A 144,179-nucleotide genomic window follows, 5' to 3' on the forward strand; every position below is an offset into this window, starting at 1 on the left:
TTTGCAACAAAGAACCAAAACAGAATGCTACTATAATAAAAACAAATCTAAAAGCATTTTCAATTAGCATGCTGGTCTATTCCCTTGTGCTTAGAGAATCAATGAGCTCTTTTGTAAGGAACAGAAACATTTCCATAGTTGAATATACATAAGGCCCTGGAAATGCAGAAAGAATAACAACCAGTTGCTTCTGGAAAACTTGCAAGTCTTTATGAGCATCGTATAAGCCTCAGATGCCTCATTCTTCAGAGATCACAGGGAGTAATGCAAATAGACTTGTTTCAAAGAATTGAAGTAAAGTGAAATGTCGGCATATGCGATTTAAAGATTTGGAACCTAATCTTTAAACACTGAAATGCTGATCCTAGAGACTTCTGCACAATTACTTATTTCCAGGTAATCTTAACTGTTCTTTTTCATAAACTTCAGACTGTACCACGTGATGCTGAATTTCACAGCCTGCTCTCTATTGTAATCGCATCTTCTACAGCTTGGGAGGAGTTAGTAGAATTCCTGAAATAGGGCTGTGCCAAGCCTAATTCATATCAAATTTGGGTTGTAAATATGTGAGACTAGTGCTTTTCTGAAAAGAGAGGGTGGTGAAATAGAGGGCTCATAAACCCCCCTTTTCTGATGGGATGAGAATTAAGATTCTTACTGATTTCCCTCGCACTTAGACAGATTTTTATCTTGCATCCTTCGAACTCCTTTATGATGACCCTTCTCAGCAGAAGTAATGCCGGGGGGGGACGAGTTGTCCAAGTTGGCTCAGCCCCTACTGCTTTAGCAAACTAACACCCCTTCAGCTTTCCACATGCAATTTAAAATTTTGATACTGTTTAACATAACTGGCTGCACAAACACTCCTTGCCTTTAAAGGCCATTGGAAAACTAGTGGGAAAAATGCCTGTTCTTTATGGTGTTGCACAAAAACTGTCAAAGATGAATAGGCAAGGCCCACCTCTGTGCAAAAAGGCTATCTTGTTAATAAGATTGTCACTAGCTCACCAGAAAAGTGTTTCAGCTAATGAGGGAATAATTGGAGCCTAGGAGGAAAAGGACCAGCGAGCTCCCTACAGCCCACCTGTAGTTTCTATTGCTTCAGAAAGGGCTTGTTGTTTCTCATCCCTAAGCACCCCTTAAGGCAGTGCTCCTGAGAACAGCCCTCTAGTGTAAATAGGTAAAGTGCCAGTAGGAAACCTCAGAAATCCGCAGTTATTCATAATCTTTTGTTCCTGCATTGGTGATGCAATGCAAACAGCGAGTCCCTGTGGAGGCATGCTGTATTTCTTAATCCATGCTTACCAGAATGATGTACATTTGGCCACAGTTAAGAACGTTATTAGGAACAGAGTTGTTCTTTCATTGCCCCCTGCTATTGTCTGAGGGAATCTTAATCTCCTGGTACATTGTGTCCTCTTGACACCACATCAGGAAATCTGTTGTCACTTGCTTCTAAGTTGTGAATGAGACCTAAAGAAACTTAGTGACTCATCAAAGTTGAACACAAGGCAACTTATTGGTAGAGCAAGAATTGAATAAAGGCCTACTAGGCTAATGCCCCGGCTTCAGGGTGTCTATTTATCTCTTCACAACAGCTAGTGATTGTTTGAAGTCCGTGGTGGTAGGAGGTTGTGCGACTTAGGTGGCTTTAAGCTGGGGGTTCAGTGATGAACCAAATCTGGCAGTGGTTTGCAGTTGCTTGTACTGGCTGTCATCAAGCTGTACCATGGTAGCCCAGATAATCTCTTAAGACAGTCTTGACTAGAAATATTAGCCTCTGCTTTCTAGTACATGCTCTCATTTTCTTGAATTATCCTGTAAAGGTGAGGAGAAAGGTAAAGGAAAAACACAAACCTCTCTTCTCTGTGTCCGACTGAGCTGTGAGATCTAGCCTTGTTTCCTGCCCTGTCCCCAGTACCAGTAACAACTCTTCATAACTTGAAAACCTGATTTCTGTAGCGATACAGTGGCTATGTTTGCATATACAGCAATGCAAAAACACTGCTCTTCTTGACAGCAGTAATAAGTCTGTGCAGTGAAAAATACTTGGGACCGGATTTGTCAGTTTTATGCGAGTCAGATAGTTTGATCTTTCTTCAGCGTGCCTTGACTGATCTCGGATTGTGCCAGCTTCTGCATGGAGTGCCTTTAGTCTAGCATTTATCAAGGTTTAAAGAAACATATGGTTCTTTGTTATTAAATGTGGCTTCACCTCTAGCCTCCTAACAGAACAAGAATTCAGGAAGAAATGTGCAAAAAATATCATATGGGCAACTTTTGTACTAAAGAAAACTTGGGATGATATTACATCATTTCTATGAACTGGTTTTATCCTGTAGATTGTTTTTTCTTCTGTCTGCCTTGATTCACCACATCTGGACCCTGGTCAGTAGTCTGAGGATACATCTGGCATTGATCACTATAGGCGTTTAACTTGCATTTATATAATGTTGTGTTTGTGCAGTGAGGAGTGACTAACTTCTGTCTTATTTGGACTTAAAAGGATGTCATCTAGAATTCAGTTGATAAAACTGTTACTTATTTTGTACCAAAGTGTCCAGTAGCTTTATATGAGTTCAAAAAGCTTATGTTTCAGACATCTACTGCCTTTAAGCTGCTGTATTTTCTACATAATGGATCTAATTTATTCATGAACAGGGTCATAGGCAGGGACTTTAGCACTAGAAATACTGATAGCTGCCTCAAGCAGTCTTATAGGCTTCAGCCGGACAACACCAAGGTGTGCAGCTCTTGCAAAACTTGCTGCGCATGACATGCATGCAAGCTTAGGATAGGCTATGGTGGGCATTGGTGTTGGTGGTATGAATAAATTGCTTAATCTTTCAGGCCTTGTTATTGGAGCTTTCTTGCGAAAGAAGATGCTGAATATCATGATACCATTGATGTGTGGTACCTGCTTCTCACTAAAGCAATATCCCGATGCTGGAAGCCGAATGGGAAGGGAGAAGTGTCGCAAGGATGTAAGTGGGGAGAAACACGGCAAGATGTTTGTTGTAAACAGACGGAGTGCGTCCTAGCACCGTGACTTATTTGTAAGGACAGAGGAAGATGGGGTTTGTGGCTGCTGGTGGTGTCAGATTACAATCTGTCCAACCCATATATAAGGAGTATTGGAATGGGCATTTTTTTTCTAATCACATAAGCATACTGAAACTAAACTGAAGTTACTCAAGTCCCAGAACTTCCCCCAAACAACAATTACACAACACAGTCAAAATGAATATAGAGCTAATAGATCCCTGAATAAATTTTAATAAGCTTCACTTAATTTCTACAACAAAGTTTTGAATGAAGGTATTTTATTAATGTTTGAAAGTAGACTAACGCTCATTGATCTTACTTCTTAGCTCTTTATGCTGCCATTGAAGAGGCCCATAAACTTCAGTTGACTGTCATTGCTGAGTACGATTTTTGGTATCCTTGTCTTGCGTACCTGGTCTTTTTCCCTGGTATTTTCTTCTAAGCTGGTTTGGTTGGTGCTGTAAGAGGGTGACCCATGCAAACGGTCAACGCCCTCTTCATGGTAGCCTAACCAAATCAAAAGGTGGAAATGTTAGAGAATAGATAGTCTAAGGCCCTCTTTTATCAATTGGGAATTGGGGTTTGAATTTGAATTTCTGTTGAATTTGACTTAGTCTGAAATGCTGTTTCTGTGAACTTTGATATTTAAATTTGCAACATTTATTTATGAGTGAATAATTATTCCCTAAAAGATATTTACTTAAAGTAAAAGCAAATGGAAATGCAAGCTGCTGCTGCTTCAAAATAGTTCTTGGATTTTTTTTTTTTTTTTAGTTTAGAGGAGTAGGCAGGGCATGGGTTTTGTTGGTGTGTTTTTTTCCTCCCACATGGGTTTTGTTGGTGTTTTTTTTTCCTCCCACAGAGGAAAACAAAACAAAAAAACCCAAGAAGGAATGGGGGAGTTAAAACAAACAAAACTTGATGAGACTAGAAGAACCCTTGCTGCTTTAGCTAGCTGTGTGAAAAATGTATTTCATTAGACGGTCCATATTGCTATTTTCCAGACACAATGTGAAAGGGAATCACTGGGTAACGCAGTGGAAAGACATAATATTTTCTTTCTCCTTTTCCCACCCCTTCCTCTGGCAACCCTTTGCATCCATGTGTTACAACTTTTTTTGTGTCTTTTCCAAATGACTGACTGCTTTGTAGTTCTAATGTGCACCTTTCTTTTAATTTTAGGTTCTGTCTTCTTTTTGCTGACTCAAACCACAGATTCCAAGGAAAGGAGGGGGAACTGGAATAAAATACTCAAGTGCCAGAGGAAAAGCCAGACTAGCCAATGAAAACTTCTGTTACTAAACTGTAGACTACTCTCACTTACACATAGTGGGGGGAAAAATTGCTGTCAATTCAAAGTTTATAAAATGACTTTTGCAGACTTTGCTCGCTGAACTTCAGACAGGCTAAAACTCTTCAACTAGGCTTGAATTAGGAAATGGAAATATGACTCCTTGCTGGTGTCTTCAGTCTTCTTCCCCCTCTGCAGGGTTTTTTGTTTGGGGTAGGAAATCCTGAACAAATTGTATGGCGTCAACCAAACTTACAGTTGATGGTTATGGATGACATAGGAACTTCAGATTTATGTCTCTGCAATGACACCCGATTGAGGCAAAGGTTGAAAACTGCTCATCAGCTGCTTTATCAAAACTTCTAGTAACTATTAGGGTCATGCTTTCTCTCTCGTTCTGAGATTTGAACTCTGGGGTGATGTTCCCTGGAAGGCATGAGCAGATAAGTCATCTTTTTGGATTGGAAACGGAAATAGTATGAGAATGCCCAGAAGAAGCTTAGTAATTCAAGCCAGGACTCGTTGGCTGTTAGTGGGCCTTGCTTTACTATTCAGTTTAGTCTTGCTCATGTATTTGCTCGAGTGTGCTCCACAAACAGATGGTAATGGATCTCTGCCTGGTGTCGTCGGTGAAAACATGGGTAAAGAATACTATCAGGCTCTCTTGCAGGAACAAGAAGAGCACTATCAAAACCGAGCTACCAGTCTGAAACGTCAGATTGCCCAGTTAAAGCAAGAGCTTCAGGAAATGAGTGATAAATTGAAATCTCTGCAGGAAAAAAAGAGCCCCAAGGTCAATGGTATGAACTACCAGAGCACCAAAGAACAAGCGTCCAGTGATCTCCTAGAGTTTCTTCATTCCCAGATTGACAAAGCTGAGGTGAGCGTGGGGGCCAAACTGCCTAGTGAATATGGCGTTATTCCTTTTGAAAGCTTTACGTCCATGAAAGTGTTCCAGTTGGAGATGGGGCTCACTCGGCATCCAGAAGAGAAACCCGTTAGAAAGGATAAACGAGATGAATTGGTGGAAGTTATTGAGGCTGGCCTAGAAGTTATCAATAATCCAGATGAAGAAGATGGACAAGATGAAGATGATGGAGTAGGAGAGAGGCAGCTGTATAGTGAAAATGACTTCATAGAAGGTATGTTTATTACATGCTTTCCAGACAGTTAACAGAATATCACAACAGGTATTTAATGGTGTTTGTATTTTTAGGGGGTTTACCTACTTGCGTATAGTCTGAACAGTAATTACACAGTAAGAACCTCTATTTCTAGTGATGAGAATATTACTGCTTCATTATCTTGTGTTTTGAGTAGGGAGCAAGAAATCCATTTCAGAAGAAGGGCCTTAGCACAAGAAGTGTACAGGGGAAGTTGTAACCACTTAAAATACTGAGGCATTTGTAATCGACTGTAACTGAAGTCAGCGTGACACAACTGCTTATAGTACTAAATAACTGAAAGACTTCCAGTGAAACTGGTGGCAATGGGAGGGAGAAATTGAGTCATTTCTCTTGTTCCAGCGTAGCTAAGCAATTCAGTGTGAGGCTACAGGGTTTTTCTTCGCTTATCTCTATGATACTTTTAGTTAATATTCAGGCTTTTGTCTTGTGTAGAGCTGGCATACTCATTGGAGGGGGAGCATTGGTAGTCTAACACATTCTGGCACACCAGCTGAAGAACTTGGTGTCCTGAATAGACCCTTCATGGTATACTAGTTCTGGGGTTTGCTAAGCTGTGCAACCTGAACTGTTCTCTTGTTCTCTATTCAGTTCTTTCAGTGCTTGTAAATTTAATTACAGAACACATTATTATAAAAACAAATACAGCAATTATGCCTTCAAAATTTAGTGACACCCTTAAAAGATGCGTGAGTGATAATTCCTATAGAGGTTGGCTTTCAAGGTACAGTGTCATGCTGATGGAGATAAGTAATATCAAAAACTGCCCTAGTACTTCTTTTTTGTATTTACAGTATTAAATACAGTTCATGCTGCCATAAAAAAAAAAAAAAAACAACAACAAAAACAAACAAACAAAAGTGGGACCATGTTATAAGAGTATTATTGTAAAAGGGATTCTGGATCTCAGCAGTACTGATGTCTGCACTATTAAGCAAACACATGCTGGAGAAAGGTACTGTTGGCCTTGAAATAATCAGTTCTTTCAGTCTAAGATGATGTAATTGGTCTGTAGTGCAAAAAGTCTCTGCTTTTAACAGCTACTGTGTTTAACGTTTAATGCAAGTACTCTTCTTCGTTCCAGAAGGCGGGGCAGGGCATGGAATCCACTCAACTGTCTCAGTGTAACACAGCCAGCGCAGTGTTAGGCTCTTAGTACAGTTTTCATTTAAAACCGTATTATTTTGTCTGGAAGTAGTCATTCTTGCAGTCTCTTAATTGTTTTCTTTTTATATTAAGTGTGCAGCTGGTTTTCCTTTACTGTTTTAAATGCTGCTTGTATTCTACTAGATTTCTTTTTTTTTTTTTTTTTACAAGCACTGAAATAGTTTTGCTTAGTGTTCTGCCTTTAATGACTGCAGACCTGCAAGTGAACAAGGAGATATAGGACCTTAGAACTGTACTTGCACCTTTGCCTCTGTTTACACCATTATATTGATAATTGGTTTTGGAAGTGGAACTAGTTTCCTTTTGTAAAGGCAGTTTCTGCAAGCGTAGGTTACAGGAACTGTGGAGAAAATGCTCAACACTCAAGTACATACACTCAAGTATTTTTCTGCTGTAGCCCCTATGGGCGTGTTAGCAGCTAGCCGTAGTGACACACAGCAGCGTCTTGTTGCAGACAGAGGTTGTGGGTTGTGGGGGTATTCTGTGTTTATGTGTATGTGAGAATACTACTGGCTAATTCAGACACTGGGCCAGCAAAAAAAGCTGCTTCTGAATATTAACACCTTTTTTTTTTTTTTTTTCCTCCCCTTTCTGTTACTCTAAAACTTAAAGGTGAGAAATGGAACCAGCCAGTACCTGCAGGTCCCTTGCCCTCTGATGGGGTTGTAGCGCACCACCTCGGTTGTCAGCTTGTGCATCCTTATTTGATGGATTGGAAAGTTGATGTCTTTCCATTTAGAAAATGCTTAAGGTATAAGCTGGGGGGGTCCAATTTTGTAGCAGAGTTGGTGTATCTACTGAGTCACCACAGTTCCTGTAAATGTCCTAAGAGCACAACTAAACTGTTGCTGGATTAGCGTTGCTTATTAAGAGAAACAGTTTGTTAAAGTCGGCTTGAGTTAAAACAAATAGCATGTTACAAGTTCTGTATCCTCTTCAATTGCTAAAGGTTATTTTGTAATAAGCGATTTAGGACTAAGACTAGGGTTCTATGCAAATTGAAACAAGAGGCTGAGAAACTTGGTGAGTGGATTATTGGGGAGGAGGCAAAAGACAAAACTGATACTGCATTAGTTAATACATAACCATCCGATAGATAAACCAATTTTGCTTTTGTTCTGACTTGCAGGAATTTTTTCTCAAAAGTAACACATCTGTCTACAAAAACTTACCCACAAAACTATGCCACAACTACAAGCCAAACTAGAAAGGCATTTTTATTCTAGAAGTGTTCTAGCTTCCTACCTCAATGGGCTAACGTCTCATGTAGGTAAATATTTGGTTCTGGGAATTACTTCTGCTTTTTTCCTAGGCCTGTGAAATACTAGACTAAACCTTGAGCTATGTAGTATTTTGTGGTGTGTACTTTAAGTTGTATTAGTAAATCTTTAGAGAGTTAGGTGGCTGTTTAAATAAGTTTAGAATCTTTTATCTTATAAACAATTTACCTAATGGTATCTCTTCATAACCACCGAATGTCTGAAGCTCTTCCCCAGCATTTACCTCGCATGTCTTTGCCCACTCAGTGGATTATCACTATATTGATTTGTAAAGGCACCAAGAATTTTTTTTTTCTTACTGTAGTTTAGAATTTACCTATATTGGAGTCATTTGTGACAACAAAGGCTAACAACATGAATTTAAACTTTATCTGCCTTTTCCATTTTATAAATAGACATTTCCTAAATAAACTTTTCAGAAAAAGTACACTTAGACTACCATGTATTATTGAGTAACTGAATCAACTGATTTTTATTACTCGAATACTGCATGGGCCAAAAATCTGCATGCTGATGGATGGTGACTTTCTTGTTGCTGCTCTGTTTTTTTGCTCTGTGCCCTTGATTTAACTGTTGACGCAGTTCCTTTGCTGCATGCTTAACCTCTGTGCTCTTTACATGAAGGTATTCTGCCTTCTACCAGTGGTGCAAGGAAACTGTATCCATGATAGGGAACAACCTGTTCAAGTGTTATCCAAACTGATGTTCTCTTTTTTTTTTTTCTTTTTTTTTTTTTTCTCCAGTGTTGCAAAACAAAGTAATAACCCAAATGTGTTTGTGTTTTGGAGTTGTGATGAGGCAGAGTTGCTACAGTCACATCATGGCTATTATGGCTATTGGCAGGCTTCGAGCAATACCACCAAATATAAAAAAAAAAAATAAAAAAAAAAAAATTTACAAGTATGCATTGCAACTATAAAGATACTTTCTGAAAGCTCCAAGTTATTTTTCATGAGCCTCAATTGACTTGCTGTGCTAATTAAGAGAAAATTAGCAAGTTTCTTAACTCTGTAGGGCTCTGTTTGCTGTATTGTTACCTTTTTTGCATTGCTGCAACCCAAAATGAAACTTCCAAGATTCTAATATTAACAGAACAAAAAAATGACCTTAAAAAAATCTCGTTCTGCAGTTGCTGTTTGAGAAACACTTTGAAGTTTTTTTTTTCTTAATATTTCCATTAGATCTTCTAACTCTCAAGGGTATGAGGAAAAACAGGAGTACACTGTTCCCCTTGAGTGAAGAGCACCCCTAGGGAGGACAGAAGATGCAATATTACGTATTTTCACAAATGAGGGGGTCTAGGACTACAAAGAATTAACCTAATTGATGAATTGGGCATTCTAAGATAGTCCGTGATTTAAAATACTTTTTTTTTTTTTTTTTTTGAGATCTGTGTTTGATAATATTGAGAAACGGAGGATAAGTAAAATGGGAAGAGCACAATAGTATTACCTCTGTCCCCTTTCTTCAGAAGCCCGAGACATTAAGTCTTTAATAGTGAAGCAAAACACATTGAGGAGCCTTCATGGACATCTGTACTTCACTATCAGTGTAGCTGGTTTATTTGGGTTACTTTTATCAGTGTAACTGTTTTTTGGGTTTGTTTTTTTTTTTTTTTTAAGAGATTGAAAGCTCTTCCACTGGACAGACATTTAAAATTAACCTTTGGAAAATAGAGCCATTAGCATGTTTTCAGAAGCTAATAAGTAATTAGTTAATCTCTAATAAAGGTCTTGTTACTGAATGTCTCCCAGAATTTGAGTGCTGCTGTTTGAGTCCGCTTCTCTTGCTTCTGTGTTTCCAGTTGGAACTGGGCAAAGTCCAGAAACTATCTTTAGGTGTGAATCTCAAGGAAAGACTCCCCACCCAAAATATGTCCTTGGCATGTAAAAATTGTTTATCCCAATGCTGCAAGCTTAAAGTCAAAACTCTTGCAGAGTCCTTGCCATCCGTAGCACAGTGTGGACTGTGTGTCATGCAAACACCCCTTTTAGTCTGTCCTGCATAGGACCAGAAACTGGCCAGTGTCCTGGGAACTTCAATGGAGAATTTTAATACACAAAAAAAAAGGGATATGTGTTTTAAATTCCATAGACCAAATACTTTGTAGTTGTAAAGCAAGTAATAGTATTCAAGGCAATAGAAGAACAACTTTTTGGCTTGGATAGTAATTGATTCCCAGTATTCCTAAGACTTGATTTGTTTGGTGAGAAGCAGAACTTGTGCAAAGGGAGTAAAGCTTCATGGACCAGGAATAACAGCTGTTTAATTATTTCTGCTGCTTTTTACCTCTTTGCTTATAGAGGTCTATTTTGGATGGCAGCCAGCATATGCTAGTTGGAAGGTGAGATAGCAGTTTTTATTATGTGAGTCAGCCCCAAGTGCTAAATGCCTGAATACACTAAGAAGTAAAACAGATGTGGGTTCTTTTTCTGGCTGTTCTCAATTCTGGCTTCTGTGTATAGAAGCTTTAATCCCATAAAAGTATTCAAATTAGTAGATTACCTGTGAGGTTAGCTCATAGCAAGGAGAATAACTGAAGGAGCACATGATATTTAAAAGTGTGGTGCTGGTAGAATAGAGTATCTTGAGTTGGGAGGGACTTATAAGGATCATTGAGTCCAACTCCCAAGGACATTGAGGTTCAGAAGTTTGGAATCTTATATTCCAGCAATTGAATATTGATAAGGCACTACTCAAATTTGGACTTTATATTAAAGTATTTATGAAGTTACAGCAGAGGGTTTTTTAAAAGTTGCTTTAATCTAGAAGCTTTTCTGTCCTATGCCAGTCTTCTGTTGTAGACTGACATCTAAGTTTATCATTTGATTAAAGATAAGCTATTGACAACTGTGACATGTTTTTTTAAAAACTTTGCTTAAATTGTAAATGGTATTTTCATCTGTAAACAGCTATCGGATGCTAGAGAAAGGATTATAGTATACAATACTGAATGTTACTTTATGCAAGAGTACTAGTACAAAGTGTTTGCATATCATGTGAGAGCAAGCACGGTACGCAAACACTGCTGCATCAGCTGCTGCCATAACTAAGAAGCTCCTTTCAAGCTACAGCGCTAGACTACTTGGCAGGAGGGGTTGGACTGGAAAAGGATGGAGAGGGATTTCAGAGTTATTTTGCTTCTAATGGTCAGCACTGTGGACTTCCATTGTTCAACTGAAACACCCTTTTCAGTACTCGTAATCAATACTGATTTGAAACTGTCATGCTTTTCCCAAGCATTAAATGTGGTGCATATTTTATGCAGCTCTGCGTTCATAAAGAAATAAATGTGGATTTATATCTCTTAAAGGAGTGCATTGCAAAACTTCTTTCAAAGGGTGAAAAGTGTTTGAGTTAAAAGGTTAAATACCATTAGCTTCCAGTGGCGGCAGCAGCTTGTCCTGCTACACCCCATCTCCCACAGACCCTGTGCAGTGGTGGTCATCCATGCTTGCTGTCGGGTCTGCCAGCACACACGCTTGGCCGCAAGAAAGAGTGTGTTAGAGCTGAATATTAGAGGGGAACAGGGAGCTTGCTGGAAAAGAGAGGCTGTTGGGCAGATGGGGGACGGGGGCAGAAGGAGGGGACATCAGTGAATGAAACTGGATTTGGTTTGGGGAGGGAAGCTGGAGCAAAGGAACATGGAGGGAGTTCGGTAGATTTAGGGAAAGGACCCTTTGTGAAGGGAGCCTGGGATATAGAGGAAAAAATCTGGGCCAAGGTGGTGTACCCATCTGTAAGCTGCAAAATCATTTCCTTCTGGTTCCTGAGACAGACAAACTAAACCAGGCTGCTCTTTGGGGGCTGCTCCCTTCACACACCTTGAGCCCTCCTGACTTCAGTTGCAAAAAAGAGAATAACAAAAAGGACAGTGTCAATGCTGAGCACAAGACAACCCTCTCTGTCACCAGAACAGTTCATCTGTCTCATCCCCTGCCACCTTCTTTCTGGGTGGGAGGCTGAGAGAGGGTTTCGGAAGCGAGGCTCCAGTAGCTGCTCAGGAGGCTGGCTTGCAGGAGGAGAGGCAGTTCAGCCCATCCCAGTGACAGGAAGGACACTAGTTCCATGGTGTAAAGGCAGCTGTGTTCATCACACTTCAGGATATGCAGCTGCTCATAACTTTCTCAATGGTCTGTGTGGCCAGTGCAACTGGAAGTTGTTTGGTTCATAGTGTAGCTTATGTTGGTGAGAGAGGAGAGCTGAGATGGGATGAACATAGGGCAGTTCTGTTGGAGGATCCTTCCTGGCATCATTTCATACTCTCAGGTTAGTATAGATACAGGATTAGCAACACAGAGCTCAGCTCAGTCAACACCACAGATGAGTCTTGGTCTTTTCCTTTGTGGTGTAAAATGAGAGAGGTTGTTGACTTGACTTGCTTCCTTGATGGTCCTTAAAGGAAAGTAATCAGCTAACCTAAATATTTGTTCTGAACGGGATGGACTTCCCTACCTATTATGACAAAAATGTCACTAAATAGGTAATCCTGTTTTTAGAAACTGGTATTGTTTTCTCAAAGTGTTACTGCTATGTAGAAAACGCCTGCATACGTCCTTAGGGGACCATAGCTGCAGTAAAACACCTCTATCCTTATTTATGTGCTAGAAACCACTGTAGCTAGTGGTCAGAAGTGAAAACAGTTTTAAAGCATTCCAGCATTTATTGCACGGATTATGTTTTTCTTAGGTATCACATTTCAGATTTTACAGGCTTTGTCAAGCGAATTATTGTGTCATTTGTTCTGCCCACAGCTTGTGTTGTGTTGATTGCTGGCCAGATGATCTCAGCTTTTACTGTGGACTAGCTCAGGGGAAGATCCTTACTGAAGGGTTTAAGAACAGGCAATATTAGATTTCAGCCATCCTTTTCCATAGCGAATAGCTGAATTCCCTTTTTGTTGGGAAGGCTCAACTCTAATTCTGCCTGAGAAGTTGATGTAGGACCATAAAACCTATCTAAGAAGCAGGGGAAGATGGAGTTTGTTTGAGATAGTTTTTCAGATCTGGTCTAAGAGGGTAGGAGGGTGATTGTGATTGGTGGTGGTGGTTTGTGGATTTTCTTTGTTTGTTTTAAGGAAAAACCTGGAAGCTTTCCCCCTAAAGCTTTATTTTTCAATTCTTTATAGTTCTCAGGGAAAACAGTGTTTCTGAAATACAATTGCTGGGATCTTTGACTTTACAAATTACTTGTGTGACTTATTCTTCAGGTTACTATCGTACAGAAAGAGATAAAGGGACACAGTATGAGCTGTTTTATAAGAAGACGGATGGCATGGAATACAGGCATGTCACCTTGTTCCGACCTTTTGGACCCCTCATGAAAGTGAAGAGCGAAACAGTCGATATTTCTAGATCAATCATTAACATTATTGTCCCTCTTGCTGGAAGAACTGAGGCATTTGCACAATTTATGCAAAACTTTAGGTAGGTGCGTGAGATTATATAGTGAGCTATATTGCTGACTTTCAGTATTTTGTTTCCTTTTCGAAATGAATTTCTGTTCTCGTGGATTTGTGACAGAAGTAATGATTCCAACATTGTGTGCAACTGCCTTGGGATGTTTGTAACTGAACCTATTGTATGGAGAAAATACTCCTTCTAAAAGGATTTAAGAGATTCTCAAACTGCACAAAAACCCCTTTTAGACTGAATGCCAGGGCCACAGTGAACCTGGACGCAGGTGATCTTGAAAGTCATTTTTGTATTTACATCAGCTTTTGAGCTCCAGTTTATAAAATAATGTGTTGGAATGAGACACACAGTATTGGAACCTTCTAATTCAAATGGGAAAGATGGGGAAAGAAGAGATGAAAAGCTTTTCTCTTTGTTTTCTTTAGAAGCTAGTTGAAGTCTGACCAGAATGCTTAGATCTGCTAATACTTTTAAATGCAATAGCTTTTAAGTACCTGAAGCTTCTGTTGTGTTGCAAGTAATTATTAATATCAGCTTGTCTTTGTGCTTACAGGGATGTGTGCATTCATCAGGATAAGCGTATCCACCTCACAGTGGTGTATTTTGGACAAGATGGGCTCTCAGAAGTAAAAAGCATCCTAGAATCTGTAGCTAGGTAAGTGTGTCGATCCAATGTCAGACAATACAAACAATGGTGATTAGCATTTAAAAAGGTTTATAAAAAGGATGAAATAATCATAGAATCATAGAATGGTTTATGTTGGAAAGGACCTTGAAGAACATAGAGTTCCAACCCCCCTGCCATAGGCAGGGACACCTCCCACTAGACCAGGTCACCCAAGGCCACGTCCAGCCTGGCCTTGAACACCTCCAGGGATGGGGCCTCAACAACCTCTCTGGGCAACCTGTTCCAGTGCCTTACCACCCTCAAAGTGAAAAACTTCTTCCTAATGTTCAATCTGAACCTGCCCTCTTCCAGTTTAAAGCCATTCCCCCTCGTCCTATCACTATATGCGCTAGTAAAAAGTCTCTCCCCAGCTCTCCTGTAGGCCCCCTTTAGGTACTGGAAGGCCGCAATAAGATCTCCCCAGAGCCTTCTCTTCTCCAGGCTGAACAGCCCCAACTCTTTCAGCCTCTCCTCATAGGAGAGGTGCTCCAGCCCTCGGATCATCCTTGTGGCTCTCCTCTGGACACGCTCCAGCAGGTCCATGTCCTTCTTATGTTGGGGGCCCCAGAGCTGGATGCAGTACTCCAGGTGGGGTCTCACGAGAGTGGAGTAGAGGGGCAGAATCACCTTCTTTGACCTGCTGGCCATGCTTCTTCTGATGCAGCCCAGGATACAGTTGGCCTTCTGGGCTGCGATCGCACACTGCTGGCTCATGTTGAGCTTCTCGTCAATCAGCACCCCCAGGTCCTTCTCCTCAGGGCTGCTCTCCAGCCATTCCCCGCCAAGCCTGTATTTGTGCTTGGGATTGCCCCGACCCAGATGTAGGACCTTGTACTTGGCCTTGTTGAACTGCATGAGGTTGGCTTGGGCCCACCTCTGCAGCCTGTCCAGGTCCTTCTGGATGGCATCCCTCCCCTCCAGCGTGTCTACCTCGCCAAACAGCTTGGTGTCATCGGCAAACTTGCTGAGGGTGCACTCAACCCCACTGTCCATGTCGCCAACAGTCCCAGAACTGACCCCTGAGGAACGCCACTCGTCACTGCTTTCTACTTGGACATCGAGCTGTTGACCGCAACTCTTTGAGTGCGACCGTCCAGCCAGTTCTTTATCCACCGAGTAGTCCATTTGTCGCATCCATAGCTCTTCAATTTAGAGACCAGGATATCATGTGGGACAGTGTCAAACACTTTGCACAAGTCCAGGTAGATGACATCAGTTAGTCTTCCTTTGTCCATTGCCGCTGTAACCCCTTTGTAGAAGGCCACCAAATTTGTCAGGCATGATTTGCCCTTGGTGAAGCCATGCTGGCTGTCACCTATCACCTCCTTGTTTTCTACGTGCCTCAGCAGAGTTTCCAGGAGGATCTGCTCCATGATCTTGCCAGGCACAGAGGTGAGACTGACTGGCCTGTAGGTCCCTGGGTCTTCCTTGTTTCCCTTTTTGAAAATAGCGGTTATGTTTCCCCTTTTCCCGTCAGCAGGAACCTCGCCAGACAGCCACGGCTTCTCAAATATGATGGCTAGTGGCTTAGCGACTTCATCTGCCAGTTCCCTCAGGACCCACAGATGTATCTCATCAGGTCCCATGGACTTGTGCACCTTCAGGTTCCTCAGGTGGTCTCCCACTTGATCTTCACCTATAGTGGGCGGTTCCCTATTTTCCCAATCCTCGTCTTTGCATTCTGTGTCATGGGCAGTGTGGCTGCAGTCCTTGCCAGTGAAGACTGAGGCAAAAAAGTCATTGAGTACCTCAGCTCTGTCTCTGTCCCGGGTAACCAGTTTTTGCGTTTCCTTCCGGAGAGGGCCCACAGGTTCTCTAATCTTTCTTTTCTCACTGACATACTTAAAGAAGGATTTTTTGTTTGTCTTGATGTCCCTGGCCAGATTCGGTTCTATCTGGGCTTTAGCTTGTCTAACCCGATCCCTGGCTGCTCGAACGATTCCCCTGTATTCCTCCCAGTCTACCTGCCACTGTTTCCACTCGCTATAGGCCTCCTTTTTCCTTTTGGTCATGTCCAGGAGCTCCTTGTTCATCCATGCAGGCCTCCTGGCTTTTCTGCCTGCCTTCCTCTTTGTAGGGATGCATCGCCCCTGAGCTTGGAGGAGGTGGTCCTTGAATATTAACCAACTTTCTTGGGCCCCTTTTCCCTCCAGCACTTCATCCCGTGGCACCATACCAAGCAGGTTCTTCAAGATGCCAAAGTCAGCTCTCCCAAAGAAGAATTTTATAGTCCATTACAGGTTAATAGGAAAAGTAAGCTTTATTTACAGTATGCTATTTTTTGGTTGGCATTTTACAGCTTAAGTTGCAAAAGTCTCCTGAAGACTAGTAAAAATCCAGTTATAGGTCAAAAAATACTAACAGCAGTGGCTTTGATGTTTCTATCTGGCAGTCCAGAAAGCGACAGGGGTGAGTTTTGCAGTGAACATTCAGTCATGCGAACAGATTGATCAGAATTAAAGCTCTTTGGAACTGGGATGTACATTTTGATGTACATTTCGATCTCTTTCACTGGAGAATCAATTTTACTTAAGGATAAGGGAAAGAAATGTAGTCAAAGTAGGCTGGTGGGCTGCTGAGTCTGAGAAATTAAGCTTTGCCCTCTGTCTCCTGGGTACTAGGGAATTAGGCCCATAATTACCCTCTGCTATAAAACAACTTCAAACACTATTTCTTTGTGGCTGTCTCAGCAAATAACATTAAAGTAGTATGGGTGCAAAATTCCGAAATGTTGATTTATTTATTTATTTTATTTTATTTTTTCTCCATAAGAATGGGACAGGTAATAGCGTCCCTAAGTTGTAGCTAAGGTGCTCCTCCTTGCCTGAGCTCCTGAGCTTGTCCCTGAGCTGGGGTCCTGTTACCCTTGTTAGCCAGGAATGAGCTGGGCTCCCGAGCATCCCCCGCTCACAACGCAGGACAAGGCTCTGCTCGATGACATGTATGAGGAATGGGCTATTGTGTTGCCTGCTTAAAATGTGACAGTGAGTTGGCATGGTGTGCCCAGACATCTAGGAAGGGGGAGTGCTTCTGCCTTCTTCCTGCAGAGCCTCCCTGGCATCCAGCTTGCTGACCACCGGCCACCTCCGTCTCTGCGGTGTCTCTGCTGCCTGCCTTGCTCCCTGTGAGATGTCCTCTTCTCACAGCATTGAGTCAGATTCAGTGCTGTGAACTCGCTGGGCATTTTTTCTGGTTCTTTATCTTCTTAGTGGTGCTCCTGTTGAGTATCTTCACTCTGTTCCCTGCAAGTATTGCTCTCTGAAGCATCTCCGAAGTAGACGTTTAACTTCGCTTGAGGATGATATTCCTCGGGTATGTTTCCAATCTCCCTTTGCTGCTTCTTCCCTCTTCTGTGATGAGTACATACGCATGTGCTACTGGTGTGAAACAGTGAGGAGAAGCCAACTGACTGGGTTGTGGTGGCATCACCACACAGATGGTTCTTTGTCTCACGAGTTTGGTGGTGCCAGGACTCCAGCTTTCCATTTGCCCTCCTCTCTGACATAGTGAAGACAGAGATGTTGCTCTGTTAGTCAGGACTTCTTAGTTTGTGGGGACAAATTTTGGATGGCATTGTAACTTCAGGGAACACTTTCATTCACATCAGTTGCCAAAATAGCAAAATAGCTTTTAATCTGTCTGAATAATTAAATGCAAAGTGAAGTTATGAAGTAAGGCTGAGGTCCATCTTTTTACAGTGTTTAAACTCTGACACTTAAAATAGACACTAAGTGGAACAGATTTTTTTCTCATCCTGATGATATAACTGTGTTTTTTAAAAATTTCCGGAATGAAATTACTGTAAAATGCTGAAAAAGTATAAATGGTCCCTTCTGCCCCCCACACAAATTTATTTTGGGTTTGTCTCTGTTTTTCTTTTAGAGAAACTAACTTCCACAATTACACGCTCGTCTCTCTGAATGAGGAGTTTAACCGAGGCCGGGGACTGGACATGGGCGCCAGAGCCTGGGAAAAGGGCGAGGTCCTGATGTTCTTCTGTGATGTTGATGTCTATTTCACAGCTGAGTTCCTCAACAGCTGTCGCTTAAATGCTGAGCCTGGTATGTTCGTTTACACTTGCCGTGACTGAGTCTTGTTACCTTGTTCAGTTTAAACTGACTTGTGTTGAGCGTATAGAAAACTAACTTGAATGGTAGAGCTTATTCAATACCGCGCATATAGGAAAATGAAAAATACTCTGTGCACAAAAGACTAGTTTTTAGAAATAACTTTCACCTTAGTGTATCGTGTTTTAAGAACATATTGTCTTTTTTGTACAATAAGTAAAATTTTAACATTTTCTTAAGATAGCTAAAAGAAAGCTGGACAGTTTAATTGCTTTAATATGTACATTTGTATAACAAAACTCAATGTAACACTTACAGTGGAAGATAATTTTTGTTGTACTGAAATCTCTAACAGGTTTGGTTTATGTCTTCTCACACTTATGTGATAAGTCTTGGCCATAGGAATGGTTTTCAGTAGAGCTACACGATGCGCTCCTTACAGAGGCTGGGCTCATGTTCCACATTTACATCCCAAGATCTGAAATTTTCTGACCATTTTCCTCAAGTTTGTATGAAGCTTGCTTGTTCAGCAAGCTTCTGCCAAGAAGGATAAAGCTTCCTTGAGTTAACAAGCATGCTAATTAAGACCTTCTCCTGGCAAACATTTATTTGGGTTCTTTTTTTAATGCTTACTCTTATTCCAGATTTGTTGCAGCCAGAAACCATTTTCTCCAAATGTCTTTTTGGAATGAATAGGTACTTTTCCTTCACACAATAAACAGGCAAGAAAACCTGCTATAAGCCAGATATCTGGATTCTGTTTCTTACTTTTTCTTTCATTTCTCTCTGTCTCTGCACTTCATGAAACGAGTTGTATAAATAATTGGAAAAACTTGGGAGAGGAGCACCTTGTGAGCTTTCACAAGGAAGAGAGTTTGAAAGATAGCTTGACAATTCATACTGACAGTTTGTCACCTTTGCTTCAAGTGAGATCTGAAAATGCTTCATGCCCAAATCAGGGTACTGAGTATTCTCGTCAATACCTTTGCACCACTGGCAGTACAAGAGATCCTCTAAAAAAATGTTTATCTGGCTTCTGTAATAGGCATAGAACTGGTGCCAGAGCATGATTGGGATACTCATGATGCTTAACGCCCTTGCAGGACATCCTGGATGTACGCGCTTTTAAATGCTTATGGAAAGAGGCAAGCTCATAAAACTCAAGCTATGCAAGGTGTTACTTGGACTTGGTTATTTTTTAGCTTTACTGCATACTATAATTGCAGGCATTTTTCACTGTCATCTAATGTGATACTGTGATACATATATATGTGTAATATTTTATATAAGTATGTATAACTATATATAAATGTATACCTATAGAATATATATAAATATGTGTACATTTTTTTTTCAAACCTGTGGGCTCTGCCCCACTAGATGTTATGGGCTACCTAAATGGGAAGTCCTAGCAGTTAGGTCTTATATTTATTTGTTTTCACAAGATGGCTAATAGCTAATATTTGCATAAAGAGAATATTTATAGTTTCACAGAATCACAGAATAGTCAGGGTTGGAAGGGACCTCTGGAGATCATCTAGTCCAACCCCCTTGCCAGAGCAGGGTCACCTAGAGCAGGTTGCAAATGACAGCATCCAGGTGGGTTTTGAATGTCTCCAGAGCGGGAGGCTCCACCACCTCTCTGGGCAGCCTGTGCCAGTGCTCTGCCACCCTCAAAGTAAAGAAGTTCCTCCTCATGTTTAGATGGAACTTCCTACGTTCAAATTTGTGTCTGTTACCTCTTGTCCTATTGCTGGGCACCATTGAAAAAAGACTCTTCCCATCCCCCTGGCACCCTCCCTTTAAGTATTTATAGGCATTAATAAGATCCCCCCTCAGTCTTCCCTTTTCCAGACTCAAAAGACCCAAGTCACTCAGCCTTTCCTCTTGCCTTCAGAAAGTATGCCCACAGTGAGTAACAATTACCTTTTCATTTCCAGGGAAAAAGGTTTTTTATCCTGTGGTATTCAGCCTTTATAATCCTGCTATTGTCTATGCCAACCAAGATATACCACCCCCTGTGGAGCAACAATTGGTAAGCAGCGTGATTTATTCTGGGTAGAATTAGTTGTGCTTTGTATTAAAACAAAATTAAGTGTAACTTAATCTTGGTCTGTTTGGGTTATCTTATGACCTTTGGCAGTTCGTATCTAAAATCTTTTCTCCATTATGGGCAAAGCACTTGGAAGAAAAGCTTATTAAACGGTACAAAACTCATTCTTAGATAAACTTGGAGTTCTACCAAGATGAAAAAAAAAAGTGCTATTAATCAAATGAGGTTGGTGGTTCTGATTGGCTGTTTAATTCTGGCTTGGAAAGACAGTATTTTAGGAGAATAGTGGTATAACATGGCAGCAACTTTTGTGTTATGTTGCAATAAACAAAGAAGTGGTGAAAGGAAAAAAAAAAAAATCCCAACTATGAATGGTGCTTGGTAAGCTTCCCTCAGGATTGACTCTTTGCAAACTACCAAATGGTGGCTGCAGGAAGTGTGCCATGGAACTTGAGGTGGGCTGAGATGTTCCCTCAGTTGCTTTTTCCATGCTGTGGGCAGCTGTGCTCTGTGCACACTGTTTCTTTACCTTGGCCACCCATTGGAACCATTGGCTGTTACACGGCTAGTTGCATCTTGCTTTTGGAATGAGAGACACTGCTTGTAGGGAAGCTTGAAGTAAAAATAATAAACAAATAAACCCTGCAAACGTTCAAGAGAATAGGCTTAAGGATAATTTGGGGCTCAGCAGAAAGAAAGGAAGTTCTGTATTTCTGGGTCTTTGCCTGAAGATGGAATGGCCATGGTTCGTGTCCAGCCTGACTCGAGAGACTGCATAAATGAGATGGAGGTTTGTGGCTGGGACTTCTGAGGTAGACAGGTTTGGAGGAGAGAGTGCACCACAGCCTTACTAAAAGAAAAACATAATAACCCTCATCCCTTAAAGTTGTTCACAAGGGTCCTGCTGAAAGTAGGAGGGAAGCATTTGCCTATGGCCTCAGGTGGTGGCAGCTGAGAGAGGAGCGAGCTCCTGCCTGACAGCTCTGCGGTTTACTTTTTTGCATTCATCAACTTTTATGGTTGCTGACTTCAATCACAAAACTTACTTTTCTTGTCATATAAGAACAAGAAGAGACAAATGTGGCCTTAGAAACCAGGTAGGAATTGGAGTATCAGGAACAGATGATTTGGCAATAGACTACTAAAAACTTGGTGCTCGGTCTGAGCAGATATATAGAAAATGGAGGTGGCGTGGCAGAAGGTAAATGTGGAAACTGCCATGAGAGCGAGTGTTTGGAATTGGATGGCAAAGGGTGAAGTGAACAGCAGGTAATTAGGAAGCCCACATCTGTGCATGACAGAAATACTAGAAGTGATATATGCTACATCCTGCACTGAGCAAAGGATTGGAAGAGCTTAGCTTTCTGCAAAACCAAGTGCAATGTACCTCTCTGTGTATTTTGCATTTCAGAATGATACTGTCTTAAAATTGCAGGTACACAAGAAGGATTCTGGTTTCTGGCGGGATTTTGGCTTTGGGATGACTTGTCAATATCGAACAGACTTTCTGACTGTTGGTAAGATGAAACTGTAAAAAAAGATTTTTTGTGTGTTTAAAAATTGATTCTCTGTTCTTATTTAACAACAGGAAAGAAATGCATTTATTTCTTTTTTTTTTTATTTTCCCAAGCCCAGCAGACTTGCTCGACAAGTTTGACCAATGAGATAAATTAGTTTTTCTAGATTTTGATGTCCCACCTGATGAGTGTTTGTTAGAAGTCACAATATTTTTAGTAGTATTTCACTGTAGAACTTCTAAAAATCTTTCAATTTTTTGTACGTTGTGACTGAAGCAAATTTAATAAATTTAAGAAACACATCCCTCAGGTAAACCGCTAACATAGTCAAGAAGCATTCTTTTAAGTAACCTTGAGTAGGGGAATAGAGTTGTGGGAGGCTTTATAAACGCGCTTTGGCACCCCCCTGTGGCATGCTGTTAAAACTGAGAAAAGCTTGGTGTGCCTCAATTTGAAGATGGCCTTGAATAATCTGCCAGAAGGTGTAGCGATGTAGCCCTACGTGCTGTATAATGGCTTGAATGCAGGCTACCTCCAATAGCAGTCACACTGCCATGTGCGTGGTATATGCTAAATGAAGACTTCATAATTCCAGAGTTTTGAAATTGTGCGTGAGTCTGGGTCGATTTTTACTATGGTCCTGGAAAGGCAAGGGAACGTAAAATGGTGGAACGGGCTCTTTTCCTTAATCCAGCTTTTTGAGTTGTGACCTATGGAGTAATTGCTGGCATTTTTAGGGAGGGCTTTTCATATGGTGCATGACTGCTTCATTTCCCAGCTGCGAAAATCCATTATGATTCCTAAAAATAACCTAAAAGCATAGCCAGTGAGGTTTGCCTACAGTTTTCTGCAGCTGGCACATGGGATGTCATGCATAATACGGTTCAGAGACACTGTTCTAAGAGACTCTCTGAAGCCAGCAGCGCATGATCTGTGTCCTGGGCAGCTTCCACCGCGAAGGATGTGCTGTGCTTGAAGCTCCCCTCCCGCAATTTGGCATGCTTTGGCGTGGAGAACTTTAAGTTAATTGCTCTGGAATTTCTGGTATGTCGTATCAGATTCGGTAATACGTTACAGAAGGAGCATTGCTCCTTTTGCCTTGCATCTAGCCTGTGTGCCAAAGTAACGTTTTCTGCTATTGTTTTTACAGGGGGTTTTGACTTGGAAGTGAAAGGCTGGGGTGGTGAGGACGTTCACCTCTACAGAAAGTACTTGCACGGTGACCTTATTGTGATCAGGACACCCGTCCCTGGTCTCTTTCACCTCTGGCACGAGAAACATTGTGCAGATGAACTCACTCCAGAGCAGTATCGCATGTGTATCCAGTCCAAAGCCATGAACGAGGCCTCTCACTCCCACCTTGGGATGCTGGTCTTCAGGGAGGAGATCGAGACGCACCTCCGTAAGCAGGCTTACAGGACTAACAGCGAAGCAGTGGGTTAAATGTCACCCCCGTGACATTTGATGACTTCAAATTCACAATGAACCAGCATCATTTTACAGCCTTAATTCAGCTTAAAAATGCAGTGCCTCTCTTTTTCAGTGAAGAAGAGTTTAGGGGGTTTTTGGTTCTTGTATTTGTTTTCCAAGTAATCCTTTGACTAATATGCTATTACCTACATATCTTACAAGTTTAAGCACCTCAAACAAATTGGAAAGCATTTGTAGTTCGAGGAAAGTGTCTTCAGTCTCAACTGGAAGAATCAATGAAATGTACAACTCAACACTTTTCCCATGGTACATTTCAATTCTTATATTTGCATTATTTCAAGAATTAAATTAAATAATCTCTCGTGTTTTCTTGGGTATTTTCAGTCTGTATGGCTCACTCCACTGTGACTTTAGAAGGATATTATACTTACACTCCATTGTTGAAGCAAGAGAAAGGTCTGAAAAAGAATCTCCCCATGAAAGGCATATGGGACATGCTGACTGGTATGCCAACTGTTTAGGTTGCTGATTTCACAGCAAGGGCTTGGTGCTACGTTTGCTGTATTTAACACACATTCACATGGTTGAATATAGAATAATTCATGTGAAGGAGGGGGAATTAAAATCTCTTAAAGTGGAATTTTAGAGCATATAACGTAATTTCACACTGCAAAAGAGACACCACCTTATCTCAGTGATGGATCAGATGAGCTGGGAATGTTCCAGTTGGGCATTTCTGGGTCTGGTCTTTTCCCACAGTAGATGCCACATCACAGAATCCCTTCTATAAACTGAGCTATCCTATTAACCTCATTTTTTTTAAATATTTTTAGCCCCACTCCTTATTCAAAGGCCCTGCCTGTACATCTTGACCATTAAGTTGAGGAACCATCTCTTCATTCCCATATAAATTTATTAGAGGCCCATTTGCTGCTAGCCAATATTGTCGTTTTGCTTTCTTTTTCTTTCTGGCATTTTCCTGATGTGTTTTCAGAAGCCAGTCATATACTCTTAGCTGTTTCAGTGACTGAAAAAGCAAGTGCTATTACAGTCTTTCTTCATACAATGCTCTCCATTTCACTGATAATCCTAGGACCCTTATTCTTCACTTTTTCAGTTTGAGGAGGTCTTAGTTTTGGTTTGGGTTTTTTGGGTTTTTTTTTGAGCATGCATAAGCAGAATTATGCTGTGGTCTCATTAGTGCCTTGTACAATGGCACTACTACTCTGCTTCTTCCCTTTTGGGTATTTTGGGATGCATAAACTGTTTAAATGCAGGCAGGTCATTTTCTTCCATGTTGTCTTATATGCTACCATATGGCATGCCTCATTTTTAATACATTTGTTTATAGAATGAATGCTGAGAATGCTAATGCAGTGGTTAAACCATTTGCATGGTCTCCGCTGAATTTAGAAATTAGTTGAAAACCCTTCTCAAACCAGGTAATTACAATCTGTTTATGAATTCAAGTTTGCTTCAAGAATTCTGAAGGCAACTAAAGATTTAAATGGTTGATTTCTGAATAGCAGATATGCTGTGCAAATAGTTCTGGGCACTGATCCTTTTTATATGTACATAAAATTTGCCTTTATGTAACTTATTGTGGAGAACGGTGTACTGTATTGTACTTAGAGTGAAGAGAATGCATTGCAAGACTTCTTGCAATTGATATTCTCAATATAATAAATGGAATTTCTGCATTTTAGAAATTGTTTTAAGCTGTTTCTTTGAAATAAGTTTTCACAATAATATTTTACAAGGCAGATGACATGCTGGATTCAACTAATAGTATTTGCAGCAAGTTAATTTTTGCTTCTCAAGTGAGTATCTATCCAGACCAGATAGGAAAGCGCAGTTAGTTCCCCGGACAACTTAAACTGGATGTTGTCTTACTTTAAGATATCCTGGTGGTTCGTAACAAAAATAAGGTAGCAGCGAGGAAAAGATTAAATACATAGGCATGATGATTTGGGTAAAGATGTGTGGGACCTTCTACTGAGACTCCAGCCCTTAAAACTTCAGCTGCTACTGCTGTCCTGGCACTGCTGCACAAGAACAAGCATCGAAAATGCCTCTCTCTGCCACCACTGCTGCTTGGCGCACACAGGAACGGGTACAGAGGTAGTGCAGAGGCATTGCTGCAGCTCACCTCTGAGTACTCGGCCACTACCCCAGAAGGATCCGGTTGTCCTAGATTCCATGTTTTGGAAACACAGCAGACTGTTGAGGCTGATAGCCAGATCTCTTACCTTCTGCTGTTTTCCACTGCGCGGCTGTGCTTATCAGCAGCGGTGAGGAAGGAGAACAGTGTCAACTGTCTGCATCTGTGTGATCAAAAACTGTCTACAGTGTCAATGCTGGAAGGCAATCAAGGCTGGAGCTGAATGCAGTCCACAGGAATCACTTTTTAAAACTTTTTTTTTTCCATTCATCATCCCAAAATGTGGGAATGAATGTGTTGGGAGTTAGAAGGAAGTCAGAACTGTTAGAAATGGTGAATGTCAAGGTTGGGTATTGACATAAGCAGTCCGAATGACTGATTATTTGAGGACTGCTGAACATTCAGGGGCCGTTGCAAGCCTGGTCTTTCTCATGTCTTAGTTGAGCTCCCTGCGGTAACTGGCTGCATAAGAACACATTGCTGTGGCACACATCAGCTGGGCAGCTCAGTAGGAGCACAGGCAACCATCATCTATTGCGTTCATTACAAAAGCCAGAGATACTGGTACGGGCTGTGCGCCATGTTAAGTTGATGCGAGGTACTCACAGCCCAATGGTAGTACCAAGAACAAGAATGATTTTAAGCGTGGAATCTCCTTGGATGCATTTTGCTGCTGCGAGGTACAGGATCTGGTGCACACGCCTCACCGTGTGCGTCTGTGGGGAAGATGGTTTTACTGCTCACAATCAATCTGTAGAATGTTTACAGCAGGAAAATAATCAGCTCTAACAGAGTAGTCAGCTCTTACAGGTTGTGGGGTAGCTTATTAGCAACTTTGACATCAGAAATGAAATCAGTTACTTAATTTAAAAGCTGCTATTCAGGATTTAAAATTTGTACTTCCAGGGAATTATTACTAATCATGTACAGTTCCTGTTCCCTAATGACTTATTTTACCTACTCATTTGTCCATAAATTATTATATAATCAGATTAAAAATTATAAATACCTACCTTAAACTTACAGCTTTTAATTAAATCTTAAAATAGGGGTGTTTTAGTTATAATTCTCAAGTATTTTAACTTTTGGGCTATGCTACAGGCTTTGTCTAGTTAAAAAAAAGATATCCCAAATTCTTGCTTTGGATAATGATTGCCCCTCAATGACTTAATAGGTATCTTTTCAAAATAAAATGCAGTGTTCTTCTGTAAGCAAGGCCCTCACTGAACAGAGTTAATATGAATGATAAACATTTCAAGGGTGGATTGTTTTGTGTATTTTAACAGGGATTCCCCAGAAGAGGACAGGATGCTTTATATATCCCTCGTAATCCCAAAATAGATAGAGAAAAGGTTGAGACCTATGAATTGAAGAGAGAATGATTCTGTTCAGTATTATTCAGATTTATATAAATACATCATAAGCTCACCGCGTGGTGACTGCTTTCCTGGTCCTGTTCTGCTTTTCATCATTCTTTGGGAGTTTTTCTGGCAAAAAGTCCTCTGTAACCGTTTCATTTTTTCTTGCTCCTCTGCTGTAGCCTTGGAGAAAGGCATTTCAGGACTCAAAATTTGCAGTTATTATTAGTGACTTCTGCATTACCTAGCTAACTGATCAAATATCTTCTCTTCTACGTGGCTATGGATGACAGTGATGCTTTAATTATGCTCCTGAGCGGTTAACGGAAAGCTAAGTCGCTGCCCAGCATTGGTCAGAAAAACATATGAAGTTGGAGAGTAGTTTGGTTTGCCCTGAGCACACCTAAAAGTGATCACATGTGCTGTATAAACATATCATGAAAACTTGCAGGGGTCTTTTCTTCATAGAATCATCAGAATGGTTGTGGTTGGAAGGGCCCTTAAAGATCACCTAGTTTCACCCCTCTGCCATGGGCAGGGACACCTCCCACCAGACCACGTTGCTCAGAGCCCCATCCAGCCTGGCCTTGAACACTCCCAGGGATGGGGCATCCACAGCTTCTCTGGGCAACCTGTGCCAGTGCCTCACCGCCCTCAGAGTTAAAAACTTCTTCCTGATATCTAATTGAAATCTACCCTCTTTCAGTTTAAAACTATTACCCCTTAGCCTATTGCTACCGTCCCTGATGAAGCATCCCTCCCCATCTTTTCTTATAAGCCCCCTTATGTACTGGGAGGCCACTATAAGGTCTCTCCGGAGTCTTCTCTTCTCCAGGCTGAACAACCCCAACTCTCTCAGCCTGTCCTCGTAGCAGAGGTGCTCCAGCCCTCTGATCATTTTTGTGTCCTTCCTCTGGACCCGCTCCAACAGGTCCATGTCCTTCTACGTTGAGGTCTCCAGAGCTGGACACAGTGCTCCATGTGGGGTCTCACCGGAGTGCAGTAGAGGGGCAGAATCCCCTCCCTCGCCCTGCTGGCCATGCTTCTCCTGATGCAGCCCAGGATGCGGTTGGCCTCCCGGGCTGCGAGCACACTTTGTGGGCTCATGTTGAGCTTCTAAACCCCAAGGATGTCTCCATCCACAGAACAAGTTCAGCAGCTTAATTATTAATGCTTCAGTGTTGACACTGAGCTCACGTTATTGCCGGTCACCTCCGCCTGATCTGGTGCAAAAGCAAAACCCATCAGCTCGGAGGGCCGAGTCCCTTCAGCTGGAGCCAGAGGCAACTTCTGGAGACAGGCGGAGCAGTGAGGTGCTGGTCGGTGCTCTCGGGTCTTCGTCAGCTGTCGCAGCTCCGACCTGCGCGGCTCCTGGTGGTCAGAACCATCTGTCTGCCACGCGGGGCCCACCGCCGGCCCAGCGCAGGAGACCTGCTCGTGCCTTTCCTGAGGCGGGCTCTGCCAGGAGAGGGAGAATAAAGCCCACGCTGTTGGGCTCGGGCTGCCCGCCGCTGGGGCGCTGCAAAGATAAATGAAAATATTGTGCTTTGGAGTCAGAATCCACCCTCTGCCCCGGGCGGGCGCTCAGGTTAGGTGGGGGGTGTTGGGCCCTGCTGTGTTTTGACAGATGCTGTTTGTATAGTTTCCCTTTTTTAAGCTGTGGTCCGGGTGTAAAAAGCCAGCTGTTTTCCTTGGAGGAGTCGCTGCATTTCAGCATTAGAGTAGTAAATATAGTAACATTCGTTTAAACAGGAACATGTTGCACTGAATTCAGAAGTGATTTTTTAATTTATTTTTAGCTGCTGTATGCTATAGACATTAATCGTAACCTTTCCCAAGGAACTTGCAATCTGTGGAGGGAAGGGGAAGTGTTCCTCGTTAAGGGAAGTCAAAATGAGATTAGCTCAGGGCACGCTTTTATGTTAGACCCTTCACAGGAATGAACTCAGGTTGTGCTTTTGAATTTGCAAGCTTTAATTTGTTTAAAAACATGTCATTCAATGGGACTAGTAGATACTGTTTTGGAGAATCAGAAAATACAGACGAAAAAGTTGAAAAAAATACAGGGAAATGCTTAGTTCTGGGCCCGCTGCATCCAGAAGAAAATACTTAATGGCTTCTTTTTTTTTAATTTCCTAAAAGCCCGTGAGATACACATACCTATGAAACACTTGCTAAAACGTCTTTGTTAACTGGTCAGGTTGCGCTGGTGAATGTTCAACACTTCCCAGCATTTAGGACTGGAGAATCGCGTAAGGAGGGCAAGAGGAGTGGTGGGTAAGCCCCAACAGCTTGTATCTGAACGCAGAGATTTAAATTGCAGGTTTTAGTGCATACCGGAATATAAACTTTAGAATAAAATTAAACCGCTTTTTGCTTTTTCAGATTGGTGAATGAAAGGGAAAGAACTTCACATACCCCTTAAAATGACAATTCAGCATGAATGCAGTAACTGGTTGACTCCTCCACCAGTGTAAAGAGAAAGCTTTCTGTGTAGCCAAGGTGGTTTTGGCCTTTATTTGGCTGAGATGTCCTTGCTGTGCGTACAACCCCCAACTGCATCTTAAAGGGATTAGTCACTCAAATTTTACTCGGCTGTGAAGTAAGATGGGGAACATGGGGATATGGCACCCCATGGTGCTCATCTCCTCCTCCTCCTCAGGCCTGACTGCTGGCAAACCGAAGGGCTCCACTGCTGTCTTCACTGCAAAAGCTTTGCAGAGAAGGAGACTTTTTTACATTTCTGTGGTTGCACCGGCTCTGCTGACCTCTGCTTTTATTGATATGGCATCAATTTTTCTTAATGCATCAGAGCAAGAAGCGCATTTGGCGCGGAATGGCTGTGGCAGCTGTGCGGGACACATCTGGAAGTGGAGGTACAGGTTCCCCCTCGCCCCCCCCCCCAGACACAGCTCCCCTGGGCTGCCCTCCTCTGCAGGATCCACACTTCCACCTGTTCTGAATTTTAGCATCATGATTGCCATCAGCCTCAGGTGAATTTGCATCAGCTGGGAGATGGGCGCCATGGCTCCTCCAGGGCCCTGCGGGGCAGTGCTGCCCCTGCCGCCCCCCCATGGGGGAAGGGAGCGGGTCTGGGGCTCACCCGGACCCGCCGGGAGGGGCTGCCCCTGCCACAGCTGTTGCATTTGCAGTAATGATGGCACCTGTGTGCTTAATTAGGGCCTGGTGGAATAATTGGCTCTTCTCATTTGGTACCTGAAGCTGGCAGAAAAACGTCCTTCTACTTCTTTCTCCGGCAACACGGTCTCCCTCCTTCTGGGTTAGAACAAGGTAAACGTTTTACTGATTTTTCTGGCATACGCTACTCTGAGATTACACCAAAAGGGAATGGCTTCCATCTTTTTTTACCAGGAGAACTTGTGTGCTTCTGCAAAGGATGTGTTGTGCTGGGTTTGGAGAATAGCTGGGGTCTGTATGGCAGCACCGTGTGGCAAAAGTACTTCTGAGCTGAGGGTGGAATGTTAAATAAATCCCTTTTATGTTTAAGTCTAAGTGTTTGCATAAGGTTGTATGAAAACACAGCCCTGTTTTGGTTAGCATAGTGTTGCTTTGGGATAGGTGAAATAAGTCCCTCTAAACTTAAAGTGCATAGACGGGAGATTGTGGTGACTTCATGGGTTTATTTGAACTGCTGGAAGTCATATGTAGCACGGTGAGTTTTTCCAAAGCAGCGTTTTTAACCCAAACAGTTTCAAGGTTGCCTTGTAGCTATAGGACTCGTGTCTTGTGTGACTTAGGCCTCCTGACCCACGTCCTCTCGTCTTTCACTGCGACTGCTGATGAGAGTTAACTTTAGTTAAAGGCTTTATCATTTTCTTCCGCAGGTAGAATGCTTTGCAGTCTGTACGTGAATTGCACGTAAAAGAGGATTTTAACCCGTTCCTGCCACTTGCAGTGCCAGTGGCTTACCTAACTCATTTCGAGATGCTCTTGTACTTATGGTTGTGATGATGCCTGATCCCGAAAATTCCAGCAAGGAATTATTTTTTTTTTTTTTTTTTTTGCACTTGCTTTAGCACTTGCGTGTCTGTGGGGGGCGCACACGCTCTTTCTGAGCACCCAAGTGTTCTCAGCCTTCTGCTAAAAATGCCATTTTAGAACAGAATATATCTGGAGTAAAACAAAATCTAATGTGGAGGGTATAAAACAGCCTTCACCGATAGAGCGTATGACCCGTCTGGCTCCCGCTGACGGGGGTGCCAAGCGTGCCCGGGCAGCGGTGTCACAGCTGTGAAACAAACGGGGGGTTTTCTCCTGCGAGGAGCAGGGGCGCGCGTTCGCGGTGCGTGACGGGTGCGGAGGAGATGGGAGGTGAAGCTGTGTGAGGCTGCGGAACCAGGAGCTGAGGGGTGCAGTGGTGACTTTGGCCCCGGGAGAGCCTGAGCTCCTCCGTGGGTTTCCTGCAGCCTCGTCCAAGCTGAAGTGGTTTCTCTCCGGCTTTGTCACAAGCCGCGGGGAAAATGATCATATTAATGGGGTAGTTTGAAGAAAAAAGAAAAACCTTTGAGATTGCCTGGTGCTGAGGTACGCTCTGGAGAGGAGCTTAGAGACAGATTAAAGCTCAGGCCACTCTCAGTGTGCGAGTTGTGCACTCTCTTGGGCTGTGCAGTTACTGGGGAGCTGCTGGGACGGATGGGGTTCTGGCCTGCGGGTGCGGCCCATGAAGAGCAGTTGTTGGGTGGTTTCGTGTGTGTTCGGGTTTAAAGCCTTGTCAAAGTGACTTTTTGGCTGCTGGGTTCTTGTCAAATTCTTCTTGGGCTACTTGGATACCGTGAAGGTTCTGAGAAGTAAAGTGAGATAAGAGGCATATAGGAAAAAACTTGGATTTGCTTGGATTTGTTCATTACTTGCTTGGATGTTATGTTTTTGAAGCATTTTAGGAGTGGTGTGGTTTTTTTTTTCCAATTGAGACAAGTTCTTCAGTGCTGAGCTCTAATGTCCACAGACATGAATAGTTGTGTTTCATTAAATTCTGCTAGTGCCATACCTATTAAGGGCTTTAATCAAATACATCACTTATAGCTGTGCTTGCTGAGTCCCCAGTGCTCTGTCACTGCAATTGACAATGGGCTGTTTCAAGAGATGTTTGGGGAGGCAGATGGTGTTACTAAGAGTTTCTTTGAATTGAATGTAAACAACTGGATGTTGTTTAAGTATTTTAAAGGAAACTTTCAGTGTTGACACTGATGGATAGCAAGATTCTATGAATTTAATACCCCCCAGAATTGGAAGAGGTCTGAGTGTGCTCATGTGACAGCGATTACACCGGTGTTAAGTGCTTTTCTGTCTGTGTAATGAGGTTCTGTTGGATCACGTTGGACTTCTGCCTCCAAATGGAATTACGTTAATTTTAAGACTAAGATATATCTGCTTAATCTGAAGAAGCTAGATAAAATTAGAAATATTGTAAGCAAATTTCCACTAAACTTCAAATATCTTCGTTCCTGACCCAGCCGAGGCATGGATGTTTGAACTCCGTGCTTTGGTTTGTGTGCGCTTTCAACTTACTTTAAACCTCATAAAATGGTCTCCATGCCTTCCCTTGAGGTGGGGGTGGTGACAGGAATCCTCAGCATGGCAACAGCCCTGGGGTTTGGGATTTGTGTGTGTTTGGGGTTTTGGGGGAGTTTTGGCGTGTTGTGTGTTTTTTCTTCTGGTAGGTGCTACTAATAGTTTCAAGCAACTGTATACTGGTTTTGCCAAACACTATTTCTTACAGAACTTCTTATATAAGAAGGATTGCTTTTTATTATTATTAGGTGTTAGAAGCCTATGTATTCTTAGTATCACAAGGTATGCATTCTAATACATCAGAAACAGTATATTTATTGGCTTAGTATTTTTAAACTAATGTTGCATTTCCTGGTGGTTTGAATTTCTTCCTCATCGCATCTCTTAAGGAGGTGGAGTATCTACCCGAAACTGCATCAGCGTTCCCTGTGTGACATAAAACTTGACTGTCTTTTAATATTTTGTTTTGAAAATAAACTAATATCCCAAAGTTACTTTACAGCAATCAATTGCATCTATTTCCTGTGCAAACACCAAATGTGGTGTCGAGAAGCCACAAAAATGCTGATGTTAGAAATTGCTTACAACATTGGAAATATTAGAAACATTTAAATTCTTTGCTGTTATGAATAATGTTCTAGAAATGGTTACACTTTAGACTGTACCTCCAAATTACTGCAGAAATACACCCCTAAACAGTGTTTCTCTCTCTTCCGAGGCCCACCTTGGGGCACGGTGGAGGAAGGCAAACCGCTGTGGTGTCAGGGAACCTCTGTTGGAGGCCTAATGTCCCGTGTGCCAAAACCTCGAAGCATGCCCAGTTGCCTCTGCCTTTCCGGGGGGAGTATGGAAGGAAGAATTTGAAAGCAACTATTGCTAACACTTGCGTGCTCATTGGTCTGGGAACTTCCTCGGGAATTAACGGTTTAGGATAAAGTCTTTCTGCAGTTTGATTTCCTTTTTTAACTTTTTTTTTTTTTTAAGTATCTCTACAGCCCTCCTTAATGGCTGTAGAGAGCCATAAGACAAAACTGTGCTTCTGTATGCTGTTTGCAGGCTTTTCTGATGAGTTGGGAAGCTGAGGTTGCCCTGATAAAATTATATACGTTGCAGACTGAAGAGGGAAAATCTGTCTGCATGTCCTCAGCAGAATTGCTGATTTCCCCCAAAAAGATGTGCTAATGTCAGTTGTCAGCTGAATTTTGCTACGTGAGTTATTTGCTGAAAGCAAGCCGTTTCTTGGGAGCCATTAACTTGATACATCAAGTTGTTGCTAACGTAACTAAAGATATCTTACTGGCATTGAGTTACTGCTTGTCCTACTGTGTCGTGCTCTAATGGCAGTAAAGTGTCTGGAAAGCAATTTTATAGTTTACTCTTATGCCTGTGTAAATAGCTAATTTATCCTAATGACTGGATGGGACATAATTGGAAGTGAGGTTTCAAGAATGTAATATGCATATTAATTATGAGTGTGAACTGGCCATCAGGAATACTCTTGTCTGCTTGATCCTCTTAATGCTGGTAAATGGTAAACATCATTATCTTTTCTAATGAGCCATGATGACTGACAGTAGTACTGTTCTACTCTGGGAGTCTGTTGTAGATGTCTGGTTACCAAAACAACTTCCCCAGAGCGTCTTCAACGCATTAAAAATACTTGCAGGATCTCCAGAGCTCCTGCACTTGCAAGATCTAACATCTTTTTAAGGCTTGTAGCACTGGGGCAGTGTGTTAGGAAAGCCGGATTCTCCTCAGAGCTCTGCGCTCGTTCTAGTCCCTGTGTGAACCTGGAGAAGTGGCTTTGCTTCTGTAAAGCAGGGCATGAAAAAGGGTAGTGGTTGCAACCAAAGGTCCTGGAGCGTTGATATGTCAACTGAATCTTGCTATAGGGAACCCTGTGGTGTGCTGCAGCCAGCGAACATTTCTCTGCTTTCCTGTTAAAAGGATAAGTACGTGGGGACAGAAAAACCAAAACTCAATGTTTTTTACACAGTGGAACTGTTAATCGCTTTCATTGAGAGAAAGAAAATACTCTGTAGCAGACGACTGTATCAAATCCATAAAATAGCGTTACGGAGAGGACATTAGAAGTGGCAGCACACTGTTGGCTTAGTGTTGCTCTTGCCTTTGTTGGAAGACATTTAAACCTTCGCCTTGTTCAGCCACATCAGTTTGCAAGTGAAAAATAACCAAGGAAAAAAGATAAGCCTGGTTGAAGCAAGTTGTTTTTTATTAATGCAAGCACATCCAGTCAAACACGGAATATCCTGCTTTATGGTACAGCTTTATATTTAGCATTTCAGCTCAGAATAGCAAAACACAGTATTTAAGGAATGTATCAAACTGAGGGAGGAAAAATAAAAAGGAACCAATGTGGATACTGCATTGATTTCAAGTATATACTAGGACTGATTGACCAGTGAAGTGCACATTCATGTGAAAGCTTTTTTATACATTTACAGAAAGTGTTCTAAAATTGCATTTCAAATATATATTTTTTTCTTAAATTTTAAGCATCCCTTTTAAATTTCAATTACACAAACAAAGCTGATAGACAATCCCTCTTATAGTGTCCGACAATGTTACTAGCTAGAACATCTCTGAAAGTGCAAAACACTGTAATAATACAGTATAAATATTCTTACTCTAATCCAGGGCCGAAGGTCAGTACTTCAGCACAGGAAAAATAGCAGCAGATCATAAGAATTATCTCTTCCCCTTTTCTGGGCTGTTCTTATTAACAGTTAGTATTCTACTTCTTCCTTCTTCGTGGCATAACTTGCTTTTTTTTTTTTCCTCTTTGATGTCAATGCTATGGAAATAGAAAATGTTGATTTATCTCCCTCGCTTAACCCAACTTACTCTTCTAACTTCAAGTATTTGTTAAGGGGGCAGTGGAACAGGGAGAGAGGGAAGGCTCTTTAATTTTTCACCACACTACGGGGCCAATACAGCAAGTAATTTCTACTAAGTGATTGCAGATGCTACAAGAAACAGCGGCACTGCTCTTGGTTGTAGGCACTCAGCAAGAAGAGTCTACTGGACTGGAATAAACCAGACCCTTGGTCCAGCAAGTATTGCCCCTTCAAACAAAGTAGTTTTTAATCTGAGCCTACTTTTTGTTCTTTCTTAACTCAGAGATCAGGTAAGAAACAAAGTCCTGAACTGTGTATTTTTTCCTGGAAATAAATACCTTAACATAATCTTAATGTAAGATTCTCAGGTGCTCATTTGGATAGCCAAATTAGGTGTAAACTCAAGGCTAAAAGGAAAAATTAGAAATGGTACGCATCGGTGGGTAATTTTGGTACTGACCCGGGTTCAAAGGTTTGACCAATTTCTTATGGTGTTTTCCCTTAGATTTCAATGGGTTCTGGCCCAGACAGTTAATCACGGCTTGCAAAATACTTGAAAAAGCTTGTATCATAAGTTGGTCTTTGCTTAAATTGGCTGCAAGTGCAGACTAGTGTTTTCAAAGGCAACAAGGCAATTAAATGTCCTGTTGAGTGGTGATGAACTCTTCTTGAAGCTTCTTTGGAAATTTTAGCCTTAACTTCAAATTGGACATCTGAGTTTACTTCCCTCTCCCTAGCTCATGTCTAATTTCTATTTTCCAAAAAACTGTTTTCAAAAAAACATATTGAGCCTGTTTTGCAGAGATAATCTAGGTTAGACATCTTTCTCTTAAACAAAAAAAAAATTCCCTGATTTCTAAAAGGAAAACACAAACTATTCTGATAGCCAGAATTTAAAGGATAGTTTCCAGAAGTAATAAAACTTAGACATGTGTGCCTCTTCACACATGCACACACACATACTCACACACAAACGCACGTCCCCCAGCAGTTACCCCATCTTATCTCTTTAAATCATGTAACAAAAATATGTTTGCTGCACCATCAATGTTACAGGCAGGTATACTCTACTTCGTGTGCCATATTCTCCATTTTATTTAAAAAGTACATTGTAGCTGGTTTCGAGACATCCACATTTTTATTTTCTTTACTTCCAGTCCAGCGTAATAGAAGGTACACTAAACAATATCAGTACCTTGTAAGGCACTATTTTCTGATATAGGAGAGGAACACGCTTACTGCAGATGTCTAAGGCCTTGACTCTACGAAGTCCTACTAACCCAGGTGAATGATACCGCTGATTTGAAGGAAACCCTTCACTTCACAAAGATAGAGAGACATGTTGAGTGTTCTGTAGGATACTGGTCCAATGGAGTATTTAACCTGAACACTGGCTTTAGTTGGGATGTGTGTTTTAATTTTTACTTATTTTGGTGGAAGTAATAAAAAATAAAAATTTGGATGCTGATAGAATAAGATCTCCCCAGGGATAACGATTCCCATGATACATTTCATCTCTGAGAACAGGGCCCTGCCCTTATATTCAAAATAAAAAACCAAAACCCTTCACTTAAGTGCCTTAAGGTTGACATGTGAAATATTTACCACATTTTATTTCATAAAAGTTACTGTATATACAAAAGAGACCTCAGCCAGTGAGGTCTGTCTTAGCTCAGTCCAAGTCTTTCAGGTTGTAAAAACACGTTCATTCCATGTGCTTCAAAAGTATGCAGATCATATCCAAAAATCTCAGGCTCTATTAAGCAGAGTTGTCCTAGAAGAAGTTAAAAAAAAATAAATAAATCTTTTCTATCGCAACAAGAAGTTTTACAGTTTTGGTAAAGGTTGGTAATAAACCTATCTTGCATCATTAGCTGAAAGCCTTTCTTCAAGGGGTAGATTTTTGAAATGCTCTAAACTGGAATCCATCTATGAATTCCAATAAAGATGCTGACTAAATCACATGAAAACTTAACCTCTGTATCATTACTTCAGGCCTGTAAGATGTGCTCAGGCAAATAACATATGTTCCTCTGTCATCCTAAACTGTAGCTTGTTGAACAGCATCGGATTTAATACAAGATACGTTGCGTGGGTGGTGTGAAGTGAAAAACTTATGTGGCCTTCCTAAGAAACACTGGGATGACTGGGAAACAGTGTCTTGTCTAGGACAATACAGTTATAATGTAGCTCAACTGCAGCTAAGGACATACAGACTTCATTCATTGTTTATCTGGTACAGATATGTCAAATCTAAATGTTTAACATGATTTACAGAGGTCTAAATCTGTCTTTCTGCCTTGGCCTCAGCCTCAAAAATCTCATCTAAATTAACACCACTGAGACTTCCTTGTTTAAGAGCAGGCTGAAAATTAGAGTATTCACATAAAACTTCATCCTTTTGTAAGATTTTTAAGTGTGTAGGTATGATAAATAATAACACCTTCTTAGTATCTTTATGTATTTGTTCCCCTGAGAAAAGCATGTCTGAAAACTGCTAGGAATGTAAGCTCTTTTACTGTATTTGATAGCTTAAACAAAGCATATTCTCCTTCATAGTCCTAGCAGTGATCTTGCAGCCTGAACTGATCTGGCTGGAAAAGCTGTACCAAAATCCAAACCCTACTGATTTTCTTCAGATTCGAATTTTGAATGGAAAAAAAAAAAAATCTATTTGGGCCAAAATGGTCTTAAGCTGGGTATGCAAACGGAAGGGAGGAAGCTGATGATGACACGCCTGTGTGTGTCTGCAAAAAGACTCATGTTCTGAAGAAGCTTCATACCTGAGTGTTTTCCAGCTGTCTTTTTCCATGTGGTTTTCCGGACCTTCACTTTCAAAGGATGCAATGAACAGAGCTAGTAAATAAAATAAGAACAATCAGATACATGGGTTTGTTAACTTAAAATAACGTAAGAGTTACAATATAGCAGGTTTAACTTAGCAAGCCTCATAATGAAGTTTGTTCTCATCAGGAGCCGATATGGAAGGGATAATACATACTTATCAAATATTTTTTTGCATGTTCATTTCTTTCATCTGCATATTCTGTCTGCACTTCAACAAGTAGGAAGACTCACTATAATGTTCAAGAAAGGATTTTACCTTCTTCGCTATAAATGGGTGCTGTGAGTAGATAGCTCTGGATCTTCTTGTCTTTTTCAAAAGGGCACTCAACCTGCTTCCATGTCAGGAAATCGTGAATCTGTCTTGAAATTTCCCAGAATTTCTGCATGAGGTAATTAAAAGAATATTATTAAAATCTTATTTGGATCTTTCAAATACCAGTTCTTTTGCTTCAATTTCAGAGCCTCTTGGTCTTGTTCTTATTCGTGCTGCTTCTCTTATTATCCCTTATTCAGTCTTCCTCCTTGTCATACTTTCTTCTTATTGCTCCCTTTATCTCCCCCTTTTGCTCCTTGCTCCTCATCTGCTGTTAGCCCCTTAAGTTTAGAATAGTGTATCCCTGTTAACTGCCTGCTCTTTTGCATTCAACTCTTTTCATCATCAACCTTTTCTTCATATATAATGAAGTGCTTTGTTTTCTGTGTCTTACCTCCAAATTAGCCCACGAGTGGAACTGGTCAGTAAATGGTTATTTACTTAGTTTACTTTTTACATTTCCAACCTTCAACTTAAATGAAATGTGACATATCTGATTCTTTCATAAATCACTTTTAAAAATTTAAGAAATAATCAAAATAACATATAGAAACATATAGATATCCTTTCCTTCCCAAGATTTTAAGAAATGCATAATTGCTTAGGGTTTGTCTTACATAGAATCATAGAATCATAGAATCAGTGAGGTTGGAAGGGACCTTTAAGATCATCAAGTCCAACCATTAACCTACCCTGATAAAAACACCACCACTCCTAAACCATGTCCCTAAGCACCTCATCTACCCTTTTCTTAAACACCTCCAGGGATGGTGAATCCACCACCTCTCTGGGCAGCTTATTCCAATGTTTAATAACCCTTTCAGTGAAAAAATGCTTCCTAAGCATTTCTACATATTCTGTGTGTTCCCCTCCCCCTATCTGTCCTTAATAACAGGGGAAAAAAAACTTCAAAAGTACTTCTGACAGGCTGTGGTCTTCCAGACATGTATGTTTGTTAGTCCAGGAGAGAGAATCCAGAACCTGCAGAAACTCCCTTGAAGACCTGCAAAATACCTTTTGCTGGTTGTGTGTAGCATTTATGGCTAGCTAACCTGATGAGGGTAAACCAGCTAATGTTCATGCTTTAGGGTGAAGTTACCTATTACAATTTGATCAGAGATGACAGACTGCTGCCACAGAAAAGCCTAGTTTCCATTCTTTACTGCCTTCCGCTTCCCCCAGTCCCTTTTGAACATAAGGTGGGAGCAGGGCTGAGAAGCAGCAAATTTTTGTCTGCCATCATGTCTGGTACACTAAAATTCTTACACTTCTTGATTTCAAGTTCTTTATTTTAGATGTTACACAAGTACAACGTTCCTTGAATGCATTTCCCTTTTCAATTAGCTAACATCAGTCTATTTCTGTACTGCTTAAGTAAGTTTCAATGCTGGGGGGTTTGGCTTCTGAAATTCTTATTTTCTTCTCAATCTTTTCATACATCACTTTTGGTAACAAATTAGTGTTATCCCAATTATTACGTGAATGTTATGTTTTGCAGTGTCTTTGTCCCATTTCATGTAAAAGTAAGAAAAAATAATCTCTTTCAGTCAGTTTTAAAACCAACCTTTTAACTGTAGGCAATTACATACCAGCAGTTTTATGGGTTCTTTTCTGTATATGCAATTTTGGGCTTGATGGATATGTAATATAAACATGGCAACTGCAAGCGCTAGCTTTCACAGAAATTTGGTGAAACCGTTTCTCCTAGATAATTATATCGCTTTATGTGTAGATCACGGCAATGCTGAGGGAATTGCTAATATCGTGAGCTAGAAGTTCCAAAGTGGCAAAAGTTTGTAATGTACAATGTTTAACTAGCATTACAGCTTGTATAATGGCAAACTCCTACCTTGAAGTTTATTTGCCCGTTGGGCAAGCGGTTCGTATGTATTTTGTGCAGAAAGTAGATATCTTTAATAAACAGGTTGAAAACTGGGATGACTATTTTCTCTCGATTGCTGTTGGCAGTCTGAGATCGCTGTGCTGCTCCTTGCAGGGCTGTGCGGTAATTACAAAAGTTGCTGGACGGATCCATGTGATGCTGTTTTTATGGAGGGGGGGGGAAAAAGGCAGTCAAGTCACATGTTTTCTAAATATAAAAAGCTTTGATCTAACCATCAGAGAATTCATTTTTTATGAATTTGTTGAGCCCCTTTTTAAACTTTCAAGATAAAGCACCTTATACTGATCAGGTCTGGTTTCAGGTTTTTCTATTTTCTGTCTTGTTTGAAAGGAAGGTTCTGTACTGGCTTTACATCTGTGCTTTGAAATGAAGTGATAAATGACTATTGGAAAAAACAAAATTCTAACCTACTGTCATCAATCTTTGTCTGATGACAATTTCAATTAAGTTTTGTTTTCATTCAGATCTCCACTAGATGGAGTACTCTAATTAGTTTTAAGGGTAGCAAAATGACATTCACTTGAGTGAAAACTACCTTGATGTTAAATTGAAAAACATATGCTAGGAAGTAATAACCTAAATAAAACTTGCATCCACTTCCCTTTGCAGGCAAGTAGGGAGTTTGAAATTCAGGAAATGCTCTCCCTAATGTTTATATGCCAGTGATCACTGACAGAGGTGCCTCTGTGGTCTCTGACTCAGTAATTCCATTGCAGAGGTTTGGAGGAAACTACGTGGTGAATTTCTATATAAAGCCTAAACTTTATACATACCTCTAAAACATCAAATTTGGCTGTTTTGACCTTGGACCAAGTTTTCTTTAGTCGTGCCACAGGACTCAAGTTCATCCCAGCTGAATGGAGAGAGACAAAGAAAGAAAGAACAGAGTTGAAAAAATACAGTGCTAACACAAGTCTGTGTTTATGTATTAGCACCATGCATTTTGGAAGGTAGTTCAGCTTGACCAAGAAAAGCTGTAGCTAACAGTTGCCCACTCACACGTTAATCTGTCACTGGTACATACTGCCCCTGTAGAAGTGTGCATGCTGATGCTGTCAGTCAATTTAGGGCAAGTCTTGTCAGTCAGGTTGTAAAAATGGAATGCATTTTGTCATCTGTGTTAAGGATACTCACAGATAATAGCCATCATTGAGTTGAAGTTTCCAATATTGAAGCATTCTCTTGCGACATCAATGAAAAATTCCACCATTCTTGTACGTTGCTTTTTCTTTACAACCTGAAAAACACCAAGATCTGTTAAGAGGGAACGGATGCCTGAATTCTGTATAGTTCAGTCAAAGGCATTGTAACAGGTTGATTGAATAGACATTTCAGGACTTTATCCAGCTAAGCCTTATGATGATATAAGCTTGGGGGTATTTTTTTAAGATTATTTTTTAATAAAATAGCAGAAATATTTGGGGCTACTATCAATTATTTGTCCAGTTGTGGAGGAGTGTCAACTTTTGTTTACACAAAAAGTGGAATGTTTTAGGGAATCTTGTATAAACAAGCTGGACACTTTCAGCAATTTCCTGTTACTGGAAAAGGGATAGAACATGAAGCTGGTATCAGAAAGAATATATGCAAAAAATTTAAACCTCTGAAGAAGGGGGGAAAGCAGTGGACAAACTTAAGACCAGGGGCATGCAACCTGAATGTGAGAAAGAACAACTGCTATGTTCTATTTTTTCTGATTTTATTGTGTATAAGGTTACATGGCCTCTTGAGAGCAGGTAGTGATGATGATCAAATATACAAATTCCCATGAATGCAAACATCTCAAGGATCTAGCAGGTGATGCTGAACATCTGCATTGCAGGTTCTTTTATAAATGAAGAAACAAAACTTATAGCACTGTCTCCAAACTTTGCTTCCAAAAGTAATCAATCTTTCTCTCTTTTTTTTTTTTTTTTTTTTTTTTCTCCTCCCTTTAAAAAAGCTAGTATTATTGCCTAGATTACATTCATTGATCAGAATCCCACATTTAGACTAGAAGTTTGGTCTGGCTTATATAAAAATGGCTCCTGAGTGGTGATTGCAGACTACTTCACAAGGGAATTCCCTTTTTATTTTTTAAAATAACACCTTACCTAAATAATTCAGTTTCTGCATTATATCAAAAGAAAATGGTACAGTAGTCAATGGCTTGGCTTAGCCCTTGGTATGCTAAAACCTTCTGTTTGACTGGTTTACTAAATTTATTAGCCATACCAGCCAGCTCTGGAAGATGTCTTGGTGTGTTTTTGTAATAAGTTTCTGTGAGAGCAGGAAATCTTAAAAGATTAGGATCCATATATCTGACTTCGTAAAAATGCAGTAGGCATCTGGATTTCCACCATGCAGGCACAGAGAGAAAATTTCCCATTTGCTAGAACTGCTGCATATTAATAGGAATCTAAAAAGACAGAGAATACATATGCAAAAAAAAAAAAAAGTTTCTGGGGCAGTATACTTCCCATTTCTTTGCTTATTATATGATAGATGTTATTTTAACCTCTAATAAGGCTGTTCTCCCTCTTTTTTTTTTTTTTTTTTTTATTTTTAACCTCTCCAATAGTCCACTTTCTTTCCAGACTTCCGAAGAAAGTTTATTCCTGATTTTTCTACAACAAAAATGAATATGACAGTGCTAATGATATCTAAATGCGGTGGAAGGACAGCTGTTTATCAGTAAATCTGAGTATAAAGATGAGTATCTTTTGAGAAGTTATGGATATATTTAAAAATATAAAAAAAACTAATCCAAAAGAGCTCCCAACTCAAACTCCACACAGGTTCCATGTCACCACACGACTAATGCTACTATGGAAGCTACACAAAACGAGAGAATATATGCAAAGCCAAACATAGCCATGAACTCTTAATCATATAAGCATGTGAATAATTTAATGCTTGACTAATGCTATTGTCTTTAATTGCCCTGCTAATGTTTAAATCTCTATTAGACCACTGCCTGCCTTTTGTCCTTAAGGCCAGGATCATTTTGCTATCTTGTTTTCTACAAATACCTACCCGACAAATCTCTGTAGCCACCAGCATGCTGAGACAATTGAACCAATTGTCATAGGCCTCCAAATTATAGGTTTTGGTCACATCGCCTCGGCACTGTAAGAGAACAGGCCACATGTTAATCCTACCCTGTATCATGATAAAGTCAACATACCAAAAGACAAACTTCCTTTTCATGTCTTGATAAAATCTTGCGGATATTTCTTAAGGCATGAGCTTAAAGAAGGTTAGAAAACGTCAGCCTTTGTTGTGCAGGGTATACTCAAGTCATGGAGGTTCTTTACCCTGGTTATTCTTTGTTTCTTTTTCCCTCTGTACCCCTTCTTGTACCTTGTGATTATCCAGGGAGTCCATGTGGCTGACAATCTGCATCAGATCCTCTGGGTAAATGTTGCTCACCCTTTCCTGTGTTTGGAGAGATAAGAGATTGTCACTGTACAGACAAACAGGGAGTTCAGTGAAAAACGCATCAATAAAGGCAGAGTTAGGAGAACACTTCGCTAACTTTCATCTTCCTATGGTGTAGATGTGAGGTATGTTTGGTGTACCTAATTGGTCTTGTTCATTACTTGGTATTTTTTGATTAAAACGTTAGAGGCTTTCAGTGAAGCCATAGCAAAATTCATATTGATGAGTATATTAATATTTAGTAAATTGAAAATGAAGTAGTTCACACAAACTAGTGTCTCACCAGTTCGATATAGGTCAGCTGCTGTGCCAAGATCAGAGGGTCACAGCACACACTCAGGATGTCCTTTTGAGTTGACTGTGGCTTGGTTTTGAGGATGGTGCCTTTGTCCGTAACAGGTTGCCGGAATTTCTCTCTGATTTCCTGGTACTGGCTCCGTGCAGAGAGGGCCATCAGGAGATTCTGTGTCATCTGGCTAATGATCTTTTTCACCGTTCCATTTTCCTAAACAGAAACAATGAGGGCTAAAAACCTTTAGCTCTTGCAGACACAGATTGCCAAACAATTTCTGACTGGGAAAAACAAATGCCTATTATCCATTTTCTTTCATCTCACCTGAGCTAATCATCCTGTGACAAATGAACTCGTCCTAACTGCGCACACAACTTCATAGCGACATTGTTGTACTTGCCTGCCTTCCCAACTCTGTTTCACTTGCTTGGCTGGTCTGCTCCTTGCAGCAGTTCTTGGCTAGTGCCCCATTTCAAAGGCATCAGGGTAAACACCTTAAAAGTGGCTATAGTGAAAGGTGGTTGTGTTGCTTGCACAAGGCTTCCTTCATCCTGTGTGTACCAGGTGCCAAAAAGCTCTTTCTCAATCTGATCAGATCTACTGATGATGAAGTCTACTTAGCACAGGCAGAATCCAGGGAATTCACATTACATCCGGGAATATACCCCTAAAATACCCTGGCTTGGCTTTGAACAACTATAGCATCCAAAGATTTAGATAAGAGCACAATATACATAACATTCTTGGACAACTAAAATGCTTTTCTGTTTGTCAGGTGCAGATTTTAAACACAAGATCTATAAGGATACATACTGGTAAAGCCACAGAAATATAATCCATCTGCTTAGTGTTTTGACAACTAAGGCAAGCTCAATTCTTTCTGCTATTGATTGTTTGTGTCCTATAGACAGTGTCTATGAAGTCAGCCCCAAAGAGCTAACTTGATCACTTTCCTACTCCTCCCTCCCTGCCTCCTGTTACTGCTTTAAATGATCCGGATTCTCTGATTCTGTTCTTCCTAGTGCTGGAAAAACTACTTCTATCAAAGACAGTCCTTCTTGTCTTTCCTACACAATTGCTCTCTTGCTTCCATGCAAATTATTTCTCTTGAAGTTAGCCACAAGGTTAACCGTTAGTTTACAACCTGCTGTGTTGGTTTGTGCCAGTCAACTGGATGCAGTAGAAAGAAATGCAATGAATCTGTGATCGTTCAAAGAAGCCACTAATGCGCAGTGATGACTGAAATTATGTAGCAGATGTGAGAGACGATGACTACCAAATACTTGTATATTGCATGCTATAATTAAGCAATAATAGTGTCAGAATGTTGCTTTACAAGGCAATAATCTGACTCCCAAGTGAAATCAAATGAAAAGCTGAAGGCAGTGTAGCTCATCTTGATGAGGCAACTGGATTACCGCTGAACAGCAGCTGGCTGGAGCCATTTCGGATATTGTGCTACAAGTGTTCAGAAATGCCAAGGGAGCGTGGTGGGGGGCTAAAATAAAGCACTAGTTCTGCTCTCTGGTATGCTGAGTTTTCCATTGTAAATCATTTGACTTCAGCTGCTATGCCTGACTTACCCATGTGTCTGGGAGGATGCAGACTTTCTAGATATGGATCACTGAGAATCAAACTTGAAGGCAGGTGAGAGTATAGCAGATATTATGTGAAAGTGAAAAAAGAAACTGCAGTGACACGAAAAACTATGGCTTGCTTAAGCTATTGTGAATTCATTAGTATCTTAATGCTTAGACAAACGCCCCTAGAGCTTTAGCGGTTCCCTTTCATTACTAGTCTTACCCTAAATTTTCTTCTAACTTTGGAAAATAAGTCAATGAGTGTACAATAATTTGTCCTTGTTTGAGTTCAAAAAAGACATTCGTACTTCATTAGGGGCGCAACCCTGGATGTAGCTGTAGCTATTTGGTATGCTGTCTGATAGCACTAGGATGAATGCCTGTCAGCTTTGTGCGAGTTCTCAGTTTACTTTCTATCCTACGTATGGAGAATAGTGTCCTAAGGGGATTTAGAAAAGCTTTAAAATACAAAATAAAATCCCAGACCATTACCATAAACCCTTGCTGAAGCACAGTACGGGTAATTTCTTGTGGTAACAAATACTGAGAGCAAGAGCTGCTTTTTGTCAGTGTCAAATTATGTTTCCTAGGGGTCAGATGTAGCATAGCTCTTCGCTGATCAAACTTGACTTGTAGCCTTGTTAAGGGGATAAATATGGTGATGCTGTAATTAATGAATGTCATCAGATGCCTCAGACACCAGAGCACTGAGCCACTCTGTGAAGATGCGTTTTTCTCAAATGACAATTTATTCATACATAATAGAGTGGGAGGGAAGGGAAAGAGAAAGGCCACAACTTCTTTCTAGTTCAAATAGACAAACTAAATACTAAGATACAGATACTAAATAAAACCTCTGCCAAGTCCCTTTTCACAGTAGTGTCTCTGCCAACATACACCTCTTCACCCTTGTCTATAAAGGGAATAGAAGGCATATTATAATCCTATTTCCTCTTCCCCTCCCACAGAGGCACTGACATTTTCATAGTAGCGTCCAGGTAAACAGCTTTGCTGATGCAACAAAGCTGACATACTTCCTTTTGACAACTTGGTAACACCTAATTGTATTGTGTCCTATCACTGATTCATGCAGTGCTGTCAAACGTGTTGTTCTTCATTTTGTCTGTACTTAATTGTATTATGTGTTTTTGTTGATTTGTCTTCCCATTTCCTGCTAATTGTTCTCAAAAATATCTCGAAGTTGTGGGTTTAAAAACAAGGAGAAGCTTCTACTTCTACATAAGCAAGCCTTCATGTTCATACAAACGCTTTACAATTAATTCCCTTGCAGTTCTTGATTACATTCTTCCTTCCGTCTGTTGGTAGTTGGAATTACTTTCCCAATGAGGAAAAAAAGTGTAGGCTTTGAGTATTTGGGGTGGGGGAAAACCACAACAAAACAAAAAAAACCAGAAAACAGCTCTTGTTTTATTTGAATTTGCTTTAGAAGATTCTTTTGTGAGGTCTAGTTTTCTTCATAGGCTAGAAACTCAGAGCTTTTAAGACCGGTGACTGACTACCCTAGCAGAGCTCAAACATAGCCTCCTTAGTGGAAACACTGTGCATGTCACTTGACACATAGCAACAACACAGTTACTGACTATTGCTAGGAATGAACTATTAAACAATAAGCACCTTAACCTTGAGCAAGAGAACATTTGATACAACTTGTTGATATATCTTGCGGGACTTAAATGTATATAGTAGTACCAAAGTACAAAGGATGGTACATAATTCATAATGAAAGTTAACTATATTGTGCCATTATAGACACTGTTCTTTCCTTTCTTCTTCTGCACCACATCCATTTTTCATATCATCATGACTATTTTGTCTCTTCCTGTTACACTGGGTGATTATACATAGACAGTTTCTGCTAATGGACCATTAACTTCATCACTCAGCCCGTGTCCTGCAGTTACACTGACAGCTTAGCAACCGCTGCTGTAGCCTATTTAGAAAATACTGCATGCAGGAGCAAGGGTTTGTATGTAATATGATAAACTATATATAAAGGTTAACAAATATTGCTTTACCACTTAAAGGTTTTTCTTCACCCCCACACTCCCTGCTACCCTTACCTCATCACACTGTGTGATTCTGTGAGCGATCTCCTTCAATTCCTTCATGGATTTTTCATCTTGGAAATCATAGGGGAAAGTTTCAGTCCATTCCTTCAGGAGCTGAATGATTTTGGCAGCAAAGGATTTTAGCTTTGCCTAAAAAGAAACAATGAGTTGATTACTGACCATAGACCTTTCTGACAGCAGAGCAAATTACCTGATGAGTGCTCACATAAAACTAAGACACCCTTGAAAATGCTTTGCATTAGTAGTACGTGAAGGGGATAAAAAAAGAACATATTTAACTGTGGGCCAGATTCCTAAATAGTATGATTTAGCCTCCTTTCAGGATAGCTTGGTGATGTCTCTTACCGAACACTTTGAAGACATTTTCAATGTTAGTTGTATAAAGCCAGAAAGATGACAGAATAGTTTAAGTCACTTATTTGATTGAAGTCAATGGGACTTAAGCTGATTTATGCCATCTGAGGCAGCAGTACCTTCACTTTTGAATTCAAAAGCATAAAAACCGCAGCACTCTACCAAGCATCTTTTATGAGAAACGTTCACAAAGACATTTTTGTTCTATAGAATTTATCAGACCCTCCAGATTGAGCTGTATATTGAAATAAATGAATGACAGGAAAGATGTGTGTGTTCCCTCCGTGACATCTAAATCAAAATGGACTTTGAAAATAAAAAGTATTGGCTCTTACTCAAAAAACTATCAACCACAGAAAGGGGAGGGAGAGCTATTTTCTAAGTTTTTCTGTTACCCATGAATCTTCTAAGGCTTTTCATCAGTTAGACCTGAATTGGATGCCAATTACTCCACTATCGTAGCAATGGAGAACAGCGTCAGTAAATCCAAAGGAGCACTCTTATAAAATTGGGAGTGAGTGCTAAGAATGCTTTTAACGAACAAGAAGCATCAAAACTTAATTGACATTAAATTTATCCTCCCACCCAACTTGTGATCTACTGAGGAAAAAGAGGAAGTTTTCATTTGTGTTTACCTCCCCGCTTGTCTAAGCTACAGCAGTCCCACTACACAGCAGTTCCTTCTCCCCACGCACAGCACGCTCTCCTCATTGCACTCTCCATCAGCCTCTTAGTGGTTACAGAAGGTGACTTAGCATGTGAGTGTCACTACAGGAAATCAGTGTATTTTCTTTTAAGACAAATAGAGAATGTCTTCCAAGAATTGGTAGGAACTCCTGCCAAAACATCATCTGATCGTAGTATGTCCTAGTTTATTTAATCAAAACCAAAAGTCAACCAAACTAAGCTATTTTTAATTATTTTTTTTTTTTACATCTCACTGGTATATAGTCAGTGGGAATGTTAATAATGATTAATAAGAAATTTGAAGTTAAACTGTGCACCCTTGAATCCCTAATCTGAAAATAAGCCAGTGCTCCTCATAAGTTTGGAGGGAATTTTGCTGTGTGGTGTGTGGTTTTTTTTCTTTTTTTTTTTTTTTTCAGGGCTGCAAACTGCACTCTGCTAGCATGCTCTTCCTAGATGGTTTTTACTGATAGCATTTAATTGATCCCGCTAGTAAGAGAAGCGCAGAATAGTTGGATAGTGAGGGCAAAAAGAAAACATTGCCATTCTCTTTGCCAGCGGTAGACATTCCTGCAATGCAATCTCCGCCAATGCCACTCCTGTGGAGCCCAGCTTAAAGGCATTTCTAAACGGTGTGGGACAGAGTTCCGGATTATAGTTGTCTGTCCTTCAAACTCCCATTGTCATCTGCCTTGGGGGAAAGACAGTTTATACTCCTTTGCTAGGAAATGCATGGAGCCTGACATTATTAAAAGAAAAATATGTGGGTGGTGATAGAGAACTAATTAGGGAGTCAGTGCACTTCCATTCAATTAAAGTTAATAGATACATGCCTACTTCATTTTTGTTAACCAAAAGCTGCTACAGAACTGTGTTTTGGTATTAATTATGCTGACTATCCTTTCTTTTTGATTTCTGAAACTGAAAAAGGAGGGATGGGGGCAGGAAGGTTCCAAAATCCTTCCTTAGGCCATGGCAAGTATCTCCATATGAACACTGACTTCCCATATCATGTGATCTACTTGTGATTTGCTAGGGTTTGCTTCCTTCGTGATGGAAAGCTAGGCAGGCACCTGTTGCAAGACAAACTGCAAACTGTATTACTCTTCATGTAATTGCTCCTGAGGTGTAAAAAAGCTTAATGTTTTATCAGATGCTTTTAACGCTTGTGAAAATAAGGTATGCTTTCTGAGAGCAATGCTAAAACCCATCAATATTAGCAAAACATGAGATTCCTGTTTCATGTGTGCTCTGAAACCCGAAGCAGCATGACAGGCTTGATGCACGTAATTTGTGATAACCTAGATAGCAAACACACAGATGTGTGGGTAGCAGCATGCATCTTTTCCTGTTTGTCATGGTTGCAGTAAACCTACCAACCTACTTTTTCTGTAGTCCTATTCCAGATGTGAGCCTCCCCTTGTGAGACCTGACACAGAGTTCTCTGGAGTCTATGGGAATATTTCTCCCATAAGTATTTCTTTGAGAAGAAAAATACTTCTATTAATTAAAGTACTGTGGATCAGCCCTGTTCTGCATGAGATGAGATAGACAGGACTCAGAAACAACTACCAATTAGAAAGGAGGGCAATAGCAGTACTGTGCTTGTCGGAAAGGGAGGTTTAATGACAATGACCTGGTTATAAGTATTGTTTTGATATTTCATCTTTAAAAAGGAGAACTTACTGGCAACAAAACCCAAGGGAAATCCTAGTTTTTGAAGGAACTTAAGTTTTGAAACAGGCAAGACAAGCTTAATAGAAACTAAATTCTACTTTCTCTTTTTATTTTTTAAATCAAAAGTTAAAGTAGTAAGAAATACCCTCAAGCCGCAGAAATAACGCACCACACTTTTAATAACAGGTTTCTTCACTGAATAATACTATACAAGTGTGTTTTTCTGTGACAATCTTGTTTGGGCCTTTCCAATCTCTAATGTGCTTATGGAGAGTTAAATTTTATCCTTTATGGTCAAGCTTAACTACCGATTTGTATATCGTAATTGATGTCTTAAGCCGTGAAACTATTCCTTTTTGAGTGGCCAAAAGGACTCTAAGCAGGCTCCAAGACATCCCAAAGTGTTTTTCTTTTTAATACACTTTTATCTGGGTTGTTTTCTATAGGACTCTTTGGCTAGCCAGTAATGTCAAAAACAAAGGAATGATAAGTATTGTGGTGTGTAACCTCAAAACCTGGCTCCTTGCCACTTTTTCAGCTCACATGCTATTCAGGCAACAAGTCAGCCAGCTTGACAGATTTGCATGAGCAAACTCTATCAGAAATGATCAGAGCTGCTTTAACTACTTTTGCCAGCTATTTCCTGCTATGGAGCCACTTAATTAGAAGTTGGTGGTAGCTAATGATACCTTAATGGATTATGACTGTGAATATGTAGTGTCTTGAGTCAAGAATTTCTACGCTGCATGTGACGTGAACTTTTATTTGTTGCCAGATAGAAAAAGAAATGTTTGCAAATGCTAGCGACCAAGCTATTCTGTAAAACATACAGGTGCTGCAGTAGAGGACAGTAAAGCAGTCCTTTGAGAGGGATGTCAGAAGTTTATGTAGTGTTTTCCAATAATTTTGTGTTTAGTGGGCAGGAAAAAATTACAGTTTATATAAAGGGGGTAGGAAGGGATCAAGGGCATAGTAGGAAAAGCAACCAGCAAAACATGTAAATTAAAGCAGCCTCCCAAACACTCATGTTTTATTGTCACCCTGCTGTTTGTTGGCTTTCCTGTAGGCCCATTTCCAAATTGTCAGCAGAAGGTGTAAGAGTGTGGGTGTTTGGAATATGGGCTGCTCTATTTTACACCCTGTTGTTAGGATGTAATGCATTTCATTTCAATGTGGAAGTCGTGGTTTTTGAACACATCTGCTGAAAAGCTAGAATAATACTACTTTACAACTAATGTCTTATCTTTAAACAGCCAGGGGATTTAGTCCTCAGATAGTTTTCATTTTAAAATCTCCTAAGTGTATTGTTATTCACAAGAGGTTCATCTTATATCCCATTATTTTTAAATCCAGGTATTTCACATATATATTTTGACACTAGCTACTGACAGCAGTCTTCCTCTTCAGATGTCTACGTATCAGACTTACTCATTCCATGTTTCAGATGATCCCAGCATCTCTTAAAAGTTCCTACCTCCTCTGTTGTTTAGTTACGTGTCGCTGAGGAACCACTACAATTTACAGAGCATCAGTCTGTCTGAGGTTGCTCAGTCATGAACTATTTTGGCAGTGGTGATGGGAATGTTTATCACCTCTGTGCACAAAGCTGGATGCAGTGGTTCTTGCGCCTTCTTTCCCTGACCCCTTGAATTCCCCCTACATGACAAGTCACATAGCTATATAGCAAGTAAATCTGGGGACTGACCTGGATGAAAATAATTTGGCACCAAGTAGTTAGTTTTTCCTGTGGAGTAATTCTGTGACATAATATGAGACTGCACCCCAGGAACAGTAAAGAATAAAGAAGCCCTAAGGTTAGTATTGCTGTCAAAAACTCTGTATTGCCAAACCACAGGGCTACCTCTTGTGCTCTCCACTCAAAGAGTCCTGATACATCATGAAGAAAACAAAATTGGACTATCAACATCAGGAACGTGAGCATATAATTTCTCACTCTTTCCATAATGGTGAGACTTAGATGGATTTAAACGCATACCATAAATTGTCCCAGTTTGGCTTAATCGGTTGTAGTAAAACTGCATAGTCACATGTGTCAGCACAGGCTACCTTTTTAAGTAGTGCATCCCTTAATTTTCGTGAGACATAACTTTCTGATTTACTGTTACACCAACTTAAAATACCCCACCAATAACCTACAGCAGAGCACTCTAATAGGATGGTGAAGGTGAATGGAGAAAGGGAAATCAGACTCAAGACGGACCTAACTTGGTGAAAGCCCAGAAGGTCAAAGCAACTTGCTGGGCAGGTTTCACGGCAGATTCACATTTCTCCAGTGCACAGCATCAACCTGTAGCTCTTGAGCAAAGTTTGATTTCCAGCCGCTCTATCGGACTGGTAAGGTAGTACATAACCTATGTTTGTGGCTAGCAAAGAACCAACAGTACTTCAAGGAAAAAGACCTAAATAAAAGCACATACAGTAACACACAGCAATTACAACTTCAACTTACTCTTTATCAATCTAATTAGCTCTACAATGAGAAGGAGAGAGTGGGAAATAAATGACAGTAAAACAGCTAACTGAAGGACATAATGGTTCATTTACCTTTTCTGCCTCAGTCCCCATTTCTAGCTGCTGCTTCTGTTTAATGCAGATCTGCCCCACTTTAGCCAGGAGCTCGTGTGGGTGAATGAAGACTCGTGAGCTCAACAGGAAAGTGAAGATGTAAGTCCTCTGTGGAAGCAGAGAGGAAAAAAAACAAACAACAACCAAGTTAAACAACTTTAGCAAAAAGAATCTGTCTTCCTTGGAAAAACTAACCCATAAACCACAAATGTAACTCTTTTTCATTTAAACTTTTTATAATTTTTCCTTTCTCCAGAGACATGGTGGTCTTTTCTAGCTCTGTTAAAAAGAAATGCTGTAGGCTTCAAGACTTTTAACTGTGGTGATTTCAGATTCCCAAATTATTTCCAAATTATTATTTAAAATGACGAACTTAATATGTCTAACTAGTCATCACTCACCAAAAAGACAAATTAAATATGCCCAATGTAGGGTGTTATGCCTCCTGAACACCACTATTTCTGATGCTTTGTTTTTTTAAGAGTGATTGTTTTTCATTGAGCTGCAGAAAATTGCTTCATGCGTATTCCAAACCACAGCTGTAATTTCTTCATGTGGGGGGTTTTTTCGTTCCTTTTTCCCATAATCAATGACACAAGCTTTAGCTTAGATTGGGGCCATATGACAATAATTTAGTTTTAAGCTTGACTTTTACTTATTTGAGGCCTGTTTCAGAGTCTTGAGTATGAACTCTGCTAATAAATACCAACAATTATTATTTCTCGTTAGAAGTAGCCTCTCTGTTTATATTTTAGAAGCTGTAATGCATTGTATTCAGAGTCATGCTCTGGACAGTTTAGTTGAAGTGAGAATGCCTTCATGCCCCAGTCTTGCTTCAGCGTTTGAAACTTGGCTGCTGTATTTGAATGTAATTGCCTCAGTAATGACAGTAGCATCTCATAAGCACTTCTGTTTTTTCTTTAGGCTTTTTGACAAAATTTAGGAAAATTAGTTAGGAAATTGTGGGGGATCTCCTTGACAATGGATTCCAATTAACCTTTGTTATGTTTGCAGTGTGTAGTTTGCAGTGTGTACTGTTACTTTGTGTGTTTTTAGAAATGTGATTTGGCAGGCCACTGCTAGGTGTGCATATAGATATAGTCAATGTGCGCGTGTACCACCTTGGGACTGGGCAAGTAAATTGAGACATCTAAAACTTTAAGACTAGTTGTCTAAAATATGGTATTTCTACTATTAGCTATCAAATTCTGCTGCTTGTAGTTAAACAATAATGGTATCTTTAGGACTCCGAAAAAGTTATGGGGTTTATCTCTCTAATCACACTAAAACATGCTATTAATGCAAAATGTTTACACTCCTTTAGTACTCAGTGTGCCCTTTAATATAAATTTATCACCAAACCCTCCAAATATCAGGAGGGGAAAAAGGAATGTGTTTTCAACAAACTAAACTAACTAAAAGTCACAGTGTTCTGGGAGTGAGTGAACAGTATAATAGATTAAGCATGTATCTATTAAACATCCAACTCTGTCCTGTGCTTGTAGAGGATGCTAATGAAAGAACAGAGTGGAGTGTGGTACAGCACAGGGATTTAAAATGCTCATTCTGATCTGAAGATCTTATTAGCACTGGGGTTCCTGTATTAAATTAGGAATAGCATTAATTCTGTACAGTCAAAACCGGATATAATATGTAGTCTTTGCCCTGTCTGTTGTTTATCAATAGAGGAAGAGAGGATGAGAAGGGTTAACTGCATGGACAGTTTGGGTCAGGTGCTTGCTTAGTGTTTCCACTGATGCTTACAGAAGATGGACAGCTGGGTCACCTAACAACAGGGCTCTCAGTGACTTCAAGCAGGTGGCCAGGGCAGTGACAGGACACTGACAGCATGGCCTCCCTTCTTGATGGCATGGTTGCAAACATTCCACACAAATGTACATCAAGAAAATTTAAGAAACTGGGTTTCTGTTCAGTATTTTGTTTATGTCTCTCTCCAGAATTTTTACATTTACAATGACAAAAAATTGAAGTTCATTAATTTTAAAACGAAATTCAATATAGCTCTTACACCTGCATCTGGAAACAGTTGATGATGTTATATCAGCTTTGAAGACGCTTTATAAAAAATCTATAGTACTGTACGTGGTGTGTTATGGGCACTAAAATTAGGCTGAAGAGCTAACCTGATTCACAAAAAGGCACTTGGTTGTGTTACGGGACAGCATATCAGATCTTTTATTCTTATGTATGTGAGAACAAGCCCTAAACAGATATATTCCTCATTCAGAATGAAAGCATAAGAAAGAATAGTGTTGGGTTGTGAGATAATTTTTGGGGGGAGTGGGGGGACTGGGGGTGGTGGTATTTTTCTTTGCATTTTAAACCATGTCTGGTTATCCTCTGTTTTTTGTAGCCAACTTCTGGGTTCATTTTTATCAGTGTTGTCCCTGAACTTAAAACTGTGAGTCTGGACTATCTGGGAAAGGAATTTAGCTGTTGGGTGTGTCAGCTGTCACTGGTTGTGTGAAAATTTTTGTTCTGGATACATGAAGCAGCCCTCACTTCTACCCTATTTTGCATTTAAGAGAGATGGGGAATCAAAAAAAAAAAAAATTATCGACTTCAATACTTTCATCCCTTCCCCACATTCTTGTTTTGGGAGTTTAGAAGCCTGTCTGAAAGATGCCTGTATGTGTAAATAGCGGGGAACCACAACTTAAAACCACTCTGTCCTGCCAGTGACCTTCGCTCTGATAAGCTGGAACGCATTCTTTTAAGGAAAGATATAATTTTGCTTCTTGTACTAATTCTAGTGTTGGTCTCCTTGGTGGAAGTTTGTATGATGTGGGACAGTGTTTATCCAGAGTTACTCTGAGAAAGGCTCGCTCAGAGTATCGCTTCCTTATTGTTATACTGCAAGAAAAGCGTGACCCAGATGACCTGTGCTTTTATTTGGTTTCTTCGATAATGTTTTATATTATGTTCAAAAAAGTGCTGAACTGGCAAGATGCAGGAAGATATATGGCCATAAAAGTGCATACTTTCCATTTTAGGCTTGCTGTAATATCTGTAATCAGTAATATCTGTACTGGACATGTGGAAGGCTTTTCCAGAAAATGCTGGACTACTAGGTTTTAGAAACAATAGCAATTCTGGAACCCATCAGCTGTATTTTTGTAATGTTTTTTAAGTCACTTAACTGGAACTAGGTTCAGTACTTTGGAAAACAAAATTGTTCCATTATGGTTGATCAAGATATGCTGGTTTACAATATATTGGTACCTAATTGTGGGTCTTTTTTAATACTTTTATTGCTTATACTGGCATAGACAAGGACTAACTGCAATTAAGAACCAAATTAAAAATGATAGGTCTGACAGTAGTATTGACCTTCATCTCCTTTCCTCTCTACTAATAGCCAATCCCATCCAATAAAAAAAATTCAAGCCGAACTAAGCCATGCATTTCAGCTTAGCAGTAGGTCTCAGGGGTTAGGGACACAGTTGTTTTGGATAGGAAATACTTCATACTAATGTCATGCCTTATCTAGATCAAGGATTTCTGTGATTTGTAGCACCTGTACTATATGCATACAGGCTAAATGTTATAACAGTGTAAAAACCTACACTCTGTCATAAGCAGTCCCCTTATGAAGATGATGGTTTGGAGAAGGAAATTTAGCTATGAAGCTAGCTGGTTTGACAAAGAATGATTAAAAAATGCTTCCATAAGCTATGAGATTGAAAGTTAAGCTCTCTTTATCCTACAAAAGTGACAGGTATTTGGGAGGAGAGGCAAAAATCGTTTCTGCACTTGGAACAACGTAAGCTGACACAAAAGGGGCTTGTGCTTTATAATAGAATAAGAAGCCAGATTCCTTTAGTGCCTAAAGTTGTTGCTAAGAGATGAGCTGAATTATATTTAAAAAAAAAAAAAAAAGAGTGCAAGCACACAAGACTAAAGAAGGAATTGTTACTCTCTGACCCAAGAATGCACTGATGTCTTCTCGAGGAGGAAAAAAAAAATAAAAATATTTTCTTAGTGCGCTCACTGCTCATTCTGGAACTTCTTGTTTGTGAAATATTTTCTTGAAACGTTTTCTTGCTTGGGCACAAGGATTGCAGACTGGTACATTCCATTCCTAACCTCCCGAACTCCTCTGTCTCATGAGTATACATTTTTCTATGGGCTGAACAAGTCCCTGTACACAAACAAGCCTCAAAAGAGCAATACACAAATGTAGGTTCTTATCTTTTCTGTCCTCCCTTGCCTGCCTCGTGTTCTGCCAACATGGCAAACACATTTTTGTTTGGCCTCTGTAACCAGCACAGAAAGATACTCTGTGTTTGCTTTCTCCCCCACACCCTCTTTCTTTCTGTCTGGGTTACTGTGATCTTTAGCTTAATGTCCACACAGGTGGGAATGCCTTCTAAGCATTGTGCTCAGATGTACTAGTCCAACAATTTGGAGATGTACTAATCCAAAAATTTGGCTGAGTACAGCAACTTAGAGGTGTGTCACTCAGACTAAGGTAGTATCTGCTAATGTTACCAATAGCTTCTCTTAGTGTGAATTAACTGGTGATGCCTTGCTGCCTTTCTTAGCATGCATAGCTGGAGACATGAGACTGAGAGGTGTTTACACCTTTCTCTTGAACGCTCAGCATTGGCTACTCTTCTGACAGGATGTCAGTGTAAACGGCTATCGCTCAAACTCTCTGTAGCAACTTCCCCCAAAATAAAAATGAGCATGAAATTAAGTACAAACATGTAACTGAACTGAAATAGAAAACTTAAATTTTAAGATGACTCAAATACAGCTCCTTCTTTATGTTGTTCAAAGCTTATTTATCTACTCATTTTATAATTAATCCTTTCAGCTAAATTGGGTGATCTGATTTAACTAAAAGAATGTGTCCTGCTCTAGAGGAGATGGATTTGGTTTTAATGCTGTTTTTCATCTCTCCCTGGAGTTCCCTTGATTGCTTCTGTTGTATCTCTCTCAGCTGTCAGCTTGCTGTCTATTTAAACTGCAGCCTCCCAGGGTGGGGTCCGTGACTGCTTGGTTTGCAATGTTCCCTTGCACAGGGCATGGGATAGTACCATGGAAGCAGCATTCCAAAATAAGTTGTAGACCACCCCTTAAGTAATGCTCACTTTATGGAACCATTTTCAAAGTAGCTATGTTATAGCTGCATCTTATGTTACAAGTTACAATAAGAGATGTGCATTAGCAGCTACTTAAGCTTAGCTGTAGTCCAGAAATCCAAGCAGCAAGCTAACTATATTCTAGTATTGCACAAAAGACAAGGAACTGGCTCCTTGGAAGGCTTAACTACAGCAGCTTTAGGCTATTCCACTGGTATACCATACCAGCTCTGCCTGCTGCTTTCTTCTGGATCTGTTCTACAATATGTATTTGGGAGCCGAGATTTCATGTCTAACAATGGTCATTTCTCTGTGTCTTATAAAGGACTTGGTACTAAGTCATTATCTGTCAAAGGTAGTGCAATTGTACGTTAGCCATATTTAAATGCAAGGTTTGGCATTACATTTGAACTGGAATATTAAAACATCCTGGTTTTGCTTTTTTTTTTTTTTTTAATCTCTTACTGATGATTGCTGGCAATTCTGCTGCTTATACCCACTGAACTCTTGACTTGAGGAGTCCCTTTTTTGTGCGTGGTGATTGTGAAGATGGGTGGTGTATATGAGGGAGTTTGGAGGGACTTTATCGTGACTGATGTGAAACCACAGTTAAAAGTTCTACATGAATTAGACTGAGAAACACACAAGAAGATATAGCATGGCCCACTACTGCAAGCATTAAGTTCAGTATGCAAGTCAATAGTGATTGCAATTTCCTTCCCCCTTGTTAGTCTTCAGAAAGAGCCGGGATGCTTCCACCATAGCTCCCACTCTTTCAGAGCTCAAATGGAATATATGCTATATAGCCTGTCTGATCTTTGGCAATTTCTTTAAATAACATCTTTCATTAATGGGTACAAGGGGTCATTTTAAGTGATAAAGTGATCTCTTAATAATATTCTATTGCGTGCCCTGGAGTTATAAGTACTATTTACTTCAGGGGACCGCACTGAGAATGCTTAATCACCTGCAAAATCATTTTCAGGCTCAGGAACATACATTAGTACAGTGCTGGCCCATTAAAATGTCCTGAGAAAGAGAGTATTTTAATTAAAATCTATTTTTTTTTTCCAATGGCCTAACTAGGAGATGCATAAAAAATTAAGAAAAAAAAAAAAAAAAAAACCAACCCAAAACTAGAGTTGGTTCCAGGTCTGCTTCCCTAGGTAGGAGCTGGTTAGTAGTTAATCTTGGCTGCATTAGTGCTAAAGCAGCTTAGAGGGATTGAAAATTCTGTAGCTAATGCGGCTTTTAATTGGTTCTTAAGGCACCCATTTGGGTTCAACATGGCATTATCTTTCTAACAAGTGCTCTCATTTAAAAACAGAAAGGACAGTATCCCCATTGAGCAACATCTTTAGTGAATGAATATTGCAAGTAAAATAAATGCATCTTTAGCCTACATCTTAATCAGATGGAGGTAGAATTTCTTGAGGAAGCACTAATCCAGATACTAAAGCAGGAAAGCCATGGGAAGAAAAAAACCCTTGAGTGCCTACTTACATCTGGATAATAGTCCATGGTGGGTACCAGGCGCTCTATCAAGGCCTCCAGTGATCCAGAAACAAGGTTCCCATCCTGATAAACAGGGTCCACACATCTCTCTCCCATATCTGGCTGCACTTGTCCACTACAACTGGAACCAAGCATGCTGGAAAATATTGGCGTCTGGGGCATAGTTTCCTGCAGAAGCAGAAAAAAAAAAAAAAAAAAAGAAAGACAAGAAAAAGGAGGGTTAAGCTTTCTTTCAGGGTGTCTTATGTGTGGGTTTTACAGAGGCATACATTAAACACAATTACATATTTGACTGAATGCAGCCTGGGTATTAGAGCTAAGTTCTGCATCCAAGCACTCGCACATCTGTAAGCTGGCTTTGGGGTTTGAAATGCACTTTAAACTACGTCACTAAGGCTGTAAATGCAGAAGCTGTAAGAATTTTCTTCACTGTACTTCATTTCTCCTTTCTCCCCACTTTCCCCCTGGCTCTTTATGCATAAAACTATACAGGGATGAAAATGTAAAATGCTTTCTGAATTTCAAAGACATTGAAGCAGTGCCTTACTTAACAAACAAACAAAAAATACTCTGCCTTAATGTTGCTCTTTCTACTGTTTTTTAAATCGGATCTTTGGCCAAAATACTTGACTTGTGATGATAAATCCTTCATCACTTCTGTAGCTAGATGTAACCCAGGTCTTGACAGAAGTGCACCTTCTCCTGCATGTAGATTTCACTGGAAACAGTGGGGGACGTACTGTCTGAAAAAAATTGCCTTTTTTTGGTACATGAAACCATGAACTGGGTGGAACTGAATGCTGTGACATAAACTGTTGTATACAATTCTAACAACAGTGTCTTTGGAGATTTTTACTTGGGAAACAAACCTGCTGTCGCAACACAAAAACCACACGAAGGTTTGGGGTTTCCACCTCCCTCCCCTTGGCCACAAGCTATATCAGTATTGTGTAGTTACCAACTGTGAGTAAAGCGGGGGGTGGGGGTGGCGGGGGGAGGTTGGTTTGTTTGTTTTAAACTGGCTACTGCTTAAATATATGCAGAAGGCTAAACAAAACATCCTGCTACTGTATGTACAGGTTGAAAATGCTACTCAGCACCAGTATCAAAACAGTTCCTCCTGGCTGCTGAAATAGTTGACTGTTTAGAAGGTAAAGTGAAAAGAAGGCAGTGTTAACTCTAGCTGCTGTCTCGCCCTCTATGAAACAAACATGATAACGCCACACTCTGAAAAGCACTTATGTTGATAAAAGGGATTAGGCCATTACCAGCACCTTTAAACCAACAGCTGTTTCTAACTGCACTCATGTCATAAGGACATAAGTCCTCTCTTTAGCAATTTTTCAAAAACTAGTTTAAGAAAGAACTGAAAACCTTAAATGCCATGGGGGGGTGGTGCTTTGTTGGTGGTTTTTTTTTTTTTTTAGGTAGCACTTTGCAGAGCAAAACTGTACTTTGTGCCTTGCATTAAAAGAATACATTCTTCCTCTCAAACTCTACAAAGGGATCAATCATGTTTACAACCTTCTGTTTTTAAGCTTAGATGAATGCTAGGTGTGTTCTTAAGGAGGAAAAATACCAGTATTAATACTTGTTCATCAAGGTGACAGATTTATATATCAGGCTGATTAGTAGAACTGTTTTATGGCTTTAACCAGAAGACCTTTATGTATTCATACGTGATACACTTCTCTTGTGTCTGTAATTCCCTGTGAGTTACAATATAGCAAATATTTTAATAGCATCCAGGGAGACTACTCGGAGTGGAGCTCAGCTTCAGAAGTTCAGGACATAGAGTCAGATAAAACAGAAAATGCAGGATTTAATGGCATATCAAAAGAAACGAAAAATGACGATTCTGCACAAACGGGCATTAAGGTTACTCAGTATTTCAGATTTATCTGTTAGGCCTAAGCTTTGCAGTACACAGCAATCTGACAAATCACTGGAGCATATGATGAAGGAACCAGCTTTGCTATGCATGCTATGTAACTCTCCAGTCATTTGTTTTTTTCCCTTTTAAGGGCCACAGCAATAGAGCTGAACGCTACTTCTCAGGCTGGACAGGCCATGACGGGTGCTTCTCGCTAATAACGTTGCACAGGGTTTTAAAGGAAATTAACCACCACTGAAAAGATGCTTTAGGAGGTACCCGATCCGGTTGTGGGTTTTTTTTTTTGCCATCAAGTCTCTCAAACTCCTTTAAGACGTTCATTGCTGCATCAGTTTTTTGCTTTTAAAGACTCTGTAATGACCTCCAGCGGACTGCAAAAGGAGCCCAGGTCCTCCCGGGAGGGGGGGGGGGCTGGCTGCTGCCACCAGCACCCCCGCCCTGCGCTGCCAGCTCCGGCCTCCCCGGAACGGCCGAGGGCCCCGATCCGCCGGTCCCCCCGCGCCGAGGGGCAGGCAGCCCCCCCAGTGAGGGCCGTTAATACGCCACCGCGCTCGGCCCGTCATCCACACGTACTCTTCCCCGCCCCCCCAAGCCCCCGGCTCCTCGGGGCGGGCGGCGGCGGGGAGCGACTCAGCCAGCACCTGCCGCCTCCCTCCCCGCGCCCTCTCGCCGGTGGCGGTCAGCCGTCCCCGGCGCCCCCCGGGCAGCCCCCGCCCGCAGTTTTGAAGTAAACCCACCCCTGCCTTGGACCGTGATGGGTTTGTCTCCCCACCTCCCCGGTACCACTCTGCCCCGCCGCGCACCGTGCCCCCGGTGTCCGCACGCGACGGGTCGGGGGTCACGACGGCAGCGACCGACCCGACGCGCTTACCCTCATTTTCCTGGGCGACGTGTACATACGCGTGGACCGGGGCGGCAGCGCCGGCGGCCCCACGGCTGTGACAGCTCTGCCCGCCGGCGGCGGAGCTGCCGCCCGCCGCGGCCGGCTCGGCCCCGCCCCCGCTCCCGCCGCCCGTGACGTCAGGGCCCAGCGAGGCGCTCTGTTGGCTGAGCGCGAGCGTGGCGGGTTCAAACGCAGCCGAGCCAACGGCGCGGGGCGCGCGCGTGGGTGTGGGGCGGGGGCGGCAGCGCTGGGGCCGCCGGTGCCCCACGGGGGGGGGGAATTTGCCGCCTCGCTCCTCTCAGCAGGGGTCGGGCTTACGTTGGCCTGACCGCCGGTGTTTGTCCCGAAGGTACTTCGCTTTTTGAAACGGTTGATCTTTCTGGAATATTTTTTTGGTTGCTGGGTTTTTTGGGTGGGTTGGTTTGGTTGGTTTGGGTTTGTTCCCCCCCCCCCCAAAAAAAAAACAACCAAAAAACAAGCAACCCACATTCTTAAACTCGTTTTTTACACCTCAAGCACTGTGTGGATTTCTGAAAGCTCCTCGCCCCCGCGTGGTTTCCCGGCCGCGGTGGGGAAACCTCCCCAAGGCCGGCCCAGGGGGACTGCCCGCCCGCCGGCAGCTCCCACGCGCGACCGCGCCCCGCGGGGGGAGGCGGCCCGGGAGAGGTGGGCCGCGGTTCGCTCCCTGTAAAGCTGTTTACGCCGGCGCGCGTGGCAGCGCCCGCCGTAACGAGCGCGGCCCTGAGGGATGCCGCCCAGCCCGCCCTGCTAATGACTGACTGATTCTGTTCGCCCTTCCGCTGGAGCTGTTGCTCATCTTCCACGGAAACACTGGGTGGTGGGTGCGTCCGGCCGTCCCGCAAACTCCCTCGCCTGCCCCCAGGAACAACTGAGGGCTGCCACCTTTGCAGCCTCCCCCCACGCGAGCAGGTGGGGTGGTCCTGTGGGAGGTGGCCCTGCCCGGGGGGTGGGGTTGGAACTACGTGACCTTCAAGGTCCCTTCCAACCTAAACCAGTTTATGGTTCTCTATCTTTCCCCATCCTGTTCCTCGTCTTATTTGAATTGGGATGTTTTAGCATTTGGCCCTGCTGTCTCCAGGCATTCGTGAATTTTATTTTTATTATTAAGCTTATTTATTTACTGGCTCTGGATATGTAGCAAAGGCTTTGCTGGTTTCCATGGTGATTAACGTGGGAAAAGCCTTTTTGGGAGTAAGCATGCCGGTTTAGGTAGGTAGGCAGGGCAAACGAATTCGGCAACATGCATATACTCAGAAGCATAAGAAGTACATTTGCTCACCATTTAAGGACAAGCACTGTCATCCATCCTAAACACGCAATAATTTTAAAAATACTTGTAATTGCTCATCATCTTCACTGCTTGCCTACTAAATTCCTTCACGGTTTCCAGATCTTAACAGATCTTCTATAATTTCCCTTATTTTAAATGAGCTTTTTGTCTCTTAAATGGCAACTTGAAAAGTCAGTCCTCTTCCTCCCTGCCAAGTCTGCTTTGCTGTTAGTCTCGCTCCCATACCTTGGCTGTACTCCACAACCTTCAGCGCATGCAGGTTTTGTAGCAGATCTGATACCTGTTTACTCGGAGGCTTTCCTCAGTCATAGCACGCTGCCTGCCTTAGACACTGAGGAAGTCCCAGGCGGCACGAGCTTTGAATCCAGCTGTCTGACCTGCTGCACTAGTATTAAGAAGCTGGTGTGTAACACTACAGGAGGGTGGGGGACAAGTTTTGTCAAGTCTTATTCAAACATCTTCAAGATCTTTATAAAAGGTTATCAAAAGCAGGAGGTAGGAATGCATAGGCTAATACTGTATAATGAATATGATAATATTTCTTTCTGAAGGCTATGAACACCTTTTAATAACTCAGCTAATATTTACAGCTAAGAACACCACCAGCAAGCCTGCAAATAAGTATGCATGAAAAACAAGCATCAGATCTCAGTCTGTTTCTGTGCTAATCTGTTTTCCCACCTTACTCAAACATTTGCTGAAACTTGTAGACGTATACCTCCATTAATCTTAGCAAAACATACATAGTTAATTGAGCTCTAGTCACAGATTCAATCTGTTGTAAAAACAATCCTTGTTCTTCTTGTTTGGGTTTGGGGTTGTTTGTTTTTTTTACATCAGAAAGTTGATCTATCCTGTCATTGGAACTAAGAAGCGTTCTAATAGAACTAAGGAAAACTGTATTAGCTAGGCATGCTCTCTTTTCTCTAAGAGTCGTGTATCTGCATTCTGGCTTGTTATCCCACCACACAAATAGGCGCCATGAAGAGCACCAAAGGTTTCTACCAAGGTTTGGAATAGCTGACGGACCGTACTGCTTCCCCAAAGTACAGATTGCATAGGAGATGATTCTTGCCATAGTTGGATAAAATCTGAAGTAATATATGTAGAGACAAATGGCTAAGACTTATCCTGTTCTCTGCAGTTCCTTATGTTGTGCTTATTAGCACCATATCAAAGTATTTTTCCCTACTCCTCCCTTCTACAGTCCAGCAGATTCTCTTTAGATTTTTTGTATGTATACGTAAAGGGGTATATGTGTGTGTTTATTTCTTGTTTATATACATACCTAGGTATGTGTTTATAAACGTTGGGGTGTGTATTAGAGAAGTTAGCAAATTAGAGAACTGTATTTTTTTCCTTTTCTAGGTACGTGATGCCTAGTTTGGGGGGGCACTGTATTGTGTAGTTTTGCAATGTTGTTGCAAAAGTAGTTTTTATAAATCAGAGAAGCTGAAGACCTAAATTCAGCTCATATAGCATGTAACAGGTGAATTTTATTTCCCTTTCTCTTTCTGTAAAGTGTGGATGATGACCTTTTTAGCTATCTATATGCTCAACATTGAAATCTGTCAATACAGAAACTCTCTAAGATCTAATTGTTTTTGTAGTTATGTAAGTTCTGTTCCTCAACAAATTGCTTGCATTTTGAAGATGTTTACATTAGGCATTGCCTCATGTTACTGGTGGGTGGACCCTAGAGCAGGTTTAATCGGCAGAGCCTGTACTTGTTCTGTAGCTTGCTTTTTAGGCAACACTGCTGTGGTTCAATCCAGCTGGTCAGAGGAGTATCTGGCTGCAGAGTGAGTCAGCAGCAGTCACGCCATGACTGTCTCAACCTTGAAGGTTGCTTCAGTCTCTCTTATGCTGGCTAACATCAGTATAATGTGTTCTGTTATCTTATCATTAATGAATTAGATTGGCATTTGCAGTACTTGGGTTCTAGTTTTGCTTGTGCAACAGACAAATTGTTTAACCCTGCTGTGGCTCAGTATTCATCTGTGAGGTGAAGGATGTTTTCACACGGTTGGGCTTACATTTTATGTTTTTATTTTGGACAGTAGGTTTTTGCTTTACTGTGTTTGAATAAAATTTCTTAGTAGAGTTACATCTCCTTTTACCTGGAAAGTTGCTGCTCATTAACTTGGTAAAATTAAGGAATATTAGCAAAGAAAAATGGGTGAAAGTGAAGGAGAAATGTGCCTGTGTGTATATTTAAAACATAACTGTGCTTAAGAGAAGCAAGTAATTACAAATGTCATTAATGCTGATCTGAGACTATAGCCTCAAGTATAAAGGGACCCTCCTAGAAATGCTGTTATTGGAGCTTTCATTGTCAAGCTGCTCAAGTCCCTTGTTGGTCACCTTCCACACAGGTCTGGTTATTATTGACCTTTGGTTTCATTTAACAGAGTTTGTTAACATGATTTAAAGTCCCAGCATCTGCAGTGAAGGAAGCAAAGAGGGACAAGAACAGAAGAGTCAGCATAGAAAGTGGACTTAATTGCATATGGCATTCTTCATAGTGTTGATTAAATAACAAAATGGGATCAAGTCTTCATCTGTCCATTCCCACCCCTTTATGTATACAGTAGGATGACTACAGCACGTCATTTTGGTCTTTGAAGTATAAGGTTTAGTGCATAGCCTTGTTTCTTACTCTGAGGTGGAGTCTGAACTGTTACCCAGAGATTTGTGGGCCTTGAAAGTGGCCAGGGTAGAGAAGGTCACTATATTTGCATGTTATATTCTGTTCCAGTAGTACATTATACCCACAGAGCAGTATGATTCCAGAAACCATTTTGTATGCCCATCGCCTTTACAAGTAAAGTTATAGCAGTATATTCTGGTTCTTGGATTTGGGAAGGCTTTCAGGCATATAGCCTGATATTGTCATTTGGAACATGAAAAAGAATGGTGAATTTAAAATGCACATTATATTAATGTTTTTTATTGATTGATGGCCTTGGTTATAGGCTGAACCATTTTATCTGGATCTGAAATAAGGAATTTGTCCAGGAAATACCATTAAAGCCCACAAGCAGTAACAGCAGTGACCTCAGATGGGGCTCTCGCATGGACACAAGCTAGTATGGACCATTTGTAAGAATTTATAATTTAAGGAGTAGAATGTAGGTAGATCTTCAAAGCCTTGGGCAAGTGTCTTTAGGGAGCATTAGGTTTTTGGTCTTATTTGTAAGACTGCACAGATGTTTGAGATTTCCTTGTTGCGTACAAATTGTAAGATTTGAAAGCTGTTCTCAAACCCCTTTTAGATGAATTTGAAGATTTCTAAATTTCAGAGATTCATGCTGCAGAATAACTTGATGGCATATTAATAACTTGGCAGCAGATGGGAGTGGGAGAAGAGTTTCAAATCGTGGTTCTGAACTGAGTAAAGCTTTTTAAGCTTGCAAATTGGAGTGAGGTTGAACGCTCTAAATATCAGTCTGTGGTTATGATTGACCGTGCCTTTGTCTCTCTCTCTCTGACCTGGGACTTGATGCACCTTTCCACATAATAGTTTTGTCAGAGCCAATGCATGTTGTAGTTTGAAAATGGCATTTTCTATTTTTAAAATGGTTTGTTGAAAAGGTCTTGACCGCCTCCACCCCTGAGATATCCAGCAATTTTTAGAGCAAACCAAGCTGAAAATATAAGAACAACTTAAGATGTGGTTCACTGTCTGTTTTCAGTTCTACCTGAAAGGGAAAACTAGTTGTGAAAATTCAGTTGCGTATCTGTGGTGGAAACTGTTTTCATTGGCATAAGGTCAGCCCTGTGACACCATTGAGAATAACTGCTGAGCAGTGTGAAACTGTTTTTTCACTGATGCTTGGTACTGTAGCTCCCCCTTGGATTGAAAGGAAAGCTCTTCTCCAGGATTCAGAGGGGGCGTGGTGCTAATCCCCAGTTTTTTGTGCCTCTGCCAAAATAGGAGATTTGACATAATCTGACACAAGTTGCCTATGATACTGATGTGTGGCTGTTAATTAAAGACTGAGATTTTAATGGTTATTTTGGCACAGCTGCCTGAAGAAGTTCACTAATAGGCAGTTCGGTTCCTGATTTTCATAGATGCTCCAGTTGTGGAATTCTGTAGTTTTTAGGAATCATCTTGCCTGCTAATTGAGATTTAAGGTACATCCAGTTGGGAAACAATGCTGTAATAGATCGTGGATGTCCTTATTATATTCTTGATCGGTGTGGATGAATCAGCTTTGGTTATAAAAAAAAAAAAAAAAAAAAAAAAAAAAAAAAAAGGCAAATAAAAAGGGGTCATACTCGTCCTTTGAATCGATGATGTAGCAAGAGAAACATCTTAGAATCGTAGAATCATCTAGGTTGGAAGGGACCTTTAAGGTCATTGAGTCCAACCATTAACCTAACATTGCCAAAACCACCACTAAACCATGTCCCTAAGCACCATGTCTACCTGTCTTTTAAATACCTCCAGGGATGGTGATTCCAGCACTTCCCGTGTAGCCTGTTCCAATGTCTGCTAATCGTTTCTGTGAAGAAATTTTTTCTGATATGCAGTCTAAACCTCCTCTGGCATAACTTGAAGCCGTTTCCTCTTGCAGGGGTCTGAGGACCTCAGGTCATTTAAATGCATAGGAGAGCTACTAAGGGAGTGAATGAAAGGAAAAGATCTCAGAAAAAGATAGTTGGCTTAGCCTGCTCTGCTTAAAGGAGCTGCCTTAACTTGTCATGCATAAATGACAATTTAGGCAATCGGGGTGTAGTTGAACAGCTGCATCTACTATAGTTGTAGACGTGTTCTATTCTTATTCATGTTATGTTTTCTGGAGATGAGGGAGTCTGCTCACTGTTTCTCATGTCTTGTTTTCCAGGAAATAGCAAAAAAAGCATAAAAAAGCTGGTTTTAACGTTTGTGATTCCGTCTGATTCTGACTATAACATGGAAGAACACAAGTATGTTAATGTAATATGCACTCTTTATTAATTTTATTTAGGGTCTTTTTAAGCTGAATATTTAATAGCAACTGATATTCTGTTTTAAATTGGGTTCAAGCTTGGGTACAAGATGAAGGAGTTCTGGTCTTATCCTAGCTAGTGTGTCCTTCACTTGCATATTCATGCTCTCTTCGACACAAGCTATTCCAAGAATGTGCCACCCTGCAGAAAGCAAAAATCAATTATGCCAAGAAGGGATCGTGTACATACATCAGCAATTTGGTGCCCAGGGGAAGAAAAATCTGCATGTCTGCTGATGTCAATCTTCTTGATATGGTATTTTTATAAATGCACGTGGGTTGCTATTTCTTTTAACCAGCTCAACAAAAAAGAAGTTTATTTTTAGTGTTATAAGCTTCAGGGCATCACAATTAGCAGATCAAAATTGCCAGTCTGCCTAGTCAACCTTCTGTTGCTGTCATAGTTTCTGCTAAAGCAAACATTGTTAGCATTCCCACAGGTATTTTGGAAGATTTGTTAAGGTCAGTGATGGGATAATATTTTTTTTTTTTTTCCTGTTTTCAATCTCTCTGGTTTTACAAATTTTATTTTGCAGCTGACAGTAAGAAATGCTGGGCTGACGAGCTCATTTGCAGTAACTCACTTGCAGCTCTACGAGTATACAAACAAATTTCTATTAAACATGTGATGTATCTGTCTCACCTGAATTACTGCGAGTAATTCAGTTCCTGTACATTTCTATTGCTTGGATTCTTTTTGCTGACACAGCCAAGAAGTACAGCAGCAATTAGGGAAGTTTTAGAGTGGGCTAAAATCTACTCAGTTTACAGGGCAGTTAACAGCTGTTGGTTTAATTCGAATGACTTTGTTTGGAATAGAATCAAGGCATGATAGTCTTAATATCTTCAGCAAAAGATATGGAGAAATATTGAGAAAATAACATTAAATATGGTTTAATTTTAGCAAGAAGTTGTCACCAAATTAAGTATTCAATAATTAATCTATCTTTAAGAAAGCATTTTCATGAATAAGAAGAGCTAGTGAACAGATGGATGAGCCCCCAAGCCTACTTATAAATGTGCGTATAGATGAGATTGTCAGCTACAGTGTGCTTCAGCATAGTTTGAGCTACTTGTGAAGGACTTACACTACTGTATCACAAACATAGTGAATAAACAAATGTATATTGAGGTGATGCTGAGTAGTACAGAATATAGAATAATGTCTCATATTTATGTATATTTATCCTATCATATATCCTCAGACACAGCCTCAGACTATCCAAGCATAAACTATTGAACATGAAACACTAAAATATGATAACGCTATATGGTCAGATTTGCACTGGATTAAGATGAGGACTAATCTGCAGGTAAAAAAACCCCAACCCTTTATGTATAAATGTTGAAAGTAAAAAAACCAAACAAACAAACAACAAAATTCCAAAAAAACATCCCCACCCCCCAAAACCAAAAACAACAACAAAAACATTTCGGAGAGCTTCCTGTATGCTAGTGAGATTAAATGAAGAATTACTTAGTCTTCTGTTTTGCTAAAGCATCTTGACATAACTCAATCAAAGAATTAACATGACTGAGTTTTGGCTTTGCTATTTAGGACTGGCACTAATCTGAAGGCTAGCTATATTGTAGAATACCAAGTTTCAATAATTTCCGTTTGAATATATCTTTTTTTGGAACACTTAGTTATTTTGATGTCAGTAGGTTAATAATTATTGACTTTGTTAGACTTTTCTCTGCCTTTTTCAGGTTCATTTTGCCAATATTAAAGATCTTTTAGGGAGGCTGTTTTATTTTACTTAAATGTTACAATTTATTTTCTGCCCCCCCTTTCCACCAGAGGAGGGAGAATCAAACAGTATAAACCAAATATAGTGAATTCAAGAGCCCTGTATGCTCTGATGTGTCTGGGTTTCAACCGTACTACTGCTGCTGGCCTTGCTCCAGTGGCATGAAACAGATGTCACGTCAGCTAGCAACTTCAGAGGGGATTCCCCAGGCATGAGCACGTGGGAAACTTAAAGCTGGTATTGTTTCCCCACAGGAAGCTTGTTCCTTCTGGTCCTCACTTCTGTTCCCCATTAGACTAAGTACTTGGGTCTGCAAAAGATGTGCGTACAATGGTCAGAACCTGTTTCACTCTTAGCTCAGGTTTGGAGACTTCTTTTAAACTTATCTGTGTTTGCCCTTTTTTTTTTTTTTTTAATTATTATTTTCATTTGTATGGGGATGCCAAAACTCCCTAAAATAAACAGTCACATTGGCGCAAGATTTTGGAACTAGAGCTCAGAAGTCTGTAATCTCTGTAGAATTCAGAGTGCACCTGTTGTTGATGCTATTTTCCCTGTATTTGCTGTTTTCTGAACTACCTTTTTTCTCCAGAGCTAGAAAAGATAGAAGTGGGTCCACATAATAGGTATATATGAGGAGAGAAGCTATAGAGAGATATAGGCTGGGTTTACAAAACAGCCATCTGAAAGAAATAGCTGCAATAAAAATGAATTTTAATAAAGAATTACTAAGTGTTGTTCAGAAGAGTGGCCTCCACTTGTTTGGGAAAATATAGTCAGCTCTGTTACTTAGTTTCTCTCCATAAACTTTCGAAACAAACTGGCTTACTTTTACATACATGCAAAATTTAAAATGTTATGTAAAGCTTATGCTCTTATATATGCATATATTGCATAATAATTAAAAAAGTAGCAAAAAATATTAAATTACTTTGGATAGAAGATTGAAAGGGATTTTTTTTTTTCCCTTCCCTAGCTCTCCCTGGTGCCAGTGTGTGTCCTGAACTGATACACAGATACCTACTGTCTGAGAGCAATTTGAGCTCATGATTTAAAAGTAAAAGCTTTCCATGTCATGGCAGACTTCCTGGACAGTCTATTCATAATGCCCTTAACTTTCCTAATTGTAAGGGATTTTTGATGAGGTAGTGACCTTACATTTCTGTAAGACCTATATGCAGGAAAATAACTTCAAAGTGCCTTGCCTTCCAATGTAGCCATCTAATAGTAATGACTTAACTGTGTTGCAGTACTGATTGATAATTTAGAGAACTTTCACTAAAAATGGGATTATTTTTTTTTCTTGTGTAGGAGACTAATTCCTTATGAGCATTTTATAATTTCCTCTTTTCTCATTAGTGGCTCCCACAGGATATGTGCATGGCAAAGATGAGCTAGAAATTCTAAATTTACAAGACATCCCACTGGAACGTAGTTGTGCTATAGATTTAACTAAAAGGATATCAGGCAGCCTAATCCTGAAGTAAAAAATACAACTTGGTTCACATCAAGTGTTGCGAATGCATTAAGTTACTTAAATAACTAGATTTTCAAATTCGTTAATGAAGTCTAGCCTAATTTTAGTCAGACTTAAAAATACTTTGTGTGTGTTCAACATAAGGTTTTTTATAGACATATGTTAATCAGGAGAGTTCTCTACCTAACTGAAGACACTATATGATATCATTTTATGTTGTTCTAAGAATGATTATGAGCATAATATTAAACATTATACACAAAATTCTCCCATGATTACACACCAGTCTGCATTGTATTACTGAGATAAGTAGGCTGAGGAATTTCTTGTCATATTCTACTTTGACAGCAAGACCAGTCCATAAAAGTGGAAAAATTACAATGTTCCTACTTCTGTGTTTCTTATCGGATCTGCTGCTTCACTGGCATAAAAACTGGGTGATGCAGGAGAAATTTGAGACTATAGAGGCTCTCAAGTGTTGGCATTTTAATCATCTCCATTGTAAGTTGAGCACAATCCTGCTGTATGCCCTTGGTAGATGAAGTCAAATGTCCACCCCCTCTCACACCTACGTCTGTTGAAGTAAAGAAGCGTTTGTTCAAGGGGAGTGGTTGGTTCTAGGAAATGGAATTCTAATTTTAAAACAAAAGATGAAAAGTACTGTATATGCTAATGCTTTTTATTGGTAGTTATCTTCTGAAGTAAATGAAAGCCTAGAATTGCCCTAGCATCGCATGGTAAAGAAGATAATAATTCATAATAGCTAGTACATTAATTAACTTTTATAATGGATGTTCTATGAATTTGTTGAAATGTATGCTTTATTGTTTTGTAGTTCCCAGTGTGTCTATTGAGCAATACAATTTTTTGTTGCTGCTAAAGCTTGTTTACTGCTCCTAAAAATCTAGAGAATATGGGATTACTTTATACAGGCACTTTATTTTTATGGTGTGTAAAATACTAGCGAACTTAAACTGATGTCAGCAAAGGAAGACAATGCAAGATTTCAACAAGGGCATCTAATTAACGGTACGGATAACTTCATGCACAAACCGTGAAAAATCATCTCTGGCCTGTTGTCAGTTACACTTGTCAAAACTGTCACTAACAAGGTACTGTGCCCAAGTTCCAGCCATTGCCTTACTGGAAAGGCTTATTTCAGATTGCCCACAGTTACGAAGACCTATAAAGATATACAAGGTAGATGGTGGAAAATGGGTTTCTGGTAAGGGTGCAAAAGCCAAAGAAGCAGCCATATGTATCTTCTCATTCTTACAATCTGCACTATCGTGATAATCTTCTGAGATCCAATCTTTTTCCCCAAATCTACGAAGTAAAATAGAATTGTAGGAATATAAGACAATGCTGGAACACCCACTGGGCATCTTTATCTGGAACGTGATATAGACATCCAAGCAAGAGTAACTTATCCAACTAGAAGTGTTACTACTTGTAAGTTGTTTATTCCTTAATTAAAATGCTAGATTTTAGTGAAATTGGTAAACTTTCTGAGATGAAGTAGACTGCTTTAGCACTCTTTGAGGATTGGGGTCAGTGTGTTGACCTATGCGTTGCCTAACAAACCTTCCAAGATGCATCTTTTGACTCGAAACAAACTTCTAGGCTACTATGGTGAATGACAAGGGTTTTGATGTGGTTATTTCTTCTTAAAATCCTCATGAAGAAGTTAAAGGAAGTTTCTCAGAAAAGTTAGGCTTCTAATATTGTCCTGAAAACATCAGAAGTGCATTGAAAGCAATTTATAATCTGTCACAAAACTGTTTTGACATATGTTTTGTTAATTGAAGTTCTGAGGATGTGCAATTCCGACGTGTCTGTTTAAGGAAGCAGTGTTACTTACCTGTTTCCACATATTCACAGCTAAGCTAAACTTTCATCTTTATTCTGCTCAGTATTGCTGTTTCTACTAAAACCTAATACATTATTCATACCTGCTTCTAATTTTGGCCTAACTTTGAACTGGAGATAATTGGAATGTCTCCAATTGTCTTACATGTTCACACATAAAAGAGCATCAAGTCAGCAATCAGCATTGTTCTTGTGGTATATGTATGTGTGTATTTTAAAGAGTGAGGAAATATTGTTTTGCTTGTGTTACTGGGACCTTCCCCATTCGTCTTTCAAAAATAAATGAGGATAAATTCATAATGGTCCTATAGAAGGTGTTCCATAGGTTATTATGTCCAATGCTGCAGATTTGCGTCTTAGCACAAAACTCATTGGAGGCAACAGAACTCATCTAAGTGACTTCAGTAGGTTTTAGATAAAGCCCCAAGTAAAGGCTGATTTTCAGTGTTATCTAATCATTCCTTTCCCTTTCGTGCTGCAAGACTGTTATGGAGAAATCATCAGCCCTTGCAGGTATCCTAGGTATCCTTTATTTGCTTTTCTCCTACTCATTCTTGTTTCCTTCTTTCCCCCTCCAAACTCAACCCAAATTCAGGTGAAACAGGTAAGGAGTGCAGTAAGAACTGGAAGATGCTTGCTGTTTGTGTAGGTGAATTTGCTGGGTAATTTTATTGGTAACTGCTGGGAGGATGCAGCGTACAAGGTCCTGCATTGCTGAATTTGCCTTTGATGTACAGCAAGTTTATGGCTTGAATGGCACCTGTTTCCTAAGAAACTGAGAATGTAGTAAAACACATGGGTTGTCCTGCAGGAATGGGAGATATTCCGAGTATCTGAGAGTTTGATGAGGATGGGGAGAGCAGAGTTTAGGTCTGGGCTAAAGAGCACTGATTGGGCTGCTTTGCATTGCAACTGGTTTGAATCTGATCGCATAAAATGAAGGAAACTTGCAGGGGCTAAAGTACAGCATGTGGCTAATTCCTGTTTGAAATTTTGCGAATATCTCATAATAACTACCATTGTTTAATCTTTCATGCAACCTCACAAATGTTAGTGTTTTTTTTCTCCCTCAAGCTAGATGTGATTACAAAGTATCTCACTAGCATGTGTATTTGCAGTGTATGAAATAATGAAAACTGTTTTTTGGGGATTAACTTGTTAAGTGCTTTACCATATAATTTGCATATTACTTTTTTCTACAATCACAAGTCACTCTTTTTGTTACTGAGCTAAATGACCTCATCTTTTTTTATTACTGTTTTTCCTTATAATCCCTTCCTCTATATTGTGATGATACACTTGACTTTCAAAGTCAGGTTCTGCATGTATTTTGTGTTTTAAACACAGATACAAATTGTCTCATTAACATGCCTAGCAAGAGCAGAAATTACAGATTTAGCTAACCCTTTAAGTCTGGATATACTATCTCTGTCACAGTGACTATTAATATTCTACACACGTCAGAGCTCCACCAAATCAAGATCGTAGCACTCCAAACGTTACAGCACTGAAGTTACACTCCAAGTCAATACACACAGGTAGTACTTAGATTTATCATGAAGTTACCCATTCAGTTTCCTACCCGGATCTCTGCTCAGTTTAGAAGATAACCAAAGTTATTACAGACTGCAAATGGTTGATCATCTTCCTTGACGACAGATAAAAACTAGCAAAATACAGTTTGAACTGGATTCAGGCATCCATACACACCAGCAAGGTTAGTACCTGTAAGTGAAAATCTAGTCCCTTGCTTTATAAATCAATCACAGTTCTTCTCTGCACCTTTCAGTTTTTCTTTTTATATTATCGATGAATAAGTAATAGAAAATGATAACTTAAAAAAATAATTTATAAATTTCTCCCTCTTGAATAATTTCTACTATGCCTGTTGGGCAATCAGGTAATTTACTCAGAAGCCACCTACTAGTTTTTAGACAGTAGTTACTAATTAGATAGGTTTGTTTGTTCCTTTTTAGTACTTTGGTTTCATATTTTGCCCCAAAAAGATCTTTTGTGATTGATTTTTGAAATACTGAAGTAGTTAAAAATGAAAAGGAAGGATGTTCAATTAGCTTTGAAGGTGATAGCTCTAATTTTTCTGTGATATTTTTTCACATTTGTATGAATTATGTGCCATTTTGTGTTTTATCAGAATTTGAATTTTATCAGTCTTTAGACTAGAATCCTGAAAGCACATGTATCTGTACGGCCAGAGAGCTTCTGTTGTTAATAGTTTGGATTTTATTTGAGAGCCCTGTCTGAGGGGATTCTGTAAGTTAGTGCAATGTTGTGTGATAACTAGGAAACTTACAGGTAAATTAATGCCTGATTTTATGAATGCAAATAAAATTGTATCTTTAGTTGGGTGCATGGCCTCTGGTCTGAGAAGTGGTCTGGAATGTCACAGTAGGATAAAATAATTTAGAATTTGCCTTTGAGGAACAAAATAGCTGTTCCCAGAAGTTACAGCTGTGGATTGGTCCAAACGCAGAACAGCTGAAGGATTCTTCCTTCAACAGATTCAGCTACAAGTGAGTGAGTTTAAAGCATTTTCTGTAACTACATTGCTTTTGAAAGATTTAAATACTAATTTAACTACTAATATATTCTTTTAAAACCATCAATCAGGTCTTGGAAATTTGATATTTTACAATTCACATTACAAAGCAAGTGCACTTCCACTGCTGCTATAATAATTATAATGATATTTCATATTATTTTTACTTAAGCTTTTTTTTATGCTTAAATATCTTAAAATTCACTAAAGGTACTTATGCCCAAATTATTTGAACAGGAGTGTAGATTCTGTCCCTTTAAAGTACATATCAAGGCTTAGAAACACTGTTCCTGTGTGTTGCCCTTTACCTACAAGCAAGTACCTAACATGGGCATTTGCTATATGTGTGGATTTCTTTCAACTGTATTTTGCATTACCTTTTCTTTTTGTTTTTTCCCCCCCCCTCATATAAAAAAGTAACCTTTAACAGAAACAGCTAGCTGGCAACACAGTCCTCAAAAGTGAGCTAGCGAAGTAATCTGCTCACAGTTATCATTGCTTTGAGGAGTGATCCTATATAGTTATGGCAAACGTCCCAACATCATCTTTCATATCCTTTTAGTGGTGATCTGTGTTCAGCTTTCAGCTGCAAAGGACTAAAAGAACACTTCAAGCCCACACAAAGTCTGATGAGAGCTCGCGGCTGCATGCAATTTAGAACAGCGAGCTGCATGTTCCTTGTTGCAGCAGTAAAGATGGTCAGGATTTTATTTATTTAGTATTTTTTTAGGATTACTCAAATACAGCTGATGCCCACCAGAAGAAAAAATAATATTAAAATCAGCATTTTTTTTAGTTCCATGCTAGGAGAATAAACAATTTGGTTAGACTATGAGATAGTAGGAGGGTAAAGCTGGATTAAAGATGCAGGGAAGTTTTCTTTTTAACATGTCAGTGAACAAGGAAAGAAAAATCAGCCCAGGAAGAGCATCGCTTACCTTGTAAGCATCTATCCTTTCTCCAAAGGCCTGTCCTGCAAACCCCTTGAAGTCCCATGTTCAGCTACCAGCGTTTTTTCTACCCATCTTTTCCTTCCCCTCCTCCAGCCATCTTCTTCCCCCTTCCCCCAACTTCCTATTAAAAGGAAAGCTACCAAGAGCTCATAAGTAACAGGCTCATGCTTTCAATCAAAGGAGAGAGCTGAATAGCCTTCCACTCCGAGTGAGTTCAGCAGATCTAGAGTCAGGGCCCCTTCATTAATGAGAAAGGAATCTGTCCACCTTCCGAAATCTTTCAGCAATCCCTGAAGCTGCCTGAACCACACAACTTGCGTTTCTCATAATTTTTCCATTTGTGACAACAGTTCCATTTCTCTCTTTCTCTCCTTCATCTCTTCAAAACCAAATGCGCAAAGGTAATTTCCTGGGCTTTCATGAATAGATCCTGAGGTTTCTGACCTTTATTTGCTCATTAGGAGATGCTATTGCAAATTAATTCCCTCCTTTCCCTGGTCTCCAAACCCTTGGTTTCAGTAGAAGAATTAGTTTGGCTTAGAATTATATGCAAGGAGAACTAGCATTTGCATCAGGCTTGCCAGGCATGTGTGCAGTACAGGTCCAAACATTAGTTTTCATTCTTGGGCTCAGTGGTTTCCACTCACAGTTTTTTTCACTCAAACCTCTTGTTTCAGTTCACACCAACTGAGTTTTGTTTTGAGTTTATAGGGGTTAGAGTGAACCCTGGAAATTCAAATGCAAAGCTCCACTGAAACAGCTGCTATTTTGGTACAAACTATATTACCACCTAAAATGCTAAAATCATCCTTAGCTCCTGACACTTTGCTCAGGTTTGGTGAAACCTCTTTAACGTTGTGTGATATCTGCTTGATTTGGGAGATTTTGCTAGATGATTTTTTTTGTGCTAATTCTATATCGTAAATATTAATGACTTCAACACCCCACCACATTAGGAACTGTATATCTTCATTCCACAAGTTGTCAGAAATCAAAAGGCATTCTTTGTCATTATTTAAAAAATGATTTTTTTACTATGTCTGTATCTATGCTATGTCTATAATGTTAAAGAATAGTTAGTGCCAATGAGAGAATTAAACCAGGGAGGAAAGACATTATGTGTGATTTCAATCAGATGGGTTCCAAGCTTGCGCAGAACAAATGTCCAGTTGTTACTCTATGGATGGTCTCATATATAATACTTTGGTGCGGGGACCAATGTTTTGGTAGCACTTCTGCTATGTTCACATATGTAAATGTAAATGACTTTGCTTGTGGCAGGAATGGAGGAAGATGCTTTGTGTGTGGGAATGTGAACTGAAAAGGAATGGGAATTGCTAAGAAATGCGTGCTTTATAGATTCAATGTAGCTGAGCATTGGTTTAGTTTTGATAGTGCCCTTGACATCAGGCAGTTTTCGTTCTCATTATACTATGCAAATTACTGTGGCCAAAATTCAGACTGAATTGGTCAAATTCAGACTTGTGTTGGTCGTTCTTTAGATCCATTCTACTTCAAGAGTTATCTTTTTCTATTAATGCATAATTGATAGTGAAAAATCTTCTGTTAATTTCCCTGGTGGAGTCAGGAGAAAAAGTCATAATACATAAGAAAGAGGAAATAATTTTTTGATTTTTGAGCTCTGTTTGTTATTTTATGTTGATAGTACATACACCTTGAGGTGTACTTTTCACTCAGGAAAATCTGAGTGAAAAGTACATAAAAATCCTGAATAAAAAACAGATAACTTGTCAAAACAAGCCCTCTGCGATAAAGATTTCCATGGGAGAAAAAAGAGACTGGAGAGTGCACAGCTAGAGTACTGTGTATGTGATGTTAATTGCTGTGGGTACTGATTGCTTGCTAATTTAAATAGATATTGTGAATGCTCAAAAGCAGGTTGTGAAGTGCTGGCAGTAGCTTTCTCTGCCTGACAATTATGTAAAAGAATAATGTGTGATTGGAATTACAGGTATAGCTGTAAGATTACAGGCGCAACCAACTATGTTTCCCTCTTCTCCCTTTCTCAGGTTTGTTTTTTCATGCCTAAAGTAACTTAATTGATGATTGAAACAATTGGGTCAGAACATAGGGATGAAGGTATCCCAAGTGGAGGTCAGTAGTACTGTAGCAGTAGGTTAAGATGCTGGTGTATTGCAAGGCACATCTCTGCAGTAAATGACTGTACAATCTGCCAAATGGAGTGCCGGTTTGTTGTGAGTCAGTCACTGGCACACGAACAGCCCATCGGTTGTTCCTGGTGTCAGTGGTGCGTATCCTTAAGGTTACATATTTGTGCTCTTGCCTGTGCCTGCTCTTCCAGCTGTTCAGTGGCAGTGCCTGCTGGCACGCTCCCTAGCAACCTACGCAGCAGAGGGGGAAGCATTCACTTCTGCTCTCCAGGCTCGTTTCAGTACCAGCAAGAATAGCCATTTCTTTCCTTGCTGTCATTTCAGGTCAGGGCAGGGAGCTGCTGCTTGCCAGGACTGCGCTTGGGCTGTGGCCTCTGACTGCTCCCGGGGCGGCTGCCGTCCTCCTCTTGCCTGCCTAGGGAGCTCAGCCTCCTGCCAAAACTCATGCCCTGGTGCTTCCCAGCCAGCTGTGCAGCCTCACAGTCCTACTTGCTACTCTCTGCCCTTTGAAAAAGCAAGAAATCAAAGCTTTAAAACTATAAAAGTCCTCCTTTCTCATTGCTTGGCGTTTGCTTTGAAATGTAGCTAGTGTTCCCTTTTACTTCAAACAACCCACTGACACTCCGGGTTAATTCTCACAACACACCTATTTCTGACTGATGAGTGTGGGGCAACTGAGGAGGGCAGACATGGAAGTAGGTGGCCTGGGTCACACACTGGGTGAATCGTGGGGCTGGAAGGAGAGCTCAGGTGGCCTGGACCTTTCACCACTTGCTGCCTCCTTCCCAAGCCCCAGGTTTCATCTGAAGGTTTGTCTTCCATTTTGCAGCCTTGCTCGGCTTCCCCCTCAGGAAGCAAGGGGATTGTTTGAGCCCCTATGGTGCAATGGCCTGCTTTTTTCAGGGTTTTTCCAGTTAGGCGTGCCATGAAGAACAAAACTCCTAGGCGTAGCTGAAGCTCCTCGCAGTGATTAAAACTGCACAGTGCCCACAGCAAATGGCACGAGAGCATTTCGAGGACTGCTTGATTGTGAACTGTTCCCTGCAGCTGTGCACAGAAATTGTTTATTTAAAACTTGTGTTCCTATTTCAGTTTCCTAAGAGAGGAGTGTTCAGGGTTTTTTTTTTTTAAATTCTGCCCAATAGAAACTAAATTAAATCTTACTGTCATCTGTGTTCTATGTTCTTATTATTTTAGAATCGATTACTGTTTACTATCATTTGTTTACTGTTCCATGAGCTGCTCTGGATTTTCAGGTAGGCAAAGAATGTGATCCTTTCAATTATTTAAGGTTGCGTTGGATCAGTTACCTATTTACTTTTTTATTGCTACTAAATTTCAGCAAAGGCTAAGGGGGGCAAAAAAGGCCTGTGTTTATGCATGCAAACAACTCTGCGAGTCCCACTGTTGCCACACAGGAAGGTCCTTACCTAAACCAATTTAAAATCTGGAGCTGTGAGCCTTTGCCTTCTGTTTTGTTACAGCTGAGGTTAACGAGTCAAGGGTCAGGGCATTAATCAGTGACTATAGTGCAGAAAAGAGTTGCTAAACTTGTGGTGAAATACAAGCTTGCTGTCATGGGAACAGCGCGGGAAAGGCCGCTTTCGGGAAGAGCCAGCCATACCGAGGCACAGGCAAGGGGGAGAGCCTGGTAAGGGCACCTCTGCCTCCAGCACTGGTTTAGTGCTGATTTACATCCATGTCTATGTTGAATCTTCATTTTTATGCATTTTCCTGTATCCATTCACAAATCAGCAGCCTGCTACAGTCTGTTCCCTAAAAAGTAAGTTCAGTCATCAAATGCTGATTATCATTGCTTGGTCTGACTGCTGAGAAGGTACCAAGTAGTTAGGGTGAACTCTGCAGCCCAAAAAGTTTCTGAGATGTTATCTTTGCCCAGCAGTAATTGAAGCTTTAAAACCTTCTTTACTCAGTCTGCTATCAATTCTTCATTTCCTTTAGCACAAACAACCCTTTAAGAAAGGAGGTTTTAGCAGTGTATACAGCTTTTACAGTGCAGTTCTGAGTCACAATACTGGAAGGTGCTGAGCAGGTGTAATGCCCATCAATTTGTTATTAATTACTAGAGAAGATGAATTCATGCAGATTCTCCCTTTCTTTCATGCGCTCAAAGACTGCCTAACTTCTTTATTTACTTTTTTCTGTCTAAATTAAGACATTATTATTTATTTGTTTAGGATACACAAATCAAATTTCATGTTCTTATTCAAAGCAGAGACTCTTTTCTCCTGGGTATCACCAGTCTACAGGGAAAGCTATTGCACTTTAATATAATTCCTGAACCATTAATCATGCTGACTATAGTTTTGCAAGAGGCAAAGCTTTAGTTGCTTACAATCCGTTCTTTAAACTTAAGCTATTTATTTACTGTGCATCCTCACTCCTCCCTCAAGACCTTCAGAAATGAAAAATGTAAGGGGATGCCATTTCCTTCTCTCATTTAAGTATGCAAACACTGTGTTCAGAGCTTTTTTTTTTTTTTTTTTTTTTCTGTGGCAAAAGCAAGGTCAAAAGATGTGGCAGAAAGTAATATAAAATAGTGTGTCCAAACTAGATTCTGGTTATAATTTGGAAGCACTCAATACTGCCATCTGTTTTGTAGTCCTGAAACACATATCGATGCTCCATAGCACAAGTCAGAGAAACCTGGCAATTGCTCTAATTTGTCCATAGTCTCCACGTCTCCCAGGGACCCAGGCACAACAGGGAGATAACCGGGGTCTGGTTGTACCCCACCTCAGCTTACTGCATTCGGCTGCTGCTTTGCTATCCTAACTTGCCCATGTCCCTTCTCTACAAGCAGTGCAGGCTTCGTGTTCTCATTTCAAATGATTATCAAAGCTAGCGATATCTTATTCAGTGTTACCTCTGCAGACATCAGCAGCAGATGAGATAAATAATACTAGCCTTAATGTGTTATGGCTATTCTAGTTTATTCTCAAAAATCCAATTGGCTAAAATGGTTGCGTGTATTACTGAGAGACTTATAGTACCAGTTTGTGAGACAGTCTATTACTTGCATTAAAAAAAAAAAAGTAATGTTCATGTCTATTATTGCTTGGTGGCATAAACTATAATGGGATGCCTATTGCTGATGATAAACATGTACAGTCCCTGATAGCAAATTAAATTTGGCCAGACTATTCCTAGCCTGTATTTTCCTAACTTCTTGCCCTTTGGTGGCTAAATTGTATTGGTATTGCTTTTTCAGATTATTTTTATTTCATTTTAAGACCTGTTTCTCATTTTAAAAAAAGAATTAAAACTTATATCAGAAAATCAGACTTATTTTCAATCTGATATTTTTCACTGTCAGTTTCCTAACATATTTCCGTCCTCAAGGGACTTAAATATATGAACGTCTAAATACAGATAGGCAGTTTTTCTCCTTCTTCTATTTCTTTTCTTTTTAAGGAAGTTGGTTTTTTTTTTTAATGCCTGTGAGGCTGGAGCCCTGGAGATTTCAAGCTTCTTTCATCCTCCAAAATGTCAGCAATTTCAAAGAAGTGGGTTCCTGTACGCTTCTTTTTACATGCTCTACAGTACTCTTTCAAACTTGAGTTGCAAGCTCTTTCTCTGCAGGTGAGGAGGGAGTGCGGACACACTTATACCTGAGACTGTCTGGCTGAAACATTCACCCAGGGAGAGGAGAGCACCCTGGCACAAGCAAGCTGTGCATAGTCCAAAAGAATGACAGTGCTTTTGCATCTCTGCCCTTTTTTTGTGGCCTCCATCTGAAGTTTGCAAAGTAGCAAACTCATGCAGCTGAGAGGCAGCTGAGTTAGGATGTCTTAGCTTTTCTGTTCTTGTCATGGAAAGAGACATTTAGAAACCATCAAACAAACCCAGCTATGTCAAGTCTATTTCTGTTGTCATCTGTGATCTACACGCTGCAAGAACTCTCAGCCTTCAACTAATGTTTCTTCTTTCTGGGTTACAAACTACCAGTTGTCAAACCTAGAGATTTGTAAAGGCTTGTGTGTGCAGGTCTAGCGCATCTCTTTGGTTAGACCAGAAGACGATGGGGGGTGAAGTGAGACAGGGAATGGGAATAAATCCTATCTGTGGTAACCAAACCCAGCCGTGGCAATGAAGAGGCCAGCCATTGATAGGAGAGGAATGTAATTAAGAATGCTACAAAAGACAGCTGGGCCACGTGGCCAGATTAGTATAGAGAAAGGAACAAGGCAGAGAGCAGGTACGTGCTGGGGGGAACAGCAGGAGATGTGGGTGAGCTGGGAAAGTATTCTGTGTAAGGAGGGAATGCAGAAAAGACGATGAAGAGACAGGAATGAGGAAGTGGGACAAGGCCTAGTAGAGTGTGCCATAATCTTTGACCTTAAAGCATTAAAGCCATTTAAAACTCGTCAAAAGTTATTTTCTCCATGGGTGCATACTGCATATTAACTTTCTTAGAGGAAGGAAAGTTGCTTCCCATCTTAATATGAATGAAGAGTTTAAGACCAAAGTCCTCTTAGATTTGTGTGATCTATTCTGGGCAAAAACAAATGGCGGTGTGTAAAACAAACACATGTGTGTGCAATAAAAAAAAAGAGAAATAAGGTATTTTTTAGTTGTTACGATATTGATGAATGGTTACTTTTTCCTTTTGGTCTGTGCTCAGGACTTCCTTATTTTATAAGGCGTGAGGGGTGCAGCTATTGTACCACTTTTATTGTAATGGCACAAGCAAGGGCATAAGTGTAACATAATTAGTGAAAATAGAGAATATTGTTTGATAGTTCAGGAGAGGATCTTCTAAACATTTTTCTTTGGGAGATGAGTGGTACTCTTCCAAGAAAAGAGTCTTCTAATTCTGGCTGAAACCTCCCATGGGATTTTCAGCCCTTAAAGCATAAAAAAAAAAAATCAATCCTCTATTCCCAGTCAGTCCTCAGAAGATCAGTTCTTTCACATTCTTAAGGTGCAAACCGTAGGTGTTGGATGTGACAGCTGTTACTGAATCTTAATTGAAGTCTGTGCGGTAGTAACCTACAGGCAAGATTCTGCAACGCATAAAGATACGTTGTTTGAATTTCGTGGAGCTTGGAGTAATCTTTATGGCTATAGATAGATGAATATCCTTCAATTTAAGTATCCTAGAGCATATTCAAGGCAAGTCTAATTAAACTGAATCTATAATCAATTATTGTTCTTATCCTGCTCCCCCTTAATTTTTTAGTCTTTTTCAATGGAACATCAACTACCCTGTCAAATCTTTCAGTAATATACAAAAAGTTTCTATGAAAGAAAGCTAGGATTATATTAAGAGAAACTCGACTTCTTTTTTTCTGAGTGAAAAAAAGCATGACCAGTTTAAGAACAGGGTGAAATAATTTCTTGGAATTAATTTTGAAGAAAGTTTTAGCAGTTGTGAAAATGATGAAAGTAGCAACCTGGAATGTGTATTTTCATAGATACATTTAGGTAATAACATTTAATGTAGAAGAAAATCCCAGACTTAATTATTTTTCTCTTGATATGGTTTTTTCTACTCCCATGGAAATGAAACAAATACAGGACCTAGATGCAATGCTCTGTTCTGCTAAACTGGAATGAAATGCTCAATACTTGTTCTGCTTCATGTTGCTTTGTCCTTCAAAGCATACAAGAAGCAAATTTGGAAGCTAATGTTTCATGGGAGCTTGTGGTTCCCAGGCTATCGCAGTATGTGTCATTTTGTCTCGGGTGGTGTTACTGAGTGCGACAGATGTACTACAATTTCCCTACCACAAATAGGAATGTTTATTTTGCTTATAGGATGCTAATTGCTTAGCTATCGTATATTGCAAAGCTGTGTGAAGATAAGGAGGAGGAGGGAACACTTGGAAGAAAGGAAAAATGAAACCATAGTTTTGGTGCTGTCAGAGGAGTGGGTGTTATACGTGGGAGGCAAAGGCGTAGGGAAAAGGAGTGACATTTACTGAACTTATTGCTTAGGCTCCTTGTAGTTCAGATGTGCCTACTGATGGTATTTGTGGGGGTAGCTCATGTGTGAAAGAGGAAAAAATGACCTTATGCTTAAAAAGGAAAAAAAAATCTAGCCTCCATTTTGTCTAATTTAAAAAAAAAATTAATGCTAATAAGTAAATAAGTAAAGCCTGTTGAAAATGTAAGAGCAGGTATAGGGCTCTTTAGCTATTGACCGCTATGATTAGCTGAATGCCATATGGCTCAGTTGCACAGTTCTCTGACTTGATACATCATCAGCGATCCCGCAGGCAGTGTAACATCTAAAACTAAACATACTGCAGAAGACAACCAATATAAGGCTCTGCAGAGAGCAAACCTACCTGCTCTTTATTTACTCTTTAAATTTTTGGTGAGTGAAATGAGCTAGGCAGCACTTTGACGATGCTGTTGCTATTTACTCCAGTGAAAGAAGTAAAAAATATTTGATGTGTTATTTTCATGCTATTAAGCTCCCAAAGGCTAACTACTGTGAAGAAGATAATGTAATATTTAGTTGTCAAGTTTGGGATTAATGGATTAGGATGCATAGTTAGTAAAAATCAGCACTTGGCACAGCTATGCGAGTCCCATGAGCTACAACCATCTTGAACATCTCTATTGTTCCAGTCGTTTTCAATTTTGTTTCCCACTCTGCAGAATTTCCCAGGAGATGTGATGGGTCAGTAGCAGGCCAAAGAAGGGCTTCAGACCTAATCTAATCAATATTGTGACAAACGTAATGAAAGAAGCTATGTCACCTTGGAATCCCAGTACATTTTATCAGCTCCGCTCCTAATCAGAAGCGACAGCGAGGTTGATGTGTGTCTCCTTATGATGGGAGAGAAGTTGTGCAAGGGCTTGTACCAGGATGGCTGTGTGACAAAGGGTAATAATCTAACTCCGTTACAATCGCAGCTAAAGGTTGAAACTAGAGGTCCTTACTTAGACGTCAAACATCAAATAGTTATTTCAATAACACTAATTTTCAAGTGAACTGTTTGTGCATTTATTACATTTTCAGTTGCTCTAAAATGTCATGTATATTAAAAGAGCTGGTAACTTTTTCTGTTTCAGTGGGAAGGTTCTGAAATTGGTTTGCAAAAATTAGAAAGCACTTGTCACTGGCTATATATGTATTCCAAGCAAAGCACTTCACTTCAGCCCTCTGTAATGGTTTTATATTTTATTTTGAATTGCCCTTTTTTGCAATCATACGCCACTAGATCACTTGTTCCACCAGTATGTGACACTTCTATGAGACTGAAGTCAATTACTTTTATTTCTTTTGTCCTATAATTTTCTCCCTTAGTACTTCTTTATCCTAAATGTAGCTGCTACTTTGTAGTTTTCACTAACACGTTCTGGTATGCAATCTCAAATTTTTGCACCATTCTAGTTTTGAGGTGGCAGCTTTGCTAAAGATTGTCTTTATGATACCTTCATTTTCTGTGCTCAGGATTGTACATATCACTATCAGACTTGACAGTTTCTCTTCTTAATTCTAATCCTTCTAGTTTCTCTGCCCAGCTAGGTTCATCAAGACCCTCCATGTTTTGACACATCTTGTCTGTTGTTTTTATAGCTTCTCTGTTCTTAGGTGTTGTCCACATACTGTGATGTTATCTCTACCGGGTTATTCTCAAGGCTTTTGCTTGCTCTGTCCCTTTTGATAAATCGTAGCTACTGTCAAAATATTCCCATGCGTAGAAATCCTGTGAACATGTAAGACTATCATTTGGATATCTGGAAGCTTGCAGAGATATTACTGTCATAACTATCAATGTTGGTCAAGAAGCTCTCATATCTTATTCCTTTTCCTCGGGGAGAAAACCTTTAAAATAGTCTGTGAAAATTTACCAGTTTCTTCTCTACATATAATATTTTAACATGGAAAAATTATATTGCTTGTCCTTTAAGAGCAAGGTCTTTCTGAATCTCATTTTCAATTACTGAAGTTTTCTATATGAGGATTTCAATAAATTGCCTTGATATGTAAATAGTGGAGCAAAACTGCCTTATACTTTTTACTAATCCTGCAATTACATTCTGTAGAGCATTTTTACTTTCTGTAATATGAAACTAAACCCTCCTCTCACCTACTCCTTTACATAACCAATGCACTAAGAATTATGGACATGACGGCTAAATCCAGCTTTTAAATCCCAGGCATAGTAGCTATGTGCTACTGCTGCTCACTGTTTCTTTCTAATAAGCTGTAAGCAGTGCAATATCTTATTACTTAATTTGAAAATCGTTTCTCAAGGGATTGCACGGCTTATGTGCATCAGGTCCCTACCAATCCACTTAAAGCTTAAATTCACCAGACTGAGAAACTCAATGCGGGATTGGATCTTATTTGCTGCAGCAGAAACGTTCCTTTCCCCGCAAAGTACCAGGATAGCATTTCTGATCTAGCAGAAGTTGTACTGAAAACACTCCTGAACCACATTTTCTGGAAGTGGTAAATCCCACGTCTGAAATAAGAGCTCTCACTTTCTAATTGTTTTTATTTGTAATATAACAAAGCCTGCTAGTTTTTGATCTTACTGAAAATATTCTTTATTCTGTTGTGTAAGCTAACACAAGGCATATTTTGTTGCAATTCAGATGCCTCATTACTGTTGAAATTTCAGTGTTGTTACTGTTCTTTGTTTGTTTAATTAATTAACCTGGGAAAAAAAGGGACTGAGAATGAAATCTTTGGGCCAAAATACCTAACTTTGACTTGAATATGTGAAACTTGATTATTGTTGTTCTGCGGTGCACCACCTTAGTTTGGGACCCCAGAAGGCAAATTCAAACATGCCTGGAAAGCTGAACTTTTGATTCTATGTTTAGGACCTCTCAGTGTACTGCATCACTTTAAACCTGCCTGCACAATACTGAAACAACCACACTTGGTGAATATTCATTCAAATTGATGTTTCAGTCTTTTCTGGTATTTCACTCGAGGAAAAAAAGATCCATGTACCACACTAACATGAAATATCAGCCTGTTTCCATTTCTCCACAACAGCGCTGTATAAAGCCACCACCACATAATCTTCCTTCTGGATGTTATCAATGCATTACATGTGATCGAAGTATGACATAAGACACAGAACAACCAGTGAACTTATAAACTGCATCGCAATTTTAAATGCTCTTTGTCTGTAGCATAGTATTAGATTACTCTAAATTGTGCATGGCTAGCTGTCTCTCCATGGCTGTACTCTGCCATCACCGCAGTGGCAATACCTAGCACGGAGATGCTCTTGCTGGAGTTAGCTCAGAGGCATACATGCCTTCTGAAACACCAGCAGCACATGGGAATAGATAGTATAGAGCACAGCACTGTGCAAAACTTACCGGGGTTTCAAGGACCATGTCTTCCCACAGCTGGGGCTTCCTGCGTGCCAGAGTCTGTCCCTGCTTTATTCTGCCATGGAAGCAAAGAGCTGCTTCACTGCTCTTTCATGTCTATGTTCAAGCAAAGTGTGCTGGGGATTATGGTGAGCCCCGTGTTTTCCATTACAATTATACCCCAGAAAAACTGAAAGTGCTACGGAGGGTAGTGCATGAGAGGAAATTCTGAGTCTCAGCCTTCCGCTACGTAGGTGTCATGTGCTGGGCTGACGGGTAGTAACTGGGAACTTCCATTCCTGCCGTGGTCCTCCTTGAGCTAAAGCGAAACCAAAGCTGGTTTTCTGTTTCTCTATGTATAGGGTTAGAGGAATTGACGCGCTGGTTGGACCAGTGTACAGATGTTGTGAAGGAAAGGAAGTAGGTTTTGGGCACGTATCTCTAACTGGCTGCTTTCTTATATCATTGCTGCTAAAATATCTCCAAAATTATGGGTTTTCTTTAGTATGATTTTAGAGCAACATCTCTCAAACATCTTAATTTGATTTTTTTGTTTGTTTCTAGGAAAATATAAAATTCTTACAAAGGTATTTGGATATTATTTACAATGTTTTATATGGCAATCTGACAGCTAGGAACCAACACTCTGGAATTAAACTTATTGAGGGGTTTTTTGTTTGTTGTTTGGGGTTTTTTAATCAGTTTTCATTTGTTCATTCTTTGTACTTTATTTTTGCACAGTAATGTCCACAGTATACCAAACATTCTTCAGAAGCTCAGTTAAATCATACAGGAAAAACACTAAATATATTCTGGTTGGAAACCTGAATCAGTTTCCTTAGCGGTATTATATCCTTGATAAGTAAAATAATAACAAAGAAGGAATTCTCTCTATTTGTATATGTCTACAGTGTGGAATTTTCCAAGCAGAGGCAAATCGAGAAACAGCAACAGAAGTAGGTAATGTTAGTTTGCAGTTAATGAAGACAGCATGTCAGTGGTGGGTTTGGTTAGGTTTTGTATTGGGTTTTGTATAAAGGTATAGAAATTTAAATAAAGATGTAGAAATAAGGAGACTAGGGAAACTGAACAATTGGCAAAGGAAATGAGAAGAAAGCATAAAGGTGATTGCAAAAGATAGCATACCTTTACGGAAATGGAGCTGGCATTTCCATAGAGGAAATGTGGAGGAATAGTTTAGAAAGGGGAGGTATCAAGATAGGGACATGATTATATGCTAGTAGCATACCTTTGGAAGAGGTTAGTGGAATACACTTAATTTAATCTTGTATGAGACATGGTATCTGAGATGAACGATAATAATGGATAAGAAGGATTTGACTTTTACAAGTGACGTGTATGTTTAGATGAGATCTGAGAAGTAGATGTTGGAGAAGATGACTGAGCAGAACGTAATGAGTCCCTTAATCAGAGATTTGTCTGGAGTGGTGGAAGTAAAGGATGAATGTTGGAGGGATGGTAAGAGGGTTTTGAAAGCAAATATCGACAATGTTAAATTTTTACAATGAACCATCGCCACTGTTCAGTGTCATTTGCCTGCATTTCCCAGTGTACGATTGGGCTTCAAAAAGATTATTTTTGCACCTGCTTCTAATGTCTGAACTAATTTTTATTCAAGTCTAAGGCTGCCCAGTGTGATTTCTGAATAATATAAATCTCTAACTATAAATTATCCTACACCAGTGCTTTCAAATAAAAAAGAAACTTTTACGTAAGAATCATAAAAAGTAAAATAATACTTACTTTGCATTTCTTTACAGCAGCATTGCACAGTGGTTCTGCCATCCAGCCTTTCCCAGTGGGTGGACTTCCAGCTATTTCACTCTATGATTTTTGTCATATGTCTTGCCTCCTTCCCCTTAAAACAAGGGGTGCAATGGATTACTATTCAGAACACAATGTTATTTTCCACTGAAAATGTGTTGTAGTATCATAAGAAAATTTGACATGCATAGTTTTAGAGAGGGCAGGGTCATAAGAAGGAGGAAATAGCACAAATTATGGTGTTACAAAAAAGGGAAAATGGCAGAATTTTAAATACTAGTTGCAAAGAGAAGGGCAATAGGAAAGCGGTTGGGAGGGTTAATCCCCCCTAACCCCAATGATAGCAGTTTTGTAATAGTCATTAAGAAGCAATATCTAGTAAAATATCAATAACATTTACATTGCTAAATTGGTGGGTTATTAAACTGCATTCTGAAAACCGTTAACAAAAGCCTTGGAATTTAAAATTTTATTCCTTAGTGCAGTTATGGTGATAGAAGAATAATAAATCTTTTCTTCTTGAGCAGTACTATGGCAGCATAGAGGAAAGTGACAGCATAATCATGTCTTATCAGAATGATGGATAAATCATTAACTATATATGTTTAATATCTACTAAACAGTCTTAAATGTGACATAAAAATAAAGAATAGAGAGAAACTGGCAACAATTCTATTGACACCTAAGATAAAATGGACTGAAGAGAATCCAAGTTTGAGTTGTTTCAAGACACACTGTAGTTATGATAAACACAGAGAGTTGACCACTGACTGACTTCAAAACAGATTCTTGTAGGTTTTTAGTAGGACTTGAGGTTTTTTTAATTTTTTTTTCTACAGAAAATTCACTGTTGCTGCATTACTAAGCTGAACTTAGTGATTAGTATCACTGAGTTGGGTGAAAGTGTTTGTAGTGTCAAGGCTTCTTCCCCCCCCAAATATGAAATTAAAATAGAACTGTGAGTGTGCAGGCTGGCAGCAGCCACACAGGTCTGTTAAAGCTGAAGCTCTTTTCCTTCAGTGATGGCACTAACCTGAGCTGTTCTTCTCTGAGAAGGTATTTCTTTAGCCCCGACACCTCTACCTTTTTCAAATTTGAATTACTCACTGGAATTAAATATTGAGGGAGCTTGACAGACAAGTGGAATAAGCACACAAAACTCATTTCCCTTGAAAAGCAGACTAAAAAAATAACACTTATTTGCACAAAAAATTGTGTGGGACTAAATGTATAAATATTTTATAATATTTTACACCAAGTAGGTTAACAGTCAGTTATGAGATCTATAATGACTTCACGGCCATGAGGAATTAAGGACTAAATCTTCATACACTTGTACCTTCAAGTCTGAATTTTCCAAAGTGGTTCAGTGTCATCAATGAATTTTGTTTTCAGTTAGTGCTAGATTAATTTCTTGATTTAAACCAACTTTTAAAAAACTTCTAGGGCTCATTTAAGGGCTTCTAGGGTTCTCAATTAATCTATGGATTATTTTAAATCGAAGTAACTTTTCAAAGCAAATTCTGATTTCTTTGATTTTCATTATACAAGCAGAAGTAAATATAGGAAGTAAGCAAGGAAAATGCAATTTTGAATTGGATGTACATTGTTCTGTTACTTTCACACGATACAAGGTCTTTCTGTGTTAATAGTGTCAATGAAGAGATGCTGCTTCTCTTCCGTGCTAACAGCTGCAGATTTTGCCTGGAACTGAAGTGAAAATGTTTTGTTTGTGGTTGTGTGGGGTTTTTTTCTTGTTTTGTTTTGGTTGTTTTGTTTTTTTTTTTTAAATCAATAAATATGTTCTTGATTGAGGAGAGCTTCTCCAATGACTTTGAGGATGAAGATGACTTCTGCATAAATAATTCAAAGACCTTCTGGCAGGCCTTCCAAGCTCTGCTGTAGATGCCATCAGAACCTAACGCAGTAGGAGCATACAATTGTATTTAGATTGTGTTATTAGTAAACACAGTTACCAGGAAGCTGGCTGTGTTTATGCATCTTCCTTGTCATGATTTCTTTTTTCAGTAAAGCCTAAAGTGCTGTAATACCAAAGTACTGACTTCCTGTTGTAGGGTATTTCCTTTTGCTTTTCCTGTCTAGTCATGAGGATGATGAGTAACTCTAGGGCGGGACGTGCCCAAGAATCAGAGAAAGCCTCTTAATGCCATAGTCTAAATGTGATCTATGTGCAGTTACCAGGCAAAGTTTGTCTTGACCTTCAGCATTAGCCAGATGTGACCTTTTGTAGCTGCTGCATTATGAATTAGGCATACGCACGGGTGCAATCAACACTTACTCTGTCATTTCTTATTCTGCTTCTTGCAACCACATATCACACTTGAAAAGACTGAATGGGCTCAGCTTTGGTGAAAGGTGGATGTGCCCTTATAGGGTTAAACTAGGCTGTGACTTGAAAAAACTGCAGGCAGCCATCTTCCCTATTTGTAAAGACAGCAGCTTCCTGCTAGCACTGATACTGCAATATACCACTGTGTATATAAAGTGGAAAACCCCATCCCTCTCAAATTTTTATGTAGTGGAACCTACAGCAAGTATAAAAATGTAATGGTATGTTTATTTTTGGAGAAGTAGGAAACTACTGTTGGAGTAAAAAGTTCTCATGGGGTTTTTTCACCATCCACCCAATTAATTGTATACAGTGATTTGTAGGAAAAGACAAAAAAGCTAATAAAATCCCAAAGAAATCACTGAATTTTGGGGCATATTTTTGCAGAACTTGGTATTAGAGAATATATACTTGTTATTAGAGAATACAGCAGTGATATCTCTTCTGCTGCATCTTCCTTGTTGAGATATTATGATAATATTAAATTAATGCCCCAAATACAGTTTTTAAATTTGTAAGTGCTGTTTATTGTTGAATGCAAACAGTTATGACTTTTCTTGATATCAAAGACCCATATATGCTGCAGGCTTAAAATTAGAAGCCTTATACTTCCCAAGAAAGCTGTAAGAGTGCTGTTGAACAAAAGATATATCTTATTTGGGCGAGTTGTGATTATTATTTCTAATTGTGAACACAGACATAGTCGTCTTTTGTTATTGGAAGTCACTGACTTTGGAAGGAGAAACATTTTTCCCTCCATTTTTGATACGTAAAAATTGGCTCCAAGTGTTTGGCAACAGAGTCCATTTCTGAATGTTACTACTGCAGTTTAGTTTTGATGGAGTATTATCTCTAAGCAATGCCAAAGCTGCTGCAACATATGAATATGGATTTCATTTTATTTTTTGTACCTGCATAGCACCTCTATTTTGACTTGTACTTCATTAGGATTCTAAAAGTTATCTTGCTGTCTCTTCTCGCTTGGTACTGGTTTGTTACCATCATTCATCAGTGCCATTGATTCTGCTGTTAGCAAAATGGAACTTAAGGAGAATGGGAAATCCAGAGAGTTGAACAATTTTTTTTTTTTTTATTTCAAATTATTTAAGGACTGTGAGCAGTTGGATAGCAAAAGGTGTATACTGTTTGCCACGAAGGAAGTTGTCATAGTGTGGATTCTTGGAAGTCCAACAGGTTGACTGGCATCTGAGAGGCAGAGTAGTGATGGGTTTTCGGTTGGCTGCCTCTTGGGGCTACTTGCTGTGTTTTAGTCCTGGGCCACAGACAAGTAACCTCAGCGGTGTCAGCACTGTGGTGCTGTTGGAGAAGTTAGACTTATCTGGCACCTTGCTGCATCTGTGGTCTTTCTAAGACAGCAGCGACTCTGCTGCAGTGACTGTTAAAATCACCACACGTGGTTCTGCCAGCGGGTCCTGCTTTGAGGAAATACTGACCTAAAACGGGGAGCTGTTACTAGATTTTCATTGCTTTTCTGCCACAAGGGAGAAGATGCTTGTCATGAGAGTGGAAATGCCAAGCAGCGTGTTCATATATAGGACAGGTAGCAACTTGGCCTGGAAAAAGTGGTTATTAATCCATTACTCTCTAACTTGACTATTACTATAGGAAGGGGGTTTGTAAGGATTGCAGGAACAAAGCTTTTTTTGATGTTGAAACTTTTATTTTGAATGTAATCTTTGAATAGTTAAAATAAGAGTGAAAGAGAATAGTCATTATTTTTCAATAGGCGGGAATTTTTACATTTTTCTTTTATTTTAAATCATTTATTGAGTAGTGAAGATTTTGAGGAAATAGTTCTCTGAACTTCTCTTAAATGGTGAATAAAACTGTGTTCCCTTTCAGTTTTATTTAAAGTAGAAAAGAGGAAGAACTCTAAAAAAAAAAAAAACCCAAAAGACCAAAATATCATTGCATGATGTCTGATTTGTGGCTTCCTGAAGATTGTCTTTGATTGTCCAGTACAACTTGTTGTTTAAGAGAGTGTTGGTGAGAAAGAGAAACTCTGCACTTGAAACCAGCTTCTGTATTTGAAAGAAAGCCTCTTCCGATTTCTGACAATCATGCCAACAGGATGCAAACTAGGTTTGATAATGTTTGTCAGTTAAACTCTGAAAATATAATAAACTTGGAAATATATCAGGAAAACATAGATTATGACTGATACTATCTTAAGTTTTTCCTTTAAAATTGAGATAAATTTCCCTTTAGCTATCCCTTGGTAAGCTGCTCATAGGTTAATGGCTAGCAAAAGAAGTGAAAATTCATAATTCCTTATAAGTATCTAAGAGCACATCTTCGCTGTGCAGTGGAGAATAATGCAGATACCCCAGGCTGTGTTGGGGCGAGGCACTGCCTCCGTGTGGTGCAGATCACTGCTGGTACAAGCACTTGCTTACATATGGAAGTAGGACAACAGCATTAGCCCAATATTGTGCCAAGGCTTTACACCAAAGACTGAGGCTTGGGTACGTAGAGCTAATCGCAAATTTAGACACTTAAAAAAGGGGCAAAACATACTGGTAGGATTACTCACTTTGACAGTTATTTTATATGCATGAAAGAAGATGGATTTATCCTGCTTCTTATAATGGCGCTTTGGAAAGTGACCCTGGGATGTTGTATTTTAACCTCAAGCTTTATCAATAGCTCTTGTTTCATGCCAGAAGCTGCTGTTAGACTCCCAACCCGTTTTCTTCCCTCTGACACCTGTTCAGTTACATACTTAATTTTTAAAAAGCATGGAGAGAGACAGACTGAAAGAAAAGGTTTTCTTCCATACTGGTTTCACTGTGAGCTCTTTTCTTTTGTTGTTAAGCATAGACAGTGTGGAGTAAGTAATTCCCATAGCTTTTTCTGCAATTTGTTGAGGGCATTCTTGTCATACTGATATACATGGCATTAAATGGCTTTAATACTTTTCAGAATGACATAATGGAAAATAAAGATGTGGACCTTAGTCCCCAACCTCCATGGTCCCATCTCTGCTGAGGCCAGTCAGGTATAAGCCAAGCACTGACTGCCACGCTACAAATACTAACTAGACAGATGCTATTTGCGGAGAGTTTTCAGGGGGACAATAAACATTTTGGCCACCTGAGTAGGGAACAGCTGTGTGGTGTTGATGGCAGAGTTTTGCCCATATTGGCAGTGCTGCAAAGACTACAATCCCCTGTTCTCCAGGTGTTGTAACAGATCATAGCAGAATGTTGATCCTTAATGAGGAAATGCAATGGTTTGCTACCCAATTATAGAACATGCAGTAAGGCATATATGCACACTGACAATTTAGCTATGTACTGATACTATAAATCTGATTGAAACAATGGATCTCGGAAGTTTCTGAAGACGTAAGTTAGGATCGAGTCTGTTTTCTGGTTCTGCTATATGTAGATTGATTTGTTTGAGAGCTGTTTGTCAGCTCCCTGGTTTGATATTCATGTGGCTGTATTGGCATTGACTATTCTTATTTTTCTGAAGCATTGTTGGAGAAGTGGAGGATGAAATATATATTTTTCTATTTCTTAATTCAAGTTTCATCTTCATCCATGTCCTAATGAACGTTTTTATGTCAGTACTTAAAGCTGCAAGTGGGCAACTAATTGGCAAGGCTGTACTATGCCTTACTGTTTTGTTCTGTAGAACTCTTCATGATGCAGAATACAGGGCTTAAATTACTTGTACTGAGTCTGCTGCTTTTTTGTTTAAAACGATTTCTATTTGCAAGTCAGAAAGGGAACGTCTGGCTGTAGAATTGCTGTACACTTTTCAGGAAATAGGCTATTTACTGGGGATTTCCTTGGTGAAGTGGATTGCTTGGCACGGGCTCAACGTTTGCAAGTTTTGAGCCAAATTTTCAGTGGCCTATCTCCATTCCTAGGCCCTATCTCCATTTCTGATCATCTTTCTTAGCACAAATATTTTTACTCGGATCACACTGAAACATTAATTTCCTCTAAAAACAAATGTCATCACTGGTGAATCACTTTATATTTGCATTAAAGCTGAACCATCCTTTGTCTCTAACTAAACACTCTCCAGTTGAAAAGTTTTGTGTTAAAATGTGAGGGTTTGGGTTTTTTGGGTGGGGGTGGGGGTGTTTTTTGTGTTTGTTTTTTTTTTGTTGTTGTTGTTGATTTCTTATTTTGGGGACCGTGTTTTGCTTTATTTATTATGTTCAGGTCATTCTCTATAGCTTAACTGCTCAGTGAGAGCAATCAGTGTACGAGGTGATGCTTTCAGCTATTATCTGTTGCCTCAGTCTTGTGTTTTCTGATATCCCCCAGTGCATGTCCCAGAATAGAATGAGGATCCTCCAAAGAGCATTAAGCCTCAGGAGGCCACCCCATGTGACCAAAACAGAAGCTGTGGAAAAAACAACTATACTTAATTCTGAAAGGAAAAACCCAGCAGCTCAAATGGAAAAAAATTCCAGCTTGGAAAGCACCGAACAATTTCTCACATAAATCTTCAGCATTTTTCTTGTTTACAGGCAACTCCAAACTCTTTGATCTCAAAATGGTTCATACAGTCACAATATAAGAATTGTTATAAAAGGTGTTTGAAAATGATAATGTGGAAGAAGGTGAACAGGTTTGAGAAGCCAGCTTTATTCCAAGAAAAAAGGCGATATGAAAGAGGGTGCCAGAATACTTCTGGAAAGAAGGGGAGCTGGTGTTGCAGCCAGGATGCATTTCATTGGATTGAAGGGAAAAGGAAATGAAGAAATACTTGGGCTTTGCACGCATTATGTAGCCATGAAAAGCCAGACATATATTAGACTTTGAAATTCTCTGCTAATAAAATATTGCTATTATGGTAATGCAGGCTTACAAAATAAGCGTGGACACTTCAGGATCTGGGCTGAGGGCCAGCAGACAGTGAACTCTGCTCCTAGCATGAATCACAGTACTGTTGTTTTTCTCAGTGACATGTTGTTTTCCTGGTAGATGCAAAAGGCCACTCTATGGAAGATTGACTTGAATGAATAAAGCAAGCTTGTTGTGACAAATGTGACCAAAAAAAAAAGCCACAACTTGGTCACTGTTCCACACCACTCTAGAAGCTGTGTTGGGAAAGCCTCAGCTGCTGGATTTGGATTCTTATCTTATGACTGTGTGATATGTACAGGAGAAAGAGCATGATACTCCTATATCAGGATAAGGTGATAAAAGAAAATGTAAGGCACTTGGCTTCAAAATAGTACAGGATTCCTTTTGTTGGTCATGTCCTTCCTTTTTTGAACATTTGCTTGAGTATATTTTGCATGCATGTATTTTGGCATTCCTTTATCATGTAATTCTGGTAGAAACATCCCCTGCTTTTTATGGTTTCTGTTTCTGGATGGAGTTTTCTTCACTAAAGCTCAGGCTGCATCTCCTTCTTTGGATTGTTTTAGTATACAACACTGTATGTGGTGATTTTATCTATCTATTCATGTATTTATTTCAAACAGTGAGTGTTAGGCTGTGCTTTAACACTTTGGGAGTGAAACATCACACAGGGTGAAAAAATAGAGAGAATTAGAAAGTCTGTGTCCCACCATATTACACCCCTTATTCGGCTGGATAGAAGTATGGGCAAGGCATTGGAAACTGATGCTGTGCTCAGCATAGTCACAAGAACTACATCACATAGTGTAGCATCATTGATAATGTGTAGCTGATTCAGGGTATTGAGAAGTTATTGATTCCTACTCATTGGACAATGTCGTCTGTTGGAATCAACACCATGCCTTTAAATTAGTTTAACGAAAGGGTATATGCTTTGAAAGTATAATGGAAACTGTCACAGGCTACTATAAACAGCTTAGGGATTTCATTGAGAAATCCTAAGAAATCATTTAGAAAAGTTATCTTCAAAAAAACCCCAAACAAAAAACAACAGTCAACTTTCCTTCAAGCAACTCTGCGTCTCTTTACCCCCCCTTTCTCATAACCAGTGGGTGACAGGGTAGCATATGATTTGATGCTGATGGCTGCTGAGACTTCCTCACAACAGAAAGGTCTCCATTCTAGTTAGCAGGTTGAAAAACTGTCAACATATATCTCTCTTTCTTTGAAAACCTTCTCATTAGCACTGCATGCTTGCTGTGATGAGGAAAACATGACCAAGAAAGACACTCTTGATAATTACAGAAATGAGACAGTCATCACAGCAAAGAGATGCAGGGGAAAAAAAATCAGTAGTGGGTGCTGAAAATTTTTATTAAGACCTGTACTTCCAAGTCCCTCTGTTGTAGCAACTACTTTGTGCATCAGTCACCAGCACCTGTTAGCAGTTCTTTGCACTTAGGTTTTTCCCACTGTGCAAGGTAATATCTTCTTGGGGTTTGCTTTGGTTTGCTTTTGCTTTGCTGCTTTTTTTTTTTTCTTTTCACTGCCACTGATGATGTGGGAGTCAGATGTCAGGTGTGGTGAGCACTTGGGTACCCAGGAGTGGTTTTCCCAACAACAGTAAGACAAGGAAAAGGCTCCCTGGGTTCTCCTTGGGACCAGGCCAGGTGCTGGTGTGCCTGCTGCAGCACTGCACTTCTATACAGATACCCCCTCCTGCCCTGGTGTCCTTCAGTTTTCTACTTTGCTCAAGAGAATCAATCTCAATCTGGCAGTAATGGAGTGAAGTTTGGAGGTGAACAGGCTCCCTGATAGCTGCCGCTCAACTTGTTTAGCAGAGCATAATGTCTACTTTGTCATACATTCATCCATGCCTCCCTCAGGAGAAAGACATGTGTAAGTGTGACATGAGCAAGTACAAGCTGAGCTGATCAGGAATAATGGCGAGAAATGCATTTTCTGTCCTGCCTGATTACTTTAAGCATTTATTTTCATAAATCCATGTGTTGGTTTATGACAGTGGTACATGTGTTCTGATCTGATCATGCTGCTTTGAAAGCCAGTGTTGGTATTTAGTGGAAGTTTAACCTGATCAGCCAAGTCTGGGGGCTGCAATGAACTGGCCACCAAAAATGCATCACCCAGCTGACTTATTAATTAATGCATGAGCTGATGTACCAGGTATGTAATGTAGCACTGGACACCATTGTGGTCCTGAAAAGTGTCCAGAGCTAAAGCATATCTTAATGCAAACTTTCATAACAGTAACCTTCAAAGTCACTATTAGAAATGGCGTTTTATTTTAATTTTCAGGTCCAAGAAGGTGTCAATGTGTGAGATTCTCAGCTGAATTGCATTACAATCATCACATCAGCTGAAAATGAGGCTCAGTGCCATACAAGGCGATATATGTAACTAGATGATGCCAGAGCCCTGTTCCATGCTCTTGCCTGCCGCAAACCTCCAGTCTGATTCTCACTCAGGCACTGGTAATATGTCTTCATGGATTGGCACAGAGAAATCTGCTTTCTGTTAGCAGTCTGGCTTGGTAAATCACAAAGTTCAGCCTGAGAGCTGCAGAAGCATTCTGATCTAGTGCTGTGCCCACAGTGGTAAATCCCACCCAGTGACAGATCAACATCATGTTGTTCTAACTAACACTTTTGTTCTGCAGATTCCAGGTGGCAACTGCCTTATATCCAACCAACTAAGACATGCTTGTGCCTGTTCTGCCCTGCTCATAGAGACATATGCTACTTTTATCCCACCCCTCTGTCATATCAGGGCCTTGACCAATTCTTCTATTTTTGTGCATTCACCATTTTTCTTACATGCCAAAACAAAGGCTTTGTGTAAACCCTTTTAATCCTGAAATCAGTGTGAACCATTTGTGAGACATCTTTTGTCTAAGGACTCTAAAGTAGCTACAAACAACAACCAATTAATCTTTACTGTGGGGAGCTGGACTTTATTAGATTATTTTTGAGTAGCTAGGTTGGCTGGCTACAGGATGTCAAATGTGTTACTTAAAATAGGGTGCAAAGACTCAGGAGCGCTCTTGTAGTTATTGTATTCTTTGCCTCTTAGGATAGCAATAATTTAGTACTCTTCCTTCATAGACTGAGAAGGATTCCAAAAATAAAGTTAGTGGTACCACTAACTTTAATTTTCAAATAAGGCAATGGGATATCTGCTTAGTGATTTTTGTCATTCTGAATTAATGGGAGAGCCAGGTAAACAGGCCAGCTCCCACAACATCCAGTCCTGTGACCCGTTCAGCTCACTTATTGGTACAAAACCCACAAAGAAACCCATAGCAATGCTGTCTCTCTTTGACCTTTTATCACTTCTTTGTAGGTACGTGTGGGAGGACTCTTTTTTCATGCAGATTTCCAGTAGAGATAATGTATAGTTTGTTCAAGTGAAGTAATTTCAAATGCCTCGTAGCTTTCACTGAGCTGAAAAGAGATTTCATAAAAAAAAAAAAAGTTTTGTAAAGCTTATTCATAATTAATCATAGCCCTATGAAAGTGGATTGCAATTTCTTATAGATAGTTAATGTAGGCATATGATCTCCTGTGGAAAACCCGATAAATCTGCATTTAACAAGCCTAATGTAATTCTATCCACTGAGGTCAGTGTCAGAATGCCCAAGTATTTTTAAAATTACCTCATTAAGCTGTTATCATTTGCAAGTCTGTTGTGTAAACCTTTCTGCTTTTACATCTGTTTTCTAGAATGAAGACATTCAGTGGTGGGGTTTTGTTTTTTCTTGTTGGAAATATTTCAGGATGAGCATCATAGAAATGGGGCCTGGTAGAGACCTGAGTTATCCTCTGTCCTGGATTGATGGGCGAAGGCCAATGGTATGAAGTTCAACAAGGCCAAGTTCTGGGTCCTCTGCTTAGGTTACAGCAACCCCATGCAGTGCTACAGGCTTGGGGAGGAGTGGCTGGAAAGCTGCCTGGTGGAGGACTTGGGGGTGTTGGTCAACAGCTGGCTGAACGTGAGCCAGCAGTGTGCCCAGGTGGCCAAGAAGGTCAACAGCATCCTGGCTTGTGTCAGGAATAGTGTGGCCAGCGGGACTAGAGAAATGGTCATCCCCCTGTACTCAGCACTGGTGAGGCTGCACCTCAAGTACAGTGTTCAGTTTTGGGCCTCTCACTACAAGACATTGAGATGCTGGAGCATGTCCAGAGAAGGGCAACAAATCTGACAAAGGGTCTAGAGCACAAGTCTTATGAGTAGCAGCTGAGGGAACTGGGGTTGTTTAGCCTGGAGAAAAGGAGGCTGAGGGGAGACCTTATCACTCTCTCCAACTACCTGAAAGGAGGTTGTAGCAAGGAGGGGGTCGATCTCTTCTCCCAAGTAACAAGTGATAGGACAAGAGGAAATGGTCTCAAGTTACACCAGGGGTGGTTGAGGATGTATATTAGGAAAAATTTCTTCACCAAAAGGGTTATCAAGCATTGGAACAGGCTACCCAGGGAAGTGGTGGAATCACCGTCCCTAGAGGTAGATGGTTTCGGCAGTGTTCGGTTGCTGGCCGGACTTAATGACCTTAAAGGTCCCTTCCAACCTAGACAATTCTATGATCACTTAAAATCCACCCAAAATATATGGTACACAGTATTCTTGGCACATGGCTTTGAAATGGCTCTTTAAGGGTTTTATTGAAGGATTTGTTTGTGTGTGTTGCAAACAAAATAATTGCAGTCTTTCCTTGTGGGATATTTTCCAGTATTTTTCATCTCTCTTGCTTTTCTCTGGATGCTTCCTGGGTTTTTATAGTTTGGAGCTCAAATCTGGCTACTGTATTCCAGCTGGAGAGACATCAGCATTGAAGTGAGCGGAACAGTTACCATGACTGCTTGCATATAACACTCCTTTCATCTCTTAAAATTATTTTTTAGTAATCACACTCAGTTATATTATTGAATCATATTGTGATCTACTGCACCTCCTGCTTACAGAGTTCCTCTGTTTGTGTGAGTGCATTTGCTAGCAGTTTTCTGGGCTCATCATGCACGTGTCTAATTTGAACTTAGTCCTATTATTTTTAAATTCTAGTTTGCCAGGAACATTTTGAATTTAAATGCTGTGCCCGCAAGTACATCTCCTCCCACTTGGTAATGTTCCCAAATTTCTCATGTGTAATTTATGTCATCGTTGATGGTGTTAATGAAATACTGAATAGACTGGGCAGAATACAGTGTAGACCCCAAATAGTCCCACTGGAGACAGCTTGCTAACACGGTAGCAAGCCACTGATAACTATGGCTCCATTATGATTTTGCCTCTGATTGTGGATCCTGCTTATGGAGATTCCCTGTGGAGTAAACTTTCTTAGGCTCCATTTGAGAATGCCCTCTGTGACAGACGAAATAGCTTGAGCATAGTTAAGATCTGTCACTCCTACTGCTGTATCTTAGTTGCTGGGCCAGTTATCCTGTCAAAGAAGGAAGTTAGACTGGTTTGATGTGATCTGTTCTTGACAAGTTCATGTTGTCTGTTTCTCATCACTTTGATGTGCTCTAGGGACTTACAAATTTACTTTTTCTTCCTGAGTCTTCCTGAGCATTACAGTTAGTGTCCTCGTATGTAATACAGCAAGTCCCTCCTGCTTCCACCTTGTAAAATTTACCTTTCCCTAGTAACCTAGCATCTCCCCTTCTGTGCTCTTTGCCGGTTACAAAACAGAACATTATAGAATTGGCACAAATGGAATATTGGAAAACTAATTACATATCTATTCTCATGAGCTTCTCATCTGAATACTGCAGCTATTAGAGGATTAATTAGCTTTAACAAACACCAAATGTTTACAGCTAACTGATTTTTCAGCTTTACATCATACACAATACTATTATGCTAAATTTGGTGTGATTCCTCCCCCCCCCCCCCCCCCCCCTTAAACTTCAACAACAACAAATCCTTGTTACAATACAATTAGTTTCCAGGACAAATTTTGCTGGTTTTACACCAACATACTAGCTGGCATGCTAAGCTGCCTTGTTCCAGCCCTGTTCCAAATATACACTTCAGCCTGTTCAACAGCTCCTAAAAGAAGCACGTCTGCAATACGCCTTAACAGCCGTTGCTCAAATATGTGCAAGTATTTTTGACAAAAATGGTTAACAACAAAAACTGATGCTGATCTATCTGCATTTCTCAGACCTCAAGATGCACAAAAAATAGAACAAAACAAGGGTGTAACTGAAATGTCAGAATCCAGAGTTTTTTTCCTTTTTCATATTTGCATTATCTGTGCAAGCCTACGTTGCTGTGTTCCATATCCTTTCTCAGATCCTTACTTATAAAGAATGTGTGTAACCATTTTAAATTTGTTGTTGTTTTGTTCAAGTCAAAGAGTTTATTCCCAAGCTTAGCATTAAGCGCATTTGCAAGTGGTTGCAGGAATGTCCTTCCAGGAAATCTGCAATGTTTCTTGTGAAAGTTATCACAAATCCAACTGATGGCATTTGAAAAGAGCAAAACCCTTTGAGTCTTTTTGCACCCAGTCCTGGTATCCTGTTTCATGAACTGGTAGGTCCTCTTGTTGCCTCGTGTAACTCTCACCTGCACTCTTCAACCCTCAAAGATACCAATATTTGTTTATTTTAGGACTACAGATTATGATACATGACCCTCTGACCGTAGATGTAATAGTAAAAACATTAAGATAAGATATTCTCTGGATGTGAACTGCTTGAGTTACATTTGTAGAAAGAATTCATCTGTGTCATTTAATGTCAACTCTATTTTAGAATTGAGTTTGTAGACAGTTGCTGTCAGCGTTCTTCCTAGCACATTGCAAGGCTGCTGTGAAAAATCCTGTCCTGAATAAAGACAAGTATAATTTCTCATTTTAAAACCTGCATTTTTAAGGAATCTACGTCAGCCAAGGAGACGAGGTATCTTGTTTCCAGAGCTGAATAACAAAGCACAACAACGAAGCATTTCATTCAGAAATATTAGTGAGTTATTCTGAGCTTTTGTCTCTTGGGTTTGGATTTGGCTTTCCTGGATTCTATTTCCTGTTGAAGTTTGTAGGGGGATTTCTGTGGATATCAAAGGAAACTTGCTAAGATCTCTCATGAACAGGTCCTGTTAAAAGTCACAAATTTAGTAGGATTGTTGTGGGTTAAAGGTCACCTAAATGCCATCAGTCTACTATAAGTGGGGCTGCTAGTAGGTTTTAATCGCAGACAATCTCTGTTCTGCTGATGAGCATTTTCATATGCAAGGATAATGACTGGAACCATTAATAACATGTGTGATGACTTGTATGCAGAGATTTTATAGCATAATTCCAATTTCTAGAGAGCAAAGCATTACAATTAAGGAAGCTTGCTAGGGTACTAATTTATTTTTCAGTCTTAACAGAAAAATATAGATTATTAACCAGACTTTTCTGAAAATAATGATGAGCATGCTGGGAACCAAAAATACCACTGTGTGTTGTACCCATAAATGTGTCGGGGAATATCTTTCATGAAATGTTCCAGGTAGGGTAGCCTGTAGAAGCTTGCAGAACTTCTATTTAAAAATGTGGTGTGTAAAGAGAGGAATCTTGTGCTTGGTGTTAAAAATAAGCTTTTGTCTTTTAGAGTGTAAATTTTTATTTGCTGACCTTTTGGAGCCTTACTTTAATTCACAATCAATTCTGAATATACTTTTCCCTATGTTCAGACCTAGATTTATTTCTCTGTATGATAAAGTTTTTTGGAACTACGTAGTTAAAATTTTCTTCTCTTTTTTTTTATCAGCTTAGAAAAAAAGCAAAATGTGCAATATTTCAGTTCTTTGCACTTTCTTAATATATATTCTTGTGGTAGAATAATAATTGAAAATAATACTGCTGCAAACTATAAAGTAGTGTCTCCATCCACGTACCATCAGCTAGTATTGTCTTGATCCCGGTTTTACTATGTAGCCAGAGGTTGACCAGGCCATTGAAGAGGGAAGGTGCATTATTGTGTAATGGGTTGGTGTTACAGTCTAGCTGGTTTTGTTAAAATTGTATGCAATATATGCACACACACATATAATTGCATTAATTTAAAAAAAAATGCATAGTGCTTGCCACAGTCTCATTTGGATTAATTAATTGTACTTTTGTGGTTTGACATGTGAAATGCTAATGGTGATGACAATCTAGGTGGTGAATATGGTGAGATGCAATAGCTACCGAAAAGTAGTTGGTATTCCCATACTCACTCAGAAGTATAACTTGAGAGGAACATAATAAAAATTGTACAAATATCTAGCAATAAATTAATCCAATAGGACTATACACAGTTTAAGCACTTGAGACAAACATCAGATTTTTGTTGACTTGCTTTTTCTCCTGTACTTGCTTTTTCTCCTGTAGACCTTTGATTATTCTAAGGGAGGACAGGCTACAGACCTATCTTTCAGCCACAGCTGGTCTGTGGAAAGAAGTTCAGCAATGTTGTAGGCTAGGAAGTATAAAAAGTCACAGGGTAGGGAAAGATAAGAAGTGCCCTTGAAGCTGATCTTATTTGCCTTCTAAGGACTGTGGTGCTGTTGTTAGCAGTCTCTAATTGTAAGATTTCTGTCATGTAGATATGAAGTTGAATATATGAAATCTTTTTCTCTGCTACTTGTAACAGCACAAAGGATCAATGCATGCTCCAAATGGTAGAGTAAAAAAAAAAAACAAAACCAAAAAACCGCATCCGGAATTTGAGCTGGGGTAATCAAGAACCGAGCTAATCATATTTGCATTAAAGGAATTTTCATATTTTTTTATTATTCCTATCTGACTTGGTAAACTCTTCTTCCAGAACTGTGGTGTTTGTTTCTAGAATGGTTCCTGTTTGTCCTCAAGTGTTGTTCGTTCTTTAGTCTTCCAAAGCAAAACTGGTACTCTGCATTTAGCATATAGATTACAAACTCAATCAGTTTGCTTTGTTACTCTGTGTATTTCAATAGTAAAGCTAAAAACCACATGCTTTTGTCTTGCAGCATGTCAAAGAAAAGTGCTTTTTCTTTTTGGTGTATTTTGGTTTTTTAAAATGTATTGCTACAATATGTATTTTGATATTTTGTAATGAATAACAAATGGTAGATATTGCTAAACATGCCTTGAGTTGCTCTTGGTTGCTGACTTGGGAAATAAAATTGGTAAAAGCAGACTGTTTTGTTTTTGTTTTTTTTTTCAGTTCATATTCTGGGTAATTGCAAAGGAGAAACCTTCGCTCCTAGGTTACCTTCACACCTGATAAGCCTCCAGTTAGAGCTGCTTCTGAAAGTAAGTACAATTTCTGCCTCTTTCCTCTGGTCCTTGTTGCTATGGGGGGCGAAGGGGAGAAGAAATCCCCAGAAGCAATTGCAGTCCTTATTGCCATCTATTCAGCATTCACTGTCATCACTAAATGTTGTGAGAAAACTATTTGCTTTTGGTAGTTTGATGAGCTTCCTACTGACTTTGCATGTTGAAATGACTTGGTGAAAAATGTGATCAGTGGGAATCAATGGAAAAGGAAGGGCCAAAATACAGGTGGGTGCAGAGGCTGGACTGGAGGGGCTAACCATCAGGCAGGCTTGGGCTGCTGTGGAACTGCAGCCTCAGTGCCTGCCCCAGGTATTCAGCTCTCTAAAATTTGGCTTTCCGGAATGAACCAACACCTTTACCCTTTGTCACTTAAATTCAGAGACCTCTACATGTTTTGGCCTGGGAGGGTCAGTTAAAGTTGTGCTGGAAAGCTGTAAAAGAATTGTGAGCAGAAGTCTGTCTCTCAGCTGTAAGTGATCTGCTGTGGCTTTCTTACTGTTTTGTTCTCATTTACAAATTGCCAGAGGACTAGGAACAATCTCAAATTTGTTTCTAGATGAGATTTTTCTTTTTGTCTTCAGCTAGCAAAGAAATATTCTACAAGTTTTATTAGTGAATATGTTAGCAACTGAGCATCTCGCATAAAAATGCATTTTGACAAAGTTAATACTGCAAGGCTCGCCAAAAAATTTGGTATTCCTTAAAATTTGCCAGTTCAATATGTGTCTGATAACCAATCATCTTTGGGAGTCTTTCCTCAGAGTTTCTTTTTATGGCCATCATCTGTCACTACTTGTCATAAAGTAGTATTGGGATTTAATGATTTATCCCAAATCCCTGACTTGCCTGAGCATTCAGTACTGTCCCTCTACATGTTCATCTAGATGTAACTCTTGGTGCAGTAAGACTGTAGTATGGAAATGTAGATAATGAATATTGATATTTCCAATTCTTTCCTAATGTTCCATTCAGTTTTTAATCCTCAACAATTTTCTCTAGCTGCTCTCGCTTACAGCCATGTAATTCACAGACATGCCTAATAATCCTAACAGATTATTCATTTGCTTTTACAGCTCCCTTTCTCACTTGTTAACTGTCACTGCAAGGATATTTTACTTGGAAACATACAAAAGTAAAATATCTGACTTTGCTGTTATTGATGTCTGATTTTGGATGCCCAGTAGAACTGGCTGTAGTATGAAGTATGAATTTTCAGATCAGCAGGAGGGCAGCAAGTGTAAGGGAAACTTGTCCTTGGGATGCCTATGCCATGTCTATCATTTAGATAAACAGGCTGCTTTATTCACAGTAGACGTCAATTTTTCATTTCCCATACATATTAAAATTCACCCTGAAATATAACAAAGATATATTCTTATCAGCTCTGGAAAAGTCCACAGGTGCAAAAGAAAGAAAAGTGCAAGAACATCTTATATGTTATGCTTTTATTGAGAGATGTCATAGAACCATTCCTGATAATTTTATGTACAGTATTTAATGAAAATTTCTAGCTAATGCAAAGTAAACTCTGACCAAAAACCCTTGCAATAATTTTTGGTGTTCATTGCTCCACAGAGGCATTCCAACAAGCTCATCTAAAAGGATTTTGTACAGAGCTGATAAGGACCTAGTCTGTAAACGGTCTCTTACTGAAAACAACATTATATTTAGCTTTTATTCAGTATGAATTTCCCACAAACAACATTATCTGTGGGTTTAATATTCAGCTGTGTGAAGGGAGCCACAAAACTGCTTGCACAATGATGGTGTGTGGATAGTTTAACCCCTTTTTCTTCCAGAGCTTCTAGTGCCAGAACTATTGGAAGATACTGCCAATTATTATAAATGATGTTTGCAATTTGAAGGAGCTGTGTTTTGCCAAGTTGTGTGAGTATGTACCGAAAACATAATGTGCTGGTTCAACCAAGCACTGCTCAGTGTATAATTTTAGCCTGGTGAATCATTATATTGTGCTAAAAGCTTGCTACAACCTTATTGCTGTAAAGCATTAACAAAGTGTCTGTAGGCCTCCATCTCCATTAAATCAAATTCCATTATAAATGCATTTCTAATGACATGTATTTTGCTGTGGACTAGTAAATGCTTTTTCCCCACCAAGCATTTCGCTTCTGCATGTAGGGCACTCTGTGGTAAATAAAGGTTATGTGAATTAGTGAGATGTAGGAGATACTTAAAAATCTATAACTGAATCTTCCCTGTTACTCCCAACACCAATGCTTTGATTGGAAACCTTACAGATTAGTTCACTGAACGCAGAACCATATGGCAGTGATAAAGCGTACCCTGCAAGTTGCACACACAGCAGTAATTGGAAATGAGAGATAATGCGGAAGTCATAAATCTCAAAAGCATAAACATCAGCTAAACTACATAAAATTACTGACTGTGTGTGTATTTCAGAGTTCTGTTGTTTTCTGTCATATAATTTGTTCTTTTGAAAAGAAAACCAAAATGAAAAGGTGTAAAATACATGTTAAACCTATAAGTGTTTGTTCATGTAAATATGTAAAAGCTTCGTGAAAACAGATGCTCACAGAAACTTTCTGCAGAACTATCTATTTAGAAATAGCTGCTGCAGAGTAAATAACAATAACACAGAGTGCTTGATACTTCACATGATAAAAGATACAGGTGAGAGAACTGCCAGTGGTACGTGCAGTAGTTATAATTTTTAGTGTCAGAGTGTATTAGAAAACTATTTTGAATGCCCACAGGAGGCAGCACATCAGTCATGAGTTGCTGAAAGTTGCACAATGCTGCTCATGATGGGTGCTCTCAGGTAGAGCACATGGTAGCATTATTCCTGGCATATTTATTGCTCTCACAGCTTCATCAAATCATTGCAAAAGTTTTTTCTGGGGAAAAAAAAAAAAAAAGGCTGCCATTCATTCATTCATTGGAGCGAAAAAAAGAACCATTTCAGGAAGATATGAGAGACAGTGATAGCTAATTTACCAGTACCACCTAGGAAGTGAGGTAATGCACCATATCCAGATTCACACTGTCGACATATTTTAAAGTAGCAAAGGTGCAGCTAGTTCATTTAGAAGATGAAGTAAACAACATGGATTCATAGCCAGGAGCAAGTGCTCTGCTTCTCCTATTGCCCAAACCCTTAAAGATGTTAGGAAGCCATCAAGGATCACTGAAGTACTGGCCAGCACTTAACTTTGTTGAGGCAACAAGGTCACGGCTATAGGCAATGCATTACTGTAATAATTATAATGGGGTTTGATTGTTGTGGCTCTGAAATGCTGCACAGCATGAGGCAGTCCTTAGGAAACACACCTGCTGGGAAATAAATGCAATCTATTTGGCATCTTCCCATATTTCTGTACTTGGAAATTACTAAGAATTTGGAAGAACCCTAAATTTTCCTGCAAGCCCAGATTAAGCTGATAAACTAGCTGTCTTTTGGTTTAAAATCTTTAGCTGATTGTTTTTGTCCAAGGTAACAAATAAAATTTAAGGCATACAAAAAGGCAAATATGTTAACCATAGTTGCTGTTTGTTTGTCTTATTTCTGAAATACTTTAAATTCTGTTGATTAGTTAATCATCAGAAGAAAACAAACCAACCTAAAACCTCATTAAGAGCTCCATGTTACAGCAAGTTTCATTAGGACTTGAGCCTCATTACTCTTTTCCTAATAATCTCAGTTAAAATGTAGTTTACATCCTGTAATTTACTCTTGAAAATTATTTTTTTTCCTGTGTCTAATAACAGAATAATAGAAAGGAAGGCTTCATTCTCCTCAAGCGATTACCTAGTTAAGCACCCTACACTGAGGAAGATCAGATTTGCCTGCAAATTTCCTGGTGGATATTTTTTCTGAACTATTGGCAAATACCAAGAAAGCACTGTACTAAGAAATTTGTTTAGCATTTTCATGTAACTAGAGGATGATTTCTGTAAGAAGCCTCTTCCCTTTCCTCAAGCCTCATTCCCCTTTGTAATGTCCAGTGGGATGTTCATTTCTATATTCTGCATAGCTTGCACTCTTTTGTCACGCCAAGACTGCATCAATACCTGTCCTGTTCAAGTGATTCAGTAAGAACAGGTCAACGTTTTTGCAATCTATAACCTTAATGCTTCTTGCTGCAAATAGAGATCTTTTCTTTGCGGGCTCCTTTTTCCTTCCCTTCCCAGCTCCCAAGGTACATGTGGCCATTGAGAACAATTAATGCTGTCCACTTTATGGCAATTTTTTACTTATTGGAAAATGAAGTTCGGTGCTCTTTAAATGAAACAATCCGGCTGCATTTCCCAAGACATATTTTCATTTGTGCATCTCTCTCCTGAGCGCTGTGTGTTGTCTATATCCTCCCCACTGTGAAGAACTCCAGATTGAGCTCAGTATCCCATTTGAACATATTGACAAGAAAGGCATGATTACCTCCCCTCTCTTGCATATAGCATATAATATTCCTGTCATTACCTACCAGGACTGCTTTTATTTTTTCTGCAGTGTTACATAGTTGACTCGACTATGATTCATATCAGCACTCTGGCAGTTTTCAGCAGTGCTGCAGTGTAGGTTGACACGTTCTTCCCCTTCACGTTTGAAAAAAAAAAAAAAAAAAAAATATATATTCTGTCTTTTAATCCAGATTTACTTTGTGCTCTCCACATCCCAAGTTCTTCTTTGGAAAACTTGGGCATTAAAGATACCTGTAGTGGTACATTCCTAGTCTTCCGAGAAAACTACTTGTAAATACTAATGCTGAAGAGGTTAGTTTTAAACTGTGTTGTAAAATGAATGCAACTCTCTTTGTTGCTGTTAAAGGTATATGTGAATATGAGGTCGGCTGAGTTGCTCTGAAGAGTCAGTTGTGGCAGAGGAATGACACTTTTCACATGCAAGGCACTTGCTTGTAGGCCAAGTATAGGAGTGACTAACTCTTACTGCTGTAAAGCATGTTAATGGTTGTGTCAACTCAATTTGAAAGGTTAGGAGTTCCATAGATTATCAAAACTGTCATCTTTATGGTAAGATTAGGCAGAGGAGGCAAAGATTATGTTGACCTTGAAACTGAGTTCTGTTATCATTTACAAAGATGATCCATTTAAGCTCAGTCACATTTTTTTAACAAAGTACCTCATATCTATCTCAGTTTCTGCTCAAGTATGTCTGGCCCTTGGCCTTGGCTTTTTCTTTAGGAAATAGTCTTATTAGTAGCAAAAGTATCAAGCAAGTGTCCTTGCTTCTTTCCTTTTGTTTCTTATTTTCTAATGTACACAACTTCTGCTTCACTGGAATTGCAGGAAAAAAGGTCTAATAGGTTTTAAAAATTCTTGCTTGGAGGTTTATAAGCTATTGCTAATGTGAGTATATTCCATTAGCAACTACTTGACTAATTGTGCTGCTTGCTATGAAAATTGGTCCTAATATGTTTAATCTTGTTGCTTTCTTTCTCTTGAAATACACTGCTGCCCAAGTGTTATACGGCATAGTGTATCAGGAAGTGACTTTGTGTTACACTGTTTGCTTGAGAAATATCCTCTCTAGTGTCCATCTATGTTAGTAAAACATAATTTATCTTGATTAGAGTACTAGTATTTCTTGCCCGAGGCGTAAAACTTCTTGGATCATTGTAGACCAGAGAAATCCCTATCCTTTCACAATTTCAGCTATGTAAACATATCTTCTCTGAGCTTCCAATATCTAAATATTTTAAAAGAAGTTCTGTGATTGCAATAAACAAAGAAAAGAAATATGTAAATTGTGCTGCCTTAAAGAATCTAGCACTGGACTGAGACCTCCAAAGAATTGTTCTAGTCCGAGGGACTCAGTTTCTATCTTAACTATTTATATTAAATGCTTGGTTTTGGCTTACATTACAGACACCTCTTCTGCCTTGGTGATTCTGTTTTTATTCTCTGTATAGTCAGTGTATGCTGGAGAAATGCACATCTTAATGTGTTGAATCATCCCTAAGAGAAAAGCCTGCATTTGTGAAGTCCTCCAAAATCGGAGAAAACCGGGTTTATGAAAACAGCCTGGTTATGTTGCTGTCCTAGGTTCAGGAACATTAAGATGCATACACTAAAACTAAATTATTATAAGGTGTCCTAAGCAAGGAAAGCCAATGCTTACTTAGTTTAAGCAGCCATGTCAGCTGAATGGCCTGGTTACAATCCATTACCAAAACATAATTGTTTGAACTAGTCGCTTGGTTAAAAAGGTGGAATCCCTACCTCATTTTTAAAAAGCATCTCAGACTAAGCTTGTAGATGTGTTCTGCCCAAACATTTTCTCACTGAGAAATACAGATTTGGATAAAACAAAATATTTCAGAAACTTACTTTTTTTTTCTATATTATTCACTTGAACAATATGACTTTCTTTCCTTCAACAATGAACCTAAGCAAGCTATTTTTACAGTTCTTTTGAGCTGTTAGAAAAGTTAAGGCACATTGTATGGTGTCACTGAAAGGCAGGGATAGATGTCAAAAGAGGGAGTTTTCTGTTTCTCAAAGGGATTTTACCTTTTTTTCTGTTTAGGAAGTTTTTTTCTTGTCCTTTTTATTTTTTGTAAAATCATTCAACAGTTTCTGAAATAGAAAATGTGCTGAGTAAGAATACCTGTACGCTTCTGAGTTAGCTGTTGCATTCCTCTCGGTCTCTCAACAGTACTTTGGATGTTTGGGGACACATGGTGTAGTTCTGTAAAAAAGCTGGTGTGTTTTTCTTTAAGGAAGTTTTGTGCAGTTCTCCTTCAGTTTCTTTAATCTGGGAGTGACTTGTCAGTTTTGATTTTTTTGCCATAGGGGAGCAGTTATTTCTATTTTTTAAAAATGCCAAAACCATTTGATTGAAATACTTGGCAAAAGAAGGAATTTAAACTAGTGCCTTCAGAAGCTTATATAGTGGGCAGATGTTTTCTTTCTTCCCTTGATTCTTGCCGCATTAAAAGCGACTTGGAAAATACACAAACATGACGAAACCTTTCAGAATGGAAGAGGAGAGAATAAAAGCTGCTCAAAACCTGTAGGGAAATTTGGAGATATTCTGTTGATTTGTCCTCCAAGGCAAATGACCTTTTTAATTCCAACCCAGTAAGAAGCAGCGCAGCTTTGAAGAAAACGGCTGAGATGGGAGGATTTTAAGAGAGAATCCTAGGATTTATTTGGCCATGCAAGTTCAGATTGATTTCACTGTCTCTGATTATACAAAGGGTCTGTAAAAACTTAGGGATGAAACTCCTTGTTTTTAGAACAGGGCAGCATCGATTAGAAACATGGTTTTTTTTATTTGGAAGGTATTTTAGTTGGGTGCTACTAGCGTAACAGAAACAGGCTTAGGAGATTTTCTGTGTTGGATGTCAAAGTCACAATCCAAAGTTTGATGCTGTGTAAGAAACTTCATAGCTGCAAAGAGGAGATAATAGTGCTTCCTTCCGTAGCAAGGTGTAGTAAAGACTCTCGGTGAAGCACTTGGATACTGAAGTGATAGCCATTGATGGAAAGTTCTGTCAAAAAGTATCCTGTCTTAAAGCAGTTTTTGGCTAGTATGTAATTCGTTATTATGCGTTATGTCATTATGTGGTAGCTTACACTGAACAGAGACTAAACCAAATTGTTAATTGACGTCTGGTTCACTGAGTGCTGCCTACTGTGTACACGTAGTGAGCAAAGTACTGTTATGTCACTTGAAGGCCGGATTGTAACACTCCAGAGGGTGAAGATGCAATTATACAGACCTCTTTAATCACAGCCCTCCCTAACTTTGGAATGCTTTACTCATACATGCAATGATTACAATAATAATTTTGCAGCCTTTATAACCTTCTCCTTAGCACACTCTTTTAATTTTGATTTTATATCCCATCTCTTCTTCACATGTAACATAGGAAGATATATGTTCTGTTTTTGTTTGGTAGCAATTTGTTCCAGATTTCCTAGTCTAATTAAATGAGAAAGAATAAGCGATCTGGAAACTGTGACCCACAGTACACAAAAATTATTGTAGAAGACTCAAAGTATGTGTGCGTATTTTATGTTTTTCTGATTCAGGTATGTGTTTGCATGCATAAGTGATCAAGAAAGTACCTCTTTAATATGTATTATTTCAGTCTTTGTAACTAGTCATCTGTCTTCTCCCTCTTCCCCTTCCTCCAACAATTTTTGATCACTATGGAAAGAAAAATGTTGTTGAACCATATGTAAACTCTTGAAGCTATCAATGCAAATTCCTCACATTTTTCAAGGGAGGAGTGTTTGGTGTGCACCATCAGTTTATGCAATGTCTTCATCTTCCACAGTGCTGTAGTTTGTTTAATGGTTTATGTTGTTTGGTATTGCCCACCAAGAAAATAAATGCACGATAACAGCCCTTACTGATGCAGTGTTTCTCTTCCAGCAATTTAACACAGAGAATTTTAACAGTGAGCCAATAACTATACAAAATTTTCTATGGGAACAGCTCATCTGAACAGCTTGCAGACAAGGATGCTGTAGCTGTCAGGCTAAAGCACTGTAAATTGAAGGTAAGATTGTAAGCTTAGCCTTACTATTTCCTTAAGTTTCTGATAACTGAATTGGAATTTATTGACTGCTAACAGGAAATGATTTCACATGCAGTTACATGTAGATAGGAGTAACGGGACTCAGTCGCCTGTGTGATGTTCTGAGAAAGCAAATCCTTATGGGGAAGAAGTTGATTCTTTCTTTAGAGCTGCAGTCGAGTTATATTTGTGGTGTTCTTAGCTCTGTGTTCTCTGAGATAGCAAGCAAATATATGCGAGGATGTAGATGGAGAAGAGGTTGGAGGCTTTTTTCACTGGCTACTGCTGTTGGTCTGTTGGGGACCACCACTGAAAAGAAGCTTCTTTTAAGAAAGAAGAGGAAAATAGTAGTGAATTATGCCCCTTAAAAATCCTGAGAGAAGCTTTCTAGCTCTTACTGTGCAGTGTTGCAGTCTGAGCATTTTCCAGATCAGAAAACTTATTAAGTTCTGTGAATATATTAAAAGATATAGTTGCCACTGGTGTAGCAGCAGCATGGAGTTTTTGATATATGGATGTATAGTTATGTACGGAAGTTGAGAAATCTCTCCATTAGTACTGACCAGTATGTGCACAGTCTGGCATCACGTAAAGTGATTGTTGCTGTCTGATTTAGATTGGATCTGTATCCAGTCCTCCCTTTCCTCACTTACAGAGCAGCGGCCATATTTTCTCAGCAAGACTTCAGTTAGAGCCATGACTGTTCCTGAATGATGTTGCAAAGCTTGAAACAGTAATTCAGCAGCAAGGCCGAGCGAGCTGCTTTTCCGTGCACTGCTACTGAGAACAGCCCTGGCACGTGGTGTTCCTGCGTTAGGCAGCAGGGTCATTTCAACGTCAGTGTCAATATTTAATGCAGTACTGCAATGCCAAATCATTGAACTTTTCTTTTGGACCAGATGTTTTGTAAGAGCTGTTATTTAGAGTGGATCAGGATTTTAATTTCACTTTATGCAGTTTAGACTCTATTCTGGTTGATGCCAGCCCTTTCTTGAGGCACTCTATCCATTAACTACTCCTTTTTCAGGGAATGATATAATATCCTTCCAGATTAAGATTACAAAATCAGTCTTTTCCTCAGATTTAACTGTTGCTTGCACATGAGCAATCATCCAGCCTTCTTTCTACTAAACAAACAGTATTGTCATTAAATGAGTAGCAAGCCTGAAGTCAGTCATCTTGAAGTTAATGTCAGTTGCTGACAATGCAGCTGAGAGGCTGTTATCCTGCTGAAGTGAAACATGAAGAGGAAAGCAGCAGATCAATACTGCTTTCTGGTCTTACTAAAGAACGTAATTTTAGCCTGGGAAAGAAAGTTAAATTCCTTTGATCGGTGCCATATGCTTGAGTTTATAATAGGCTTTTGTGTTCCCTCTTAGCTGGATCAGATTGAAAGTGGGATAATTATCAGTGAGGGTTAGAAATAAAATACTGTTTGGTATGTCAAAATATCTTAATTTTTATGTCAGTTGTGCTGTCTTTCTGGTATTGTGAAAATTGACTCCAGGTTTAACAGCAACAGCATAATAATCGAATCTCAATTGTTTCCTTGCAATTAGTTGTGGAATCACCTGCCTGTTTTGCATTGTGGGCAGGGGAATCGGGTGTATGTTTCTCACTGTGGCTGGTATGCTGGTATTAAGGCTGAAAGTATTGGTAAAAATTATAAGCAGCACCCACTCTCACACACACAAATCTGAGAATAACCAGGGTGTAAATAATCCTTTCTTATTTATCTCAATTTTTTCCCAATAAGATTCAAATATGAATCATCTATGCTACAGAATTTGATTAGAATTGTTATTTCAACGTTAACTTTGAATGCTGAGATGCAGTAGCTTTAATTGACTTGGACAGTTGAATGTTTTGGAGAGAGATCAGTGAGTCTGCTTGGTATGTCAGGCTAAAGATGAGCTTATTGACATTATAGATAAATGTTGTAATGATATTTATAAAGGTAAGTAAAAAATACAAGCAAATAGTGCTGCTGCATGTCATGCTATGTGCATATGCTTCTCACCCACTATGAATTTAAAAAAAAAAAAGAAACAACTAACAACCCCCCAGTAATTTTACTGATTTTGCAACAGTAAAATTTTTGCATTAGAATATTTGCAAAAGAAGTAAGAGCAAACATTTGGTGTTGTTGCTATGGTCATCCACTCCTTGTGACTTCTTTAAGAGTCTATCCAGTTGAGTTTGTCTCTGGAAATGTGTGCCAACATTGTGTGCACCTGTGTCTAATTAAAGAGCTTCTAATTGCTTAAGAAATGTTGTGACCTAAAGGCTTTTATAAAAACAAGGTCCTTTAAGGTACATAAGGGAAGCACTAAAGGCTCTATTGAGATTGTGTTCTTTGTAGTATGTTTTATTATATAATATTAAGGAAGGCTCCAGTAGTCATAGGTGTTGGAAAAGATAAGAGATTGTTGCTATAGATGACTTGTATTGCCATGGAAATACTGTTCTTCAGAAGTAATAAGCCTCCTTCCTATTGTGCATTATGGACTGCTAATAAAGCATATTGAGGAAAAAATAAAAAGGGGAAAAGTAAATGAACTTACTTGAGAAACAGGCAATAATAATTTTTTTTTTAGGATAATGAAACAAGATACTGTGGTTGGATAGCAAAATTGCATTTGTATTATAATGGACAGTAATACAATTATAAGATGATTAGTGTTTGAACATTTTCCAAAATTCAGTTGGTACAGAGGGATAGAATTTGATTTTGGTTTTTGGCACATTGTGATTCCTTTCATAAAATCAATGTGCGAGAAATCTGTTTTCAATACTGTCTGGCCGGGCTTTTTTCCCCTGGATTTCAATTGTGCATATATTATCTGATAGGATAATATAATAACTGTTGGTAACTAAAGAATCTGTCATGATTTGTGTAGAAATAGGCTGTTTGTTCTTTACTCTGGTTTTAATTTGCATAAGAGTAGATAAGTGTTGTTCTTCAGCAAATGGATAATAGAATCAATACAAGTGTGAAAGTGTTTGGGAAGTGTTCATTAGTGGAAGCATTCATTATTTTTCATTCTTGGAAATTTCATTTATTAATATCCAAGAATAAAATCCCAACAGGCATATAAAATTCTTAATGACACATTAATAATTTCAGCTATTTTAGGAATGAGAAAATCTGCTTCATTTTGACTGGTATAAATGCTACAGGCTTGATCCTGACCTGGGTTAAAGGAGTTCTTCGGCTATCAGTTCCCTCCCTCCACAAATACACAGTATTTTAGGCATGTCAGTTTTCCTCTATATTTCTTTGTTGTCCTCTACAACTGAGGAAAAGGGTCGGCTACTGGTATGCAGATAAGAAATGTAGAGGCAGGATCCTGAACTTTGAGAATTGTCAAAAAAAGAGATAAACGTAAATTAATGTATTTCTACAAATCCCCACAGAACTGTCTTTAAAAGACAAAGTGTTTTTTCTTCTGGTATTTTTGCTAGTTCCTTTAGGTGTGCCCTGTAACTAAGAAAACAAGCTAGGTTCTGTTTTGCAGTCTTTGCTCTGTATTAGAATTCTGGACTTTTAATTCTATTAAGTGTAGACTCTATCCATATCCTTTTGTTAAAGCAGGCAGAAAAGATTGTGCTGTGTAGGCTTTGTTTTTTCAACCAATTTTTCTAAAAAAGCTTTAAAAATGCTTAACTCTTTCTAAAAAAAGAAACAAGTTAGACGTGCTGCAAACATTTTATATACGGTGAGGCGCTGTCTTCCTCTGAAATACTTCGATACCCTGGTTGCCATGGCAAGAGAGGAAAAGAATAAAAAATTCCTGCAGCGAATACCTTTATAACTCCAAAATCATCACTCAGCAGGGCTGTGTGCTTAATAACTCATAAAAAATAGTGTGGATTTTTTGGAAGGCTGGGAGGGAATTTCTCCACTGATTTGTCTCGTTCTGTTCAGATGATTACACACGCTGCTAAAGAGCAGAGGTGACCAGGAGGGGTAGCTACATGATGGTGTGATTTTTAGCTTTGACGTAGGCGTGAGCGTGTTCAAACCTTCAGGCAAAGAGAGCCTGGTTCCCTGGCACAGCACGGAGGAAGGTGGGATGGAGCAATGCCGCTCCAAGCAGCGTAAGTGGCGTGGGAGGACAGGGAGACTGCTACCATCCCTTGTGCCTCCCACTCTGCGAGGAGGAGGAGGAGAGTACTAGGCAGCACGTTTTTCAGCCTGAGGATGATTTTGTTAGCTGATACAGTTGAAAGCCAATGTTTTTGCAGCCTCACATTCAGCAAAGGGTTGCTGAACCCATGTGCTTTGTAGCTCCAAAGAAGGCTGAAGATGCCACCGGTCAGTCACCACCTTACACAGCTGTGTGCTGTCCCCTCTGTGCCAGGCCCTGGCTCACCCCTTCTGTCATGCTAACAGGCTTGAGTATCTCTGTTATGCCATGTACAGCTCTGGGCTTTATGCTAGAAGTGGGGGAACATTTTTGTTCAGTGAATACAGGGTACAGATCTCCAATGTCCTGGCTATTTTAAAAACATCCCAAGACCTCCTAAACCATAGGAATGTGATTTTTTTTAAGCTTTTCCAAAGAAGTCCAACCCAGAGGCACTTGGTAGCAAATAAATCATGTTAGAACTTGGAGCATTTTGCAGAGTTCAGGTTAAGACCTGCAGTAGGGTGATGGCATTTTGAGACTTTCAGTGATAGATGAGAGTGCCCACAGTCATAACAACTTGATGCAGCATCCTACTGCTAGCACCATCTGCTGCAATTTTTAAATATAGAAGGGGATTTTTCTTAGTCAGCATGTTTCTGTCAGAACTAGCTCTTCATAGACCTAATCTGAATGCCTCCGCAGAGCCTCAAACTTCATCAGCTTTCTAATGGAATAACACAGCACAGTCTAATCTTTTCAAAGTGTTTGCCTTTTCTTAGCAAATGGAATCAATTTTTACTCTTCAGTGATTTCTGTGGCTGTCTGCACTTATGTCTAAATTGTTTCCTGTCTTTGCACTATAATTTGTATTTCTATCGAGAATGATTTTAGGGTTTGAGAAGCCATCAACTGCTGAAATATGTGGAGGAACTGCCTTTTTGCTTGAATATTGCTAAAATAAAGCAAAATCTGTGATAACATCATCAAACAGCTACCTACCTTACTTAGCTTCAGCTCAGTCCCAGTATTTTTTCAGTGGATGTCTCAAAAAATGTGTACAAAAGCAGTGCTAAATAGCCATGGCAACCAACTGTCTGCAAAATGCCAGATAACTTTTCTAAGATTAAGTATCTGTCAACTAGGAATCGTGATGGTTAAACACCTTTATAAAGTATTCTGATGATGAAAATAGCTGGTTTTATGGGTATTGCTTGTTGGTAGTTAAGATAGCACTGTGCAGGGACTGATCCTAGTGCCTGCAACTCTCTGCTTATTGTGCCAGTGAAGCTTCTTGGCATCTAGACTTCGCATCACTCACACTGTCCAATACCTCTGTGCTGTCCATCTGTATGGAAAATGGCCTGCTTCTGAACATGGGGACAAACACACTCAGAGGCAAGAGCAGTACATACCGCAGGAAAACACTTTTCCTGAGCTGAGAGAGGGCTTAGGCCAATACAAGCCATCAAACAAGCTAGTTCTCTCCACTGGGAGTATTTCCTCCTGCTATTCCATCCCCTGCTGAAACTTTTTACGCATTGCTGCAGGCTCAGGGTGCGCTCAGGCAGTGGTCAGGGTGGGCTGCCATGCTGGTCGTTCCTTTGCCCAAGTCTGTAAGACGTAACTGGTTGTTCCAAGAGTGCACAACTTTTCCTCACTTTCAGAGGCCCTTTTTCCCCGCCATCATGTCCCTTGGACCCCAAGGAAGGTGTGACACAACAGGGATGTCCCACAGGGTTGACACCCGCAAGCCCCTTCTTCCTCCAATTGTTCCCCCACAGCTGTTCTGCAAATGCTTCCTTCCCTCTCTGCCCCTGAATAGCACCTTAAGAAAATAAACATACAAGGAGTTGCTCCCTGTGTAAATGAAATGGAACTTTACATATGTATGTTGTCCTTGCATATCTTGGGATTTTAGCCTGGTCTACTTAAGAAAGATTTTACATTTAGCATTTGTTAAGATCTTCATAAACAGCTGGTTATTTTGCTCAGATTGGTGCCTGTCTATCTTCTCAAAATACCTTATGGAACGGTTATACTGTATTGACCTGAAATGCATCAATTATTTGAGTAGGTAAACAGGTGGCTCAGAAATGTGTATTTGTGTAGCAGTCATCGAATCATAGAGTCATGAAATTGTCTAGGTTGGAAGGGACATTTAAGGTCATTAAGTCCGGCCATCAACCGAACACTGCCGAAACCACCACTAAACCATGTCCCTAAGCACCACATCTACCCATCTTTTAAATACCTCTAGGGACGGTGATTCCACCACTTCCCTGGGCAGCCTGTTCCAATGCTTGATAACCCTTTTGGTGAAGAAATTTTTCCTAATATACATCCTCAACCACCCCTGGCGTAACTTGAGGCCATTTCCTCTTATCCTATTGCTTGTTACTTGTGAGAAGAAGTTGACCCCTCCCTGCTACAACCTCCTTTCAGGTAGTTGGAGAGAGTGATAAGGTCTCCCCTCAGCCTTCTTTTCTCCAGGCTAAACAACCCCAGTTCCCTCAGCCTCTCCTCATAAGACTTCCGCTCTAGACCCCTCACCAGCTTCATTGATCAGTGTCTTTCTTGTAGTGAGGGGCCCAAAACTGAACACAGTACTTGAGGTGCGACCTCGACAGTGCTGAGTACAGGAGGTCAATCGCTTCCCTAGTCCTGCTGGCCACACTATTCCTTATACACGCCAGGATGCTGTTGGCCTTCTTGGCCACCTGGGCACACTGCTGGCTCATATTCAGCCAGCTGTCGACTGACATATACATCATTTGGTTGCTGAACTGAGATTTTATATGTGTATTAGTTAAAGATCCTGTTGAAAAATAGCTACAGTAATCATTCTTCATAGCTACATATCATGTCTGAAATATAAAATGAAAGAACAAAGTCACTAGCTGAAGCCTTGGACAGCAGATGAAATGTCTGACTAATAAAGCCTGAAAACCAAGATTGGTGACAGACATTATGATCATCCTGGCCAATGTGAGTTTAAGAAGCCTGAGATTATTTTGCTTGAAGGCTCTTAATGAGAAAGAGTGAGAATCACTTGCTAGCAGAGCAACGTGAGGTAGATGCTCTTTGGAGTGGTGTTGTCAGCCCTTAAGGAGATTGTTGCTTCAATGTCACCCCTTCTCCTGAATAGCACATTTGCAAAAATAGAAATAAGGACTCCTCTTTTTCTGCATCTGCTGTTCATCAAATCCTTTCATATATACCTTTCATATATATCCCTCTCTTTTTTTTTTTTTTTTTTTTTTTTTTTTTTTAAACCTGGGAATTGCCACAGCAAGCTTCAGCCTTGTCTGGCATAAGTTAGTGCTGCAGTAGTATGCAAGCAAAATACTCCAAAAGAGGGGACTATGCAGTGAAGCATAATGACAGCAAGTGTGAATGTTGGGGCTAATCTCTGAGATTTTCTTCTTATTTTGAAATTTGAATTCAGTATTAGTCAGTAAATTATACAGTAAATGACTGAGAAGAAGCAAGGCTCAGTACCTATTTATTTTCAGAATAAGGAAGTCTGCGGTTAGGTTTCCTATAATGGCGTTATACTTCCTGTTAACTTGTTAACCTGGGTAAGATATATTTGAGAAATGTTGAGCTCTGGTAAGGTTGCAAGGAACGTTGAACTTGCAAGGAACCCACAGGTGATTGGAGAACATCCATGGGTTTCATTGACTTCTGTATTAGCTCTCTCACTTCAGAGCAGTTATTACATAGCTTGTAATGATGTCTTGTGGGGTCTCCATCGGTCCTGGCCTACCTCAGGCAGTTGCATCGCAGACAGAAACCGCATTGCAGGAGTGAGTACTGGAGTCAGATGCTGGCTGACACAGATGATCAAATTGCAGGTGATGTATAGTACAAAATTTACAGCTCTGCCTGCTGTGAAATGTTTGGGGGAAGCTGAAATTCTCTAAACAACCTCAGGAAGGAAATATTTCTAAAGCTACAGAACTGATGGAGACATGATAATATATTGGTTCCATGTAGCTCTTATCAGTAAATTATAGCTATAAGAAGGTTGCTAGGAAGATAATGCTGGATGCTGAAGGATTCCTATTTTTTTGAAGCAATTTTGAGAAAACTGACAGCTAATGTACCATCTGTCTGGATAGATTCTCTTTTGCTAGGTGATACAAAGATTAATCCACAAGGGCGGGGGGGAACTTCTTGTACTTGTGTATTGTTAGGCATCAGCAAAGGGTCTTTGAATAGTGTGGAACCTTAATTTCTGGAGAGTGATGCATTGTATAATGCCTAGCTTGCGATTTCAGTTACTTCTGTATTTTATTTTATTTTTTAGTTTTGTATCTGTATGTTGTATTTCCTATCTACTGTCCAAAACATGCATAAATGAGTTCAGTGCTCTAGTTTCAGACTCTGAATGCGTATCATCTTCCTCTGTAGTTTTTTACTTTCAAATTGAGGCTACTGGAATTGTTACAAATCACATTTAAGGAAAAAGGGGAAAGCTGATCCCTAAAAACTATCACCTTCTTAGCACATTTTAAACTCTGAAATCCTGATGATTTATATCAATTTACACAGAAGGCAATCGAGGATGAAAGTTTTCAGGTATTCAAATTTGATAATAACTGTGTGTGTTTATTTGGGGAAGGGCTACAAAATATAGATACTTCTTTAAGCTTTACACAAAGCTTTCATCTGCTTTCTTGACTAGAAGCCTCTCCATGTTCCTGCCTTGAGCAGAGCACTTCTGATTTTACTATTTGAGAGCAGACCAAAAATCACTCACTATTCTTTCTTTCCCCAGGTTTGGCTTGTGCTCTGGGGTGGAAACTTAAATTAGTTCACAGTAGGAGCATATTTATTCCTTCTTAGCTGATGTGCCAGCAGGAGAGGTAATTTTTGTATTGTAGATCTGCATACTTTTTTCTTTTATATAGACTTGTGGGGCATTAAAGTTGTCATCTTGGTTTTATCCTATGAACTCCAATAGAGTCGGATTAAGATCACTTACTTTTTTTAATCAGTTATTTGGAAGATAATATGTCCATTCAGCAGACTGGTGTCCCAAAGCCACCAGGGTGATTGACAGATCATGCTCCCTTGGAACTCAACTGCACTTTAAGAATCTGTTCATGAATGCTTATCTGTCCCCAACAGATATAATGAATCTTTCCTCTGCTATTCAGGATCCTATTATTCATACCCACTTTCTTATGACCAGTAATATTAAAAGCAACCTTTTCAGTGTAAAATTTCTATACCCAGATAATCACAATATAATGAGGAAGCATCAAGCCTACAAAAAGTAGGTGATGGAAAATTTGTATTTTTTACCTTTTAATTTGCTGTTGGAAATGGACATGGAATGGAATCATAATTGTGTTCCTGACAATTTTCTTAATATAGTTCTACTTATGATGACTTAAAAAAATCACAACTTGGCAAGGGGAGTTTTTAAATTTGGTTCTCTGTGTACTTACTGATGGACAGTTTCTTGTCTAGTGGTAGTTGTTCTGAATATCATTCATATGCAAGACGGTTAATAGAATTGGATTACTAAAATTTACAGACAGTTCCCATTACATGTTGGGTTTTTTTTGTGGATTTCTTGTGTTACTATTTTTGTAGGTTGTTTTCTTTCAATTTCAGCTATTTCTGATAATAAATTCAGAAACAGCAATACAGGATTTTTCTTCAGCTAATACATTCAAATGGCCATTTCTTAAAGCAATATTAGTGTGCTTCGTAGCAGGCCTTTATAATGCAGTAAAAAGAGTGTCAGCATTATATTTCTCGTGGATTTGCCAGACAGAGGTATATGTGTCTGGGCTTCACAGCCTGTGCTCAGAGGGTTTGTTAAATCCAGGAAGCAGTGAGCTTACTATAGGCAGGTGCAGCACAGGTAGCCTGAGTGACAGGGTGACTTTAGTGTGCTGCAGAGTGGCTTTTTGGGAGCATGGTGGCATGTCTCCCAGCTGCAGCTGGGCTGTGGGATGCACACAACGTACAAAATCGTCCCTGCCTGCCTGGGCAAAATATTCAAATGGGGAAAACAAATGTGTGTAGGGCATGTGCTAATCCAAAAGATCCCTACACAATTCCAACCCATTGGGGCCACATTTGAGTCCAGCTAAGTACATTTTTATCCCCTAGAAAGGATGACAGCTGCCTTTGTCAGACAAAATGCTCTGTTTTTCATTAAAATCAAAAAAGGTTTATTCACAGTTGGGTGTTTGGTTTGCTTTCTTTGATATAAATTGCAGTCTAAAAATGAACTCTGGAGGAAGAAATTTCATTTACTGAAATGTCTCCTGTGGATTTTATTTTTTTTTTTCTTTTTTATTGAATGAGAGGTTGTTGGAATTGATTTATTTCTATGGAGTTTTACAATGCGAGTAAATTATCAAAATTTTCAACAAACTCTAGTTGACTGTGCTGCTGACTCACACTGATTTCAGTATATTGTGAGATGCTAAAACTTCTGAGTTTTTTCCATTTGTTCTTATGCAAGAAGGCTGTATTGTAGATATTTTTAGACTTGCAGTTTCAACAGTTAATAGGTTGAGATCTTCCATTTTGATGTTATTTTTATAGCTTAATAGACTTTACAACTTCTTTTCCATGCATATTGTTTTTTAGTCTTTAATTATGGCAGTGTGTTTTTTTCCATGGGTTCTTTGATTCATTTAAGTATAGGATAGCTCTCTTTTGTAAGCATGACTGTTTTGTGAAACCTCTGTATCATGTACAAATTGGGAGTGTTATCCTTTTGGAGACAGAACTGCATGAAGAAATGCAACATTTGAAGCTATTGAATGCTATCTTGTAAAAATGGGTTTTCTCACAGTCTTTATCACACGCAGATACTATCATGATATATGTGTACAGAAGGACTAGATTAAAGTTCTGTAGAATTTTTTTTTTTATTTAGTTTGTATTATGTTCTACCTTCTAACTGTTTGACTTGGCAACTTCAGTAGTTTTCCTAATGTGCTTTTTCCTGTTGTTCCCTATAATGTATGAGCGAATGACTGCACTTAGAAAAATTTGTATTTCCTTCTTTTTTTGTTCCCACTCAAATCTCACTTACTACTTGTCTCAGTTACATCGAGGAAATTTTTTTCCATTTTGCAGTAAAGTCAGAGGATGAAAGTGTATGATCTGACAATATTCTTTTATTAACTTGAGTAGCTTACATAATACCTTATGTCCTATTTTTTGTGTTGCTTATTGCTTGAAAAAGTTTCAGGAATGTTGATTTCTTCTATGTGCTTTTTCCAAGCAGCTATGCAAATAATTCTCCTGCCTGAAAGTAAATGGAAGGTTTTGTTGTTTTGCCTTTTTTTTAAAAAACATCTGTCCTAAGAGACTTGATATAAAATCTGCTGGAGTACATGTAGAGTGGAAGTAAATTCCTACAGGTCGGTCAGGTCTTTGGGATGGTGATGATCTATGACAAGCATGGTAGAGTCATATTTGCTACAAAATGATAAAATGTTCCAAAACCATCAACTGATTCTACAGAATTCCAGGTTTTTTAGTCTGTTTATGGTCTTAAAGTTTAGGGGAGGTTATTTCAGGGATGGTGAGATACACATGGATTCTTTCAGAATTTGAAGATAAATGAAAATTTAAATTAGAATTAGTCATTACAAATATATAGGTCTGTTTTGAGATGCAAATACCCCCAATAACAATGATGAATGTTTCAAATATATACCTATATCTGTCAGTAAACAAGTCCCCGTCTCTCTTTTGCTAGAGTGTTTCTTAGCAACTGCTGCATTTCTCTGAGCCAGTGTTTCCTTGACAATACGTGTGGCATATTGTACATGTATATAGGCGTTTCATTCAAAGAGCTTTACAGTCCAAGAATGATATTTGTAAAGCATCATTGAAATGCAGCTATTGTTTGGCAAAATGCAGAAGTAAGCAGGCACAGCCCTGTTGCATGATTTGGTAGAAGGAATAGGAGAATAGAAAACAGGAGTTTGAGCTAATCATGACAGGGATCCCTTTGGATGTAGCAAAGAGAAAGTTCGTGGCTAAAATTCACCCTTTCTATCTTCAAGTTAGCAAGGTGTCTTTTAGACTGGTGAAGGGCATCATCTGAACAGAATAGTGAAGTTCAGCTAAGTTGTTATCTGTTTTGTTCCCGGGGAATTTTACAAACCTTAACTCCTTCTGTAGTCTGTCTCTTCACATGCTATGTTGAAATTGGCAACTCTCTACATCCTGTCTTCACCCTGTGTGTCCAAGACTCTAGGTTTCTGCACTGTTAAATAGCTGGACCTCTCTGTGGCAAGCTGTCTAACTAGCTATGTCTAACTGTGTAACTCTCACTGGCCTTGTCAGCTGCTGCATCATGAGTAAGCAACTCTTGTATTCCAGCTGCTTGTGATTTGGCTTAAAACAGACAAGGTGATACCTTTCTTGAGATCTAGATATATCTGCAAAAATCTTGTATTTAGGGGATCTCACCAGACTAGTTGCTTTAAGTTTCTGTATTCTAATATTAAGAAATTAATATTCTTGCTGTTACCTGAGGATCTGGTTAAAGATTGGCAACTACTTCCCAGTTCAGGGAAAGCAGGATTTTTTGTTTAGGTTAACTACTGGGTCCAGATAGAGAAATGGTGTTTTTCAGCTCTTCTATTATGATTCTTCGTTAATATCATCTATCTAGTTTTCCAGACAGTCTGTTCTTAGGAAGCAGTAAAGGACGTGAACTCTCAGATGTTTTTAATTGTACGTTTCATTCCATTTTTCATGTTTGCAGCTTTTGTTGCTTTCCATTTCCATTTGTCTCTCTTAATTTTGTGAGCAGAAAGAATTTGGAAGCTTAAGGCTATTGGTCTGGAACTGCTCATCAGCTAGACAAATTTGTCACGGGTTGTGATTTAACATTTTGCTTTGTATATTTTCTTCAGAGGATGATTGCAGTTTAATGTTATTTTGCATTCCAAGTAGTTGTAGATTCCCGGTCTGTTATCAGACCATAAGACTTCTTTCCCTGCTCCTTCAGTAGCTCTCAAAATGCCTGTCAGTTGGGATGCTAAAAAGCAGGTTGAAATTTCAATGGTAATTTGTTACAGAAAAATCCATGAAATTTGAATAAATCAGCAAATTCATTTTTCCATCGCCAATCCATTTTAATAACATGAGCGTTGTTAAAAGTTTCGTTTATGAATCTATTACTGATTGCAAGTTAGTTTAGCACACTACCCTAGAAATACTGACTTGAAATCAGATCAAGAGCTGAAAATAGGTGTGCAATAAAGATTTTAATGGAAAATTAAGTGGCTACAATTGGCTGTTATCTGATTAAGCTACAGGAAATGGATTATCAAGTTGGGGCTGCATGCCATATATTTGCATTATTGAAATGTCTTTCCACCTTTGGGAAAACAAAACAAAACAACCAACCAAAACCAACCCTAGTTGACATACTTTGGAATATCAGCTGAGAAGACAAAGCAAGGAAAGCAGTTGCTTGGGGAATCATTGCTAGCTCACGTGCATTGGCAGGACAGTTAGAAAAGAACTACCACAGCTGCTTCTGTAGTCTGCTCTGCTGACTTTTGTGCTGAACTGTTTCCACCCTGTTATTAATGGTGAAGTTTATCTTATGGAGCTGTCATTTTGGCATCTTTCACTAGTACAGCAATCACTTTAAGGAGAAAAAAAAAAAAAAAGGACTTAAGTTGGCCCCTTTATTTTTGTAATCAAGAACAGGATGCACCAGCTTTTAGCACAAACTAGCCCTTTATATACACTTGAGAAATGAGTCACAGTCAGAACCTCCTAGAATAGGTTCTTCTTGGTGGGAAGACAGAGAGACTCAAATTCCCAGATATGAACATGCTTCAATGTTTTTATATGGTAATGAGATCCAAAGCAGGAAGGGAAGTACTTTGAAGTTCTTGGTTTAGAGTTCATAGATATGCTGAAGTGATGATAATTTTATCTGAGACGTGTTTGTGGTGACATGGTGACACCATTAGATGTGTCAGTTAATGTAGCCTGTTGGGTGCTTAGCTACTGAGTAAAAGTAAGGATGTTGATTTTGAAGTTTCTAGTGTACTCCATCTACGTTTTCAGAGCTTGATATTTTCAGCCCATTCTTTTCCTCAGAATCTGTTATCTTTGTTTCATAAAGGTATTACTGAATAACAATGGTTCTGGTTTTGGAATTACAAATCAAATTACATTATCTTCCCTTTTGTGTGTGTTCCCTTTTGTTCTTTTAAGTCACAGACCAATGGTCATGGAAGGGTTTCTGTCTCTTTTTCTGTCTTTCTGATTTCTTGCTAATTTTGTATGCACACTGTATTTGAAATGCGCTACCCTCCAGAATGAGAAGCTAAGTATGGGCAGCCACAGGTTGGAAAATGCAGATCCTCCTGCTCCTATTTATGACTGACTCTGCTGTTCTGTGTTCTCTGCCAATTGGAATGCTATTTCCACAGCTGCGTTTCTGACTTCCTATCTAAAATTTCCACTCCTAAATAGAGGTTACACTCTCCGCTGAACAAAAACTGAACCTTTAGTCTAGCTAAAAGACTGTCAATAGTGAGGTATACGCCTTATTTGCCCACGTGAATGATTCTGAGTGAAACTGGAGAGATGTAAAATTCAGTTCCCTGCTTAGAATGTCTTCTCTGTTTGCCCAGGATAGATTTTGATTCTGTTATTGAATCTCAGAAATATCTACCAAAAGAAACTACTTTTAGGAGCAAATGTTCTAGCACAGTTAGATTTCTGCTTTGATTGCTTTTGGTTTTCCAAAAGGAAAATGCTTCTTGGGTACAATTTTAACAGATGAATTGCAAAGAACTTATTTCTGATTTAGGGCAATCTGTTTCATTAGCTATGGAAAGTACAGGGGTTTCTGAGTCCTTCTGTTGTACACAAGGAGTAACACCATTATTTGCTGCTCACTGTAATGATCTACAACCTGAGTACGAAAATAAATGCACTCCAATGCATTAAAAAAAAATAAAAATCATACTATTACAATTTCAGATTCTTTTTGCCTTAAACCTTGTTGTATTTTAGTCAACTCAGTCAGTGGGATGATAAAGATTGCCTTGCTTATAGCATTTATTTTGAACTCCCGAAGCAGATTCCAATTAGTTTCTAGCTAAGTGCTTATCCAAAAGTGTGGACTTTTGGAAAGAATGGTCTCTGGGAGAAAATTACAGATCAAAACACAGTGTACTTATAAGTGTTATGATTATGAAGTCATGCAATAGGTAAAGTATTGGAAATAATTGTTTACTAAAGACATTTTGCCCAAGATGAAAAGTTTTTTCAAAGAAAGCCGTAACAAAAATCAGTTGCTTAGTCAATATGAATGATGCTAGAGATTCTGAAACAGGAGGAGGCATTAAAATGTCAATAGTTGATGAGGAAGAATGATACAAAACACATTTTTGTCGATAAGCATGCATTCGGCAACTTGATCTGTATCAAGAATAGCAATGGCAAAGAGATTACCTTCCCCCTTGACAGTGTTAACTCAAATAGAATGAGTCTTAAAGTGGATTTTATACAAGAGAGGGACATACAGTTGGGAGACTGGAGGCAGATTGACAATAAGGTAGCCTATAATCTTAAACGTATGTAAAAGGAAACAAAACTGATTTTATGGAGGTTGGCTAAGGTCTTAATATTTCATCAACTGGTTTCACTAACAGATGTAGAAAATCCAGCTCTAAATAAAAGCAGGAAAATTCAAATTAAATTCACCATCCCGATAAAAACTGAAGATGTGCTAATAACTAGAAAAGAGATAATGCTGAAGCATTCTTGATGAACTAAAAACTAAACTGAATATTAGGGAGCAAATTATCTACATAAAAGGCATACTGAATTTAGATGGTATTTTAGATGGCAACAACGAGTACAAGATTCAGAAGAAGGAATCGTAAAGCAAAATAAAAAAGCATAGCAAAAAAAAACAGAAACCCTTTCATAATGCTGTCTTTAGTGAACCAAAAGTAGGATCTGACTGCTCTAGTGAGAAGCACAGTTGGAATAAAAACACCTGGATAAACTGGAGCAGTTCAATGGGATTTCTGAAAATGATGATGCTTGAACCCTAATTCCTGATTTCAATGTTTATAGCGAAATATTAGACTTACTGTTCTGTATATGTTTTAACTTTCTTTTGCATTAATTTATGGTTAGGAAAGATTTAGACTGCTAGAGATACAGCAGTTAAAAATCTTACTGATGTGCAGATAAGGCTTCTCTTCTGCTTCCCGTTATCATGTAACCAGATCTTCAGTGTGACTGAAGAGCAGACAGGGAAATATGTGTACATTTGCTAGATTGTTTGCAGTAAATAACTCTGCCACCTCTTGTAATGGCACAACTCTGCCAAAATAGATCAATGTTGTACTACTATATTGCCTTAGATTAAACTTAATGCAGAACAGTGTGCATGGTTTCCTTGTGCTCTCTGTTTGAAGAAATAAACGTTTTGATAAACGTTAAATATAAACATGTCTTTTTCTACATTAGGAAATTTTCAAAGCCTCACTTTGGAGTTGATTTGTGAAAGGATGTTATAACCAGTATATAAAACTTTTGGGAAAAATGTAGGCTAGTATAATAATGAATCTTTGTGATTACATGTTTTAAGGACAAAAGACAGATTAAAACAATAGGATAAAACTTGCTTATAAATTTGACTTAAAGATTTTCATCTTGGTCCAGAGAGTTAAAGGCTAATATGTACAGAGGCCTAAGTCTGAAGACTTGTTAAAACTCTCACGAATCCTTGGTTTGGGTCTGCCTTTGTGGAAGCTCAGGTCAGGCTCATTGTGGTCTTTGACTGAGGTTGAAACATCCAATGGCTTCTTTCTACTAATTATGATCAGGTACTTCATGTAATCAGTGGGTCTACTAGGGAAGATAGCACACTGAAAAAGCAATAAATGAAATAATCACTAGTTTTATGAAATACAAGGGTTCTGAGTTAGTTAATTCCAGATTATGTAAAGAACTAACTACAACAGTATTGCTGAAATGTTAGTGACCATTTTTGTGATGGAGGGGAGATGGGATCCTAAACAACCAGAGTGCAAGTGCAGTACTCAAACATTTGAAAAGGAGGAAAAGTTATAAATAAATCAGCAGTCTATTAGTGTGTTGTACGAGTTATAATTGTGATGCTTGAAAAAATAAAACCCCATTACAGCAAATGTTTCGGCAATCAGTTGGTAATGTCAGAGTGCTAGGGGCACTCACAGGCCTCACTGGCCCTGACCCCTCTCCCCTGGGGTCTTCCCCCCAGCCTGCGCATGGCCCAGGACCCCACTTTAGCCCGGCCCAGGGCCACCAGCTCTCCACAGCCCTGCCCAGCCATGGTCCCCACTGGGGCGGTGAGTTGGCCCCTGACTCCAAGCCCTGCCCTGCGGACCATTGGGGAGCCCCAGCCATCACAGTGCACCCCGACAAGTTAAGCGGCCAGAAATTAATCCAACAGTAAATCATAGATGCTCTGGGTTCATCAAGAACAAATAAAATCAGGGTTGTCTAATTTGCCTTCACTGAGAGGACGGATGGCCTGGTGAAGGAAAGGGAAGTAGTTGGGTTTCTGCCATGTTTCTGCCTGTTTGACACAATGCTGTCACTGCTGAGGAAATGGCCTTCAATCGGCAGGTTGGGCACTCACCTAGGCTCCTCTGAAAGTGAGAATTACTTCATGAGCTCCACCTTATCCACTTATTCAAAATAGATAAATGGGATTACTTGTGACCGGGCAGAAAATGGCTCATAATTGTATTCAAGATAGTGGTCTGTAGTTTGAAGAGCAGTGGTATCAGCAAGCTTGCCACGAAGCCAGTTAACAAATGGCTGTAAAGCTCTTAAAAATAGTTATCACTAAAATTCATCAAAGGGGAGATCATGTTATCTGATTTCCCAGAAGGGATTATTATGTTTCTAGGCCTATTCGTACTCCCCAGCATTTTAGGTCATGTAACTGGGATTAGGTAAACCCTGCAGGTGACACCAGGCTGAGGGGGGGGAACCGACAGGGGGGAGAGGAGAGCTTGGTAAATCTTGAGATGGCCTCAGACCAACAAGATGACACTCAGGAAGACAACAGCAAAGTACTCCACTGAAATGCAAAGCCACAAATGCAAAAAAAAAAAGGGAACAAGTGGCTACAGCAAAAAAGAGTATGGCAGTTTATAGTGGACAACAAACGAAATGTGAGCCAGCGTGTGTGAGGTTGTGGAAAAATGGCAGAGCCTGTTCTGGGTGGAATAAGCAATGGCAGAGTGTGTAAGCCACGGGAAGCAATCATCTCCCTCTGGTCCCTGCTGGGGCATGCAGGGGGTGAGGCTGGCCCCATTATGGGTACTACCTTTAAGGGAAGTGCAGAGCAAGAGGAAGGAGTTCAAGGAATTTAAAAAAAAAAATGACAGCTTTAGAAAACGTGATCTGTGAGGAAGGGTTTGAGGAACTCTTTGGCTGAGTTTAGAGACAAGAGCAGAATTTTAAAAATCTGAAAAATATTGTCATAAGGAGTATTCTCACCAAGGGCAGGACAAATGCTAAGTTGCATAATTGCAGCAAAGGAGATTTAGGTAACTAATTAAGAATGCAAGTTTTGTAGATTAAGAAATAAACCATAGACCTGTCTCCTTAGGAGACTGGAAAATAGCTTTTCTTGGAAGTGTTTAAAAATGGATTAGATGGATATCTGCAAGGATACTAATTCAAAGCAGCAGTTAGCTTAGATCATCTCTTCACCTTCATCCTTCCAGCTGTGCATTGTTACATTCCCATGATCTTTAGAAGAAATTCGCTGCGTTATTTATTCTGATAGGAATGGTTCTCTTCCATGTGTCCAAATGATGCCACCTGAAATTGCAGTTTGGGTTGCTAGTCTACCTGAGACAAATTTGGTTTTATTTTTTACAACTGAAGTATAGCAGAAAATCCATGGGAAATCAGTCCTGTAAATGACTAAGTTACTTGCCAATGTTTTGTGACAGTGAATACTGGAGAACCTAAAAGTATTAGTTGCTTTTTGTACTGAGTAAGTATTTACATGAGAAATATCTACTGTAAAAGTACGTAATGCTCGGTAACACAAAATAAAGAAAGGATAATTTATTGGATTTGGGAATGGTCAGTATTTGCCATAAAATGCTGTATATGAAGTCCTGATTTGAATGAGGATTCCTTTGTGTTTGGAGCACACAATAATATTTATAATGCAGAAAAAGGATACAAGTAACTGATTTTAAGAATTGTTAACCATACTGTCATCTTTTCAAATTCTTAGACTGAACAAAACCAAGATTTCTGGTATTACTTGTGCCAGTTACAGAAATTGAGAATTCACACTGTAAGTAATGTCTGAACATTCCTTGTTGTGTCCAACCTTTGAAATTGTCTAAATAGCACAATTCACAACCCAAACAATCTCGTAACGTTTATATCTCAGCTGAATAATTTTGAAAACAAGCCGAAGTGACCAACATGAATTCAAACAGAGTGAGCTTTTAGCTGTGTGGCCCATTTAGGCTGACTGGAACTGTAGTTGGTATATAATTTGTCATTTCAAACTGCTAAGTTACTGACTATGGATTTTCAATTTATTTATTTTCTTAATGAAATTGGTAGTTTTAGAATATAGTTGGTGAATGTATGCAATTTGTTTCCGGTGTGTTTTCACCTTACGCATATAACCTTTGGGAAATGTGTTGTAAGTTGTTCAAATGCTACCTTGGGGTCTACCCTCAGCTAATACTTCTGGAGTTTTAATAGTCTAGTCTGAATTGTTTAAAATTTATCAAAGGATGGGGAAAAAGTATCATAGCAGCCAAGGTAAAACACTTGTGCTGCTGTTCCTCTGCTTATTAGCAGATTCCAGCTATTGTGGATTAGTCGTCATCCATCAGATTCTATAAAAATTAAATCTCCTGTCTATTGTTTAGATGTACCTTCCCCATTTCTCCTTTTCTGTAATATGTCATGGTATAGCTCTTGTGCTCTTATGAATTGTTTATAATATTTCCCTTAATGTACTTAGTTCTTTGCAAAGCTTCCAACTTTCACTGTATGGTAGTATGCCCTTCACTTTTTCTCACATTTCCTATATCTCAGTAATGTCTCCATTTCAATAACGTCAAGACTATTCTCTGCTACCTAGATAGAGTAAAGGAGATCTTTAAGTTATTTTGTGGAGTCCTACAGGGAAGCAACCGCTGTTAAGACTAATAAGACTGAGAGGAGAAAAAGATGGCACTACTCTGCAGGTAGATTATTATAATAATATTGCAGATTGTTACAAAGATTAAATCATGTAATCTTTTAGCTCAAAGTACAAATGCACATATTTCCACATTTCAGTTCCAAAATCATGGCTATGCTTTAGAAATTTGGAAGAGAATTCTTTTGTGTCAGAATTAATTAATGTCTTCCTTATCCAGGAGAACCGAATCTGTCACATCATCTTCACTTTCATCAGAAAGCATTTTGTCTTCGTTGTTTTAGGTCTTCATTTGGTGTCAGTTCTTTAATTTGAACCAGGATAGAGGAAAGAAATGTACAAATATGCTACTTTGCCATTTTAAAAATAAAGCAGTGGAAGTTTGTGGCGTCCACTTGTGGAAGCTTGTAGACAACAGGTGGTTTATGATAATTTACATTAACAGTTCATAAAAAATAAGTTATCACTGTAAGATTTTAATGATGTTACTGTCTTGATAGCAACCCCACTTTTCTGTCCTCTCTTTGCTACATATTCTTGCAGGTGGACTTTACTGCAGTTGTTAAGTAAATATATATGCAACTTGTTTTACGTTTTCTAACGAATTTAAAGTTTGGTGCACAGGATTGGATTTGCTTAAGATTTAAACCTTTGCAGCACAGTCATATTGCAGAGTAAGGGAGGGGGCTTTTACTTAAGCAGAACAGTGATGCATGCTTATGAAGGAAAATAAAAAAAGTTAATTATAACAGTCATTATGTGAGAGAATGCATCAGGACACCTTTCTTTTTATTTATTGTATAAAATGTCAGAAAAAGCCTCAATTGCTAGCAGAAAAATCCCATCAGTGCCTGTTAATTTGGAATCTCATAGAAATGTCCTGCTGGTTAGCTCATGTTGATGGCTGAAGGTAACACAGCACTGATAACTGATTTAACAAACACTGGATGCATGAGAGTCAAATGTGAAAGAAGTTGCATCAGTGGTGCCTCTAAAATTAAAATCAACAGGGCTGTATGGGAAAATGCTTTAGATGTGCGTGGTTCACAGGTGGTTGTAAAGGGTTATTTTAAGACTTGAATGTACAACAATGTTTCTAGAATGGTAATGCAAATTAATCTCCGTGAATATTTTCCTTCAAATTGGCTAATAATGCATAAACTAACATAGGAACTTAGTCCTAGAAATTTTTGCTGTGTTGCTGTGCTTGGGAAAGCTTTCAGTCTGCCCTGCTGCACAATGATTCGAGAAAACATCAAATGTAATAGGTTAAAAATAGTTTTGCTATTATTTCCTTGTGCTACTACTTGCCTTCTATCAAATTGATTGTTTAGCATAATCAAGTCAAACTAAAAGTATATATTGATTGCAGCTGGTACTTAAAGTTACTGCTTCAGTTTCAGACTGAGAGAGATCTTGTAGAGACAAAACTTGTCTGTTATTCCTGGCAATATCAGTTGGTCTAATTTAAAATAAATAATTTTTTGCACAAATTATATGGTGGCAAAAAATATATATTAAATGAGACAACCTTACATAAATACAGATTTTTCTTTATTGCACCTACCTGAATTCTTTCAGCTGTAATGACACTAATGACTTCTAATACAGTGGCAGACTGTTTAATCTCACTAAGATGAAGGAAACTCCCATTACAGACAGGTTTTTAAAACACAATCATTTCCTTTTGTGGATAACCACACTGAAATCCCTCCCACTGATTCTCGGGGGTCAGAGGACTTGGCACATTCTTATAGGGAGGCCTCTCTCTCTGAGCTGACATCTCAGGCTAGGCTTGGGAAAAAAAGACTCCACATTTGCTATAATCTTTCTTCCATACTCTGTGCTTCCATAACTATGGCTCTAAGTTTTTTCCAAAAATTAATTTTCACAGTACCCCATGAGGAATGCAGGACTTGCCCAGTTTACAATATATTAAGCATTATAGTAGTGCCCTAGAGATCCCCAACTTTAGATCATTCAATGAAGGGGATGCCTTTGTCAAAACGTACTGTTGAAGCTTTCTTGCTGAAAACAATGTACAGTCAGAAGTACGTAGGAGTTAGCCAAGTATTAGTTTTGTCATTTTCCCCCACAGATTTAATGACATAATTGTGAGTGCTATTATCCTGATTAGGTTTCCATAATAATAAATGTTGCTCTTATCTTTCATCTTTAAACATGGCTCTGCCATTCATGGACTTAAAAAAAAAAAAAAAATTAATTCCTTAAAATACTAGGTGTCTGAACTATGACATGCTATGCTGTTGAGACACCACTGGACTTGCAATAAAGTAGAAGGTGATCTTGTATAAATGCAAAAGACAACCCTGAAAAAGGATTTCAATGACACTGGTAAAACTAGAAATACGTTCTTCCCTCGTGGTGTTATAGTAATGCAAGTAAAAAAGCATAGCTTATTTCATTGATTGGGGTATGATGGTATATAACACCATTGTGTTAAGCAAAACAGGGTTGCGTTAGGGCTTTGAAGTAGTTTGTTGAGAAATTTTAGAGGTGGGAAAAATGGCAAGAAATGTTACATAACAGTTGGCCAAAGGATTTGAATTTATTGTGTGAGTTGAGAACATCAGTCTGGAGTGCCTCGTAGCCATTAACTAAGACACTTTTGAGCATGCTTAGGAAGATGCTTCTGTCGTACCCTACTTCAGTTCACAAAGAACTCTCTAAGGGCCAGTGGGCTGCAGTGGCATTTTCACCCATTTTTCTTTTGTGGGTGAAAGGTGTAGTCACAAACGTTTTTTTTCTGAAGAACAAGGAGAAAGCATAAAGGATCTGTGCAATGAAACCATTTGGTTCAGTGCACCTGCACAATGCACAGACACTGCATTTCTACAATTGTTATTAATGTTCTTCATTTGTGCATGCTGGACATTTGAAGTGCTTGTCTCAATTCGTTCTTTATTTGTAATTTGGTACTAATTATTTGACTAATTTCTTCTTTTTTTTCATGTCTACAAACTGTCACTGATGGATGACATTTTTCCCAAATGTATTTCACAGAGAATTTATCAAATAATTTCATCATCTCATTAACAAGCAATTGTGAATATTGGTTATAGGAAAACTGGCTGAATATTCTGTCCCAGCTGCATGGTCCTAGATCCTATGCTGACATAGGGGGTGTTTCATTAACTTCCATCACATTTTATTTCTTTGCATTTATTATTTTTGTTATTTCACTGGTAGAGCTCCTGGCTGAATCGGTTTTGGTGTGAATGCCTGCAAGAAGTGAATTCTGTTTACATGAATTGTGCTGCCATAACTTTATTAATTTAGAAACGCTGCCAGTAAATAGACTATTCAGAGAAAATAAACACAGATGCCCATACATACAGTGGCAGATTAACTTAAAATTTCAACTAGTATTCATAAAAAATTATTTTCCTTGTTCATGATATTACAACTGGGTGCAATGTGTGTTGCGTGTATGCTCTTGGTCATTATTAGAGTGCAACAAACAAATGTCAGGCGTTTATTTTCAGTATAGCTTGCTAGATACCAAGTATTTTAGAAGATAGTTCTAAAACAGTACAAAGAGCTTCACACAGTTCGAGGCCTAAAAAGCACCAAAAAAAGACATTTTTTGTATTAATTTTAAATTTTTCTGTGACTAGGCATTTCTCTCAATCAGATTTTTTCTTTGAACATATAAAAAGTAAGTTCCCTCTTCATGGGTATTTGTATTTGGTGAAGCGACGATTATAAAATGGCTGCTATTATCTGATGTGAGCTTTGTGCTGTAACTAAACAAGCATTGGAAATATGGTGGAAAAGAAATTAGGTGAAAATCATTCTAACATCGCTCTGTCTTTTGTACTGTGCTACATAAATCTTTTCCATGAATAAAGTAACCTTAGTAATCTACATTTAAGACAAAGGAGTAGTGCCTAAAACTGCAGATCACTTGAGGCTTCTTTAGTGCTAATTAACTTACTTAGCTCAGTTGGTTGGCAGTTTTTAATCACTATAAAAGCTCCTGTGGATATTTTAATTTGTTTTCATTTTAAAAGCAGAAACATATGGTTCTTTAAAAGATGTGTGGCTTTTTCTGTACTCATTTGAGAAATCATAATTAATGTTTTCATGTGTAGACATACATTTAGTTTCATAATCATTCTTTTTCAAACTTAACCCCTTGGAAACATCGACAGAGTTATTGTGCTGAGAACAGTCAGCCTATAACTTCATTTCCTGAAGACCTTGCCTTTTTAATCTTAATCAGAATGGAAAAAAAAGAGGGTGTTTACCAAAATGACCTGGATAATAGTACAATCTCATAGGCTTTCAAAAGGTATTGAAAAATTGTGTACAGTATAGGGCCTATCTCATTTGGACGTTCAATGTTTGTCTTTAATAACTAGAATAACAAAAGCTAAGGGTAGTTGGTCTGCCTTCAGACATGCTGCTTCAGGTCTTGGCCTCTCTATGCTATTCTTCACATTTTTCCCCATCATCTGTGTTAGAAATTGCTACCCTATCCAACTCTAAACAACTCCTCTGAAATGGTTATAATTTCTTAGTTGAAATAGTTGATGTAGACCAACCCTAGTCTTATGAGATTGCAAGCCCAGGTATCATATATTCTCTTGTAAGTAGGTAAAAAAAGAAAAAAGGCCACTATGAGACAAGTAAGTGAAATCCTCCTGGGCATGATTTGCCTGTCCATTAGTAATAACTATTAATGAGCTGTTAATGAGTAATTGAAAAAGCAATCTTAATATGCATGCTTTCATGAAACAGACATATGTAAAAGCGTTTATATTGCATAGTCTGCAGGTGGGTCAAAGTATTAACAAACTAGAATGCTTGCTTCCCAGTTATTCCATTGCTTGGTTAATGATAAATGATCAATCATCACTGATGATTCCAGAGTCACATCTTAGAGTTTACTAGTGCTGACAGATAAATAAGATTCAAAATATGGTGTCCACGTCTCAATTACCAAGTGGTATTCATTTATCCAGTGATAGTTCCAAGTGCAAAAGCCAGATTTAACAATGTTTTAATATACTTGCGCTAGATTTTGAAATTTTATAAGAGCATGTAAGGTTTGGTTTTATTATTTTGAGTGTGTTGTTTTGATTCACTTGAGTCTCACTATTAGTATTCACTATCACTGTTACCATTTAGTGTAGTTTTAATTTGGTATAAATTGTTGAATGAAACAAGTCAAAGAAAGCTTATGGAAAATTTATGTGTGGAGTGCACTTAATCTCATTTCACGTGTTGCTTGAAAATGAGTGTGTTTGACAAAATACTTCATATTAACTAAAAGATAGTCCCCCCACACACACCCCAAAACAATGCTGTAAAATAACCTGCAATATTCTGCTCCAAAATAATTCCTTTGCGTGGTAGAAACAGTAGGAGGGGAACCCAGAAAAGAGCACATCCATACTAGCTTTCCCCTGAATCAATGCTCTCTGCTGTAAAATATGTGAAGAGGCATCCACAGAGTTGTTTTACTCGGAGCCCCTGTGATAGCACTGGAGCATACCAAGAAGAGCTCTCTTGAAGTTTGGCTGCAGCTGGGCTGAGGCTTTTTACTACAGCAGCAGTACAGTACCAGATTGTGAGGTATTTTCCACTTCTGCTAGAGGGATTGGGTTATCTGCGTACTCTGCCAATATAAGCTGGCTTGCTGATATGCTAGTCATTGTCACTGGGAGGAAGGAACACGTGGGGAGGAAATGGTGCCTTGGTTGTGGTTGCTCCAGAGAGTATCTGTGCCCAGATACTGGGGAGAAAGGGAAGCAAGGATTTCCACCCATTGTGTTTAGGAAATGTCTTCAGCGATTATGAAGGCTCTTAAGTAGAAGTCCTTTCCTGCACTTTCAGTTACAATCTAGTTTTATTGCATTTCTATTGGGGAATCACCTCAGTTAAGTCAGTATCAGCCCAGTAGAACTCTACTCTTCACAAGCATTGCATCAAAAAATACAGTTATAGCCATGACCAAATGAAGATGTCGTGCCACTTTCTGTGACAAAATGAGTTTGAATGTGACTGTAGAGAGTGAATATATGTGAATGTACTCTTCGTTTATTTGCATTTTACAAAATTGTCTCTTTTTGTATTAGTGCTGTGCATAACTGTCAACATATTAGCTGCGTTTGCACTGGATTTCCTTTTTGTAGCAGTCATCAAAAATGTTTCCGAGTGTTCACGTTTAATCAGCATTACACACCTGGGAATGACTACTAATGCGGTAGGATTTAGAATGACCTTTCTGGCTGATAATTAAAATAAAAGAACTTCACACATCAGTAAAAATCCATATTGCCTGGGAAGTTAGGGAGTAAATATATCTAAAAGAAAAAAAGAGTAAATGCAGCATACAGGGTACGTTTGTGCAATACTGCCATATGAGGATGGCACAGGACAAAGAAAAGTTGTCACGCAGAGAATGACATTGAGGCAGCCTTCTGCAGAGCCTAATAAACCCTTAATTTTATCTTGGAGTGCCTCACTAGGGAGGCGTTTTTGCTTCGGAAAACCCAGGTCGAGTACCTCCAGGAACACGCTATGGGGAGTGCCAAGTGGACATCCCCATTTTTTGCCTGTCCAGCTTGACTTTTCCAGGCTGTACCGCGGGCTGCAGCGGCCTCTGTTGGAAAATCGCCATCTCCTCTGACTGCCTTAATTTAGAGCTATCCAAATTCTCACAGCACCTCCCTCCTGCGTCTCCTTCCCCCCTTCTTGGGGCTTGCAAGGGGAGATTGTCCTTGTCCTTCAAGAGCTTCCAGGCCGGAGCAATTCCCCTGGCTGCCTGGGGGCTTTCACTGCTTCACGGATTAACTATGCAGTGGTTCTTCAGGAGTAAGGAAGCCTTTCCCTTCTTTTGATGCTGCAGTAGTGCTGACAACAGTAATGCCAGGTGGGAAACCAAGTATTAAAGGCAGCACGTTTTTGCTTTTTGGATGTAAATCGATCCTCTCTGCAAAGGTGTTTCAAAAGTGTGGCACAGCTGGGGAAGCTCAGTATTCACCATTATCTCCTTGAAGCAATAAAGTAAGGGCAGAGTCTGGACTTGGTTCAGGTTAGGATGTTTTGGCTTGCCCTGCTTCTTGTGACATTCGAGTGATGTAATTGATATGGCAGCAATGGTGTACGGAATGAATGCTCTATTAATAACTTCCCTTTAACAGCCACTTAACCCAAAACCTTAGCTTGGCATTGAAACTTTCACTGATAGTGCTTGCAGCAATTGTACTGACAGTGTGTCTTGAAAGTTAATGGGATGCCTAGGAACAAACATTTGGCAAGATTGTCAGCTTCTCAAGGTTTATTTCAGGTACAGTTTGTCTTGGTGGAAGAGACTTGAAAAATCTGTCTTCAGGATATTCTGGTTTTCTCTCATCCTTTTTCTCAGTTCTGTGCATGGAGTGATTTCCCTACCAAATTTGCAAAGGGTGGTATCTGTTTCTTATTCTATATCTCCTGTAAATAACTCTCTTCAGTTGTAACACTAGTAGAAAGCCAGTGAATTTTATATGCCTGTTTTATATATATACAAATACAATACATTCACATTATATAAATTCATATTAGCTATTTATGGAAAAAAAAAAAAAGCATAGTCCTCTAATTTCCATTTTCCAGTCTATAATTTGCTTTTTTTCTCCATATGGAACAGCAGTGTGTATATTATATGTGCTATGTATGTGCTATATGGATGCAGTCTGTACCAAGGTGTTCTAAAAAGTGTTAATGTGGATATAAAAACATTAAAAACCAGCAATAAATACTTTTTGCCAATCCCAAAATAAAATGAGGGAAAAATTAAGTTTTTGACCTTTGGGAATTTCAGTAAATTCCATCTTGTTAGATAAAGTCTTCATTACTTATGTTTCTTAATCATTTGGTCAAGCCTTAATTATACTTGGACATATGTATACGGGCAATGAAAAGCTGCGTTAGGCCTTAAATGAATTTACTGGGATTCATACTAGCTGAAACAGGAAGATAGCAAGGAATTTTTAAATTTGCCACGATATCTCTAGTCAGCCTGTTTTAGGAATAGGGACAGTTAAGCCTGGTTTAGATTTAAAGAGAAGTGACCTACACCTGCAGCCAGATTTAGATTTAAGTAGCATCTGAATTTAGAAGCAATGAATGTAGTTGTAAAAGGTGTGTGTACCTGCACGGGCACCCTGCTGACCTTGTAATGCGCTTTTGCAAAAGCTCCATCTTGCATGCAGCACAGAGACATGTAGAAAAATTTGAGATCTAAGATAGTGGAACACCCACACCTGAGAAACTTCTTGAATCGTCTCCTCATTTGCCCTGAACCAAGCATGTCTAATTGTAATTAATGTTATAGATTAATATGTAAATGTATGTAAAATTACTGGTCATTTTTTAATCTAGCCCAAAGACCTAATCTTAGGGGGTTTTATAGTATTTTTGAGTTACGTAATTTCTACTTTATAACACTGTGTGCAGTTTTTGCAAC

The 144,179-nt window shown here is 39.4% G+C and overlaps 2 protein-coding genes across 2 annotated transcripts; one reads left to right on the forward strand and one right to left on the reverse strand.

Annotated features, from left to right (window-relative positions):
- The first annotated feature begins 2,890 nt into the window (after positions 1–2,890).
- Positions 2,891–24,815, forward strand: CSGALNACT2 (chondroitin sulfate N-acetylgalactosaminyltransferase 2). The gene is made up of 8 exons (XM_082486037.1): positions 2,891–2,984; positions 4,228–5,478; positions 13,177–13,393; positions 13,935–14,036; positions 17,931–18,109; positions 20,056–20,150; positions 21,604–21,685; positions 22,836–24,815. Exons 2-8 carry the CDS (start codon positions 4,815–4,817, stop codon positions 23,126–23,128), a joined length of 1,632 nt encoding a protein of 543 aa, XP_082342163.1. The 5' UTR covers positions 2,891–2,984; positions 4,228–4,814; the 3' UTR covers positions 23,129–24,815.
- An 11,495-nt stretch (positions 24,816–36,310) lies between these two features.
- RASGEF1A (RasGEF domain family member 1A) lies at positions 36,311–62,293 on the reverse strand. The gene is made up of 13 exons (XM_082486318.1): positions 62,163–62,293; positions 59,386–59,565; positions 52,754–52,882; positions 47,462–47,599; positions 43,792–44,013; positions 43,431–43,505; positions 43,104–43,196; positions 41,223–41,325; positions 40,862–40,941; positions 40,035–40,226; positions 38,129–38,252; positions 37,809–37,881; positions 36,311–36,799 (listed from the first exon to the last, which is right to left on the reverse strand). Exons 1-13 carry the CDS (start codon positions 62,187–62,189, stop codon positions 36,775–36,777), a joined length of 1,461 nt encoding a protein of 486 aa, XP_082342444.1. The 5' UTR covers positions 62,190–62,293; the 3' UTR covers positions 36,311–36,774.
- Positions 62,294–144,179: the final 81,886 nt, after the last annotated feature.

Source organism: Vanellus vanellus (assembly GCF_965231255.1).
Source record: "Vanellus vanellus genome assembly, chromosome: 7".
Classification (NCBI taxonomy): domain Eukaryota; kingdom Metazoa; phylum Chordata; class Aves; order Charadriiformes; family Charadriidae; genus Vanellus; species Vanellus vanellus.

Excerpts from the sequence above, each read along its gene's own strand:
- CSGALNACT2 (XM_082486037.1), top strand. The coding sequence starts at position 4,815 with ATGAGAATGCCCAGAAGAAGCTTAGTAATTCAAGCCAGGACTCGTTGG. Across the intron at positions 18,110-20,055 it reads TCGCTTAAATGCTGAGCCTG|GGAAAAAGGTTTTTTATCCT; the intron begins GTATGTTCGTTT and ends TTTCATTTCCAG. Across the intron at positions 20,151-21,603 it reads CCCCTGTGGAGCAACAATTG|GTACACAAGAAGGATTCTGG; the intron begins GTAAGCAGCGTG and ends TTAAAATTGCAG.
- RASGEF1A (XM_082486318.1), bottom strand. The coding sequence starts at position 62,189 with ATGTACACGTCGCCCAGGAAAATGAGG. Across the intron at positions 37,882-38,128 it reads ACCCATTTATAGCGAAGAAG|CTCTGTTCATTGCATCCTTT; the intron begins GTAAAATCCTTT and ends TTTATTTACTAG. Across the intron at positions 36,800-37,808 it reads GACAGCTGGAAAACACTCAG|GACAACTCTGCTTAATAGAG; the intron begins GTATGAAGCTTC and ends AACTTCTTCTAG.